The 144179-nt window shown below is 39.0% G+C and overlaps 1 protein-coding gene across 1 annotated transcript; it reads left to right on the top strand.

Annotated features, from left to right (window-relative positions):
* The first annotated feature begins 30377 nt into the window (after positions 1–30377).
* TOX3 (TOX high mobility group box family member 3) lies at positions 30378–106822 on the top strand. Its single transcript, XM_086621164.1, has 8 exons — positions 30378–30479; positions 81161–81226; positions 85173–85427; positions 100304–100573; positions 101945–102172; positions 103530–103610; positions 105785–106510; positions 106790–106822. Exons 1-8 carry the CDS (start codon positions 30378–30380, stop codon positions 106820–106822), a joined length of 1761 nt encoding a protein of 586 aa, XP_086477290.1.
* The last annotated feature ends 37357 nt before the right edge of the window (positions 106823–144179 follow it).

The raw sequence follows: 144179 nt of genomic DNA on the forward strand, positions 1-144179 counted from the left end.
ATAACCTGATTATATGTAGTGGCTTTGGAGCAAGGATTGCTTTGCTTTTGTTTGTACTTGTCATTGTGGAAAGCAGTACTGATTCAGAGTTTTATTTCCTTGGTGCTGCCATAAAAGTTAAATAACAATATTAATAATAATTTGGAAATATAAGTCAGGTGATGACTTCAGATTCTGAAGATTATTTTTATGTCTTGCTCTCTTTCTGCTGCTCTGATTATGGAATGTTACATTAGAGGAAAAAGAGTTCACCAGGTTTTGATATATAAAAGGAAAAACAAATATTTTATGGTGAATCCATGAAAGAATTTTAATGTTGACTGAGCAAACAAACCCTCCTGAGTATGAGCCTCTATTACTGTTTAAATGATCATTATGTTTCAGTGTTTTAATAAGTGGAAGTTGCTTCACAGTGTACCTACCATGTGAGTTAAGCTGTTCCAAGTCTTTTTCCTGACTCAAATCAATTAAGAATATCATGTATCAGTGAATATCATTGTTCGTGTACTTATAAATACAGTTGCAGTCTCCCTATAGAGAGTGTATGCATTAGAAGAGAAATTTTCTTGAAGGAATAGACAAAATAGAACTGGAGGGCAAGAAATTACTAGCACAGTGTTGAAAAAGTGGTTTTTACATGAAACACGGGGAGAGTGTATTAATTTGTATCATATCCAGTAATTATGCATTGCATTACTCAGCATGTCATGTACCTACTTGTTTTATTTCCTTATAATAAGTTATGTTTCTATATAAAAGATTATAATTTTCTACTGGTCAAGGTTAAAAAACAGGAGGAGTATAATAATATATGTAAACCAAAAATAATATTTACTTATAAAGAAATGTTTCCAATCACTTATTTTTTAAAGCAGTCTCAGTGTTGAAGTGAGAGAAGCCTATCTTAAACTATCTTAAAATCTTTTTCACGTGCTTCTCAGCATTGGAAAGAGCAGTGGAGTCAAAGTAATCTTCATATTGGCTTTCTTATATACAGGCAAAATATATTTAATAAGGAGCATTACTGCTATTTTCTGTTGTGATCTGGTGTAATTAATGTTATTTCATCTGTGTACAGATGACGTACTGGCTTGGGTTCATCAAGTGTCTGTTATTGTGAATCTATTGACTTAAGGTGAGATACAGTGATAAGCACAAGCTGAAACCTGTGCTTTGAATCAGATCACACCCATGTTTAGCTTATTTGTGTTTGTCAGTTTGGACCCTCTTTATCTCCTGTTTCCTTTTTCAAAAAAGTCAAGAAACTTATCCAAATCGTAGGGGAAAGCTAATAAATATTATATAAAGAAACAGTTACCTGAAAAGAAAGAAATCTGTGATACGGTTAATAGTCTTTCATCTACTTTGGGTGAAAGACATGAACTGCCTGGTGCTCTCCTTGCCTTATTTCTTCTGGAAGAAGCGTAGTAGAAGGTGGTGAGTCATTAGTAAGCTATACCAAAAATGCAGTTCAGTAGGACACTCTGTGAAAATACCATTGCATAGGCAGTGAAAGGTCTGAGAAAACCTTTCCAGCCCCTAAATGATCAATCGTGTGTGTGTAAATGATCGCCAGTGTAGCTTTTAGGCTGAAAAGTTTTGACAGAAGTGTTCAAACAACTTCCATGGAGCACTGCAAAGACAAACACTCTTTCTAATGTCATTGGGACTTACAGATTGTTATTTGCTGAATGAAAATGAAAATGCTTTCACTCGCAACACAGAATTTCATCACATTCATATATCTTGAATGAGCTGTTGAAAAGGAAGATATTTACTGGAATTCAGAAAGAATTTTCGTGAGTTCTTACGATGATAATAGGCCCTGCTTCTCTGATGCATCACTCAGCAGGTGTCAGCACTGAAAATGCAGGCCTAAAATTTTCACATGGAAGTTTTCTCTGTTATATTATTTTTTTTTAAGAATAATAAATGGTGGGTTTTGTTGAATCCAAGGATGAAATTTGTTGTGACTGTAGAATGTGATTCTGTAGAGGAACAATGTGTAGTAGCAAATAGCCAATGAATCATACTTTCCAAACAAAAAACAGCAAATAAAAAAGATCAAGGTTTATTATGCCTCACTTACTATCAAAGAAAACTGTACCGGCAGATGCAATGTAAGCAAATTCATGGTGCACTGTTCACTTTTCCACAGCAGATGAATGACTGTCATTGATAAACTGGTCAGACAGACTAGAACAAAATAGTATTTATCTTTCACAGATCAAGGATTCACATGCTTTCTTTTCCAAGAAAACATGAAAGCTGGAATGAAGTTTTACTGGAAGTGATGCACCTTCATTGTCAATAGTAGGCAAATGAGTAGTGGAGTGAAAGAAGGTAACTCAATGTTTGTCTTTAATATTTTAGAGCTAAAAGACATGGAATTCTTCTGAGTTACTCGTGCGTTTAAGCCCAAGATTGAGCAAGACTCAGTGTTTAGTAACAAGCACCAAGGCCAAATGATTTTGCAAAACTTACTGCGTGGAACAAAATCATTAAACTACTCAGTGTATCTCAAGGGGTGTGCCATGGACTCAGCAATATGGGAAAATAACCATGAGATCGTCCTTCTATCATCTTTTCTCCTTCTTGCTGGATATTAATTTTCTCTATGGTGTATCTAATGACTCTTCATGGGGTTTTTTTGAGGGATATTCCTCAGTGTGGTTAGTGTATTCTTGAAAACCACAGGTTATCTTTGTACATTTGAGGAGAAGAGCCCATCCACATAGTAGAAAACATCTTTGGTCCACATACCCTTCCCATCAATTAAACTGTACCTTTTCAGTACAGGAGGAATGCCATAGTAAAGTGCTAGTATAAGGGTAGTTTTTGTGGAGTTTTGTTGTTTTCCAGTCTCTCAATTTTCTTGACAGAAAAAGTACCCTGCCTATTTAATGGACTACTTCTCTAAAATTCAGAAACAAGGTAACTTCTAAAAAATAAACCTGAGAGCTAGGTCCCTGCTTTGGTTTGATTACAGCAATATGTTGAAAAAAATCTTTGAGTTCCTACTGTGCAGGCTAATTTCCTTGTTCACATTGGTGCATTTCTTTTCTAATACTAAATGTAAATAGAGGCTGGAGAACTGAGTACAGTTATAGCTCCAATGGGTGCTCACTATATTTATAATAGGAAGAGGCAAAACTTAAAACTATGAGAAACAAGCAGAAGATAAAGTCAGTGGTCTTAAATCTAATTTTACCCAAAGATTTTCAATTCAAATGAGGATTTGCAGAAAAAAACCCACTCATTAAATAAACATCCCACTCGCTATTCTTCAAAAAGATTAGGACACTTAAAAAATTAAGGGAAAACCTTTTTTTCCTGCCATGCTATCTAAAGTGCATGGCCTTTGCAATGAAGAAATCCAGTATAAAAAGCTGAATAAACAGAAAGCTAGTTGTGTTTCATTTGCAAACTATTAAATTTGTGATAAGTGTGTTTAAACACCATGATTCTCTACTGTAGTTATCTGATATAGTTCTTTCTTTGCAGTATGGCCATGTCCTTTCAATATATGTTGTCACATCCCTGAGAAAATGGAGTTGAGAGTGATGACAAAACCAGAAACATCTGGGAAATGAAAACAGAAGAGCTAAGTGTCAGCTAGCAATCAATGGATCACTTAGGGCAATTATGCTTAGGAAGTGAAAGTACTTCGTATGATGTAATTTGCAGATGATCAGGCTGGTGAAGGGAGTCAACGCTGCTTCCCTTAGGCCGTTACGGAGATGTCTGTGCAGATGTGTGTCCCAGAAATGCCACACATTCAGGAGAAGCTGTCAGCTCCCTGAGGTACCACCCACTTCAGATGAGATAGAAGAGGGCATATGCCCCGTGGCAGTGCCGTCCATTAGAACGATCTGTGTAAGCTACACTGTGGAGAAATGAGCAAACTGGAACAGAATGAAACATGAATTGTGAAGCATCGAAGTTCTCCTTCAAGTCAGTTTAAGCTTCCTGGCTCAGTCCAGTCTTGACACCTCTCCAGTGACATGTAACTTACTCTGTTTTGCCAGGTCTGTCCTTTCCCATTTGTCCAAGTTTACTTTTTTTATCATTTCAACTTAGCCTGTTTTCTTTCTCTATTTTTGCTAGTGAAATTATTTAGTGATTTTGCTCCCTTCTTTTTCACATCATGTCAGTTAATCATTTGCCTTTATTTCTCCTGCCTCAGTCTGGCTAATGTTTCTCCTATGCAACAATTCAGTTTTATGCTCCCCCTCCTCTTAGCACCTCCCCTCCATTATTATTTATTAATGGATTGCACAACTCTTCACCACGAACCTTGACATATCTTAAAGACGTTCAATAATTAAGCCCCCCAATGAGCCTATAAAGGATGCAATTATATTATCTATTTACCAGATGGCTAACCAGGAACAGACAGAACTTAGGTGAATTGCCCTGGGTTAAAAGTTGGGGAAAGGCAGTGCTGGGAATAGAATCCAGAGTCAGTTGAGTTTCTTTGCCAAAAGCTTGTAGTACTACAAAGTACATATACCAGCTGTTGGGGAATCACTGTGCTGGTCCAGAATTGTCCTGTTCTAGCTTGAAGCTTAAGATCTATTATTGAATAGGTTTTCAAACCCAGTCCTTGCCCTTTTCTTTCCTAAGGGGACAACAGAAATATCTGAACCTGTAAACTTAAAATAAAAGTCAGCCTATGTTTTCAGATCTGTCCTGTACTAACTAGTTCTGTAGATTAGTGAGGTCTATGCATAGCTGGATTTTTTATTCTAAAAAGTGTATTAACGGCAAAACTGTTTCAAGAAGAGAAGGTTATTGTCTGTCGATCTATCAATCTGTCTTAGTGTGAGCCAGTCAGACAGCCTGTCCATAACATCAAAAAGCCAGGCTAGATTTATTATCTGTGTGACTGTTTGGACTGCATACTGAATTCTCTATTAAACAGACAAATCACACTTTGTAAATAGTGGTTGTGAGGCTAGAAAATTTTTAAGCAATCCTTGTAAGATTAGGTATTGATGTCCATGTTCATGCAATTATCATGTGTATCTTTGATATGTAGAACATGGAACAGAATATTCCAGATGCAGGATTTGCAGCACATTTATGGAAGCATTGGCATGGCACTCTAACAATTTTCATGAAATATTTCAGGATCATTTTAATTCTTGGGGAGGGGACAGTGTTACATTGCAGACTCCTAGTCATTTCATGATCAATTAATACACTGTGATCTTGAAATCTTATTTGAGAGTAGACATTCTTAATTTTGATGCTGGGAATTAATCTGCAAAGGATAATTCTCATGGTGGGCAAAAGTAGTGGATTCTGTGCTGCAAGAGCTGCAGGTCAAAGCACTGATCACTTCTATAAAGCTGATCCCATCACCAGGCATTGGGTCTCTGCTCTCACTGTCCTAAACTGCACCGTGCCTGTGGAGGGAGAGCTGATGTGCAAAATATTGTCAGTATTCAGTAGGAAACATGAAGAAATGTCTTTTGGTTGTTTTGCCTTTTTGGTTTCTCATGCCTGCCTTGAAACATTTGTAGGTTTCTGGAAGCTTTCCAGAATGTACAGTAAGGGCAGTAGTTTCCAAGAGCTTGGTACTCTCAGCACATTTCCAAATCGTCAGAATTTCATGTGTTCCAGGACCCACGGTGCGGTGCCTTGCAGCAAGGCTAGTTGCACTATCTTGCATAAACTCAGTGGAGTTGCAGAAGATCTTTAGGGGCCTTTTGGGGTTTTGGCATGAGAAAGATTCAATGCAGAAATATAGATTGCCTTTCTATTTTGTGGAGAGAAAAAAAAAGCCCATCCATATGAAATTGTGCTCATTACTGAGGAGAATACGTTCTTGTCTGTCAAGCAAATGGCCAGCCTTTAGAACTGGTTAGACTTGCGCATCAATTACTAGGGAAAAACAACACCTGTGTGCACTAATTATTCCTTTAATGGAAGGTTTTCAGATACCGGGTCAAATTCTCCACTTGCATCGATTGTATGCCAGAAAAATTCCATAGCTGTCAGTGAAATAACTCCTGATTTACACTGGTAGGTATTAGAGTAAATTAGGCGAGTAGTATGCTACGGAAAACAACAGGAGTGTCATTGTAGTAGATGACAGCTTTAACGTTTAAATATGTACTTTATATATTCTTACATGATCAATGTCCCTTTAAATACTGATTGAGTTAAATTGAGCACAGTTTTGTTTCTTGTCTTTGTCTCATATTTGTTGACTTTTTACTCTCCTTAGTACTGTCAAAAACATTTGGATGCTATAAATAAAAGCACGGATTAAATACATTCTTTGTGACAAGCAATGTGCAGTGTATTCACTTCTTTCTTCTTGAAGATGTATTATCTTTTTTATTATTTTGAATTTGCACCCTTCCATTATTCTGAAAATCAGTAGAAGTACATCTGAGACCCAGTTATGAAAAAATGATGTCTCTGTGTGTGTATATATATATACACGCATCTACATATATATATATTCTGCTTGTGACAGATATATGCTTGCGCCTGAAATATCCACAGTCATGCTAACTACAATTTTAAGGAAGTTGCAGATGCTGTGTTGGTTTTTTTATTTACTAGAGAGGTTCCTTATGATGCTGTGATACAAGATCTTGTGTTATGAAGAGATTGCATATGATTAATAGGATAAATCTATTAGGCTTGAAGTATTCCTTCTGGCTACAGAGTCAGGTGTGCAAAGGATCAAAACTAGAGAGGTCATCGTGCATTGGTTGTACCTCCCTATGCCCAAGTGCTTGAGGAGTTGTGCCCTAATTCCTACCACAGCCAAGCATTCTGCAACGTCTGACGTTCTACCAGGTATGTTTATGATTTATACCTGCAAAAAAATTTGCCATATCTGTATAAGTTGACTTGAGTGAAACCGTATCTGTTTGCATTAAGGGGAAATTTCACCACTGATGTGCATTATACCCGTTGCACAGGGAGACAGATGATTTTTGAAAATCTGACCTTGTCACTCCCTGTGGTGCGCAGTACAGTAGGAATTCACTTTAAATAAAACAAAGATACACACAGGAGGAAACATCAAGGGCAATTAGGTATACATTTTAGGTGCAGACAGCAGACATTGGCAGACGTTGTATGTTTTCAAGTTGTGTATTTTCACTGAATACCATATTAGGCCAGCGATTTGCAGGCAGGAGAAAGACAGAAGAGCCATCTTTCCCTGTGTAACTGTCCTAGGGCTTGCAAAGTCCAGTGACTCTGAAGTCTAGTCTCATCTCAGGCAATTCTAGTTTATACTCATCTTCATTGTTGAGCATGCTTCATATTCTCTTCTGCAGCTCACTGCAGTTTCATTTCTTCATTTTATGTGTCGGGAAGCCAGACAAAGTCAGCTCAATTGGCAGCAGAATTCAAACTTTTATTAAGTCAGATAGAAATCATCTCACTCAGTAATCTGGAAAGATGGTGAGAATTTGTGGATTTGGCATGATGGTCTTTTTTAATTACTGTGGATTTCTGATTTTGCACTTTTCCCTGCAGTTTATCATATAGTCGTGAACTCGCAACACGAGTGTCAAACTCCCCTCTAGTGGTTGCTCTATGCAGAGAATAAACATTAATTGAGCTTGATGACAAGTATTTAACTCTGGACTGAAAAAGATGACAATTCATGTGAGATTCTGATGATTGCACATAGCAAAATTTAGTTTTTGTCTGTCTTCCTCTTTTAACGATTTACTTACTTCACATGTTGAAATACTGTAATTAAAACATGAATCGTTGTCAAAGCAAACAAACAAACAAAACCAACCAAACAAAAAGAATTATGGCACTAGACTCTGCAAAATGCGAACGTGCCACCTATTGGTGATGGCTTTGAACTTCTTGATCGCTCTCTGCCAGGTCAGCAGCACCGCCATGCCCAGCAGTGTCGCTTGTCCCACGCAACACAACGGAGCCACACGCAGCTCTGTGCATAGCTGTATTAATGCAGTACTAGTGCTGCAATAATATAAAAGCAAGAATTGAGCAATAAGTGTGAAATAAAGAACTGAGTGTTAAAAATGTGCAAAGAATAGAGTGACTCATTAAGTGTCATTAAGATTAAAGAGTTCCATTTCTTGCTAACAGAGTTCTCAGCAGCAGATTGTGAAACCAGAAATATACTCTACAAGGCAGAAGTTTTTTGCTATGTGTGAAGAGGAAAGATATGGTGAACTTGTATGTTTCTCAGCCATCTGAGCTGTAAATTTGCACCTCTACAATCCTCTCAGAGAATCTGTTAATAACTTTTTGGAAGCTATTCTGCTTGCATCTTATAAGATTGAGACAGCAAGATTGGACCCTGCCTGCACAGGGTCCGTGCATGGAAAGGAAAAGGCCTAGGGATGGCTGACTTTGCAGACTCTTTTGTGAAGGTTTTATTTCCCAGTTTTCAAACGCAGCTTTCGTTCATCCTCTGTGCATATTCAGAATTATATTTCTGTTAATTATATGTTTTACACAGGTACCTCTGGTCTTCTGTAAGTGCCAGTAATTATACTAGTGCATGCAGAAGTGGAGATTATATTTTAAAACTGTAGTTCTTCTAATTTAATTTTCTTATTGTTTGAGTAGCAGTTACCAATTTTGTGCCTACTCTCCAGGATAATATTTGATCACTGCTTGTGGTACAGTACCACCTCTACTTCAATTTATTTAGTAGAAAAAAATTTAATGGTAATGATATTACTTTCCTCAGCCTAAGACAGAGAAAGGGCTATTTATTCAAAATTTTTGAAATGTGTTTTTGCTCATCATCTTGATGCTTCCTCACAGCTTAGTTGTGGTGGTGGTTTGTGTTTTTTGTTTGTTTGGGGTTGTTTTTTGTGAGTGGCTCAGCTTAGTGAAAGGACAGAGTCAGCCCTGACTGGCTGCAATAAGCTAAGCACTGGTGTGTGACATTAAATGTACACACTAGAATGTAAGATGTCAATGAAAACAAAACCAGTTCTGGAGAGATAAGGTAATAACGATAGCCAGCATACAGCAAGCATGATTAAAATACACCACAGCATAATTGACTAATCATCTAAAACCATTGTTTTTTCCTTAAATTTGAGATTTGTCGGAATAACAAAACAACCCAGCAACTTAGATAAAACCTGGAATGAAGAACCAAAAAAGCACATTTGAAAATATGGGGTATGTTGTTATACCCATAAAGATTGTAAAGCAATAGCTGTGTCAGGTCCTCTTAAAAATAATGTGCTTTCAACTTATGTCTTAATGTAAGATCGTCTTTTATAGCAGATGTTCTGGGAGTGCTCTCTCCCTTACGCAATGACAGAAGCATACCAATGCTCCTAGAGAGGTTTACCTTTCAGAACTGACAAGTGTTAAAAGAAAAGGGGGGTGAGAACAGGTTTATAATCTACATCACAGATATGTGGGAAAGGGTTTTAAAATATACTGGGTAAGGGAGAGGAGAAAAATCCAGACACATTAAATAAAATCTATATAAATAGTAACAGTGAAGTCATACAATGATCTTTAGCAAAATAAGCCCCGCTAAAGCAGGCCATGAGCAGTGAGAGCCTGCTATTTCTTATGGGATGCAGTGATAAAGAAATTACATACTTATTTGAGAGGAACATAAATAAAGATTAATAGGTTAATGAGTTATTTTCCTTTCATTACTATACTATTGTACTTTATTATAATTGCTTTGCACTCATTTAATTAAATTTGAACTAGGGCCAACACAAGATAATTTGTTTTCCCTGTACTAAACAATGAGTATGCAGATTGGAAGTACTGAAGCAGTAATCAGCCCTCTGTTTGCAACACTTTTCTACTCTGAGTAGACATTATAATTGATAATTTGATTGTTGCAGCACTCCGTGCAATATATTTTAAAGCAACATTAACATAATGGAAATTATGTTGTGTGCCTAATCTGAGCTTTTCACTGTGTAAGTATAAGAATCCCATTCTGTAATGAATTAGGGCACTATCCACCAAACATTCGTACAACCTTTACATGGCTCATTTTGAAATAGACCTATCTGCTTCTAGTCTCCATTCAATGTCCCCCCTATCAAATTATATCACTCAAGTTGTACACTGAAAGAGTCACAAGCTAAAATAGCTAAGCTAAGCGTTTCAGTAAAAAATGATTTGTTCTGACGTAAATCTGTCATTAAAATTAAATAGTATTTGAATAGTTCCTGTACAATTCTTGCATTGTTTCAAAGATGTTTATCCAGTCCATTAGAATGTATCTTTCCATTGTCTCTTGCCAGCTTCTGAGAAACCTGGTAGCAACTGACCTGAGTAGCAAAAACATGACGATACTCAGATATCAAGGTAGGACTTTTCAATGCCTGTAATATAAACAAAGTAACCTCAGGCTTGCTTTTTTACACTTTTATGTATATTGGACTTATTTAAGAAACAGAGGGTATCATTTGTGTGTGTTCTACAAGAATAAAAAGAAAGGTTGGGGTTCTGTTTGATCTCCTCTTTATCCTGATGACATGCCCAACGTGCACTTCTAGTATGTAGCTTCCTGTTGCCCCCATACCTGCTGAGGAGTTAGCCTCTATGTGTCCTGATCGAAGGAAGTCCTGAGAACGGTGGGACAATCCTGAGCAGTTGTGTGCGACCTTGTCAGTCACCAAGGTTACCTTGCCTTTCAAGTTTGGGTCATGAAAAAGAAGTGGAAAAACAAAGTGAAGTGTGATGGCTTATAAAACTCTGCCAACATTGAACTTTATTTGTTTTCTGACAAAATAAGAGTGGCTTTGCTTGTGTAAATGTTTGAGTCACCTCACTTAATATTTGCCTATTTACTTTTATGGCCTGAAGTGTCCCTGTACTAAAAAGGTAGGTTGTAGGTTTGCAAAATAAGTTTAACTTGTTTGAGAAAAGTGTTGTAGAGGAGAATATTTCATGTACTGTCTTTTAGGACTGAGCTTGCAAAGCCTCCTGTGATCTTTCTTATGCAAGGAATCCTACTGAAGAATAATCATGATTAGTATTTTAGAGAAGAAGTCACAATGAGGTCAAATGTGCCTGTTGGTCTGGTTGGAGAGCACTGGTAGTGAGCGTGGAGTGGTCCAGATTGCCTGCACAGGCTTCTTGTGTTCTGTACCATGTTTCCAAAGGAAGTTTTTGAAGGAGACAGGAGGCTCAACTGAAAGGCTTGACTTCCTTGGTTTTTTGTTCCAGTGTGTCATTCTTTTTTCTTTTACTAACAATTATTTAACATCATTATAAGGCCTAATATGTTAGGAGAGATGCCACTGTAGTACTCTTGGAGCTGAGAGAAAACTAGAAGCAGGACGAGAGAAATGAATGGTGTTACATGTATTTGAAGAGGTGTCAGAGAATGCTCCCTGCATGGCCACCCAGCTCTGAAACGACTGATCCTCTGAGAGGTTCTCTCGGTCTCTTGCTGTGGTCTGAGACTACGTGCCACACTTTGATCCACTCGGGACTTGTGCAGTTTTCCAGCCATGTAATAGGTACTTGAGGAATCCTGCCTGAGATGGTCTCACTCTCTCATACTGAGTTTTCACTACTTTTGCTTCTCGAGATCTATTTCAAGTCCAGAAGTAACGAGGTGGACTTTTGCATCAGTAAGATGAGATGCAGCTGACTTGCAGTGAGGTATTGCGTGTTGGGAACGAGCTTGGAAAGCGGGCTCCCTTCTGTAAGTTAGGATGTAGGGAAGCTCCTCTCTTCTGCATTCAAAGCCTGTAGGCAGGTTTCTTTCCCACAGATAACAGCACAAAGCACAGGAGCCTTTTGTAACTTGTCTACTGTTAGGCCTAACCAAAAATCTCCTGAGCCTTAATAAAGGTTGCGATCATCCTCAGTGCGGTTCTTTATTTTTGCAATAAAGGCTGGTGCATTTCAGCAGCTTTTGAGTTTCCCAGAGATAGCCTTTGCCTGAGCGAGGAGGCATGGGATCCATGGAAGACAGGGCATCATTTAGTCTTCATCTCGAGGAGCGGTGGGATTTTTCAACACCACCTTAGAATTTGTTACAGTGGGTTATGCCTTCAGAGAAACTACTTTATATGTCTCAAGTAGAAAGTGGATCATAAGTGCTCTCTCTTTTTATATAAAGCCACTGCTATCAGCCCACAAGACAAATCCAGGGAGGTTTCTGATTTCCATTTACTGTACTTTTCAATTGATTGGTCAGTGGCATGTATCCTTTTTCAGTTTCTTTATTCCCTCTCTTTCAGACTTGGAATATCATTGCCTGAAATCCTGAGGGTGACATTATAGATTTCTTTTTCTTTTGCACAGAGACCTTTAAACACACAACATACCTGACTTGCCCCTCCAACTAGTTTTAATTCAGTCTAGAGGTGTAGTCTGAATCACAGGCTGAACACTATAATATTGCTTCTTTAAACAATTTAAAAGGTTGGACTAAAAAGGGAACGATCCTTGTCATAGGTGTGCATAATAAATATAGCATGACTGGAGATGTAAGAATGGGATAATATCTTGGCATAACCAAGTTAGGCTTATAATTAAATCAAAAAGCGCATGAAGAAAGAAAAGCTCTGAAAAGCAGGAAAGTCATGGAAAGGTATGGATGTAAAATAAAATAGCAGATTTTCAAAGCTGAAGTTTTGTAGCTAGAGAATTGTACCTGCCATCCAGCATGGATATTTATTTGGGATAAATACAATAGAAGTTGAGAGTGTTGAAATGCATATATCAGTCATCTGTAAGTTAAAGCTTGTGTGGAAGATTGAAGGATTGCAGAACAAAGTGAAGAGTGTAAACACAAGGAACAAAATAAAAGTAGTTTGTGAAAAGGGCTAAGATAAATAAGAGATTTTCTGAATACAAAAGAAACAAGGTCACTGGAGAAAGTAGTAGAGTTTGAGACATTGCAAAGGTAACCTACCTTTGGTTGAGAGAAATGTATTTTTCAGATGTTAATGTTTTGACTTGGTTTTCTCAATGAAGATAAGGATAATACAAATAAGAGAGAAAGAGAATAAGGAATTAATATAGACTCTGAATACTGACAAAATCCAGGACTTTAAAAAAATCAATCCAGATTTCTGTGAGAGGTTAAAACACTCAGGAGGAGACATGAAGATGCTGAACATGTCGTGGGAAATAGTGGCTGGCTGGAAATGCCTGATGACTTGAAGTGTAGTTGAAGGCTTTTAATTCTTGGCAGATTTTTAAGTCATGACAGGTGTTTTGGATAGTCTGTGGTTACAAGAGAGTAGTTTTGCACATAGTTTCTATTATCCTTGTGTACTACGTGCTTTTTTCTAGTTTGTTGCAGAGAGAAGGGCACCAAAATGGGACCAAGCTGAGGTTGATGTGGAGGAGCAGTGATGAGAGGCCACATCCTCATTCTATTTGAATAGGGTATTTAATGATAAATTTAACAAGTAGAGCACTCAAAGAGGAGAAAGTCTGCCAAAGCAAGGGCTCCCAGTACTTTGTTAGTGTGTGTGTTCATCATATCATACATAACCTAGCCCCAATTCTTCTATTATAAATACAATAAGAAAAATTAGACACATGGAGTTTCTGTTCAAGCAATTTTGAGTTGTATATGCTCCTAAGTAATATGTATCCTATTGATCATCATCATCCCATATAGTTCCAAAGGCTAGGTATATGTAAACCCTCCCTAGAAAGAGAAAACACAAAGATATACAATGACATTTTTAGATGGGAGTAGGGCTAATTTTCAGAAGCTGACTTAAAAATCTGAGAAAACACAATGAACAGTACTTAGGAGAATAGAAAAGACCATGAGCTTACATCAAGTAAAGAACATATAAAATATGCTTTCAAAGACAGCACAAACCAGTGGATAGCAGTAAGGCTGAAGAGTTTTCAACAACAAAAAAAGAATGAACAACCAAAGGAATCACAGCAAACCAAAATGTAAATACAGAGGCTTCTTGTGGTCTGATATTGGTGAGACATGACAGTATTATGGTAATGCTCAAAAGACCAGCCTCTGCTTTTAGTTATTTTTTAAAAAGTTGTTCTACAAACTGCAAGTTTCAGAACCGAAGCGAGTATGGTAGAAGGGCAGAGGGACCTTAGTTATTTGTTGAAGTTAGAGAAAGCAGGTCTGTAGAACAGAGGAAATTAAGAGGCATCTCGTTGAGTCAGAGATAATTCTGAAGGGAATAGGCAGGATAAATGCTACCAGGTTAGCTGAACTCCTCTGAGATGCAAGAACAAAGGAGCGTGAACTAAAAGAAATGGATAGCAAAAATATTTAGTTGGAATTTCTTACAAAATAGGGATTAAGTTCATATGTAAAATATTTCACTAATGACAGCAAGAGGAAGAACTAATTGAAAGAATAATTTAAAGGATTAGTGTATCTAAGGTTTAAAAAATGTAGATATTTAACATTAGCATTTATGGTGAGATGTTTTCTTTGCAAATGATTTCCCATAATCATTTTGCAAGACACCTCTATTTTCATAAATATTAAAAGAAGGCAGAAAAACTTAGAAATAGAAATTTTCGTTTAGAGGTGGTTATAGTTCTGGTTATTGGAAAATTTTCTGCAGTGATTCTCCAGCAGCACAAGTGTGTTGTGTGGAAAGAGGGAGTAAAAATTACTTCACTAAATATATTTTTGTGTCTACCATTTACTCTGTTTGAAAACATGTATAGCAGAAGGAATTGTGCCATCAGAGGAGTTACTTGTTACTTTTTTCTTTACAAAAAGTTAGTTTAATTTTACATCTATGCAGAGGAGTACACAATGCACACCCCAACTAAAATGCAACTCAGGAATTTCTCTGTTGTAGCTCCAAAGAAAAATTGTGAGAGCACTTCAGGGGTGGGTGCTTCCAGAGGGCCTCTCTGTTTAACCAGCAGCTCCCCTTATGCTTCAGCCATGGTCCTCTTCTGCAGCACGGCCCTTAATAGAAAAGTGCTAACTGAAATGGGAAGTAAATCGGGTGTACATGTGATTTTTTTTTTTTTTTTTACCAGAGACAAACTCACTCCTGTTTAAATGGCAAAATGGAGAATTCTGTCCGTTGGTGTTACAGACTAACACGTGCTGTATTTGTTGATATACTTGAAAGTCATTCAAAAGCTCAGCTGAGGCTGTAGCGTCCTGCCTGGAATTGGAAGCCTTTCCTCCAGAGTGATGATGGATCATCAGATTCACTCTATCTGATAGAAATCTTTATCTTGAATAACTGAAGCTCAGTGTCCTAGTTTCAGCTGGGATAGAAGTAATTTTCTTCTTAGTAGCTGATATAGTGCTATGTTTTCGGATTTAGTGTGAGAACAATACTGCTACTACGCTGATGGTTTTAGCTGTTGCTCAGCAGTCAAGGACTTTCAGCTTCCCATGCTCTGCCAGTTGCACGAGAAGATGGGAGGGAGCATAGCCAGGTCAGCTGACCCAAACTGACCAAAGGGATATTCCATATCATATATCATGTCATGCTCAGTATATAAACTGTGGCAGTTGGATGAGGGCGATGCGGTCGCTGTTCAGGAACAGGCTGGGCATCGGTCAGCGGGTGGCGAGCAACTGTATTGCGTGTCACTTGTTTTGTTTATTCTTTTATTGTCGTTGTTGTTATTATTCTCCTCTTTTTTTTTTTCTGTTCTATTAAACTGTCTTTAACTCAACCTACTAGATTTTTTTTTCTGATTCTCCTCCTCACCCAACGGTGGTAGGGGAGTGAGCGAGCAGCTGCATGGTGCTTAGTTTCGACTGGGTTTAAAGGACGTCACTCAGGTATCATGCAAGACCACTTCTATTCATCCAAAGATGACCACCTGTATAGAAGCTGTCAGCAGAGGTCCCTATAGTCTTCAAAAACCCAGACCTTCCATTTTTCTTCAGGGATACGAAGGTGGGCAAAAATGTAAGTGAACAATGAAGCAAATTGAAGAGTGGCGTAGGATTGTAAAGATGACTGAATATTGAATTGCTGTATACTGCAGCAGTTAGGAGCATTGATCAGTATGGATTTTAAATACTGGAGGAGGGCATCTGCTCTTCAGGACATGTGCTTCTAGTATGTGTGCTTGAGAAATTGAAATACATGTGCATGACCCTAAAAAACACTGTAGCATCAGAATGATTCCTGAAACATGCCTAGATTGGATTTTGCTTCCCTAAGCTTATAGAAAACACAGGATTCTCGCTCCGCCTTCTCAGGCAAAGTGGGTCTCAAATTGGTTCAGATCCCAGTAATCCAGCCTGTAGAACGAAATATTCCTGAAAAGAGAGGGTAGGCTGTCTGCAGTACAGATCCATGCCAGGGCTGCCACTCTTACGGGCACATCCAAACTGGCTTTAAACAAGGTTGCTCAGCTGGCAATGCAGCCACGGCAGCACAGAGCCCACACAGGGCAAGCTGTTTACCCAGTTTTTCAGCCATGGAACAACATTCACATCAGTGAATGCAGTGGAGACATACCCAGAATAAGAATGTGATTTATTCTTTCGATGTGAGAAGCAGCTATATGTTCAACAAAGGCTTTCCTTAGACTAATGGCCAAAGTAGGCCCCAGTGCAGCTCCTCTATAGACTGAGAAGAAAGGATTGTTTGTTGAGGCCCAACTGTCCCCAAAAAACAGTCTACTGAGTGGATTCCATCATGTATGAGTTCTCTGCTCGCTTCATTGTCACGGGTGTTTCCGCAAGCCTGCCATGCACAGCATAACAGGAATTTACTGCAGTGGTTGCTGATAGAGCGAATAATTCAAAGTCCTGTCACATCTTGAAAAGAACAGATGACTACTACAAACCAGTTTAATATATATAAGATATTGTTTACCGATGGAATGCAGGACAATGTGATTTTCTATAGAACCTCTCATTCTCAAGGAACGGCAAAGCATTTAATGAAGGAATGAGTTAGAGTTGTGGTTGTTCAGTCCAGAGCATGGCTGGTTTAGCGTTTCAATGCAAAATCATTATGTGCTCAGCAGTAGCTCACAGGGCCGTGGCCAGTAAGGGCTGTCGTGCTGAGACAGGGGACACTGGCCCTGACACTGTCTTTGTCCTCTTGAACTGTTTGTGGTATTGCTTACCCACTCCTCTGATGGGAACCAGAGGAAGAAAGAAGGAAACTTTTGTTAATTCTTAGCATTTCCCCAACACTAGTGACAATAACTTTGACCCTGTGGCACTTTTAATAGTTAATTGCAAGGGCTGCAATTGGGTGAGCTCTAGTTTGTGTGTAGGAATTCATTTCTCCACAACTATTTTCTTGGTCAGCGTGTGCCTCCTGTATTCTTGTGAAACAAATATGTGCTCTCCTGTTCCAGCGTGGGTAGCTACCCTTCCTGAATAGCTGAAACAGCCAAGTAGTAAAAGTACACAATTTGCTTTCCAGGGAGACCTGACTTCAGCTGAATTTGAAAGCCATTTATGCATCTAATTCATGTAAACTAATGCTTCTGAAAATTGCTGCTTTTTAAATCCAGTTTATAACATCACTCATTTTGGACACTACTCGTTTCCAGCCTTTTGGAATACTGTTTTTGTTTGCATATCTCTAGCGCTGATTCTTGGATGTAACACTGCAGCATTCTTTGCCTTTCTTAATATTTGGGTTAGGTTATCGTTACGGAAAAGCAGGACCACTTTTCCCAGCAATGAAGTGTGTCTCACCAATGTAACGCAAGGACTTTCAAGCACGTGATGCAGAGCAAAGGGTTGTGCTTGCTCAAACAGCTTGTATGTTTGAGCTGCTCATTAGCATGGTTTTGGTGCTTGCACAATTTGCTGGAAGTGTAGGATGGGAGTAACCCCTCTAAAATAAAGGTGATCAGCTGAAGGAGGCAGCGCAGCTCTGGGAAGCTTGCAGAAGAAGGGAGAAAAACACGTATATTTAGTTGTCTTAGGTGAAGCTTGGTTATCCAGCACATGCTAGAGCAGAGCCAGTCCCAAAGGGGCTCGAACCACTGAGCCAGAAGATCACACTGCTCATGTGACATAGAAAATGATTTGGTTCTGTTCTGCTGCCTGCTGTCTCTGAATACCCCATGCAAGTTTTCCATTAGTGGGGGAAATTTATTTAGTTGAACTAATATTATTGTTCTTCTGTCTGTAAATAAGACCAAGGTGGCACTGAAATTACAGCTTTTAACCTTTGAGATGTATGTGGCCTGAAAACAATGGAAATTGCTTTTGTCCTATGCTGTTGTCATCAGGGATGCCCAAATCGCTCCCCTTAGGCTGCAGCAGGCAGGGTAGTTTTTATGATACTCTGGGAACTCAAACCACAGTGTGGGTTAAACAAAGCCTACCAAAGCTTGCTGAGCAGATGCACAGCCTTGGATGTTGCAGGCACTGCAGCTGGATTGCAAGTGCATCCTGAGCTTTGCTCTGTGGCAAATGAGGCAGAACTCCAGCAGCAGAGTATCTGCCCATGGTTGGCCTCGTGGCATCCCTGGACGGGCACTTTGGCTTTGTGGTAGCAGCATGCTGTAGGTAGGGAGAGGCTGGGTTTCTGATGGAGGTAGCTGGAGGCAGAGTTTCATTCCAGAACACTCTGCAGTTCTCTCAGAACAGCCTGCAGCTCTCAGCACAGGCTGATGCCCAGTTGTTATGAGATGCTGACTTGTTTTTTGTCACATGCATGATGTACTAAGCAGGCATCAGATATGTGCAACTGGCAGGACACAAAGTTGCCATGGCACCATGGGCAGAAATGTCTGGAATATGATGGCAACATGAAAAAAATCTGGAAAGACCTGAGAGGAAGATTCCTCAAGGGACGGCAAAGAGTTTGTGGAAAGACGCTAGCTACCTACAGTAACTGCTCTGGAGCTGCCAGGGTCTTAGTGTGCATTATTAATGAGGGGCAATGAGTGCCCTTCTTCAGTGCTAGTTTTCAGGTAATTATTTAAAATTCAAACCAAAAACATTATCCATTCTAGTTTTTCTAATATTTCCACTCACTGATTGTTCAGGCAGTTTGCAGGTGTCTGGGAGCTTTGTCTTGAATAAATACAGAACGATAGAGCATTTGCAATACGATTTTCCCTATTTAAGACATGATATATTGAGGTCGTAATAAAGCAAATGTGGGGGAGCTAATAGACTTTTCCTGAGAGCCCTGAATTTTCTCTGCCTGGAATGATACGCTTTGTAAGCGGAATTACCACAAATCCTTCAATGAGTGAGTTTCAGGACAAATATTAAACATGTGAATTTATAAGTTACTTGATGGAGAATATTCATCTAGAATTTCTTCTGAGTGGATAGAAATGAGATTTTGCAGAAGGCGATCAATTATTTCCACTTATCCTTCACAAAGAAGATGGGACTATACATGCTGACTGCTGAAGCCAGTAAAAGCCAGCAAGAGAAACCCAGTCAAGGCATTTCAAAATAGTTATTCACAATTTATAGGCCAGTAAGGTCTCATGCTTGGAGCAGGAGATACGTTAATGGATGCCCAGCATTGCTCTCCCAGTTCCAGCCCTTGTGCGTCACGCGATGGTGGCTCAGCACGGAACCACGGCCCCTCTCCAGCCCAGGTGTTTGTTGGCTGACACATGGTGTGTGGAGCCTCAGAGCAGGACAGACATCACAACTTCATACTCCACAAAAGCAGAATTTCTCCTGGTTGGGCTCAGCTCTTAGAAGGCTGTTTGTTGTGTGGGTCTTCTTCAAATGTGTCTTGTCATACAGGGCCTCACAGATCAGTGCTCAGAAACGCGAGTGTTCTGGTTTCAATCCCTGTGCAAGTGACCATTTATTGAGAAGGCAACACTCTTAAAGGCTCTGATTCAATCAAATAATTCAGTATATCTCTACCTTCAGCCATGTGGGCCGTTTAGTTTTTAATGATACATACCTTTGGAGAAAACACAAGCTGTTCATGACGCTTGATGAGAGGAGGTAGAGCTGCTCCCGCTGTCCGTGTGTCCCGCTTGGGTCAGTACGGGCTGAAGAGAAGCTTACAGAGCTGAGACCTTGATTGTCATGAAGGGCCTTGCAGTTACCTCCACAGCTGGATGGATGTCACTGAAAGGGAGAGAAGTGGGGGGAAAAAATACCAACAACAAACAAAAGCAAGTTAAGTTTTGGAAAACTCCTTGTCAAACAATACCTGTTGTAGGAACTGCTTTCAGTGGGATACGAATGTGTTATCCTTTTGTTTCTGCAATGGTTCTGAGTTGCTTTGTCAATAACAGACTTGTTTTGGAGAGTGATGAGATAGGAACCAGCACTGTAATTGTACACTGCTCTTTTTGTGAGGATTGCCATAAAGCCAACAGTGTTCTCATTACCTCCAAAGACAAGCAGCGAAACAAACTTCTAACACCTTGCCCTCCCTTACAGCTGGACACTGTTGCAGAATGACATGAATCATTCAAAAGTGAAAATGTAACCCATGGAAACGTTATTCAGTAGACTTTGTACAAAAGAAGGCATTTTTACTCAGCTAATTAAAGGATAATGAAAAAGAATTGTATATTTTTGGCAGTAGTTGTGGAAGTACCTTGCTTTTTTTCTCCAAAGTCAGATCATCATAGCACAAACAATTTACAAAAGAAAAATGTTTCCTTTTCCTGGAGTTAGGTAATTAAAAACTTTCTCCCTAATCAATTCACCAAACACTGAAGGAGACATTCTGTGGCTCTTCAGTACCTGGAATTCCATATTTTTTTTGTCAGTTGAAAAACTGCAGTTAGTGAACTAGCATAGACACGGCTTACCTGTGCTCTTTAAATAAAGCACTGATAATCTTTATCATTGCTCTCTTGACTTTGTTTCAACATGCTTTTTAATGCAAATTTCCTAATCTAACTTGTAAAACATTTAATATTTAGAATATACTCCTTTAAGATCCATCAAAAGAGGCAAAGCCGCATAACAATGCCTGGTGCTGGAGCATTGTGAGCCTGCTACAAAGGAATGAGGTGATTCTTTCTTTCAGGTCAGAAGGTCAGGCTTCACTGCATTAATTTTGCTGAGTCTCTTTGTTATTTATAACAAACAAGGTCATTTATTTTCATTTCCTTGTTTCTAATTGCATGCATCTCCTTTGGAGTATGAACTCAGTAAACAGGTGGCTGAAATGCTGGGGAAAATGCTTGAAGCTGTTCCAGAAAAAAGGGCATGTCCCACACTGGTAAAGCAATTTGATGAGTTAGAGATTTAGTCATAGCAGGATGTGCACCTGCTTGAAAGCAAACATGCTTCTCTCTGGCACACACGGATACATGCAAATTAAAAGAGATTACTCACTCTGAATGGTGGGTTGATATTTGATCAAATTTAACATTGTATATTTTAAATAAAGCCTTGGTGTATATTAGTGAAATACAATCTCTTTTCAGCTGCTTTTGTTTTTTTTTCCACTTGTCTTTGAGTATTACAAATGAATGATATTTCTTCACTAGCTGAGCCTACAAAAAGAGTACATCTCCAGAGGAGAACTTTATCAGAGAATCTTTATGATGAGAACTACCTCCATGCACTGAAAAAAATGGAATAATGAAAAGCTAGGATGTCTGACTGGCAAGGAATAAACCAGATCTTAAATTTTGAATTCGAAAATGAATTCCCACAAATTAAAGGGCATTCATTGGGGTGATAGTAATATGTCTTTTTAATCCACTACGACCCATGTTTCCAGGCAGCCCGAATGGAACTCCTAATATATTCATGGACAGCTTTTGCATAGGTAGTTATTGAATTTGCATTTGAAAATACAGGCACTATATGGCTAAATCTGTGGCTGCTTTGTCCTGAAAGATGAGATACATTATGGACTACCTTGATTTTAGGGGCAGTTCAGAATATATCAGGAAGCACTAATTGTCTGGCATGACTGAGCTTTTGTTGTTGATAGTCGAGAAGAGGTCCAGGGCTGAATCCCTAAGAGAAAGACAGAGCTTTTTTAGCAAGGTCTTCTATTTCCCCTAAGAATGGCAGACACTGTGCCCTATGTCCATAGGCTCTGCGGTGAGCTCTGGGGCTTAAGAAACTGTCTCTGAGCAAGGGGAAAATGTGGGATGAATGCCATTCCAGCGGAGGATTTTTTGTCCATTTTCTAACTTTGGGCATCTGAGGGGTGTTTGGAGGAGGCTCTGCAAGGTCACATATGCCCCTGTTTTCCCTGTCATTTGTCTGCAGATTATTTCTGAAGAGTGGGGCAGGGAAGGCAATTTGGTTGTAAGGATTATGCTACAGCTTTCATTGTTTAGGATGCATACTGTAGCCTTTCTATGAAAAGATTACTGTCCCGGGCTTCTCTTTCCATGCATATGAAAATACACTTTGTAATTTCAGGGAGAAAATGTCTTTAAATGGTATGTCGGAGGAAAGAAAATATTTTGTGTCTCTAAAACCGATAAAAATCTAAAACCTTTCTTTAGCAAAATATTTGTTTCTTGAATGTAATTATAAATGTCATTGTACATTCTTCCTGACTTCAATGCTTATCTTGAAGAGTTCAGTGAAAATAAATTGTTTTCATGAAAGCAGAGAAGCCATTTGATAAACACACTGTCTCAGAAAATTGTTCCTGAAGCAGAGGTCGTTCTCTCACTTTAAAAGAAAGAGAATATATTTTAGAAAACAAGCCAGGCAGCAGAATAAGCATTTTTTTGTTTCAGTCAATTCATTTTAAAAAGCAATGTGTAAATCACATGGAAAATTCTGCATTGATTATTTTGACTGCTGTAGAACCCTGGAATAAATGGAGTTGAAATGGACTCATATCAAAGAACATTGCATTTAGTAGCAAGTCAGAGTGTTATTTTAGTACTGGATTTGGTTTTGTGATCAGATGTTTTATTAAATATTAGCCATTCATGGAAAAGAGGGCTGATTCTTTAAGAACAGCTTGGCACATACTGTTTATGAGCTTTAGGAAATAGTCTAGAGAACTGGGTGAAATCTGTCTTCAGCTTTTCAGTGTTGAAAACCCCGGCCTGTTGAAGCATCAAAATAGAGAGCTCATCTCTATAAACTGAGGGTAAATCTCCTGAATGAAAGTATGGCAGTTCGTTTTGGAGATGTCATTGCAGTCCCTAGATCACATTCTAGAAATGTTTGTTAATTTTTAATCTGATGAATTTATGTATGTGTCTGTTACTAAGTCACAAACTCTATTGTACGAGTACTTATAAAATAGTATTTTATTTTTTTAATTCCCAGCTAGAATTATGCTGCTATTAATACCAGAGTTATTAATATGCTCTCAGAAGACGACATCATTAATTAGGAGACCTAAAGGATAACTAATGAGTCCCTTGGAAGACTACTTCCAGTTATTGCATAGATCTAATCTATCCAAATAAAGCTGTATGTCTACAGTCCTACCAAATATGGATAAATTTTGTATATTTTCACATATTCTCTAGCATTGGTCACTGACTATTTTATTTTATAACTTGTGCTTGTAGAAGGTGACATTAATATCACAGTAAGTTACTGTAACATTTAAAAGGGACATGAGTACAGTAGCATTCTTAAATAATAACTTTTATTTTTAAGGCATGACTGTAAAACTATGCACAGCTTTTTACCTTAAATCTTGGCAGTGTCTCGTCAAGACCTTCAGTGGCTTCCAAGCAATGACAAAATGCCTGTCCCTTTCACGCCCACCACCAACAGATGTGCATTGCGGTCACTGAGAGTGTATACAGCCACTTCCATGGCTTCCAGGGACAGCCAGGAACATCTCACATCTCCCCAGGGCACCACGCAGTCCCTCCAGGGTAAGTGTGCCCTCCCTTTGCAGAAATACTGCACTATTGCATTAAACCCACAAAATACAGGAAGATATTTCCTTGTTTAGGTGCTTTAGAATGAAACGTGCACCTGAAATATATCAGAGGTCATATAGCTTTATGCTGTGTATTTCAAATAATTACCTAATAGAACACTGGATGAAATTAAGACTGAAAAACATGTATGAGTGAATCTGGTGCAGATACAAGGTTCAAACGTAACCTTTCTCTCCTGGAAATGCTCTTTACCATATCTCACTATGACTCTTCAGATATGTTTCATTAAAATAATTCTTTCGGTGATTAGATTTGGCTCTATTGTAAAATGAAAGTTTCTACCTGACAAATTCCTCTAGACTAATACAGAAATTTAAAGAAGAATTTGGATTGCTCAAGATGAGCATGTTTTTCTTTCTGTAGACACTGTCCTTGTAAATTCTCTTTAAAAAGTGGATGCCAGCAGCTCTTTTTCCTCTTTTAATAATTCTTTTAGTTTAAATTCCACAAATGTATGAATGTGGAGAGGGCTGGAGGGGAAAAACAAACAAACAGAAACATACCACACAGCCTCCACAGCTTTATATCAAAGTTGATATAAACGCAATATATATACACATACACACAAAATATATATATATACACACACAGAGCCATCTCTAACAAAGTTTTCCTGTCTTGCTTTAAAATGGCATCCCTGGGAGGAAGGAATACATTGCAACAATTTCTTAGTTTCAGTTAAAGCTTTTATTCTTTAATGCTAATCTAGAAACAACAGTGTTCCAGTCATTGTTCTCTTAAAGAAGTCAATTTTTCTATTACTGGACAGTTCCTTTTCTGTTTTCAGTACTGCAATCAGTTTGTTTTTCAACGTGGTCTTTATCTCGCAATAACCGTATACCAGTATGTCAGGATACTGTAACGCTGCAGTCAATAGCAACAGGATATTCACTCTGCCAAAAAGTAATCCTATATTGTCCCTTACACACAGGTTATTTTGGAGGGTTGGGGAATGCTTTCTTTAAAGCAGCAGAAACCTTTTTGCTTTAACGTAGTTCAACAGTATTAGTGGTTGTCTCTGCTCTGTAAACAACTCAAACTACATGTTTTTCTGCTAGAATATGGTTAAAATTGTCGTGTGTGAGTTGAGGTGGTAAAATACTTCAGGTAAGATAAGAGACTTCAGCAAGCCACAGAAACATCAAAGCAGGCACATGTAAACATTTGAAAAGTTCAATAATTTTGGTTTTCCCAGTTTCACAAAGTAATGCATTTCCTGACTTAAGACTGAAAGAAATAGTCTTCACAAACCAAAACCTCTAAGTTGTGCTTTTTTTTTTCCTACAATGGTCCATACTTGTATTTTGAAATAATGATTTGCATTTTTAAGGAATGAATATTAAAAATAGTGGGTTTTTTTTAAATAATAATCCTTTGATCTATAGTTTTCTAGATGCAGCAACTGAGACAAAGAGAAGGTAAATGATCATCTGGCAGACAAGCACTAGACTCCAGCTCCCCCGATTATTTGGCTGTTCCCATCTGCTGGCTGACATTCCCTCCTTTACTCCAGGAAACATGGTCAGTGACTAATAAGTGTTTATTGATTCTGCTTGAGATACTTGCTGAAAAATGTAGATATCAATGAATATTTGATCTGAATTAATGCTAAGAACAAAAGTTTTTTCTTTACTGTGTCATTTATATAGGATATTTACGCCTGCGTGATCACTTATAAATGCCAGCTGCCTCTATAATCTGATGGGAAAGGGGACTTCAGTGAGATAAACTCTAATGAATTAATATGCTGTTAATCGTACTTTTTCTTAGCCAAAAGTTACCAGTGTAGTTGTTGCTTTGAGGGCTACGTCAAAATATTATTGATTCTCAGCAGCTGCACTTGATAAGTAGAATATAGGTCTAATTCAAAGTCCATTGCAATCAATTAAAGGGACTTCCTATTGATTCTAGGAGGCTTTAGATTATTTTTTAAACTAGACCCAGTTGGCACTCTGTCTGTCTCTTCTCCTCCTGTATTCCATCCTTTTTCTTTTGTGCTCCATCCTCCACGTGTGCTCTGGGAGGAAGGGGCTAAGACACTGTTCCTTAACAGGTGACATGGGGAATGTTGTATTCCCGTTTCCTTTTCTTTCTCCCAGTTCTTACAGGAGCCAATAGACATGGACCCCACACTGCGAAAATAAAGGTCAGGTCTTTTTTAGTGTTGATTCTGCATTGTGAAACTGGAGCGAACAGTCTTGTCCCAGCCTGAGTGTTCACCCCACCCTTTCTCTTTCCCCTCGTTTTCCTGCCCCATCTCAGGGGACTGTCAGCCCAGAGACACGGGGGTCGTTGAGTTGCAGACCTTGTGGAAGACTTGGCTGGCTATCTGAACGTTTGGATGTTAGGGAGCTGGTGTGCCTGCTCTTATCTCTGAGGTTGCTTCCTGACTCTATTTGTTGGAGTAAATCTCCTCCCAGTGCCTTTGATTTGTGTATAGTAAAAGGAAAGAAAGGGTTACTGAGCCTCTGGTAGCGTACCCATGTTACAGACTGGGAGACTGACACAGGGTGTGCAAAGTGGTTTGCAGAGGCTGTAGGGATACCAGTTAAAGCAAATAAGCCGTAACCATTAAATACATTCCCTTGCTCTGTCCTGGTACGAAGGAAAGGACTCGCCAGGCTCGTGTGGGAATCAGCTGGGCCTGGAGCATTAGTAGTTACCTGTGCAAGTTGAAAGGTTTCTGGGCAGCAGTGAGAACTTGTGCACGCACTTTCAAGTTTGTATATGACTGATTCACGCCAATGCAATTTCTGCTGTTACATCAGAAAAGCAGTTTGAGTGTTCTTAATGGCTTTTAAAATTGAATTGTGATGATGAGTCAGAAGAAAGTATAGCTGAAGATGGAACAAAGTCACAGTTTGTGTGTTACTGCCTGAATCATAATTGTTGGCATCAGCAGGCATACATTCAAATCGTTATGGAACAGTGCTTTTCAAAAAGTTTCTTCGAAATTCAGGCTACTCAGGACCAGGGAAATTACCGGAGTACTCCGCTTACTGTAGATCCTTGCTTTTAATAAACCAACAGAAAAAGAGGGGAACACTTACTCAAAATTGCAAATACTTCATACTTCCAACTGCTCTGAAAGAAAAAAAAAAAACAGTATTTACTGAAGGACCTTAAGAGACGAGCTTGTGAGAAGAGTTTGTTGGATTTCTTTCAAGCGATATGTACAGAAAGATGTAAATATTTTGGCTCATATTCCATCTTTAATGTATTCCTGAGATAGATACATTGTTATTAACAAACAAAATTGATGTCATTTATATGGATTTAAAGTGTAGCTGAGATTACTCAAGTTTATTTATTTAATAAATTACATTGAAGAGGTGTTGAGAAAGGAAAACACACACATGCATAATTTTTTAGTTTGTAAAATTCTCTCTGGCACAATGTCACTTAAAACCTAGTGTTTTTCTTAAAAAGAAAACCAAATTAGCATATATATATCCCAGTTTCTCTTCTGTTTTTCTTTACATTGCTCATTAATTTCACTGCAGTCTTACTAGTTCTGCAAAAGACTTAATTTGGGCACTTGGTAGAGGTGCCAAAACTAGATTATAGTGAGCAACTGGAAATTTTTTAGTAGGAAGTATCACCAAATTTCTATATTTTAGTTTCATAATTGTATAAATAGACAGTGTTTCAAAACTTTTCACCAAATAGTGTTCTGGGGATAAGTGTTTCGTCTAGCTGGAATGTAATTTTTGATTTATTTTTTTTTTTAATTCTGACTTATTCCATCTCAATTTAACATGAGCTTCTCACACCAGTGATGTCAAGATGGAGTATTTTGGGGTTTTCCTGTTGTGCCTCTTATTTTCAGAAGAAACTGTGTTGGAAACAGTATCTTCCATCCGAATACTTAAAATCACTGTTAGTCACATCACTATCTGCTTATCCTCTGAATTTAAGACTTTTAACCCAGAGGTGGTAGTCACCCACCCACCCACCACAGCACCTTACATGCTTCCCATCTATTACCTCCCGCTCCGTAGGCTCCTGTTTCTGGTTCTGGAGCGGAGGCCGTGGGACGGGAGAGATGAGTTGGGCAGGGCACAGCCCAGGCTGACCAGCCCAAGTGCTCCGAAGGCCATGTGCTGCCCAGAAAGCCATACATTGTATAGGTCTGCAGCCTTTCAGAAGCTCCTTTCAATTCAAAAATGGGACCAAATCCTCAATTTGGAATCATTTGCTGTTTGTTCCTCACTGAAAGCAATTTCCCTCTGAATTCAATGGGAATATGCTTTTGGATTTCATTCAAAGTGTGGAGAACCAGAGGTCCTGTATATAAATACCTGTGTATATATATAGCAGAGCAACCTCAGAACTTGGTGCTGCCGATCTGTACCTATATCTGAGAATCTGCTTAGTCCAACATCTGCACTTGGGTTTATAGAAGCATTTGTCACCCACTGAATAAAACAAAGCAGGTATTGCTTTATTAACTTCAGCTGAAATGTTGACGCGAGTTTGCCGTGCCTACACGCTACCACTTTTCCGTCACCACTTTGGAGGAATGCTCTAATGCAATGTTGTGTTCTGAAACAGATTCAATGTCTTTTTATGTCTCTCAGTAGCATAAATAATTTTTGCCACAGGTATGGGGTGTGCCTGTGTGAATGTTCTGTGCTGTGTGTTCCTCAACCGTTTCCTTTCTAGCAACAGAGTAGATTTTGCAGGTTTTTTCCCTTTGGTTAAAAATGGTTGACACAATGAATATGAAATTGGATTAGGTATTTGACAGAATATGCCTGTTTGCTTTTCTGCCGGGGCATTTACCAGTTCATACACATTTTCCTAGCAAGTTAAATTCTAAATACTCCATGTAAATACCGATGTATAGCTGCGCTATGTTTAATTCTGCTCTTGGTGCAAAAAGTCACTTCAGAGATCTTTCTTTGCTTCAAATGGTGACACTTCAGGATCAGTATCCTGAATAAGGGTTATCTGGTGTCTCCTGTGCTAGCAGGAGCTACTTGTGCCATCATAAACATTGAAAATAAGATTTCTAGGGGTGGAGTTGGGAAGATGTTCACTTTCTACATGTTGTAGCTGTTGACTGTTCTACGGTTTGCTCCCAATTTAACTAGGCAGAGCAAATTGTGCCTGGACATGAAGTGTGGGACATCATGCTCCTGAGAGGCTTCAGTTGGAAGTGGGACTGCAGCATAGGCTCAGGATATCTGTCCTGGGCAGCTGCAGCAGAGACATAGAGACCTTCAGAGAAGGTCTTGCTGCTGTTGTACAGTTAAACCTCGTGGACTTATGTTGTCACTGCTTTTTTGCAACCAAATGGAGTGAACTCAAAGACAGGCAGGGGTTCATTTTCAGTTGTGTTATAACTGCACAGGAATCAGCCCTAGACCTCAAAGGCAATTCCCACCCTGTCATAGAAGCCATGCGTCAAGGGCATGTTTCCATCCTTCTTCTTCACAGCTCATCTGCAGGGGTCAAGTCATGAAGTTAAATGGCCTTTGTACTGCTTTAGTGTTTCCTTCAAAAGTCCTGGAGCAAGATTTTGGGTCAGGAAAGCTCCACACAGGGTAGCAAATAGAGCTGTGCAGCGCATATGCCTGGATTATTAGTGGATTGCTTTGAGAGTGACTTTGAGAGTTCCAAAGCGTTTCTGTGAGGCAGGCTACTGTGTTTTAAAGTCCTGCTCTCGACAGTACGTCAGAAAAACCTCCTTTCTCCTGCCACCAACCTGGCGCAGCAAGGCAGCGGTGCCATCAGTAAAGCGCATCACCAAAAAAAACCCCAAAGAGACCGAAAACTGGTGGAAGCGGCGAAAGTTACTCACCTGAACCTTCCAGGGAGGAGGACAGCCGCGGGAAGGGCCGGCTGCCGCTCCCGGCCCCGCTCCCGGCCCGGGCGGGCGAGCAGCGGCGCGGCCCCCGCACCGGCCGCCGGGGGCGGCAGCGGGCGGGCGGCGGGAGGGGCGGCGGCGGGGCGGGGAGGGGCGCGGGCCCCGGTCGCTCCTCCCGGGGAGCGGTGCCAGCGCCGCGCCGGCTCCTTCGGCACTTGGCCCCGCGCTGCTCAGCCCGCCCCGGCCGGCGCAGCCCTGTTGCACCCAGCCCGGGGCAGCCGCGGGGCGGCCGTGACATCGCGGTGCCCCGCTCCCCCGGCGCCGCGGGCGGGCGGCGGTGACGGGACCCCCCCGCCTTTGTCGGCGGCGCGGGCAGCGGCGGTCGGTCGGTCCGTCCGTCCGCGCCGGGCGCGTGGCTCCTTTGTGTACAGCAGCTGCTCCTGAATGCGGAGGCAAAGCCCGTGGCTTGGCACCGAGCTTTTAAAAAACAACAGCCCGCCCTCCCTCCCGCTCTCCTGTCCTCCCTCCTTCCCTCCCCTCCTCCCGCCGAGGCGGAGGGGCACCCACCTGGGTTCCGCCGCCCACCTTTCCTCTCCTCTTCTCCTTGTTTACCTGCACTTTTCCGCCGCCTCCTTCCCCCGCCGCCTCCCGGCCCTCATCCGTCCCCGCTCCTCGGGAAGGCTCGGCGCCCCGCAGCTCCGGTCCCTCGGCGGTTTGCCCGCGCCCCAGCCCCGGGGAAGGCACCTGAAGGTGGATCTATTAAACCTCCCGGCCGTCTCTCCAAGTGCACTTCTTGGACCAAAGCACCGGCATGGATGTAAGATTTTACCCGGCTGCGGCGGGCAGCTCGCTTCCCGGAGACCCCTCCAACCTGGACTTTGCCCAGTGTTTGGGTTACTACAACTACAACAAGGTGATTATTCCCGCGTGCGTTAATTCCTCGTGCTGCTGACAGGGCCGGTTCGCCGAGAGCCGGAGTTTGGGCTCCGTCGGGGCGGGGAGGCTCGGGGCTGAGGGATGCCCGAACGCCCGCGGCGGCGGGGCGCGCCCGCGGGTCTCTGCGGGGCCGTGGGACGCCCGTCCCCGGAAAGTTGGAGGCGGCGAGTGTCCGCCGGGCCGGGAGCCCCGCGCCGCCGCCCTCCTCTGCCGGTGGCCGCGGCGGGGGTCGCCCGGGGGGACCCGTCCGGGGGGACGCGCCCGCCAGGCCGCAGCCGGCCGCTGCCTCCGCCCGGCGCTTGGGCGGTTCAGCCGAGTACGAAACGCGGACGGACCCGCGAGTAACTTTCGGGTGCCGGCCCCGCTCCCCCGCGGCCGGGGGACAAAAGGCGGCTTTCCCGAGCGCGCAGCCGTTCGGGGCTCGGGCCGGGACTTGCGGAACTTTTTCCCGGGCTGGAGCCGCGGCGGGTGCCCCGGCAGGTCGGGCAGAGCCCTGATGGAGCTCGAGCATCCCTGCGAGGGAGGGGAAGGGACACCTCCCTCTGCTCCGCTCTTTCGGATGATTGCGGCTCTATTATGGCCAGTCTCTAGCTAAAGGATTATGCCAACCAGGAGGATTATCTAAAAGTGCCTCAGCTGCTAGCACGCGAAGGTGACAAACGCTTTGGTTTGACGAGGATCGTCAGAGAAGTTGCGGTACCACTTCTGTCTGTTCGCACCTTCTCTGCGGCGTGTGTAGCTTATGGAGCGAACGTTACAGTCAGAGGCAATAGTCATTCTCCGGCGGCTACCTTCATTTACAAAAATATGTTTTAATAACACGGGGATGATTTGTTCCACGAATTACCCAAATCTGGGAAAGGCAAAGTTAAGAATGACACTGTGACTCACGCTATTTCGAAAAAGCCTTAGCTGTTTGCACTGTGATGTGTCAATAGCACATTGAGCTATTAGCACTGGGCCCTCACACATGCACATAAAGATCCCTTTCACGCCGTGTTTTTCCTGGTGCTATGTTTGTCCAACCTCTGGGGCCTTTTGTGAGGCACTGTATGAGATGCTGGGGAAAAGAAGGGTGCTGCACAAAGTCTAAACTTTTGTTAAAACCTGTTTTGTTTTTTGTTTTGTAGTGGTTTTTTTTTTTTTAGAATCCTTTCCAAATGAATAGGTAAAGTTTGATGAACTACAAAGATCACTTTAAGAGGGAGGAATAACGTGGGCTCAAATAAGGAGGAGGTGCAGTAGCTGAATAAAACTTTCTCCTAGAGAAATTGCTTGTAAATAGATCTCACGAGCATACTTTTCTGTCGCTCTTTCCAGTGATCTCCATCACAGCTGCCACGATGTTCAAGTTTGTCAGTGCTGATTTGGTGGCTGCCTCTCTTGTCGAGAGGCACGGATCTACTTTGGCTGGAGATGCAGAGCAGCGTTCCGGTGGAGCGTGCACAGCCCCTGCCTTGCGCATGCTCTCTGCGCCGGGGCTGTTAGCATGCTGCTTTGTTACTAGTTAATATAGAAAGGCACAGGAGCATGAATTAAAGATGAAATGTCAACCTTAACTTTGAATACTGCTAAGGACTTCAAGAGCTCTAAAATGCACAGTAAACGTTCGCTGTTGTCTGATACGCCAGCTAATTTTGGAAACTTGCAACACTTACTGACAGCATGCTCGCTGTAAATTTCACTTATTCAGTAACTTTATAGCGTTATGCACGGTACGTGTTTTTTCAGGCTCTGTTACAGGTTACAGTACAGGTTCTTTTATTTTATATATTTTTTTAATGTCCAAAATCTTGAATGGCTTCTGAAAACCACTAGTTTATTGTGTCCATTAAGATGCTGCAAATGCACAGTTATATATAACCTTTTGACTGTGTTTCCCCTCATCATACAATAAGAACAGAGCACACATTCAGAAAAAGTCAAAAGTAACTAACTTTTGACCTATTCACAAATGCATTTCAGTTGCTGTGCTCCTGAATGTAATTTTGGCAAGTATCTCGTAGGCCAGGCTTCCAATCTGGAGCAGAAAATATTTTAATTAGCAGAGTACAGCTCATGATGCATGTGTCTTATAATGGATATCTTTGTGTGCGAAAGGCCTGATCTGGAGCAGACCGACACACGCAAAGCTGCGTCGCTCTGGCTGTGAGCTCTTCTTTGGCTTAGCTGGGAAAGCAGCAACGTGGTGTACAGGTGTTTCAAGGACAGAAAAGGAATTCATGAATGAGTTCCTAGAAAGGAGGGTCTTAACTGTGTTAATCTAATCTCATTTTCTGCATTGTTTATAACTACAGGAATCATTGCAAGTTTTTTTTTAAGGATTATTCTGGAAAAAGAATACGTTTATTTTGGTATCTTTCCTCCCTCCTTTGCTTTCTATCCATTCTGTCCTTTTCCCTGTGTTCCTAAGGAAAATAAATGATTACTCTGTTAGGCACTGAGATGACCAGAAGGCACAGAAAAAAAGAGTTGAAATATTTACTCTGCTGAAGTAGATGGGAGAACTGTTATTGATTTCACTGGGGACAGTATTTCACCTCCAGTCTTTCTGAAACTCATTTGAGTATCCTGCCCACTCATCCGTGCCTGCTTCATTGTTAGGAACTGAATCCATATTCTCCTTGTGACAGTGACATTGCCTGTGACAACTGCCGGGAAGCAGGAAGTGTGATGGCAAGAGTAAACGCGTTGCGTGGTTGTATAGATGTGCAAAAGCAGAATTATTTATGTGAAAATATTGTCAGGATCATTAAGACATAGGGTCGATGGCTTATGGCCTACCTGTGGAAGACTCTGTCTTGCGTCACAACACCTGAAAATATTGACCATAAAGCCTTTTAGTGTAGATGCATCGCACCCTGCGAGGCGATGCTGCCTTCCACCTGCGTGCTTTAAACAGGCTCTCCCAGGACTGTGCAGCCTTTTCCCTCTTGCAGTGCAGCCATGGCAGAAGCGTGGCAGACTGACCCGTGAGTGCCCAGGCAGGGCTGGGGATCTCGCCTTGCCCTGGGAGCCAGGGACCAGCGGTGGGAGGGGAATCGCAGCACGAGTCCTGGGCTTGTAACCACACGTGTCTGGGAGCCGTCCTGGCCCATCCCTGCAGGCACCCTTCAGTTGGATTCCTTCTCCATAATTGCCTTTTAAGAGCAATGTCATGCTTTTGAAATTGGTTGTCAATACTGGAGGAGTAGACCTAAGGGTAAGGGATGTCATCTTGGGGATTTTTTTGGGTGAGTACTAGTTTTGAGTATATGACTGGCATTTGAAAAGAGGCTAAAATACATAAGTATTTGTAGTGCAGCAGTTTCTAGAAGGTTCCAGATTGGGATTATTTTGGCTGAGGTGGTGTGCAACACTGTAAACACACGTAAAGGGCAGAAGAGGAAATAAAGATACAGAAATACGGTGATTTGTCCAAGGTTACGCAGTCGGTCACGGACATAATCAGGGCCACAACCAAGGTATTCTGAGATGCAGTCCAGTGGTTTATGCTGAATCTCATTTATTCTAATAGGATTACTTACATGTTTAAAGTAAAGCATGTGCTTAAGTGCTTTGCTGGATCAGGGCCATATTTGATAAGTTTTCAGTGCTGGTGTGAGAGTACATAACTTGACCCTGCATGTGTCCGGCTGGTGGTGGGTTGGGATAACGTTGATCCACCTCTGCTTCATGGAACTACACAAGTGAAATTGTGGTCTGCCTGTTTCTAGAAGAGTCCTGTTGTGGTGTGCTAAAAAAAATTCACAAAAAAAAATGACTATAAAAATCACAGAAAGTTGAAAGAGACCAGCTGTTGTAAAACATTCTGCTTCTGTTTTGAGCCCTTTTATGGTTCTGCAGATGGAGAATGATTTTGGACATTCACTATGGTTGAGTAGTTTTTTCTAAACAAACTTTTTCACTTATTGAGTAAATTACATGTCTTGTACTAAAAATATTTAGGGAACTGCTATTCATCATAGCGATTTTTTTTTTTTTTATTTTATTAAAGGAACCATAATTCTTATAATGCAATTTGGAAAAGGGGAAAGAGAACTCCAAAACCTAAACACGTACATCTTAGTGCTTGAGTTATCATTATATTAAATTCCAGAATCCTTACCTCATTATTTAACTGTCTACATTTTATAATGTTTATCTCTTGTACACAGATTGTCCTTGAAGGATACAAATTTCAAACATACATACCTTAATTTAGGCACTAGCATACATATGCGAATGTCAGAGCTTGATATTTTTGGCTGAAATACTTTGCATTTTACAAAGGAAGCTCAGGAAGGTTATCTTGTTCTTCCAGAGGTAAAGTGAAGATAGCAGTAGTTTAGCAGCGTGCTAAACTGGAGCTGTAAGTCATTCCTACTCATGTGTGTTGTTAGGAAAAAGTTGGATTACAGTTATGCAAACGATTGAAAATTATTCTTCTTGCAAATTTAGTGTGGCTATATATGCATGGATTTTTCTTTCATATAGCAGATGGTGAGAGACAATGGGTGCATGTATGCTGGTGAGATAGAAAGCTCTATGCTCACTCATCATCTGCCCTGCATTTATGCTAGTTTACATCTGGGCTCTGCTCTGATGCAGACAGGGTAGTCTCTGGTGATTGGAAACTGATTTGTGCTGTGGTCACGCAGGTACTTACAGTCTGACCATGACAAAGGTGGCCCCAGGTGATGGGAGAGTGCCAGAAAGCACCAACGAGCTCTCACAAAGTAGAGAGCAGAGATACGTAAGCAGAGACACAGATGTGGGTCTTGCTGGAGACAATTTAAGCCAGGGATTGGGAACTTTCTGCTGCAGCATCAGTTCAGTAAATGCTGGTTTGTCTTCAGTATTTCCTGTTGATCTTCTAGCACAGGTGGCAAGGGTGCTGAACTGCTTCTTTCCCAAAACAGCCCTGCCCTGGCTCTGATACCTCAAAACCTCAGGACTATGCAGGCAACTACTGCCAAGGAGCAAAAAAAGTCCCCAAAATATTTGGCTGTCCAATTCAGCACTAAAAATTTAGGCTGTGTGATTGTATGTGCTTGGAAGAGGAAGGGCAATGATCAGATAAGTATGTCCTCAAGAATACAAATCATAATTTGTATCATCACTGCACTTGTGTTATGCTGCTCTTCAGGAGCAATCGTCCCACCAGTTTCGTGACGTGCTTGAAGAGCTCGCTGTGAAAGGAAACCCTTATATGCCAAAGGCAGCAACTGTGCAAGAACTTAAGTTGCTCAGAATGAGCATGTGTGACGGTGATACCAATTGGATTGTGTAATGTACAATTTTTCTGTTGCTCAAATAATACAGCTCCTATACTGAATGCACCATTTGTTATCAAGGTATAAGGAGGTGGTTGTATGCAAAGTATAGTTAGTAGAAGTCGATTTTTAAAAATATTTTTTAGATATTTTCATGACGGTTACAATTGTCTTAGATATTGGTAATAACGTACAGTAACATATGAAGAGTTTGAGTTCAATGCCTAGAGGTAATCTGGAGTATTCATGGTACATGTGGAAATGACTAGTGGGTGTGTTTTTAAAATAATGGTAATTTGTACCAATAACAACTCTGATGTGTGTGCACTGTGGACATGGACACCCACTCACATGTCTGGCTCTAGAATGAGGAAATATTGACTAAATCCACTGGGATGACAGGAGTGTCATTCCCATACTATCACCTGCGTCAAACGTTGTATTCAATGCAGAGGTACCAAGTCCAGCCTAACCCTATAATGGATTATTATGAACTTCTAATAAAATCTAAAATAGAGATACAGGAAATAACAGCTTATGTTCTTTGGCAGATACTTGAGATGAGAGTAGCTTGTGTCGACTGTAAGTTCTGTGACTCATTTGTTGCAGTTTTGTGCAGTGTCTGGCAAAGCAAGGCCGATCAAACCGTGACCTTTGGGTTGTGCTGCAGGCTTTGATTAAATTTACAGTTAATACATGCCTATATATTTGTTGAATTCTGGCACTCCCTAAAAACCTAACTGATGCTATTGAATGATGATAATCTCATTTAAGAGGAGAAGAATTTGTACAGCACTAATCCTACCTTTTTATCTATAATCACATTTCTACTGCCGTAAAATTGAGTCCTGTTACACAGACCTAATGGCAGGGTTGAATTTTCAAATGCTTCCAACTCTTATCTGATAGCCGTCATCTATACCGTTACCTGTCTGTGTGATGTATTTATAGAGTGCCAGTCACCATAGTATCTTTGCGATGATTGCTACCAAAATTGAGAACTCTGAGGTGAAAATCTAATCAGGAATTTAGATAACAATGTCACACAAGAGCCTTCTGGTCTTTGCCACTGTGCTCCGTTCAGATGAAGGCTTTGATGAGATCATGCTTGCTGCCGTGTTATTCATTATTTATTTTTGTAACAAGATTTCTGTTTCATATCTTTTCCACTGCATGTTAGCACCTGTCAAACCAATCCAAATCCTGTTTTGAATGTGTTCTCTCTGTTCGTACCTGAAACAATATATTGAAAAACAACAGGCGTTACGGGGCTGCCGAACTAGCAAAAACAAAAGGGGAGACACTCATTATACAGCTGCTTCTGCCACAGGTGCCTCGGATGTCTGAACAGATGTTTTCATGAACTTTTTCAGACATTTCATGGTAATGGGCAGACAGGCTGAAAATACTGTTTTCATCACATTAAAAATAACTGAGTTCAACAAGCAGAGTGCTGGAGATACGATTGACCAGTGCTGCGGGCTCAATTCTGTTGAAAAAGGTGTGCTGCTAAAACTCGACAATATTAGTTTACTCTTGAAAATTAAAAATGTTTTAAACAAACAGTTCATCTAGTTTTCAGTTTGTTTGTATGGCTCATGTGCCAGCTATTGGCATCAGTGTTCTCTGTTTACTCCTGCGTGGCCAGTTTGCCCAGCAGCCCCCATTTTGTTGAAAAGCCCTGTGTAACTATCAAGAGGGAAAAGCAAAGCAGTCCATTCTCAACGACTGCAAGTTGAAAATATCCCTTAATATCCCTTCAAGCTTGATTAAAAAAAAAAAATATATATAAAACCATGGACAGAAATCTACTTTTTTTTTTTTTCACCCCTGGCACTTGTATGTTACCTTTGTGTATTACCTTTGCTCGTTGGAGACTGCTTCAACGTGGTCATCTTTCACTTACTTATGTGGGCGTTACACCAGGCATGCCCTTGGCGTTTCATGGCAGAAATTGTTACCAATTCAATATTTTATTTTTGCTGTTGTAAAGTTATAGCCCTTCTTACTGTCTGGGTTGTTACAACCATACATTATCGTTCCTGGCCAAAGCCTGGTGAGAGCTAAGACTAAATCTTATGGAAGAGAGCGAGTTGTGACATAGTGAAGTGAAAAATTAAGGATATGTTGGGATGAAATGCCAGGATTTGGGCTGGCAACCTCTGAAGTAAGGGATCTGTTTGTCTTCTGCTTTTTTTAAATTATTTTTTTGGGTGGTTGTTGGCATGACTTTATCTGCTGCTGGCTGAGGTGAGAGCTGCAGAGACAATAGCAGGGGTATCTCCTCGCTTTCCTCATCTGCTTTACAAAGTATGTAATTGATGATTATGTAAAATCATTACGTAAAAGCAGAATATTGCTTGAACAGACACATTTACATTTGGATTTTCTTTGCTCTATATTTAATATTCTGAAGAGTTCTGATCAATTGGCCACCTAACAAAAGATTGCAAATATGTAAAATTACCAATATGGTAGGATTTGTGGAAAATGAAGTCGACGTGCAGATGACTTTGGTTACTTGAAGCAAGTTGTCTTCATCTCTCCTTTTGATTTTCTTAAGAAAATTCAAGAGAAGCTCTTCTGTGTTTAGCACTCAAAGTGAATTCTTTACATTGTAATTCTATAAACAGTTAATATGAGAGAAATTAGATAGGGATCTAAAAACTAAATCATTTTAGGTATGCAAATTAGTAAAGTATTAGGTTTTTTGTTTGGGTTTGTTTTGTTTGTTTTGGTTTGTGTTTTATTTTTGCAAGGAACTCGTGTATGACGACAACGGGAGCTTTCTATCTCAATGGGTCAACTCTTATTTTTAAAGTCACTGTATTATATAAAGGTTTGTAGGTTCAGGACATATTTAAACACCTCAATATTGATTAACTGCCTAATTTTGAAATGAGAAATTGTGTTAACACCATGCAAAACCCAATTGCTGCATAGTGGAATAGCTTATTTTCAGAGGATATCATATTTATCTACTGTTCTTTTTATGCTACTCTCTTTATAGTCATATGGCTTATATAAATAGTTGAATTTTGAATGGTTTAGGATACTGTATTTCAGTATTAGTTATTAATAAAAGTGCTTTTGGTAAACTATACTTTTATCAGTAAACTTTTTTACTGGTAGAGGATTAGCAGTGCATTACTTTTTAAGCAATTTGCTTTCTTAAGTAAATAAGAATTTGATTAGACATGGGAAAATAATCTTTCTGTTTTCTTTAGTAGGTTAATGCTGTTACTTTTGTGGGTTCTTGGTAAGTGTGTGGATGAAATTATGATAATAATAGGTGGCCATGTAAATATGGGGATATCACAGTATTGATTTGGTCTAGTGAAAAACTTGATACTTGTGGTTTCCTACCACAACCCAACATGGCTCTTTTTTCTCCTATTGTTTTGCTTGATATGGTTCGAAATACATTAACGTTACATTAATAAGAAATTATTATTACAGAATTAAGAAATTACATTAATAATAAAAAGAAAGCTTACTCGGTACATGTGGCAAAATAAACAGAATTTTACAATGCATTTTCTGCTCTTTTTCACAGCAAAACTGTAAGTAAAAACAAGGCTGATATCAAGACTGTACACTTGACATACCACAAATGTAAATACATTGTGAGGTGCAAACATGAGACCTAAAGTTAGATTTGTACTACAAAGTAATCATTTAAGTAAATAATATGTTTATACCCGTGTGACTTTCTGTTTGTGGTTTTCTGAGAGAGTGCAGTAACTGTATTTCAAATGATAAAATGAAGAAATTTTGTATGAATTTATTTTGTCCTGCCAAATTATTTACAAGTGTGGGGTTATTATTAAGTAAAGGGATTTAACAGGTGCTTCTGCTGTCCTATCTTTCTGACATCTTAAAAACCTACTTAAAGTTGCTCCTGTAGTGGTGCAGCTGAGACCCAAGGAGCGCATGTGGAGTGGTAAATCAGACGTTATGTCATACAAGTCAGCTTGGCTTCCTGAACGGTGGCTGGCATCGTTGCTTCCATGATAGAGATCTAGCTGCTGCTTATGACATAGCGGAAGTGGTGGTAAGGAAAGCTGCCTTTGTTCTGTTCTTACACCTTTGTTTTGTTCTTGCACCTTTGTTTTGTTCTCGTACCTTTGTTTTGTTCTCGCACCTTTGTTTTGTTCTTGCACCTTTGTTTTGTTCTTGCACCTTTGTTTTGTTCTTGCACCTTTGTTTTGTTCTTGCACCTTTGTTTTGTTCTTGCACCTTTGTTTTGTTCTCGTACCTTTGTTTAAGTGTTTATTAACACAATAGCTTTGCGCTGGGATCTTGGATGATGTTTGTAAGGTGCGTATGGTATTGTATGGCTTGTTGAAAGTAAGTAATTGCTGCAAGGACTTGACGAGCCATACACACGTGTGTTCTCAGTTCTGATGGTTGTCTTACTTTGGTCTTTTTAAGTCAAGTTTGAATCACGTGTCCATCCGTGGCTTCAGTGAGGTGTTGTATTACCCCATGGTCTTGCAGTCGTCATGCCTTATGGAGACGATGACTTCCTTCTGAGATTCTGCCTTTGTGGAATCAGCTTTGTGAGTGCCTTTTCTATGAGAGGACCCTTGGAGCAAGCTCTGCATCAGCACATGCCATGGGTGACTTTCCCATGTCCCCTTGGCTCTGCTGCCTGCTTTGACTTGGACTTGCTGGCTGATAGCACACAGCAAAACCCTGAAATTCTTGGAGTCACCCACAACTGGGACAGAATTTCAGTTATGTGCAGCTCTGAACAAGATGAAAGGCAGGCAGTGTAATCTAGGGCTAAATATAACTCAGAAGGTTAATCAAATATCATATGAAAGGAAAACATAGTAGTTCTGTTCATTAAATACCTACTCAAGTAGACAAACAAATAGCACTTCAGTATGTTGCATGCTCAGTTGTGGTATGTCCAGTGTGTACAGCTCAGAGATCAAGCTTACTCTTCTACCTGTAACTCAAAAACCAGCTATAAAATTGTATTGTGAGCTTCTATGTTTATTTTGCCTCAATCTGCAACTACAGCTCGCCCAGTTTAAGTAGCACACTGTTTTTCTAAATTTAGTCAGCAAACAACTTGTGATAGGATGGCAGCCTTTTTCTGTCTTCTCTGGTAGAAAGTGTTTGAGTAAGGATGGCGAAGATTGGCTTTGACTTCTATCAGCACAAATATATTGCTGGCGATAACATATCACACAAGTGTGCTGCTTATCTTCCTGTGTTCCTGTCTCTAGTAAATCGCAGTTTTTCATGGAAGGTCTCAGAATTTGCCCTTTTATTAATAGTCTGGCGGAGAGTTTACATACCAGAAAAGAATCCTGATTCTTCACTCGATAATGTATTAAAGGGTTTGGGTTTTTTTTGAGCTTTGTGTTGGTTTTTGTAAAGAAAAATTGGCAGCTTTTACTGGTAATACGTGTCACTAATAAATGTTGAATCAAAAACGTGACTCTCGTACAGTCACACGTTTTTAGAACGCAGGCAATGTGTATGGGTCTGCATCAGTTGTAACAATCTTCCACTGCTTGGAGAACGTGGGGAGAGACTATTTGCCACTGTACAGGACACATACATCAGGATGCATGCATCTCCTCTGGAGATCATCGAGCACCTTATCATTGCTTGTAACTTTTGAATTGCTAATTAACTGGATTCCACTATTGCTCTCTATGCATCATATTCCATGTTATTTGTGTGTTTATGCAGAATTATTTCTAAATGAAAGTTTCTAAGGTTATTCCATCATGAGGCATAAGAGAGACAGTGATGATAAAGAGTTTGATTCAGATTATGACTAACTGCAGGTGAACATTATGTTGTTATGCCTCATTCTCAGTGTTTCTGTGACTCAAAAATGATAATAAACTCCATTAAAATACCATTACATGAATAGAGGGAGTATTTAAAATGCATATGAAAAGATTAAGTCTTGAAATCATAAGAATATAGTAGCTGCCCATATAATTTTAGACTATATGAAGTATTTGCAGATCTCAGTTTCATTTATTCTCTGCATGGGTGGGAACTGATACCAAGCATACACCTTGCTTTCTGCCCCCCAGATGTAACCTTTTTCTTCTAAAATAAGTGTGAAAGTAAAAAAGAAGGAACAATTTCCATGGAGGAAAATCAATTCCAGTCCTTCAGATTCATGTACTCAGATTGATACTTTGCAGCTACAGAGAGCACAAGCAACGCACCACAAATCTGGCACAGAATTTTGACAGTGAGAAATCTTTGATCTACTTCTTTATAATGACAGTTTTTCCATTTCTTCTTATTTTACTGAGTCTTACTGTTTTACTTCATCTTCTACACTGGTGTGGTAGGAAGCAGTCATGACACTGTTGCCAAAGGAAATGACCATTTGTTAATGTGGGAAAAGAATAGAGAAGTGGCGGTGAAACACCTTAATGAGAAAGAGGGAATGGTGGCTAGGGAATATTGCTGAACATTTGCAATTTGGGGGCAAGTATTTTCAGTCTGCCTGAGTTCCTGAACTCCCTGCTGTTCTGAGTATGTGTCTGTTTTTTCATTTGGGTCTTTTTGGAGGTGGCATGAGGGAGAAGTGGGTGAAAATACGTGTTATTCGCATGTAAAGATTTCTGTACGTTTTGGAGAACTGATGTTTGGTTCTCACTTGATCAAAGGAAAGAGACAGGTACATCTTTGCTTCTCCATTCTGTTGGCTTATGGCACCCAAGCAAAGGAGCTCATATCTGCAGCCTTTTTCCAAACTCTAGTTGCCAGGGATCTGTGAATGTAGAAATAAGAAATAACAAGATTTAGATGATGAATCTCAGTATGTATGCTAGAGCAAGGCCAGTTGCTTTATTGATCCCAACTACTGAAGTTTTCCCTGTGAAGATGATTTATGTTTATCTTAAAAAAAAAAAAAAAAATCAATGAGACAAACAAACTGAACTTCATGTAAGAACTGATTTAAAACACAGTCAACTTTTTCTTTCTCATCCTTGCTTTCTAAAATCTTCTATGGATTCAAAAGTAATGGGTGCAATCCTACTCTTGCACATAGATACGCTTTGAAGAAGAGATGTTTCTGCTTTTGAATTGAGCTTCATAAACTTGCTGGAAAAAATTCAGCTCGGAGGATGTGTTTTGAAGTAGTAGTTTCTTGGGCACTGAACCGTTCATTTCCTAAAAGGATAAAGCCACTTCTTTGTACCTGCTGACAAAACAAAGGAATCGGTACTGATAATATGTTACATGGAGACAAGCTGTAATGTTGGTAAGCTTTGCTCAGGCTGCTGAAAAGCCCCAGTTCTATCTGGCCTCTCCTCCTTACCAGAAGCAACACATCTGCCTCACTGGAAATTATAAAAATGGTCTTCAATTGGTTTTGTGTGCACTTTGCTAAATAAATGAATCATTATTATGTTTTCTCCAGCTTAGATACTAAACAAAAATGAAGCAAAATGCTACACATTCACCTGCTTCAAGTCGGGAAGGTCTAGATAATGTTCATCTCTGAAGTGTGAAAGAACTGACACATAAAATTGCAGGTCTGGCAGCAAAGATTTTTATTTTTTATTTTTTTTAAAATAAGTACCTTACAGTTGGAGAATTGATTTTTCTTGAGAAAAGAAGACATAAGAGACCTGAAGTATCTCTGCTTTAACAGTAATACTGGAAACAGCAGGGTGAGAGAAGACAGTGTTGTTCCAAACGTGGCTGTGTAAATGCTGGCTATGAGCTTAGACTGGGAATGAGAAGAAAGCCTTTTGCTTCCAGAGTAAGGTGCTGAGGCAGCCTTCCTGTACTCGTGGGGACAAAGGAGCAGCAGTCACTTTTAAGGCTCTGAGTTTATGCTAAATGTCATATACTGTGGTTGGCTGAAACAGGGACCATGGGCTTGAATTGTACTCTTAATCTTGTTTAATGTGGTTCTTTTAGGTTTCATGTTTACGTTCCTGAACATGTGCTATCGAAGTTTCGTTATGTGCTCTGTGATCCCAAGAGAGTCTTTGGTTTGGACAAGGCAACAAGAGATGTGATAGTTACTTACAGACTAACAACAATTCTGGAGTTATGCATAACAGCTAGTAAAGAAAATCCATGGCTGAAGTCTAATTTCATAGTGGAAAACTATTACAAATGAGATTTATAGATACTGTGGAGTTACCTAGCACCTGCGAACTCGGAGAGATTACTTAGTTGTTCTTTCGGAAATGGCATGCTTTTCCTTGGTCGTGGTAGGGAGGGAAAGGCCTTTAAGTGTCTGAAAGAGGTGATAGAAAACCCCACATCTTGTAGAAGTTTGACAGTCTGCAGAAGCGTGGTATCAAATGATTAGATGGTTTGTCTTGATGTGGGTGTTTTGACAATGCACATCAGACAATCATCTGCTTCCGTACCTCCATGCTCTGCTGACTGGTATTCTTCAGTTCCAAGTTTCTGAAAAGAATCTTGTCTCAGGGATCTCAACAAGAACTTCGTTTTCAAAGAGCATTTAGACAATGGAACTAAGCAGCCCTTCAGAGAGGTATATGAAACACTTGTGAAATTTGCAGCCCATCTTAGTGTCCATTTGCGTTCATGAGTGATGCGAGTCTGTTTCTCTTCTCTAGAGGTCATAAAAATTGAAAATGATAGTGAATATCTTTGTTTTGCCTTCAATCCATGAAGACAGAGTATGTTGTCTTGTTTGTGTAAAAAATGCCATCTGCCAGCATGGTTGTAAATGTTCCAGCCTAGCAAGAGCAGCTCCTACGGTGACGCGGTTCTTTGCAGATCTACTCCTCCACCATGAGTTTGGACACTCCTTACTCATAGCCTGACCCGATTGGTTTGTGTGGCAAAGGGAAAACTCTTGATTCCCTCATACAGTTGTATTTTCTGCCATCGTAGAACATAGCCTCTTCATTTTTAATTTAAGCAAGACTGTTGACGGTACCAGTCGTTTTTATATATGCGATAAAAATGGAATTGCAGTAGAGTAAACTAAGGATTAGAGTTAAATTATGGATTACTGGTTAATATCAAAAGTACATGGGAATGGGATAATTCCATTCTTTCAGTATTTCCTTGAAAAGTCCAGTTTGTAATCCTATGTAGGTAGCAAATGGATACATTTTATACAACTTACATCATTTTATAGAGTATTTGTGCTTGCTGCCATAGTCATGAAATACATATTTTTGGCTACAGTTGCAGGGATTCTCCTATCTTAGCTTGACTTTACTAAATCAGTAAATTAATTTAAAAGAAATTCAGTTCTAAAAGAGCTCTTGTATTGATTTTCTGTAAGCAAATTAGAAGTTTTTGAGAATGCAGCATTCCCATGAAGTATGCTTTGTGCTTTATCCTGTGATGTTCATTTGTATCTGTTTTTAGTCCAGTGTATAAAAATAACACCATAATTTATTCCCTACCTCTATGGGGAAATTTCTGCTGTCCTCTATGATTATTATTATCTCTTTCTAATTGCTCTTATGAAATTTTTTGATATATTTCCTTTTCCTGGCCTATTATGTGATACTAAAACATAGATGGCATGTTTGTTCATTTTAAACAAGGATTATCTGGTGACTTCCTGAGATGAGCCTCTGGTTGGAGTATATAAAATTGAAACTTCCTCCAATTCATTTTCTTTGAAAAGTTGCATTAAATAAAGGTAAAACTGAGCAGAAGTTTTATGTTAGCAAACAATATCTTGAGAATTCTTTAACTGGGGTGGAATTAGTTTGGTTACTGTTTAGAAAAGAGATGGCCTAAATGGTTGGTACAATACTATGCAACACAAGTCAAAGACCTGGCAAATCATAGAGCTTTTCGACAGCCTCTCATTCGTAGTGCTGAACAAGGTGGGCTAATGTTTTTTTGAAAGCGATCATTTGATTGAACTAGTTCTGAGTTTCAGACTCAAGAATTCTGTAGATTAATTTCAGAAGTCCAGAAAAAAAAACATAAATAGCACGTATCTGCTAGTTTTGAGTTTTTAAGGATTGAATGTCTCTTCCTTGACACTAGTATCCTCATTTTTAGAGGTCTGATTATTTTAATTTGCAGCATGATTTCCTAGGAATTACTGAACTCTGAAATGTACTTTGAAGATTTGCTGCTTGGTTATAAGGCAGCGTGAGTGCAAAACTCAAAACTGTAGTTGTCAGGTGTTATTGCTGCTGTTTCTTAATGCGTCCTGGGACAAGTACATAGTTTTGTGCAATTAGTGTGATTGAAAAACAATATTAAAGAGGGTTCTAGCTTTCTGTTTTTTTTGAAATGTGTGTTCATTTGTTGTTGGAGTTGAGCTATGAGCCAGGTGGCTGTAGCTGATGTAAAAGTTTTCTTCAAAGCCTCAATTATTCAAAGTAATGATTCTTCCTGTTTCAGCCACTTCATACTGATGGTAGGATTTTATTTGTTTATGCTTGTGCATCTAATTAATAATTAAGCATTTTATCTAGATGAAAAAATGAAGAATAAATTATTTCTTTTTCTTGTAAAGTGGACTTTAAAAGAAGGGCTGGGAGATCTGTGAGGCTCTTTTAGCATCACAGAACCCTTGGCCTAATGTATCAAAAACTTTTTATGGTGTACTGGTTTGAGAGATATGGGCTGGGATCTGACCAGCTGGGAAGCAGATCTGTTGAAAAGGACCGGTGGGTCCTGGTGCACAGTAACATAAATCAAAAACCTGGAGTGAGTTCACAGAGGGCCAGCAAGATGGTCAGTCCCTGGCACGCTTGCCCTGTGAGCAGAGGCTCAGGGAGTGGGACTTGTCCAGCCTGGAGAAGGGAAGACTTCAGGGGACTTGACAGCAGCCCCAGTACCTGCGAGGGGGTTAGTGAGAAGGTGGAGCTGGCTCTTCACAGGGGTACGTGGTGGGAGGAGGAGACGCAACAGACGCAAGTTGAAATGAGAGGTTCAGACTGCATATGAAGGAGAAGAAAGTAACTTTGAGGATAACAGGGTATTGGAACAAGTTGCCCAAAAGGGTTGCCTCAATCTTTGATGGTTTTTGAGACCTGACTGAAGGAAAGCCCCAAGCAAGCAGTTCTTGAATTCAGTGTTGCCTGTGCTTTGAGCAAAGGTTGGATTAGAGATCTGATGTCCTGTCCAACCTGAATGATCCTATGATTGCACAAGGTGAAAAGGTAGCAAAGATTAATTTGACCATCCTTGTACTGTTTTAGAAAAACACGGATCTGGAAAAGTGGCATTGTTTCACCGTTTGCCTGGAAGGTCCATGCGGTGGGAGAACCAAGCACTTACTCCATATTCAGGGTAGCTGTCTTAATGCCGTTGGCGAAGAGTTTGCTTTCAAGTTGAAGAGCTAGGGTGGGAATCCAGCCCTGCAGAGTGTGCATGTGGGTACTGGTGTGAGTGAGCTGGTAATTCTGACCTGTCTAGAACATATGGATTTAATACAGCTGGCTGTATGCCTCTCCTTTTGTAGTTGTGTGTTAACTCATGACATCTTAAAATAAAAGATTTTTGTTTAGCTCAGTGTAATCTTTCTGTAAGGGTTTGCTAGTTAGAGCCCATCAGTTCGGTTTGGCAGATGTAACAGTGTAGAAAATAACAGTGTGTAAAGACTGTTTCTTTCAAACTCCAATCTGGAATATGTGTCACTGGTACCTGTTAGCTTTTTATATATGTGACTGGGCTGTTGCTTCTATAATTAAGTTTTAGAGTTTATTCTTTCTTCAGAATTATAGTCCCATGATAATTCAATTTTTGTTTTCTATAATACTCTTCAGAAAAATGCAGAGTTCAAGCACCACAATTTCCTATAGACCCTGTTACTTTGGACACATAGAAAAAGAAATCGCAGTATTTTAGCAGGAATTTGGGGATGCAAAGTAGTTTTCCTAGAAAGTAAAACAATATTCATAGAAGAATGTCTCTGGAAGGAAGCTTTTAACTTCAGTAGGCACTAATTACTGCATTCTTCATTTCTTCTTCCTCTCTAGTTTGATGCCAATTGCTGGCTGCACAGAGGCTAAAGTGCCCATGTGTAAGAGGAATGGGGAATATGGTGAACTTTAAAATCCTAGATTAAATAATTGAATACTTTTAAAAGTCCTAGTTGCAATCTAAACCTTTGTGGTACTTAATGGTACCCAAAATGTGTACCCTAAATCTTTGCATGTGGTAGGGTATTTCAGATTCTGTATTTTAGGCATTAGAAAAGTATTTGATTTACAAAGGCTGGATGTTGTAGTTGCAAAAATGTAAATGCATTTTTACCTTTAAAATGTTACATGTCCATGTCCAAACCCCTCCACTAATCACCGTCTCTATTGTAGTAAATTAAGCATTGACTGTTTAGTGTGCTCGGAGAATAGAAGTATGAGAGTCATCATGGTAGTGATTCAGCTCATTACTACAAGAGAGTAGCCTAATCAAATTGCTTTGTTTGGGGAGAGGGGAGGAGTGCCCCAACACTAAAATTGAAAAAAAAAAATTCGTGATTGTCTTCCAAAATCAAAGATTTCTCTGTCGTTGACATCTACTCCAAACATTTAAAGGAGTAGTAGTTTGAAAAGAAAGCAGCACCACTTTCCTGTCTTAGTACATTTCAAAGCAGCGTCCTTGTTTTTATTAAAGTCTTTTATAATCACATCAATTTATTAACCAGAAATAATTAGCTTTTCCAGCTTGATAGACATTAGTCATGAAAGTCCGAGAGAATATATACCAGGATTTCTTACATCTGGCAAAAACATGGTGCTACCTTTCTGGAAATGGCGCTTTCTCTGTGTTCTTTTGTATTAGTTAATAGAAACCCTCCTTGAAAAAAGATACTCATCAAAGAATGTTTTATGAAACAGAAAAACAGTACTCATAACCCTGTTGGATTCCAAGAGTTATTACGTTTTACATCATATATAGTTTATTTTTCCAGATGCCACAGTTCAGAATAATGTATTTTTAATACTACTTGCAGAATTCTACAGATTCATAATAGCACGTGACATGTTAATATCCTCTGTGACATCCTACTGGTCATATCCAACTGTGATAAACAGTTGTATATGCTATAAAAATGACATCTATTATAAAAATAAGGATAATGCAAAAGGATACAAACAATCCCTTAAATTTGTAAAGACTGTTACAAATCTTGAATGTTAATTTGAAGAAAAAAAAGTACGTTCTAATGCTAAGTTTATGCCTTCAGTTAATAGTCCTTTATTCCTCCAGGAAAAAAAAAAAATCAAGCAGCTATACTTTAAATGAATTTAATGAACTGCAAAGACTGACATTTTCACTATAAAAGTCACACTTCATTTAATGAAGTAGTTAAATATTGATGCTATATTAAAATACAGGCTGAATAAAAATGGCAATATGGTTTTCAAAATAGGAATTTGAGCTGTTTTTTTCTTGTTATATTGAAAATTTCATGAACTGAGAAAAGGGAAATGCAGCAGAATATCTCTATAATAAACACAAAGCGCTTTGTTGAAATAACATTCAAGTTGAAAGACACAAACCTCTAAAAGCAAGGAAATTAAGTCACTGTACTCTTAACTCTGCCTCTTTGTGCTTAAGCACTGAATCTCTTAGATGAATGGATCCAACGTTGTCACCATTCGATGTATAATATTTTCTGAAATTCTTGAAAACGAAGACAGATTGTAATCCTTTGCTACAGGTGGCACATAAAAGATGTAGCCATGTGTTTAACCAGGATGAATAGTTCTATCATGGTATTGTTTGATCTTAATTCAAAGTAATTGTGGTTTAAGTGCTATATGATTTCCATGACAATGTTCTGGCAAAGCCATGTTGGCTGTGTTGTGGTTTCCATCCATTTCCATTGATATAATTTGAGTTTTCAACTTTATTTTTATATCTGAACTTTCACCATAACAACATAGTATTGACAGTGGATAAAGGAATATTGCTGACAAACATGGCTGAGGTTTTTCCCAGCTCCAACACCTGTATGATGGTAAAGGCAAAAGAAAACAAGAATGAATCTTACCATAGATGTGAGTGGGAACAGTGATTGAGTGATGATGTGATCGGCTTCACTTTGATGGATTGAATTATGTCGTACTGTACTTCATAAAGCTGTACTAATTCTGACATCAGGCTTCTGTGTATAGTAAAATACTGAGGATGACATCTTTGGCCTGTTGAAGTCAATGGCAAAGCTCCCATTAATTTCAGCCGTTTGTGATTTCATTCTCAGTGGCTGACTTGTAAAACAATGGCAAATTGATTTAGTATATTCCATCCGCCCCTTGGGAAAGATCTCTATGTAAAATAATTTGTCTTTTGACTTTCATGCTCATACTCTGAAAATATGAATCTTAATTCAGGATAAATATAATCTGATTTCTTTCCCATACCTATTATCATGTAAACATCAAAGGTGATGGGAAAAAGCAGAGCTATTTTGAAAGTGATAGGCTGCCTACACGGTTATATAGGCAATTACTAATAGAAACCAATGGTAAGGAGTGCAGCTTTCCTACAGAAGACTAATGAATCAGTTCTGTATCTAGCAGCTGACAGGTGTAGCCTCTACATGTGTTGGTGGAAATGTGGTTTAGGTGTTTGTTTTCTTTCCCCCTTGCCTGCAAAGTTTTTATTTAAAATAGCAAAAAAGAAAACATTGGAATCTGAAAAATTAATTATGTAAGTGTGTTTGTATTTGGAAGACACGCACTATTCGTGTTTATGATAGTGATCCTCAAAATCCTTCTTAAGATGTTAGATCAGCATCTATCTGAGCAGTTCTGTCTCCTGGTATTTTGCCACAGCAAGCACTGAAATGATCTACTTAATAGAACATAAAATTTTGTAGGGTATTATGTAAAATCACCCAAATTTACCTAGAATTAATAGAGCGTTAAAGAATTTCTTCCTCTCCTAGACATCCTTCCAGAAAAAGGAAGAAAATGGATATCAAATATAAGTTCATGCTGTTCATTGTCCTAAACTAGTTCAGATTCTGCAACAGTCGTGGCTCTCAGTTGCTGATCTGCTTTCTGCTTAAGGCAGTGGTGTCACTGAAAAGGATAAAGAGAAACCTAAAGAGAAACACTGGGTGACGTGTTTAGCAATCGGTGTCCTTATGGAGGTAAATCTTTGAAGAAAGAATTGCAAAAGGTACCTGAAAAGGTATTTCTATACTGCAGATATTCAATTGGTACATATTAGAATGCTAATATTAAAACTGTAGCACTGCTGCTGTCTTTAAGGGTAGTATAGGGAAAAATGTTTTATTAAACACTAATTTCACTAGTTATTTAAGAAGTAGCTGGCTTTGCACACATTAATCTCTTTTTCTTTTTAATTCAAGGTTGATGGTCTAGGTCTTACACATTGTATTTATGAATAGGGCACTCAATAACTATGCAAAATATCTATTTCTCCTGTGGGAATCTGTGCTTTGATATATTCTGATCCTTATTAAATTTAAACAGGATCAAATTTATACAGCTTTGGCAGAGATTTATTAAAATACACTGAGTGGACAGCTTGTGGGAGTGCAGTGTGCTGTAATAACATATGCCTCTTACCAGAGAATAGTAATTATTGAGAATCAAATAAATCTGTAGGAGGTTAAGTATATATGGAAAAGATATCAATTGTAGTTTTCTACAACCAGATAGAAGTACTGTCTGAAGATTTGTTGCTGTATAAAGAAATGAACCACCCTTATAAACCCCTAAATATTCAAAATGTCATTTACCAACAAAGCTAATATTCATCCAATCTTCAAAAAATGTTAATGACATTTGCTCAGTAGCATTCAATTAATTGTTTTGTGCTATTCATCTGCATAAGCAGCTATTCACATTTATACCAAAGATTTATTAAATGTAGTTGAAAACTATGTTTGTTACAAAGTTTTGTAAATTTCTTTTCTTAATCAGAATCATCATGTCCTTGAAAAGGAAAATCCAAAATAATGGTTGCAGATTAACCAAATAATTTTTTAGAAGTTAAAATATAGTGTAACGTCCATCATTCCTCCAAAGCTCAGCAATGGTCTGTTTAAGATTAGTTACTTTAACCTTTTAGATTATTGTATGTAGTAGTTTCACTAGCATAAGGATTGAAAAATTGATAGGTGAGTCAGTAAAAGCAGTAACTTTTGGCACAGTCGTGATTTTGATGAAGCTTCTGTATTTTGTGATACGATTCTTTAGAGTTTAAGAGCTTGAGACATGTAAAAATGGTAATTTTGTCTGTAAACATGGAAAATAAGATAAACAAGCCATCAATGGGTACATGGAGGGCAACAACGTATATCCTATCCCTGCCTTCGCCACTCCTGGCAAAAAGATTCATGGTTACAGGTTAAGACAGGAGGATTTAGAGGAATGCATTCAATTTTGTGAATCTTGTGGAGGTTGTCCTGTGCTCTCAGGGAACATAGCAGAGATAGTTCGGTGGTTCTGGGTCTTTCGTGGTTTGAATCTTCCAAAACAAATTTTGTTTGGAAGGCCAAAAGAGAAGTCTCGTCAGACACCACGCTGGTTTCTTTGTTACATATGGAATTTGCTACCTCGTTTTCCGTCAGCCTTCTCTACTGATTATTTCGATCTAGAATAGACTTGGTTTTGAAACAATAGTTAAAAACTTTTAAATTTTGTGCCATAGTAATTTGTAACAAGTCATTATCATGATTTTTATGGGTTAGGGATGTTTGAAAGTTAGTAATATCCAAACAGATCATCTGTGATGGTGCATGAGTTTGAGTCGCTAATGTGACCTTCGGACTCTGGGCTTTGCTAGAGATGGTTTAAGCAAGTAGGACTTCATTTGGACTATTCTTGCATTTCTCCCTGTGACATGAAACAAACAGAGTAATTTCAGCAGAAAATGTATTTCTCAGGGCTTATTGTATTAAAGAAGTGATTTTTCAAAGAAAATACATTTAGATAGAGATTATATTTAATTTAAAACTAGTACCATCAGAATGCCTCTGCATTTTGTTACAAACATCTAGTGAAAGCTGTCTAGTTTCTTGATAAGAAATTTAAAAGATACTAATTTTGGTAAATGTCTTTATGCTTAAATAATTGTATAGTTTTTTTTTTTAAATTCATGGAGTAGCATTGATGTGGATGTGGTACAAATCTAGTTCAGTCTGTATTAATTTGGTGGTGGTTCTTTTTTTTTAGTTGCCCCAGACTTATTTTGTCCTATGGTTCCAAACATAGTTCAAGATTTTTCAAAATGAACTAATGAAACCTGATTACTGCAAGCTAGCAAGTGTGTTCTCTTAAAATAACATATGTTCTGTTTCTGTCCTTTATTATAACAGAAGAAACACTGTGTATTTGTTAAAATAAAAGTCAGGGCATTTGGGTTCCAATCCCATTTCTGTTATTACATTGCTGCATGACCTTGGGCAAGCCGTTTGTTGTGCCTGTCCCCCACTGACTTTTTCTATGAAAATAGAGATGATAATATATAGGGACCTCCTGGCAGTGCTCTGAAGCTTAATTCATCCCTATCTGCAGAGGGCTCTGGGAGACCTGTCTAGGCACTACTGCAGACATTTCTATACATTCATGCATATTATGACTGTGCGTAATACACGTTGTTATATATGAAGTGTATCTGCATATATAATGTGTATCAGCACGTTTGACTACCATCCTGTATGATTGCAGTCGATATTAATGAGTCATAATGTAAGGCTACTGATGTTTTTGTTTCCATTTACAATTACAGTAGAATAAAGATGGAAGAAGTAGGAGCAAATTCTTTTTCTTAAATCCACAGGTGTTTTGACTCAGTGTCTATTTCTGTGAGTTTCAGGTTTGTTTTTTTTTTTAAAGTAGGTACCCTGTAACAATATGAACATGGGTCTTAGTTTATGTGGGGTTAATAAAAACTGAATAATTATGGTAAAAAGAGGAATTGCAAAGTCAAATCACTAGAATAGCAGTCTGCTTACGTCATTATGCAGATAGCAATACTGTATGGTAGGGAGCTGCCCCATTGTGCTAAATTTTCAGGTTTAAAGCAGTATAGAATCAAGTAATTGTAGAATGAAACTGGGAATCTGATGTGCTGCAGTTCTAAGAAAATCATCTTCTGATCTGTTAAATATTTCTAGGGCGTGCTTTTCAATTTCTAAGCCAATTAAAGAAAATTCAATATTTTGCAACTGATTCCTGTTGTGTTTTCTTGGGAATATACTAATTTCTTTTGGTGCAATACAGATGAAGGAGTCCTTTGCTTATAAACATACATAAGACAGTTTCTAGTTTAAGCACAGGAAATTTATTATTAAAAAGATAACTTTATTTGTTGATGGAGACCAGCCACATTATGCTGCTTCGTGTTTACTTTTATTAAATCTGATATGTGACAGAAAAACTGTAAATCTGGTGATTTGAAGTGTTTTATAAGGACAATCATACTTTGAAAGTATTTCCTCTTTTAACGTCTCAAATCAAACGTATTGCGACAAGCTATTAGGCTACGAATTTAGTCATTCATGACAGTAAATCAAGTTGACATAGGGGCTTATAAAAGATCATCGTCTATATTGATATCTTCAGGGTCAAACAATCACATCGCTTCTTGCATTGAATTGGTGCTACTGACTATATGCTTTACTACAGGCCCTAATTGAGAGGAATATTCTTGACTGTATTGAAGGGATTATTAAGGATTTTTTTTTTTTCAAATATTTTCTTGACTACAATAGTTAAATATTTTGTATAATGCAGCAAAAAAATCATTTACAGATGTAAAACAATTTAAGTAATAATGTCATGGGTTTTGTGCATGTTCTACGGAGACAGCAAAAGCTGAAGGTAATAGCCTTGTAGAATTTGAAGACAGCTAAATAATCGTTCTAAAATGTCAGTGCCTGTGACATTCTAAAAACACTGACTTTCTCTTGAACGATGTCTGTTCCCTCTTAGAATCACATTGATTAATTAATAATGCTCAGATAGTAAAAGTTTTAATTTGAAGATAACATATGAGGTACAAGACATTAATTGCACCAAAGATAACATGCTAATTAAAAGGTTCATGCACAGTTGTCTAAGGTTAACAGTGTGCACTGAAATACTTGGAATAGAAACCTAATTATAATCTAGTATTTGAATGCCGTGTTTTTGCAAAGGTAGCATCTTTTGTGCTTTCTGATTTTCTTTTTCCAGGGAAGTGTTCTTTGTGCAACATTCCTTTTGTAGTGAAGCTAGTTTGATAAGAAAACAGGCATTGTAAGCCAATGATTTAGAGCAGTATAAATAGTTCTGCATTGAGTATTAGTTCCAAATACAGTTGCAAAGATTGTGTCAAAACAAACGTATTTAAAGTCGTGGTTTAGAAGAGAAACAGAATGCAAACCTCTTCAAAACAAGGAAATTTTTACCTGTTAGATGCTTCATTTTTAGATAGAGGAATGATGCACAGTGTAAGCAAGGTAATTGATAAAAGTCTTAAATATTAGTGCCTACAGTTTATGTGGCGATCTGGAGTCTGTCTCCTGGGCCAGGCTCCGTCTCATTCTCTTAGTAAAAATGGAAAGGAGACAAATGTAACTCCTGTGGCTCTCCTATGATTTATGCCATTCCAGTGCAATTTTCCAGCACAGCAGTTTCTACAGTTCCTTCCTCTGTCCTCAGCAACCTTTCTGAAGTTTCAGTGTCACTTACCTAGCTCACAGGAGTGAGGCAAAAGCTTCCAGCTCTGGAAAGCTTTGGCTTTCATTTATAGGAAGGCTGCATGTCAGTGCTGGCTTCAGGCTCAGTGAGATCAGTCTGCCACTTGTGCCATGAGTAAGATAAATAAATAGCATATATGGTGCAAGTGTCATAGTTTAAGATACAAAGATTATCTCATATCAAACTTTCATGGCTTTTTATGTGTCCTCTATGCAGGAGAATTATACCTTCATGCACTTCCTAGATTAAAATGAAACCAACAACTTCACACCGGAATAAAACTCGATTAAATGGTAGTGAAGTGGGTTCTGAATTCTTACTTGAATGAAGGAAAGGCTCTGGGCATTGACTGTGCTCTCACGCCAGTGTTAACATCCATTGTTTGTTGGCTCGAAGGGAGCAGCCATCCTTATGCTCTGCAAACCGTTTGTAAAATTCACTAACTCAAAGTGCAGAGGCAGTATCACTTACATATTAAATCATCAAGGTGAATAATGGAAAAAAGTCTCTGTACAGGAGAATTAAGCAAATATTTAAAGAACATAAATCTCCAGTGTTGGCTTACTCTGGTGCTACCATAGGCAGCAGCAGCAGTTGCTGCTCTGTGCAGTTCTGTGCACGTGTAGGGGGAGGCATTGAGTTGCACATGAACATCTACAGCTGAAATAGCTTCATAGTGCTAATATTGGGCATTGTACAGTCATCCCTGTACTAAGGAAAGAAAAAAAGTCTTAAATTATTTGAGTCAGCCAGATGAGTTACCAGAATAAAATCCATCAGTGCCAAGAACTAATCTATAATGCCAAGAACTAACTCACCAAATAATATTTCTGTCATTTAGAAACCTAAATGGTTTAGAAGTTTATACCCTAGTGTGTAGGGCTGAGGTCTAGACAGAAAGTGTCTAAATCCAAAAATATGAGCTTTAAAAATCTCTACTTCAGTGTTCTTTCCCTAAATCCCATAGAAACCTGCGATTTTCTATGGGCAGCCAACAGTGCCACCATTTTGCAGAAAGCCTGGTAAAGAGAAGACCACAGCTTGACAAGACTTAGATAAAAGAGAAGCTTTGCGATTGTGAATCTTGCTTTCATTCAGGGCTTGATCAAGGTCATTCAGACTCAGGTGGCAGAATTAGGGATTGCACGTTATCTTTTCTTAGCTGTAATTCCGTCCCTCATTTCCTAATGAGTGTTTCCAACTAAGGTGCAGAAACCTATAGGTAACTCCCTTCAGATCTTACATGTGTATCAATGGCTTCCAGGGAAGAAATTAAAGAGCTGCATTGGACTGTGATCAGTGAAAGTCCCCAGGCTAATTTCACTTCCCTGGGCTCAGGAGATTGCGCTGAAGCATTAAAACTGTTTCCCCCTTCCCCTTGGCACAGGTAGGGTTTTCCTAGGTTACCCCGTTTGTGCGTCTGAGGCCTCTCTAACTCTTCAGGGAATTATATTAAAGAAATAAATAAAAGAATCTGTCTTCCAAGAGTAGTGATTCCAACTCAGCCCTAACAGATGTGAGAATAACTTCTTGTGCCAGAAAAAATAAAAAATTCACAGGAATATGTTCCTGTTGGTTATTGCTCAGGGATAGAGACACTTTCAGATTTTATTCTAACTTAAATGACACATACCATTGTTTAAAAAAAGCTCAAAATGAGCATACATAGACATAAAGATTTGAGTTAGCAAAGTTACATAGTTTTTTATAGGGTATTTGTACTTTTAGTAAAGTGATTTTACTTGGACTGGGCATTGTTTAGGTGCTCTTAATTTTCTTTTTCTCTTCTGCTTTCAAGAACAGACCTTACCATCCAATAAGGTGCAAATTAATTTCCTCCAAAACAAAAAGATACTTGAACTACCAGTTATTTGCTCAACCAGTAAAAGACAGACACATTACTCTTCAAAAATCAAATCTTTATGTCTTTTTCTTATGTATATTTCAAAATACACCAAGCCCTATAAAAAAGGTAACGTTTATGTATGTTTTTTATGAAAAACACTCAGGTGTGTGTTCTGCATCAAACTACATGAAATTCTTTTCTTCGCATTCGAAATACTGCTTTTTTCAAGGCAGATTATTTGTTAGCATCTGGATTTTTGAAAATAAAGAACCCATGTTTCATAGTCAGTAACATCTCGGGCCTTTTCAGCCTGTAGATGTCTGGGTACCAAAAGCTTAGCACAGTTGGTGCTTCAGTTCAACAAATGCCAGAATTCTCCATTGCTCATGATTTTTTTTTTTTTAACATAGTGTGGTTTCATGTAAGAAGGTGCTCTTCTGTAGATAGTATTTAGCATCTTCACTACAGAAATGAGTTCAATGTCTTTGGAACAGAATCCTGAAAGCGCCTATTTGAGTGGAATGAGCTGAATTGTCCTATCACATGGAGCAAGTGATGGTTAGTACATTACCCGGTGGTGTGGCTACTTTCAGGCTTTGAAAATACAGCCTTTAGGGCAGTTTGTCTAACTGTGGTAACAGCAGAAGTCAGGACAGCTATCTAAAAGCTCAGTCTTTCAGTATTTCACAGAGGTTTTTATTTTGGAGTCATCATTGTTATCCCAGAGATCATTATTTCATTGTAACAGAGTTTCATATCAGAAAATCTGGAAGATGGTGCTTCAAGGAGTTATTGCCTTGGCGAGTCATGAACAGATGTTTCGGATCAAAGCTGGTGAGTGTGCTGTGCGGAGACACCAGTCAAATTCCATGTTAACAGGCTATTAAAGGAACAATAGAAGAAGGACCTTTTCTAGCACCTTTTGATCAGCTCCCTCTAAAGAGAAGTGCTGTTACAAGTATTGCTAAAAAACCTCAATGTGTCTGTAGTACTGTCCTAGAAATGATCATCAGCAACTCCTAGCACAGAGTGTTATGTCAGAAGTATTTTAGCCTGTGTAATAGACATTAGGTAGAAAAAAATCTGAGAACAGTTTAAGCAAGCTGTAACAAGAACTAAGGCAGATTAAGCTACTGCACTAAATGAGGAAGAGATGCTCAATGAAATTGTATCCTGAGGACAACATGTGTCAGATGCAAATATATTATGCCTCTGAAGGCAAGCAGTGTGTTTTGTTTTGTTTTTTTTTTTTTAATTTTGTTTAAGTGTAATAAACAGTTGGTGTTCGTTTGACTATTCAGGGCTGATTATTGGAGAGGAAAAAAAAAAGAAATTTTAAAGTATCATAGGTAAAACTCAGCTATGTAGACCACAGAAGCTGTATCCTTGGAATGCATAGTCATTGTTGCTCTTGGGGTCTGCAGCAATGCCTGCCTGCAAGTAGCTGAAACAGTGGACAAAAAATTGACAAAATCTGGGCTTCTCTAAGCCATACCTGCGAATGAGACTGATGCAGACTGTCTGAAATCCCTTTTCCCCATAGCCCAAGTTGTTCCAAGCATACCGAACTGAACTTGGAAAGAACTCTTTCATTTGCAGGAACTGGAAAGGTGCTAGGTAAAGCTCTCATGAAAGTCAATGACTTTCTAGGCACGATGCTATGAAGTGCTTTAATTTTGAACCTGTGCATTGAAGTCTTTCCTTGCAAGCTGTTTTTTATTGATGCACATTTTGTAACTGAATGGGTTCAGTATCACAATGCAGTATCACTGTATTTGTTAAAAGAATCAATGTGTAAAAGTCCAATTTTGAACAAGGGAAGGCTGTAGCTGTGCATACATAATGGTTTGAAAGTCCAAGAATGTGAAGTCTGTTCTGACAGCAAGCGTTATTGTTCACTGGGTGATTAGTTGGCATTCTACCTTGCATGTACTACTTATTATTTTTAATGTTATAGTTACTACTAAATGTTCTCCTTATCACTGTTTCTGATGCCCTGCTAGTATGGCAAGCAGCTCTACAGACCACTTAAAATCTAAATTAATTTTCTGTGTTTTTTCTCCTTGATGTCAGCTTGTGTATCATAGTTAAAAAGAGGAAAAGAAAAGCCATGACAGCTTGTTTTCTACTACTTTGTACTGAATAGTGCTTAAAAAGTTTTACAGAAGGAATAAGACCACTTACAAAGCCTTTATGAAAACTTATTCCTTTATTTGTGCTTAATTTTTCTACTGGAATAGCTGTATCGGGAGGAGAGTTCAAAGTCTTAATTTTTAATGTCTTCTCCAACAGTAAGAATGCATCTCTCTGAATTTTGTGGAATTATTGTAATAACTTCATACCTTGTATAAAATTTCAGATTTTTGCCATTTTTATAACCTCTGCTAATGAAAATGTCCATTAAAGTGCCACGAATATTTTAAATACATATTCATGCTGCGCTTGAAATCCTGCACATCATTTTCTAAACTAAGCCATTAGCGTTGACAGATACTGTTATTTTGCAAATCTTCGCTTCAGCAATTTGTACATGTCAAATTTAACCACTGCACAATACCTATACAGAGCAATAAAACCATCTGAGTTTAGTGCTGTCTATACACTCAGCGCTCAGTCTCTCTTTTGATGGTTGATAACAATCATGCTGCTAGATATGTTTTTCACTGTATAATGCAGAACACAGGTCAGTATTGGTAAACCTGTTCTAATCGTGGCTTCTCAGAACACAAATCCATTAACCTGTAGCGATAACCCTGCTGCAAAGATTCAACGCAAACAATGCTGCACTATCAACGATAGAGTTCACGGCTGAACTGCATTGGAAAGGGCGTTCTGAATAAAGTTAAGAAAGTAATGTAGAAGAAAAGTTAATGAAATTTAAGATGAGTTGCCTGCTGTCAAGGTACAACAGCTTACTGGAGTTTCTACTCAGAGAAAGGCTAATTCTAATACTAATGTACGCATAGCCTAATTCAAGCAATATAGAGTACTTTTGCTTCTGAAGATGTTTTAGCAAATACTTTTACAGGTTGCTTCAGTGTCACTCAGTCCTGAAGAATTGAAGAGCCACTTCATCATCAAGAGCCATAGAATAATTCTGGCATGACAGATGATGGTGATGGCACAGCTGACATTATCATAACACATCGTCATAACTTTTGATGAAACATTCCACAGCAAACATCAGCTGGCTGTGGTGAAAATCTGCTTCGCTTCTTGTTCGACTCCACTTCTTGGAATATCTCATTTGATTAGTTTTTTTCCCCCCCTCTCTTAATTCTAGCATATGAGGATTCTCCCTATATATACATATGGCTTCTTGAAAGCAGATGAAACAGTTGCTTTTTGTCCTTAATTGGGTCTTCTGGCCTAAAGGGGTTGTTTCTCTGACACTTCGTCTTAGACTTACATGTGACATTATACCTCTTCCTATACGTAGATCATCTCTGGGGCTGTGCTGAGATTTCTCTCTCACTTTTGTTTTTTTTCAACAAGTTCCTTGAAAACTACCTGAGGCCTCTCTTTTTCATTGTTTAGCATTTTGATTTTTCTAGCTCCCAACTTTGGCAAAACAATTGTTTTAATCTTGTTAGAATCAGGCTTCATTCAGGAACTGAATTCAGTAAAATATTGAGAAGTCATTGTCATCTTGTAACCAGACTCTGTTTAGAGCAGTTTGTTTCATTATTAACTTGATAGTAATCTTTTAGAAGGAGTCACCTCAGACAAAGAGAATGAGTAGGTAACGGACATGTGGCTGATTTTGAGAACCACTGGCTCCACAAGCTGATCTTTCCAAGTTTTTCTATGTTGAGAATCAACTGTCTGCAGCAGCTGTAGACTGAACCACACGTGGAAACCACTTGTGATGGGTTTTTTAAATCTCTCTGTCATCGCAGAGACATTAGTTCATTCTTGAGAACAATCTGTTCATACAAAGAAAATGGCCAAGGCCTATGTTGTCAGTGAAGAATATGTGACAAACTTTGAACTTGGAATCAATGCAGAGGGCCCAAAATCTTCATAATTTCAGAGAAGCAAGTAAGAGAGAACCCGTTTTGTTCCTTCCAAAGAGAGGCTGTGTGTGTTGATAAAGGCATTTGCAGTCACCGATACTAATGCAGGTAATATTAATACGGCTTAGAAGTGGATTGGCTTGATTGAAACCTACTGCCACCAATGGCTTTCTTGGGAATTGTCCATTGTCTTCTAAAGCCTGATGAAAATGTTGCCAGGGATTGTTGTGTGATTGCTCAAATGCTGATGTAAGAACATATAATTATGATTGAAAAGCAGCTTAGATCAGCATTCCAGCTCATAGATGAGCATTCCTTATGTTGTGCAGGGGAGCACACCACCTTATCAGCGATTACTTAGTTACTACCTGTAATACGTTCTATAGTCGAGAAATTAACGTACCTATCACAAATAGACCTACACCAGGTCTTGATTTTAAATTGCACATCTGTTAATAATTTTTCTTGTCTGCACTTTTGGAAATGTTTTCAGTATTTCAACATCATTTCCGATACTTGTAGAACCCTGTAGAATAATAACAGAAAATAAGATGTTCTATGTTTTCCCTTGAAGTCAGATAAAATTTGAATGCTTTTAAAAATAAAAGTAAAAATTGTAGTGCTCTACATCCAACTTAGCATGAGTGAAGTATTTGTTCATGGAAGGACTCTGTTTACACTTAAAAGAAGCCTCTGGTCATTTGCTGGTGATCACAGTGAAATCCATCTTACCTCTCTGTATCATACGTGCATATTTTCTGTTTGGTTCTGCAGTCTTTACTTGCATTCAGCAATGTTTTCCTTGATGAGTAAGTCCCCGGCGTGCTGAGCAGCTGTACGGAACCACTCATGTAAGACCTGATCAACATGAAAAAGGGTTGAAGAACTTACTGCCTAAAAGAAATCTGTGTGGGTGTATTTTAATTGCTACATTACCATGACAGTCTACAATATTTATAATTCTAAAGACTCTTTTTAAAAAAGGAAAGCCAAGCGGCTTGTGTGCAATAGAAAAACACAGTCAATACATCAGATGTTTGTCAGACAAACGTTGTACATCTACCCTAATGAAGGTATTGCAATTGCATGAATGTCTGTGACAGTTTTAATGTCAAAAGCTTAACGCCTTTTGGTGCCTTCAGCCTTATTGATTTCCCTAAGTGATCATAAAGTTATAAACAGTCTTTCTAGGAGGTCTCTAAGAATCCTGTTAGGAGCTTTTTATTATGCTGGCAAATTCATATTGAATTGGTATTCATTTTCACTATTACAGAATAATCAAATCAGTGCTGTTATTATTATACTGTTGAAAAAGAAAATAATGGGGATGTAATGCAAAACTGCTAATGTGATGAAGCGCTCTGATTATGTCAGGTTAAGAACGCGATGGCTGCTTGTCGCAGCCCGCTTCGAGCAGCGACCGAGGGAGGAAACAGAGGGCGTTTCCTTCGTGGCAAGAGGGTTACGTACATTCTCATTGGAATGTGTGATTGTCTTTTGATGGCCGAAAGGGTGATTGCTTTGCCCGCTTGTGCTTCGTGCCAGGCTGTGGTGTTGGTTCAGGACTGTAGGAACACTACTGTTCCTGCTGTCACGTACGCAGTGCTGCGATCTCCTTTTTTAATCACAATTAGCATCTGGTGGTGCTCTCTCCAGAAGAAATGGCTCATATAGTCTTTTATGTTCATCCGAGCTCTTTTCCAAAAGGGAATAGAGCTTTTAGAGTACGTTGTTAGAAAGTACAATAAGCCCCCAGAAGGTTCAAGTCTGACAGGGATGTTAGGAGGCAGGTCAAGTGACTGCCTAATGAAGATGAATGGAGAAAATTGCTGGTACAAGGATCACGTGGTGGGCGCCTAGCCCAGGTTGCTGAAAGTGTGATGGAATCTCACGGCTTCATTTATCAGTGTCATATTTGGGCTAAAAGTGAGCAGTATTGTTCTCATTTCTTCCAGATGGATAGGTCAACTTTAATATTTATTGCTCTTGTAGAACATTTGTTTGATGTATTTCCATTAGCTAGGCAATAATAGAAAAGCAGTGGAGAGAAACATAAAACAGTTCCCTTCCTCTTCAGCTGAAATATGGCATACACTAATGTGTAAATATTTCTAAGACTGTCACTGATTTTATTTTTTTTTATTTGATGACATGATCATATATATTAAGGAGTTTCATAAAAATAATGGGAAAACCACATCAAGGAAACATGAAATATTTGACTTGGGGTGTGATTGTTAATCTTTTAACTTTTCATGAGCTTATAGTGCCTTTCAGGAGTGGCTTTCACTTAAGAATGTCAACTTGAGAGGGAGAGAGAAGACACAATAACGCTGTATTTGAATGACTGTTATAAGACTGCAAGTATTTTAGCAAAACCAACTTACAGATTTTGATTTCTTAAATGGAATATAAAGATGTTTATTTCTGTATTTTTTTTTTCATTTCTATCTTTTCTAATTACTTCTTCTATGATGGGAAAAGACCATTTAATCTGAGTGGATGTAAAATTTCAAATAAATAAAGAATCTAACCGCTATAAAATGGTGGCTTGTAGCTAATAGTGGTAACTCCTGGTTACTGTTTATTAACTGATTTTTCTTTCCCATCTATAGAAATTGGGTTCAAGGTGTTTGACATATATTATTTTATACTGTGGAAGGAAACTTAGCTGTTTGTGAAGCAGGTGTTGTGTTAAGTGCAGTGCAAACATCCTAGCCATATGTTTCTATAATTTAAATTAATTTGGTACAGTCATACTGTTAATCTTTAGTGACTTGTTGATTGGCATTTTGCAGACATATTTCTGGAAGGCACCCAATACCATTTTCTGTAGCCTTTCTGGCAGTAGCAGAGAGTAACATTTCCACAAATTGGAATCTTGTACAGCTCTGGGAAGTGAGCCAAGATTTAAATTAGACAATAACCTCTGCTCTGTATATAGCTTCTATTCTTCAGCTGTAGGGAAAGTGATTTGTTTAATACAGTCAGCTCTGTAGCATATAATAGACTGATATATGAGTCACTCTTTGGCAATGTGTGTTTCTTAAATTTATATAGATTGAACAACTAGTTGGTAATGTACTTAGTTACAGTTGTGCAAACAATAACTATTAGCAGAGCTGAACAGACCTCAAAAAATCGCAGTCGGTCGGTGTTTGCTAAGAATTCTGCAGAACTGTTGGATTTTGGAACAATCCTCCTCTTCAGGTGCAGAGGAAACAATGTCATAAAAATGATTATTGTTTGAGCTTTGGAAAAATCTATAATAAAGCTTTTATATCATAGTTTAATGTTTCTTACGTTTGTGTATATGGACGTGTGTATGAAATGTACCTTAAAAATTAAACTTAGGGTCAGTCTGTGTTGTAGCTACATAATTACGTTGCAGCTCTTTTTGTTTTGCCCTTGTATATTTTTTTTCTCTCTTCATGTTAAAATCTGTTGCTGTCAATTGATATCTGTGAATGCAAAGAATTCTTTTCTTTCCAAACAGCAAGGATCTTTTCTTAAAAGGAGAGAGCTCTTTACACCATTCGGTTCATGTTTATTTAAAAGCTTAAAATCATTAGACCAAATCTCACTTTTTGTCCAAAAGAAAATTGATTTTGCTAACAGAAATGGTGAGGGCCTGAAAGAAAATATTCAGAAATATGCAAATAAGTAAAGATAGAAATCTGTTTGAGCAGCTGAACAAAGCAATCAAATTTTTTCTATTGAAAGTTTATTTAGCCTCACTGTGAACATTTTTTAACAAAATTATAAACTGCTGTTAGTGAAATATTTCTTTTTATAGGGAAAAGGGGGTTCTTTTTAAGCAGAACTATTTTTAATACTCTACGTTTTTCTGCCAGGTCTTATATTTACCAAATAAAGCACATTGTAAATATTGAACAATACACAGATATATTTCTTAGCAGTTTATAGTACGCTGCATATTCTGGGTGGGTTCCAAGCAGTAGTTAGTATAAATGATATGCCAATCAAAATTATTTTTGCAACTATAACCTGTTATAATGCAGTCTCTTATCTGAAGCGTCAACTTGATATAAGCCAGATCTTTTTTCTTAAGGTTTAACTCTAACGTGTGTAGTTTTCCTTGTCCTGAACTAATCCTGCTTCTGTCCTGTAAGCTTCTTGATAGTGCACGGTAGCAAAGCATAATTTATCTGCTGGTTATATAAATCTTAATCATCACTGCTTCCATTAGGTCATGTGCATTTTATTGCTTAGTCAGGAGTGAATTGTGTATGGAATATCTGACGTACCTCAGTGAGTGAATAAGATTTGTACATGTCCAACGTGTCCCTTCCAGGCCAGTTTTCTAATAATTGAGCTTCTGGGTAAAAGCTGACTTTTTCAAAAAAGTTACCTGTATCCAGCAAGATGATTACTGAAAATGTGACCGTTTTTATTGGTAAATAAATGTGTGTTTTCATAATGTTCCAGGTTTGTCCTTATAGCTAGCTTAGGGAGTTCCTTCCTCAGCTCTTCATTCCTGCCTCAGGTGAAAAATAAACTTTAATTGCATTTACCTCCCCAAATCCTAACGAGTTCAGTGTTTCATTTTTGCAGAGGGACCTCAAAAACAGTTGTATCAGCATAAGCAAAGGGATACCGAATTACAGAGCGAATAACGAAATGAATGAGTGGGTGGAGCTTTGAAGCATGGTGAACAAGGAGATCTCTGGAACTTGAGGTCATGTAGTGACGTGGCTGCGGGTGGCAGTGCTGACATCGTGACATCGAGTCACTGGAACGTCCTTTAGTTTGATCCCCACTGCTGGTGATAGCTGAAATTGAATCCTGCATATAAGCATTTTATGGAAGCTGGAGATGCTGTAAATCTCCTTCGTTGTTATTGATGCTCATTCTAAATGTTGGCAACTTTGTTTAGATGACCTGGGAGCTTCTGGTCTGAGGGGAGCGTGTGAAATTGCCCTTTTAAGATTCTGATAATAAAGAAACCCCTTAATGATGTTGAAGCGCTGTGATATTCATAAGCTGAACACCAGCCTGTATCTCCGAAGGAGACGGAGGTTACTGAGCCAGCAGCATGGGTTGTGCTTCAGAGAGGGTGAAGAAAGGGACCTGACTTTCCCCAAATTTCTGTTTATGGAACGAAACGTAGGAGGACTGAACACCGTAGAAAGAGAATTTGCATTTGAGAAAGGTGAAGGTTTATAGAAGAAGTGCAAGACTTGCCAAATATACAGAGATTGAGTATTCTTTCAGTTTAGTATGCTTTTTATGAAGCATTTAGTATATACATCTCTGTAAGGAATTGTAATCGCTATGTGCACCCCCACTCACTCCTTATCCCCTTTTCACACATGCAGGGTTAAATATTACAACATGGCAGAAACTTTTTCCTTATCTCAGAAGATGATATTTTTATATGTTGACATGAAAATTGATAGCCTTTTTATTTTTTTTATAGTAGCTAATTTAGCTACAGATGATATTCCAGTTACTGGAATATAGCACTCCACTACCATCTGAATCAAATGGTACAGCGTGATTTATGGTGGCAAATAACCCTTCACAGTTTTTTTCCCTGGTAAGTACCACTGCAAATTTCAGGTTTTCCTAGATGACCCTTACACTAATTGTTGTTTGCGTATTGATTTTATGCGAGATGTGCGGGGTTTGGGATTTGGTGTATATATAGAGAGAAGCAGAAGTATTTCTTATCACCAGTGGTTTGAATATACAGTTGGATGAAGATGAGATCACAGCACTGGAAGAAATTCCTGTGTCACTTGTAATTTATCGTTGTTGGTTTCAGTGGTAGTAAGAAAGGTCCCACACAGAGATGCGTGAAGGATCATCATGGCATGTTACCTGGAGTTTCCAATGGACGTATGTGAGCTTAAACATGGACAACTGTTCCATGCTGTTGGGAAGGCAAACACTGAAGATTGTGTGGGAGACAAAGGAAAAAGACCTTTTTCTCTAGAACTATTAATGGACTGGAATTATGAGATTAATGTAAATTTCATATTCACTGTTACAAGCTGTCCATTTTTTCAAAATATGAAAAAATGTCATTTGTATGAAAGTATATATAAATATGTGTGCTTTTAATCGCTTCTAGATGCTCTCAAAATTGGGTTTTACAAGATATCACAAACTTCTAAATATTTTTTCTTTTGAATACCTGTCCTTTATTATGTCTTCATCTTTCCTCAAAGTTTTTCATCCCTTTTCTCTTACCAGTGTTCAGTTTATCTTTTTCTTATCTATGTGATAATTTTTATTATCCTACTCTGATAATCATTGTCTTACTACACCTTTCTATGGGCCTTTCTTCCACCTTTCTGCCTCCTGGTACCCAGTACCTGTACGCACTTTATAGCACTTGTATATCATTTATTCCTCTCAAAACCAGACTCTGTATCATATTTGACAACTCATTGTTCTCTTTAAAAAACATATATATTTTTTGTTTTGTTCCTGACAAGTTTTGAAAATACTGTTGAACAACCTTTTTGATTAGCAAATGAAATCTTTTTCACTGGAGAACTGTTGTAATAATGCTAGGGCAGATCTGGCAAGCAATTACAGGCAAAACCATTATCTTGAGGATAATTTGGTTTGGATTTGAGTTTTTTTGAGTCTAAAAATCACTGGACAATAAAATATTACCAGAAACTATTCTAGATGCTTATACAAATGAAGAGAAACTCATCATTTATAATACTATTTAGTTTTCACTGTGGCCAGTTAGTTATTTCCCCACCCTTGGTTGGTATTTTCCTTTTTTTGGTGGCAAGCGAGCTCCCAGAACATCACGTTCCTCCGTTCCTACCTTCTTCATTGCGTTCACACTAACCATGTGCAGTGTCTCCCAATTCAGGTATCAAAAATGACTGAGAAATTTTGTGGTAGAGCAAAATCTCCCCAATTTTGCAGACAATGAAGCAACTAACCTTGTGCATTTCCTGTGATTTGTTCTTACTGGGAACATATAAAGCAGTTTTCATATTTCATTCTCCCTTGCATGCTTTTGCTTTGTTTCACTTACTCACCAGACCTGGACTTGGGGTTAGTAGTTCTCAAATCTTACGCAACTTTGATATCACAGAAACATAATCTGTCTGTTGTAGAACTTGGCTAAAGTTACTATGTGATCCAAAAACTAATGTAGTAATGAGACAGCTTTAGCTCTGGGTATTTGGAAAAAAAAATCTGAATATATAGGATTTTCTGAGAGCGCAATGAGTCCAGGTCTCACTTCTACTACACAAAAATTTCTGATCTCTGGGAAATTTTCTTTTCTAAAAGTGGGATGGAATGATAAGGTTCAAGATATAAAATAAAAATGAGAGAACTCCCAGTAGTTTGCTGCTAGTTGTAGCAGGCATCTGCCTGCCAGAAGCACACAGTTGTGGTACAAGGTATTATTTAGTTCCATCAGAACGGTTTCTGTATCAAAAATGCTGTCTTGGAGACACCCAAAGAAATGTTTCCATAGAGCTCAGATCACTATCATACCATCAGCTGATAAGGAAAACTGAAGAGTGCTACGTGAATGTAAGCTTGTGACTTTTCCCATTTGACCTCCAATTATAACCTGGCTTGTAATTAACAGGTATTTCTAGGAATATCTTGCGTAGTTTCTGAACATTGAGACAAAGAAAGTTCAGGAAGAGATTACAGCTAATTCATACATCTAGTTTGAATTTGTACTAAAGCTAAATCTGATTATTTTAAATTCAGCTAACAAGTATTCATCATCTTGCACGTTTTTGGTGTGAATAGCATAAGACACTGAATTGTCTCAGTCCACTAAATTAGGAGAATATTTTCAGAGCCTGAGTTGTGAGCTGTGGAATAGTTGGCAGCAGAAATGCGACTAGGATCTGGTGTCTCTTATACTTCAGGAGAAGAAAGTCAAGAATTTACATGTATCAAAGCTCAGGCTTGCTTACATCAAGACACGAAGGGTAGTACTTGACTATTCAAGAAAGCTTTTCTTACCATTTTTAGTCTTATATTAAAAAACATTGGTTTTCCTATGGCATCTGAAAATTCTGAGGAGAAATTACATGACTGAGATGCTTGGTGTGCTTTTTAATATGCACTTAATTCTAATGCTAATTAGTCATTAGTATTTTGAAACATCAGTGCTGAAGATCACCTGAAGACTTGAGAGGCGTGGCTTCTGCATGGTGCTAGACATTTCCAGCCCTGCCTGTGTGAGGATATTGGTCAGCCTGCATTTGAAACAAGGTTATAAACAGAGTAACTTGATTGTTCTTAACTGACATTAGTTTCCTTCCTATAAGATTTCAATATTTGAATGTTAGTATTTTCATGTTTTTTGATTTATTACTGGGGTGAAGGTTTTGAGTGAAACTTTATTCATTTCACTCGTCATAAATGGAATTTGCTGTGTACCCTTTGTGTGTCCTCAACTCTCGGCAGAACCTCGGAGGCTGCAATCAATATCAGAAGTAATTTCAGTGCCCACTTACAAGAAGAAATACAGTGACCCAATTAAGTGAAGAAAATGCTAGACCGTAGTAATGGATGAAAATGCAATTAAAGTAGGTTATTCACCTACAAAATAAAGTTTCTGCTGCCCAAAACGTTGCCTTTAGGTTGGAATGAAACAGTGGGAAGCTAAAGATAGATAAATTAAACCTGATTAGTCTCAGTGGCATAAATTAGGAATACAAACTAGCATGAGGGATTATTCCACTCTTAAATTTAATTCTCCTCTACTGTTATTGCAGAGCATTGCATCCAATTCAATCTTGTGTGTTTAACTTAAGTTAGTTGTTACTGAAGACTCTCCAGAGGGCTCCCTGCTGTGGGATTTGTAATCCAGCCTCAACTAAAAATAGTGGAGAAATCTTCCAGGTTTAAGGTTGATGTAAGATAATGAAACAGGAGGAAGTGATGTGTTTTGTGCCTGTTTTGAAAATGCATCTATAATCTATATTATACTGACACACATAATTTTTCCAAATTGGAAAACTTGTTCACCTGAGGAAAATTCCCAAATCTCGTGCCTGTCAGTCATTTTCTTGTACAAGCCCTGTGCTTACAAGGTTAGTGTATGAAATCCTTGAGCCTCGTCTGTGCTTTCCTGGTCTTCCCCCATAGAAAGACGTTGCTTATTGCATGCTACAGCTTAGAGCTTTGGTTGAGGGTGACCATCGCTGGCTCTAGCGCCGGAGTTGGTGTGTTTCTGGGTGGCTTTTCTCAGTTTCTCATTCGAGTATGTGTGTAATAAGAGCAGAGTTACATCCTACAGGCTGTCTTTGCAATAGACGGCTTGCTTTGTACAGCCTTGCATATAATGAAGTAGAGTATACAGACTTTAAAAAAAAATGCTTTTTTTCTATTTGATTATGATTAGTATTTCTAAAGTGGAAAGTATTTAATTTCAGACAAAACCGCAGGAACCCATGGTATCAACATGACTGAGAGTTGAGATATTTAAGATTTTATGCGTGTACTGATTTTAGCCTGAAAGTGTCTTGACTGATCCTCCATTATGATTATTATAAAATGTCTACATCTGCTTCACCTTTTCTCTATCAATTTTATATTTAAAACTTGATATAATTTGCTAGTGTAGTAGAGCCGAATCACTGTCTAGAATGGAATTTACAATTTTCGCTGGAGTGAGTGAAATTTGATATAAGATTCTAAGAAAAGCTACTTACAGCCCAATTGCAGTATGATCACATCACTTGAAATTCGTGTGAGAAAACATTACAGTGATCTTGAATATAGTGATATAAAACTATTTCTTGGGATTCTAAGAATAAAATGCCATCATTATGTTAAGAAACGCTTCGATTCAATGCTTAGACAGTTTATATAAAATAAATGGGGGGAGCAGACATGATTAACACCTTGGTTATATGAACTTAATGCCTCGAAGAGGGAGGTGAGACAGAAACGTTCATATAACGAAAACAGTTCTGTATTTATGCATTTTCCCCCTAAAAAAAATATAAAAATATCCCTTACAGCAGTTAAAAATAAACTGTTGGGGGTAAAGTGATACCCAAACAGAGATGTAGAGTTGCCTTGTACCGTGGCTGCGAGGGAGTTAAAGAAGGGTCCTTAATACTGACCTTGGTGTTTTAGGGTAGGCAGGGCCATGGTGCTGCTCTCTGTCAGGACCTTGCTGGCTTTCAGGTCCCACATGTGCTGGAGGACTCGTGTCCCCAAGCAGGGCAAGAGCTAGCAGCCTCCAGTCATGGCATCAGGTGCTGTCATCAGTGCTCCTGTCGCAACTGGGAGGGGCCTGGGAAGGTAGATTGGAAGGGCAGCCCCGGAGTCAGGTCCACCCGTTTGGTTCGAGTCTTTCTTGCGAGTTATTTTGCAGTACCACATGTATGTGTTGAGGCCGTTCTGAGAGCCTGTTCATCTTCTTCCATTTGGTAAACGTCATGGAGAATAGAGACATGTCCACCCTCTCACAGTGCCATGGAAATGAAGCAGTTGTGCTTTACCCTTGCTTCAGTTTTTTAGAGCAGTTGTGGAAAAAAAGCAAATTTAAGCGCCATCTGTCCTGTGATGGCATCAGAAATAAGATCTTATGTATAATTTGAGCTGTTTAGAGAAATGTAACTCATAAAATACATGCATTGAGTGGATGCTGTGAAACCATGTATTTGAGAAGACCTTTCTCATGTGAATCCAAATTGTAGAAAAAAGTAAAATAAAATGTAGTTTTATTAAGTAAGCCAAAATGGTAAATTGAAACTCTTTGAGCATGTAATAGCAAAATATTTGGTATATTATCTTGGAGAGAACTTTAAAGGTTCAGCCTAATTTTGTAGCACCTTAACCTTGCGTAAATATTAGGACGAGAACTGCACTTGGGAGCATCTTTTATTATTTATGCGTTTAAATATGGAATAAGCAGCATTAAAAATCCGTCATATGTTGAATTGCCTTGACTGTCACTCAGCAGAATAATAATATTGTGCATATTCATACAAAGTTACTTCTTGCATGTAAAAACTTTTATAGACTGTATCCTTCTTAAGAGATCTGAAAATGTCTAACATGAGACCATTAAATATTCCTTTCATTACTGTTCCTAAGACTCGCACAGTATCACACTTGGCAAAATATCATTCAGTTACTGCTTTTGGCCATGGAATTCACTGAAGGAGTTCATATTAAAGAGTTTGGCTGGAATTAGAGAGATTAAGTCAGTGCTTTTTATTGTTATTGTCAAAGTTTTTATTTGCTGGCTGAAAGCTTTTAAAGTAACTTCGAATATTTTAATTCTAATTGCTTTCCTAAAACTTTTAAATCTGTACTATCTGCAGTGTGTTTGATGGAGATTTGAGGATATATGAATAAAATATAAATGTCTATTTTTCTTTAGGATCTTGCTCAAGTGTTTTATCCCACTGAGATTTTTTTGGCTCTAAGCAGAGTAGAGCATGTGTGTGTATACATATATACGTGCATAAACATATGTATATAAATATATACATAACAATTAGCGTGGCAGATGTTTAAGATTCAAAAATTGGAATCTAAATGGTCCTCTGAATTAAAGACTTTTAAGATTTTAAATATCAAAAGACTGTCAAATGTGTGATTGTACAGACACTTATGTACAGATTCAATAATACATGAACCACTAATGAAATTATTCATTTGCCTAAAATTCAGCATTGGGGATGCAACTGCAAAACCGGGTACTTTTATACATTTATTTTAAAACGTTTTGTGCTCCTGTCTGTTGTTGGCTAGTTGCTCATCAGCGATGTGTTCTTAAGCAAATTAAGTTTTCTGGTGTGAGATTCCTCCATAGGAACTCCTTTTGTTTTCAATGGGACTTGCATTTCCTCCTGATTATTGCAGGATCCTGATATGGTGTGTTAGAAAATCTGCATGTGGAGGAAACTGAGGGAAATAACTGTTATATAGTAAGTTCTGGTGGCAGCAGTCACCAAGGCTAACACTTCCTGGGTAGTTTTTCACATGTATGCAAAGATCTTGCCTTGAAAATTTGTAGGCAGAACCTAGCAGGAAATGGACCCACTCCAGAAGATATCTACTGAAAACAAGAATAGTACTGTAATCTGTCTCAGAAAGCTGGTTTCTATTGTGCTATTCTGTAATAATCACTAATTGTAAATTTGCTGTAAGAATATGAATGGGAAGGCTCAAGTATAAACTTGGTATATATAATATGTTACCTAGTGATCCAGTACTTATGAAATTTTTTAAAAAAAATGTATCTTTGGCTGACAAAAGCATTGCCTCTGTGTATGTATCCATACCCTTGTGCACACACCTTCACCTAGAGGTTTGATATTTGAAGTAACTGAGATACATTATCTGCCTACGGACATTCGGTCAAAGGCTGACCCAACTGGACGGTCTTTGGACCACATCTGGTCCAACTCTCCATCTCTTTTATACTCAGTGACTGAACCCTTAACCTCCAATAGCTGCATGTTGTCTATGGTAAATAATACTTCTTGCGTCCGGCAGTGCGTGCAAGTTCTCGCAAAACATTAGTATCCTGCCAGAGGAGCACAGACATTTCTACGGGTAGCTATGTAGTGTCAAACCCAAGCATACTGTTTTGCATTCATTCTGAGATAAAATCGCTTCTTTATTTACAAGGTTTTAAAATTCAGGTTTTAAAAGATGCTTCATTCACTTATAACGATACAAATCCTTAACAACTTCAGTGGTATTGCATCTGTGAATCAGCTGCGAAAATCTGCCTCATTGTTTCTAATAGCAAAAATAAAATAGAATACTTATATTTTATAAAATAATATGAATACCGCCTACTGCTTCTGAAGCTGTCGTGAAGGACTTGCTCTTCCAGAAAAGAACACTCTGCTCCTGCTATGAACACATCATACTTAAAAGTAAAGCCTCTACAGAGATTAGCTGAATATCCATCTAGAACAGAAACGATTGGAGAATTCTCATCGGTTATTTTTACGTTCATTGAGAAAATAAATTGTGTTTCCTGATGAGAAAAAAACAATATTCAATTTAATACATTAAATTAAATACATTACAGTGAGGACACTGCTGTTCATAGATGGTGATAGTTGATACTATTTAAAAAAAAAAAAAAAAAGAAAAGAAAAAGCCCCTTCTCCCAGCCCTCCTCCCACTCCATCTACTTCTGTTGCCAGAATAATTTTAGTGTATATTGTTTTGTTTGGAGTAATCAGGCTGAAGTAGCATTAGTCCAGCTTCTCATCTTTTAATTACAGACAGTTTATTGTCTATGCTGTCCCACTTTCTGCATGGTTCCCCACCAGCCAGCTAGACTTAGCAATCCCCATTAATTTAATTTGGCATTTCATTCAATCAGACAGGCTGTGAACATGATGAAATTTTTTTTTTTAAATGACACAATGCTCATTCTTAATTGATGTCCTTATCAGACATTGTATTTGCCAGAGCTGTAATTATTGGTCAGGCAGCAAAATCAAATCTGCCCAAATGCAGTGAAGATGTTCTCCGGTGAAATTATTAAGATATAGTACTTAGACCTGCAAAGTAATTTAGTTTTGGTCTGTAATTACATCTTTTGGGATCATTATCTTTCTTTTTACTCATAAGGATAGTGTAACCTCAGAGGAATTAATTTGCCAAATATGAAGATGGAACTAAGATCTTTGCCATAATATATATTTGTGAAAGTAGATATTATTCTATATAAAAAAATATGAGCATGCTCACACCATGAGCATTATTAATGACCATATTTTAAAAAATATGGCTTCTAATTTTATTTCAGAAATACTAGAAGTGTGGTCAGTTGAGGATGCCATTTTCCATAAGTGATAAATTGGCATCAGAAATGATAGAATTTGGATGTGTAACTGTCTAAAATACGTATGCAAGTGGATATATAGTGCTGTGATAGAAGAGTTTGGATCTAGTTCTTCAGGCAGTGGTTCAGCATCAAACCAGTGAGAATTTTGTCTGGAGACACTATCCCAAGAAACTTTAATTGTGTATTTTGACTGAACATTAACTAATAATTATGAAAAGACTGTTAATGCCATGATAACTAGGTCTGAATTCTGTTTTGCATTAAGGGTTGGGATAGGGTTTTCTTTAATTTAAAAAAAAAAAGCGAGGGGGAAGTGAATTCTGTAATAACTTAGTTAATTTTTTTATTTATTCTCAGATACATTATATATATTGCTTAAAAGGAATGATTGCAATTCTGTACTCAAATGTAAGTCTCTGGATTAGTTATGAAAGATGATAAAATGTTTTTTGTTCTTGTTCCGGATATTTTTTGTTTGAATTTTTCATTTGAGACATTTATTCCCGTTCCATGGTTTTGGTGATATTCTGTGCTGGTACAATGTCATGGTTTAACCTGGCCAGCGTGAAACACCACGCAGCCGCTCGCTCACCCTCCCCACCTCTGGGGAATGGGAAAGAGAATTGAAAGGCAGAAAGGGAAGGACGTTCGTGGGTCTCGTGGGCCATTTTGACCCTCAATCCTAAATCTAAGCTCAAATCATAAGAGGGGTTGTGGGCCCTTTGTCCCGGCTGCCCTCAGCCTGTTGTGCTCCTGCACACTGGCAAAAACATGGGAAGCTGAAAGGTCCTTGATGTCTCAGCATCAACTGCAAACATCCGTGCACTATCAACTTTCTTCTCATAACCAATCCCACACTAAATCCAAAACAGAGCAATTCCAGCTTCTAAAAAGAAAAACTAACTCTGTCCGAGGTGAAACCAAGACAAACAATAACCTTTCCAATGGTTGTTTCTTCCTCATGTATGCACTATTAAATTAAGTAGCAATATTATAAAAAGAATTATTCAGAAAATCTAGTGTATTTGCCTGATGAATATCATTTTTTGTTGAGCATAAAAATACTAGTATTTTAAAAATTCTTTTTTGTTCCATTGAGGTGCTCAGGTAAAAGTCTGGGCTCTTCTGTGTCTGGTTTTAACTTACCTATTTCTGTATTTGCACTTTTTAGGAAATGAGTAATGAGCATGAGTTCTAATGTTTTTCAGATTAGAGTTGCACCACAGTTGAGTTGATTTAAAGACAGAAATATAGATGGTTATAATAAATATTAATGACTGAATGTTGTAAGTAAAATAATTTCTCCATTAAAATCAGTAGCAAAATTCCCACTAACTTTTAGAGTTTCGAACTGTTATTCTGTGTGTCCATTAACACCTTCAACGTTAGTTTTTGGCTTTACTTTTTATGCTTTTTTTAGTATTATGGTTTTGTGGTGTAAACTTCTCTTTTGCTTGTTTTATTTATTACTGTGGCTTTTGACTCATCACAGTTGCTGAAGAAGAGCCCAGGCAGTAGCCACTATTTAACCTTTGGAGATTTTCTGGAGACTTTTTTCAGTAGGAATTCAGACTCTGTGGATATTTAATCACTGATTTTTTTTCCTGAACTTCCAAAGTTGTCTGTGATGTTCATCATATCAGAGTTCTTTCTGAAAACAGCCCTTCATTAGTCTCAGCTTTCATAACCAGCTGATTTTTAAGCTCCGGTGAGTGCAAAGGGTAACTTGAAAACCCAAGGAGCGCTGTGCCGTGCTGATTCAAAGTGGCTCATCCTTTGAATTGCAAACAAGTATCATAATGTCTGGCCTAGGAGGTTTGGTCTATGAAAACGTGCAGTTTGTAGAAGTGGGGCAGTGGTACAGTTTTTATATCTCCAATCACCAGAAGGAGTTGATATGATCTTCATGAAGGCATGAATTTTCCCATGGCATTGCAAATGTACACCCTTCCTAGGAAAGATGAGTAAGGCTGGATGTTGGGCTGCAGGTTTGACAGTCAAAGCTGAGAGAAGAGCTTCAACAAGCCATTTTAGAAATAATTTTCTTGACATTCTTTATACAAGGTATTCTAAGCAAACATCCGGTCTCTCTCATTACAGTCTTCATGTCAGTTCTCATGGATTTCAGTAGGGCCAAGATTCAAGTGCCCTTGCAACATAAAAGAGTAGAGGACTGAACTGTCATAGCTTTAATACAACGATTTGCATGAAGAAAGCAAGCTGTGATTCACAACAAGTTCAGAAGAGGTTTAGTTTGTTTGCAGTTCATTTCATGGAATCAGCATATGCATGTGGTTCCCGTTGGTTTGTTGTGGCAGTAAGTTGTGGTGCTCATGCTTTTAATATATGTATTAAAACTTAAGATGGAGTTTGTTGAACCCCTGAAATCCAAGGAAACAAATAGTAGTTTGCAATGCAATGGTATATGTTGCCAAAGGAAGATGAAAAGATTTTACTCTTGTAGTTACAGAGTGAGGATGCTCCGAGATCTTTAGATGCAAAAGTTTATGCAAAACCTTGCTAATTGCTATGGCTAAGTAATTTGCAAAGCATCCCGACGCCAGCACAGAACAAAAAGATAGCTGGACTAGGTGCTGCATCTTACTCTCTCTCTGTCCCAGGGAAATCCAACGGGTGGGAACCCAGCGGGAGGATACTTGGGCAAACCAAGTTGCTGGATCTCACCTTTGATTCGAATGCCTGCTGTCAGTTATAGGAATGCTCTGGGATGTTTATGAGGGGTCTGAGCAAGGGGTCCTTTAGAAAATAAATGGACAAAAATATTGACTGCAACAAGAGTCATTTCACAAAAAAACATCTTTCCCAATTGTTTTACTAAAATAGACAAGAACCCCTTGTTCTATTTAGAATGATTTATAACTGTTCCCAGCTGATCACAAAGTATTTCTAAATTAAAAGTCATTAATTATAGCCTTATATAGATACAAAGATATGCAAGAAGTGCTTTGTAATTCTAGCTCTGCACTTCAGGTGAGAGCTTTTTAAATTACTTGGACCATTGGAGCCACCTGCTTGACTAAATGCTGAGGGCCCTGTGTTTCAGTACTCATCAGTGCATTGCAGTGTTAACATTGTTACTGATTTTTCTCATTTCTCCAGGGTAAATACTAATTAATGGATACAATTCACAGCTGATTAGCTGTAGTTTCTTCAGTAATTACATTCGCAGACTAACTGTTCAGAAGAGGATTTCTAACCCAGTTCTTATTTCACTCTAAGCTTAATTTGTTTTTTGAATTGTTTAGGTCCTTAAGATAATAACCATTTTATTTTCTTTTGTTGTTATAGGTACCATTAGGTAATAAGGAAGTTTAATCTTAGAAATACTCGTTGATAATTGTTGTGTGCCTTCAATGGATTTCGAATTCAGAAACAAAAAATAAATTTAAGTGATATTAGTTATGATCCAAAAGCCTAAATATGCCAGGTTCTGACATCAGTGTCTGAGACATACACATTAGCGTCTTAAATATTGTAGCCCAAGAACAGAATGAATCTAAGGATATGTACTTGTAACTTTCAGCTTTGACATTCCTCGTTACGTCATTTGCTTCCACAGTCTTAATGGAATGGAAAATTATGTTGTAGCTTTCTCCTTTGTTTTGCTTTAATCAAACAAAAAGGAAGAAAACCACTTGGCAATCAGAGCAGCAATAGCTGTGGTGTGAGGAATACATGTAATTCAAAACAATGTAGAGTTTTACTCTTCAAGGTAAAAGTCACCGACATTTCCATTTTGGGGCACTGCAGCCCCTAGGATGCTCAGCTCAGAAGAGTATAGGGTTTGTTTCCCACTTATTTATCCACTGTTAGAGCTGTCCTTGCCTGTTGTACCTTTGCACTTCAGTATAATTTGAAAACTTGACTTCATTTTTTTCATTACTGTAGAAAGAACAGCTCTATTGGAGCCATTTGAGTTTTTCATGTAAATCCTTCTTAGTTTGCCTCTAACTGACATGAAAAAAAAATCTATTCTGTTGATCTCACTGTTGAGCAGAAGTACTATGTCTTTGTGCTACAAATCCACACACACATCCTTATGTGCCAAAACAGTAATTTGAATGTGCAATTTTATTTTAATTTTTTAATCTCCAAAAATGGGTGACATCTGGGCTTTTAAAAAATGGATGACATTACTTGAGTGTCTGCATAGCTGGGGATAACAGAGTTTTAATAGCTATGAGGCAGCCTACATATTGTGTTAAGGCCTCTGTTGCTTAACATGTTATAGGTTGAAAGATTCAGCATGTTAAGTACACAAATGGAATTTCATACTTCAGAATGAGGAATCTTGTCTCATATTCCTTCCTCCCCTTGACTGTTTTCTGATTTTGCTCATGTCCTGTTTTGTCAGTCAGACAATTCATCAGGTACACGAGGCTCCAATTCTTTGTGTCCATCTTCCTTTTTTCATCCTCTGTCACTATAGTTGCCGCCTCCTCTTTTTTTTTTTTTTCCTTTTCCTCCTTTAACTTTTGATCTTATTTTCCTAAAAGGATTTTGGAGTGTTCAGGGAAAAGAGCTGTTCTTGAAAGGATCACTCTTGCCCCTCCACTGCTCTAGGTTGCTGGAGGAACTGGAGAGACTCAGGATCTGAAACACTTCCCTGCTAAAAACAGTTCGGGCACCAAGTACTGCAGTAGTGAATTGAGCTGGAGCAAAGTGGTTTTCCTCTCAGGACAGGTTCAGCTGCTCTGAAAGCACAACGGAGTTTCTTGCTTGGAAAGAACAATCCGTGCACACTCATGGTTCCCCATCCTCATGCACTTGTTGCTGAGCTCGCGCTGCTGGTGGCGGTGGTTGCTGTTGTGGGTTGGCAGGGGGCAGGTCCACCGAGCTCTGGCGAGATGAAACAGCCTTCCTGAAACAATTTGCTTTGCAGAACTCGAAAATGGGAGTTAAGGGAACAATGGTTAATGTGGCTTTAGCAGCAGTGATGCGACAGGGTGTTGTAGGGACAGCACAGGGACTTTTCTCTTGTTTGATACTCTTTGCGGTGTGTGCTGTGCTTGATAATAGAAATGTGAAATGTGAAAGCCTGTGATTTAGTGTTTTAGTGGTAGCTGCATGACACACACAGTATCTGTTCCTTGAAGCAAAGGCTCTAGACGCCTGCCTGCTCCAGGAGCACGTGCAGAAATAGCTACCAGTTACGTGCTTTTTGGGAGTGCTGTTAAGGGAATACGGCACGCAAAGTGCCAATCAACAAATGCTGATAATCTCTTTCTTTTCTATGCTCAGTCTGTAAAAGAAAAAATACTTATCTTTTCAACAAATGTTCATACTTGGGAAGTTGGAGGCGATGACTCTATGGCATCTGAGAAGATCCTTTTGGATCACCTGTGCGCGAGAGGAGTTACGCCTCAGTGGGAGCACGTGGGCACTTGGCCCACTCTGCCCTGGGTGGATCTCAAGGTCTCAGTGTGATTTAGTTGCTCTGATTTGCAAAATCTTCTGCTGTTAATGTTCACTGGGGGTGTGGGTGCTCAACTGGAATGAAGGATAGAGAAAGGGGGATTGTTTGGCCTTTTAATTTTGTGGAAAGAATGGGGTTTTAAGAACAATGCTGCGGATTCTCATTCTTCCCCTTGTTGATGTTCATCCCTTTAAGACCAGATCTACTTGGAATGGTGCTACACCAGTTACTTCTAGCTGCAGCAATCCTCTGGATCAGGATCATCTGCAGAAATATTCTCATGTGTGTCAGGAAAGATGTAGTAGAGTCAAAACGTCTTTTCTGTAGCATAGTCTCTTTCTAATGGAGGCTTAATTTCCAAAGTCACCTCTGGATGTGTGGGGCGGCTTTGCTACATGGACAAAGAATGTTGAAGAGATACGCTTGGATATCTTCCATGTCCAGACCTGGGGATGTAGAGTATGTAATAATAATAATAATAATGTTGAATCCAATCTAGTTCTGACTTCAAAGAGCATCTGCAAAATTACATCCTATCTGTTTGTTCTTTTGATTTTGTTGTTTTGTTTTGTTTTGTTTTTTTTTTTTTTCAACTTTTTCTGTGCCAGTGATGGGGTAAAGAAAAGTTTATCATGGCATGCATTAAAATCCAAATATTTATTTTTCTTTCAGTTCGGAAACAATAACAACTACATGAACATGGCAGAGGCAAATAATGCATTTCTTGCTGCAAATGAGGTAGATGTTTTTCTTTTTTATCTATGCTCATATTCTGTTGTTTGCTGTGATAATTTAACAGACTTTGAATGGATGAAGAGCGAAGTGCTGAATTTGTGTGTTTTATGGAGCACAAAATAAAGACTTTAATGAGAAAGAAAATAACCTGACAGCTCTGCATTACTAGTCAATTTAGCTGTCCATAAGGCTGTTACTTACATAGCATGTCAATAGAAACAAATCTGCTTTATGTATGAAAAAAATGATAAGCAGAAGGAAACAAATAAAAAGCACAGTAGGCGTAGGCTTTGAAAGCAAGCTTAGTAATAGTCATTACTTGCTAATGTGCTAATTTCTGTTATAGATACAAACATTTTAATTTGGGATCTTGATACTCATAATGTATAAGTTACAAAACCAAACCCAACTTTGTTGCCTGAAGTGTATGTGCTGTGTGAAGGAAACTTCTGCCCGGGATCCAGAACAAACCTGGGGCTGGGCTGCTGGAGGCTGGCTGGGTTGTGGAGGTGACGTATTTGATTGCTGCCTTTGAGGATGGAAGCAGGAGAAAGGTATGGCAGCTCCAGCCGCCACGTGTTTGTCACAGCAGTGCTGCCTTACGGCCGGTTGATAGACTTCAACGCGCCAATAGTGACCCCAGCTCTAGGCAGAAACACCTCCTGCTCATCACGAAAAACCGGCAGCTCTTATTCCAAAGGGAAGGATGGAAAGTGTGAGGTGCACTGTCTAGTAGCATGCACGGCGATATGGAGAACAAAAACTAAGTATTTATGTAGGGTGCATGCCATAAACGGTCTTCCCAACATGAGGAATGGTTGGAAAAGCGGGCAGCCTTGATTTTCCGTGTTGTAAGCGGTGATTCAGTCGCAGGCATTCTTGTGTGCTTCTGAAAAAGTGATCTTGGAGAAAATAAGCAGAAAGGTGTAAGAATAAATATGAAGGTTAGAATTAAGAGTCGTATTTTATGAATCGTTTATACAATGGTCACCATCTCTTTTTACCCAGCAAGACTGCTTAGATAAGGGAATATTGTTTGGCACTAGCTCCAGTGTTATTTGTGATAATGAACACAAACCCCATCTGTAATGACAACATGATGTTTCTTTCTGTAGAATTTCTTTCCTACATTTGAATCAAACATTGATGAAAGCTCTGCTGCCAGCAGCTGTTCAGAGACAATTTAATTCCAGCTGTGATAATTCACCGTGTCAGACATTGGCTGTTATATGTTGATACAACAGTTCTCCAGATTTGCATTTTTATCAAAAGGAACAAATGTTTTGAACATTTCAGTACAGATGGCATTTAACCATGCACACAGTTTTGTGTTTTTTGTTTTTTTTTTAAATGTGTAAGATATAAATATTTGAAAAGTTAATAACTTTAAAAAATGTGATTGTTAAGATAAATCCCACAAATGTTATACCATCTTTTGGTCATAACAGCACCTTTCTGCAATCTCAAATTGCATACTATTCAGGTTCTTTTTGCAGACTGAATAGCCCAGTGATTTGAATTTAAGACTGCTTCACTAAGGGGCTTGCTTTCTTCTCAGATTACATCTATTTTACCCTCAATCTTAGGTCCCTTATACATTCTTGAAAAAAGATATATTCATATTTGGACAAGTTATATTGTGAGAATTAAATTCATGTTTAAAAAATGTTAAGGTATTCATCAATTTACACTCCCATTTGTAGTAAGCTGTAAGTATTAAGATGAATGCTACTTTTCTAAATAAAGTATTGCTTTATTATCTAGCTATGGTATATATTTATACAGCTGTCCTAGAGTTATACTGTGTAGATGGGGAAAAAAGATCCAGTTCTTATAATTACTGTCTCATAAATATGTCAAGTAAAGAGAGGTTCAAACGTACTATAACAATACTGATTTCACTGAACCCTTTTGCTTGAACAAGGAATAAAAATATGATTAAGTGTTAGCGTTCGCATTAAAGCGTGAACCTAACTTTGCAATTACTGCATTATAATCTATTTAATTATAGTGTTTTTACATTAACATGAATGTAGCCTTCTCACTCTGATTTTGGGCCCGAGCACTGCTGAGCCAGAAGCCCATTTTATTCCTGTAAATAATGCCTTAAGAGTGTAATCCTAGAGCGTATTCAGGCTTAGAAGCCACACGTTTACTTTATGTTTTCTGTCTCTATGTCATGATTGCTACGACCCATTTTAAAGCACCTTAAATATTTATTGAAATAATATTTCAAGTGTTAATTACAGTGGTAATGAAAACAGCCAAATGCCACATATCAAGAATGAGTGTTTATCCGTATTGTTAATGTGATATGTTAGATTTCATTAAGCAGTAATGGGGTAGCAAATGAGTCACAAATTACAGTTGCATCTGTTACTAGACCACATTAGTGCCAAAATAACTGCAAATGCAGCCATAGGGTTGTGTTCATTAGCCAACCACTTCTCCTGGCCAATCCATCCTTTGTGTTTGTGAACTACGGGGTCCACAGGAAGGAAAATTCACACCTTTTGTAATATAACAGCGGGGAAGTCAAACGTCTCCCTGATCCAGGCCCAGCTTTCACATCCAGAATTAAGTTACAGTCTCGCGGTTCGGGCGAGATGGGTAGGGTCTCAGCAGACTCCAACGCTACTGCAGACTGCAGCAATCTGGGACCTCATCATTTCTGGTGTGAGACCAATAATGACAGCTGACAGGTTCTATATGCAAGCAAAGGTTTTTCTTGTGTTTCAGTTTCCATCTTCTCTCAAGCGGTTATTAATTTATATCATCATTAACAGTTTGAAGGATGACAATTTGCGGCAGTTAATGAGATCTTTCACTGAACATATCATTTTTAAATTAACTGGCATTAAGTCACTCTTTCAAACAAGGTAAATAATACATAAAACAATTTCCCTCCCCCCCCAACTCGAATCCTGAACTAATGCAAGCAAACAAATCCCAGAGCAGCCTTGCATGTCCAGAACAAGACAAGAGTGCCTATTTTAGGATTGCCAACTGCCCAATTTGATCAAGACAGTTCTGATTTGGGTACATTTAAAATGGCCTAATTTCAAGTGCTGAATTTCTATTATTAAGTAGCAGTGGACCTGAAATAATATACGAAAGTTCATTTAACTCGCAAGAAATTTGAATGAGCATAGCTCATTTGTTTCCCAAATAAAAGTCAGCAATGTTGAAGCCAGATACAGACTCTACTTGAATAAAGATTATCTTTGACAGACACATGCACACGTACGAACATGCTCAAACCCTGAAGATAACTGGCAGTAAATGTTTCGCTCAAGGCATCTTAACAGGTGTTTAGTTTGTAACAAACCTACTGTTCAAACAAAGCTGGCTTGCTTCAGAAAGCCCTGGAAGCTGCTGTAATCACCCTCGCTCTTTCATACGTGTGTCTCCTCCAAATTACAACCCTTGTTTAAAAGGGGGCATTGTACTTTTGGAATGGAAAAGAAAGGAAATAAAGTCCAGAATTATAATATATCATGTTTATTAGTGGGGGGGAAAAAAGGAACAAAAGATGTGAAATGGTCAGTGCTGAATTAATGTTGTGTGTGCGCTACGAAATTGTCAGTATTTTATGAAAAGCCTGAGAGTAATGTAAGCTGTTTGTGCTATTTTACTAACATATCAATAAAGTGGCAATTTGTTATACAGCCAGATCCAATGTAGCTGATATTCAGACTAACAACAAAGACAGATGTTGCTAATTAAGTACACATTAAAAAACTGTTAATACTGATACTCCATTAAAGCCGTATGATAATGCGACTTAAATCTTTAATCAGAATGATCCACAAACCCCTTGGATATACGAAACTTAAAAATTTTGTTGCATATAGAGTTTATATTTGAGAACGAAACGAGGTCTGGACTGGAGGTGGTCGCTGAGAGCAGCGTGCCCTGACGTGGTTTGCCTTGTCCTGTGCTTTTCCAGCAGACGTTCCACACGCCGAGCCTCGGGGACGAGGAGTTCGAAATCCCACCCATTACCCCCCCGCCCGAGTCAGACCCTGCGCTGGGGATGGCAGACATACTGCTGCCCTTCCAGGGCCTCAGTGACCAGCTGCCTGCCCAAGGAAGTGAATTTACACCTCAGTTTCCCCCCCAGAGCCTGGATCTTCCCTCTATCACGATATCCCGAAATCTCGTGGAGCAAGACGGCGTCATCCACAGCAATGGATTGCATATGGTAGGTCTGGGTCTTTGTGTGTGTCCCTTGCCTGACGCTGTCTGTCAAAGCCTACTGATGTAGATTTGTGTCACCTATCGGGTTTAACTGGCCTCTGTCCTGGGTTTGGCTGGGACAGAGTTAATTTTCACAGGAGGCTGGGCAGCTGACCCAAACTAGCCAGGGGGATATTTGATGCCATATGATGTCATGCTCGGGATATGTATTGAGGGAGCTAGCCAGGGGCATCGGATCAAGGGCTTCCGGGTGGTGAGCGATTGTATAGCTTGTTTCATATTGTTCTTTTAGGAGTATTATTGTTTTTCTTATCCCTTCTCTCTCGGTGCTGTCCTATCAAACTGTCCTTATCCCAACCCACAAGTTTTCCCTTTTCTTCTGATTTCTCCTCCCCATCCCACCGAGGGGGAAGGAGCGAGGGAGCGGCCGCATAGTAGCTTAGCTGCTGGCTGGCCTGAACCAGGCCACCTCTCAGAAGATCTGTGTGATTTCTTGGTATTGTAGCCTGACCAAGCGTTTGCCAGGGTTCTGCATCATGTGCAGGTGTGTCAATGATGACATGTGTTGTCAGCATTATGTAGCAAACAATGATACACTATTACTCTGTTCCCTGAGGCAGTTGGCAAATGTTAATCCATATAATATTGGTGGATTCAGGAAGATAAACGTGGTTGTTAATGTACAGTGCAATGCTACACCCCGTGTGAACAGATCTCTTGTGAAGAAGCAGTCAGGCTTTATAAACACAGAATTTTAATTTTGGGAATGGACTGGGAAGCCCGTATCCATTGTCATCGTGTGCATCCCAAGTGCTGCTAGAGTTCAAAAATGTATTATACAGTTGACACCGGCATCAAGAGTTGAAGGACCATTGTGTTGGCCAGGGTGAACTACAGTCAGTACTTAGAAGGAATTGCTCATCTGTATTTCAAGTATAGGACCCACATCCAACAGCCAGCAGGGTATTTTGAAAGTAGCTCAGAAAGGGAGCCAGGCGCAGTACGCCAGCAGTAAAAAACCATATGTTTCCCTATATTCTGTATTTTCCAGGGGCTCAATCTTTATAAATGGAAATTGATTTTTTTGTTCGTTTGGTTGGTTATTTTAAAACTCATAACAGAAGTGATGGGGATGTATTACCTTGACAGTACTCAGAAATACAGGACCATAAACAGACCATGTTCTGTCCACTGCTCTTGTTGACCATAGAGCTGGGGCAGTCTGGGGCTGTGCTCCTCTTCCTGGGCTGTTCCACACCCTCTGGAATGGGGAGGGATGACCCGGGTGTGGGGAGGGGCTGAGTGACAGGGACTGGGGCTAATTCCAGTGATCGTTTCTATTAATAAGAACAATCAAAACCAGGGCTGTATGGGGTCTTCTCCAGAATCTCCACACAGTGCATGGCTGTGGTCTCAGTGGGAGGGTATGAGGAGCCGTTTCCACATTCTTGTATTTCCCTTTCAGCTTTGGGGGATCTCCCTGCTTGGGTTTCTCCGAGCTTTGTGCAGTAACATTCGTACTCACAGTGATGAGACACAGCTGTGAGTCAGTTTATCATACTTAGCATTTTAAACTCAGTGGTTACAATTAGAATTAGTTTCTGTATTGCATATTGAAGACAGATATTTTACGTCAACTCTATTTTTTTTTTTTCTGATTAGGTGTTTTATATAGGACCTTTTGCTAAAATTGGTGTATGAAAATACAGCTTTACTGTATATTTACAGCTGGACTGTAATAAAGGTCATCGTGTTGTCATGTTACGATTTCATGTAAATCTTTTTCTTTTTTATTATTCTGACAAGTCAAAATTAATCAAAGATTTACAAATCCACATGCCGCAAATGTTTCTCTGGAATTCTGCAGGCTGCTGGCTTCGTTACAAATTTTAATATTTCTTTGGAGGTCATGATGAGTAGCTAGCACTAATACAGAATTAAGCACAAACTGCTCACTACTTAAGAAATACAGAATTCAGTAATTCCATAGATAGGAAGCAGAAACTGCCTAAAACAGGCCTTGAAGGATACGATACTTCTTTTCAGATCCCATTTTGCATGGAGTTTTGTATGCACTGGGCATGATGGGTGACTGCTAAAGGAAGATCAGATTAATAAAACCTGGGAATCAGGAATGTTATGCCTGAAAACTAAAGTAATAGGGCATGTGTACGCTTAACACAATGAAACTTGCTCAGAAATATGTAATAAATATCATGGACTGGGTCAGCGTTGTGTTGTGTGTATGAGTATCCCCTCAATGGTATCAAGGGGTTTGTAACCTCGCCCAGTTTTGCCTTCTAATTTTGCATCCTTTCACTGTCTGTGATTCTTCCATGAGCAAATGCTGTCACCTTAACAGTTCCAACCAGGAGAGGCCTCCTGGTTAGATACGTCTTCTCTCACCTCTTCTTCCACTGGCTCAGAGGCTTTACATCTTTTCCTTCTTTTTTTTTAGACTCTGCAATATAGAAATTAATGGCGTAGTTTACATTGGCTTCAATAGTGAGAATTTGTTCCTGTATATGTCAAAGAGAAGATCTGGAGAAGCTCATGCTGCCTTATCCCAATAGTCCCATGGGGTTTTCTAGGGTGAATGCCAATTCCAAGCTGTGGGTTGGGATCTTGTGTGTAGTTTTGCTGCAGAGAATTGATGAGGAATTGCGTGATTTGATACGGAGGAGCCGCATAGGGGAGTTCGTGTGTCAGACGCTTCCCCAGAACTGCTGCGTTTGTTTTATACTGTGACATGGAGTGACCTCTGCCATTGTATTTTAGTCAGTGGTCTTTTTCTCTTCTGCTCATAAATGCTGGGTAGCTTCAGAAAGTTTAAAAACATTAGCAGAGAGTTCTTGCATAGGTTTTCCATGAACTCACACAGCTCTCTTTAGTTTTCCAGCAGTTAATCTGTATTTCAAAAATAGAAAATGAAAACATTATATCATATTTTATGTGAAAAATGTGCACTTTATTAAACTGGTAAATATTTATTAATAATATTAGAATTCATCTTTAAATTAGACATTTCATGAATTACCTTGCCTTGGAGCTATAAAAACTTTATTGCAGCAATAAAAAAAATGTAAAGGAGGCATTTTGACTATGAAATTTCATTTCATGGTCAATTGAATTTACTATATCTGAAGGAACTAAAGATGGGGTTGTAAAATAATTATGATGTTCGTATACACTTACAGAACAATGTTCTTATCCAGCGATACTAGGATAGTCTTATTTAAAGGCTGTATTAATAGTGTATTGCTAATCACTAAAGCTTCTTTGGCTGAATACAAACTTAAATTATTTTAATATGAACTGCACTGAGTTTATTGGTTATCTTGTGGAGCATTAGAGAGCTTTACTGTAAGCAATATTTAATTTAGATAAATGTAGTCCTACCCTGCAGAAAAGTCCGGTAGAAGAATTTCACCTTGAAGAAATGTCATGAGATTTTAAATCACAAATGTTGAAAAAATAAAATGGGCTTGGGCAGAATTATGATTAATACTGTGTGTCTTTGGCTTTTTTTCTATGTACTACCTGACATGTTCACCTATAAACTTGAATGCAGAATCGCCAGAAGCATGGTTAAAAATAGGTTATGTCAAGGTTCTCCTATGTCTCCCTTAGGGTATGGAGTTGGCTAGCTACCTTGTAATACTTCTGCAAGTATCTCACATATTTCCCACAGGAAGACAAAAAAAAAAAAAGAAAAAAACCCCCTATCTTTTTAACATATTTTTGTCTGTTATTACAGTGGAAAAAAAATCATTCATAGTGCAAGAAAGATATTTATTCTCAGAATAAACGTGGCCTAGCCATTATTAAAAAATCATATTAATAAGTTAACAATTCTTTATACTATTAAGAACAAGATAGGGTTTTTTTCCTGGTGCACAGGAGCGGGGTCCAGGCACACTGATATACTATGGAAAGAGTGACAATTTGTCACAATGCTGATTAACTTCATTATTATTATTGGCGACAAACACAACGCATTTATCTCACTGAACAGCGTTTTTCTACATTTAAAAACAGACAACAGCAACAAAAAGAGGAGATAAAATGGAGGCAGCGTGATTAATTTTTGTATTTTAATACTATGCAAATAAAATCTGATGCTCAAAACCGAGTCACTGAAAAATGGAGTGACTTCATTTGGCTTCAAAGAACCCATGGATTTACGTGATGCAAATGTTGTCCCTATAAATACTCGAATATAATTAAGTGGAAATCAACAGCGATCTCCTCATTAAAAATCAACGCCCGATATTTTATATCAATGCTCTGTTTTCTGTTGAGCTGACCGTAGAAAAATTATTTTAATCTGCAAACTGTGGCGATTCTATAAAACTACAACTTGTGCTCCTGAGGGTTCCTTTTTTTAACACCTCTCTATAATCTGCCCAGCCTGCTGAGTAGCATTGACATCAGTAGTACATCAATTTCAGAAAGTGGATTATTTTTACTAGACAGCTATTGTGACATATTGGGTCAGTCATAAATGAAAGATATTCATGCAAGCATGCAATACTTGTAATGAAGTCTCACTCTGACCTTCTGTATGATTGATTCTGTAATTTAGTTTTCTCAGGCAGTGCCTGAAATGAAATGAAATCATGTTGAACAAGTTTTGAATACCCACAGTGCACCAGGAGAAGAAAAATCTGCAGCCCCAGAGGCTTGAGAGAGAGCAGCTGAACGATTTATCTCCATGCTATTATAGCCTTTGCCAGCATTCAACATTTCTTTTTTTTTTTTTTTTTCTTATTTGGCTTAAGTACTTAATTCTGCAGGTAGCTGTAAATGGGAAAATAAAATGCTGTTCAGATTTAAAATGACAGGACAGGAGTATGTGCAGGGGACTGATAAAATATCTTGAATAGAACTGACCTTTCATGTAGCTGAAAGTTACTGGGGGATTCATCCTCATAATTACCATATAGATTATTTTTATTTCTTTCCTGCAATGAAACATTTCAGAGAGCAGTAGTGCTGATTGAATGAAAATTGAACTTGTTAACATTCTTTTCAGCTTAGCCTGTTGTACATAACAGAAGGTTAGCTTTGATGAATTTCAAAATTCTCTTTCTGATATCTAAGAAACAGACAGTAAAATAATTGTCTCTTTTCAGTCTGATTTTTTCTTTTATTCATAAAAGTACAGATGTTACAAAAACAGACTGATAATTTACATATATTGCTCCCTATATTACTCATGCTGCTAGAGAAAATGTGTTCCCTATTTGATGAAGATTTGAGCCAGTTTATATTTTATAATTGTTGCAATGCTGTCAGTGCATTCAGGATTCTGCACAGATAAGGCTAATTCATGGTGGAATACGCTCATCTTTAATTACATTACTAAGGAGTGGCACTGAGCTCAAATCAAAGCCATGATGGTGACTATTGCTTTTATTTCAAGAAGAGACTTTAAATAAACAGCTCAATGATGTGGCTTTGAAGAGCTGAGTTGCAAATTTGAGCTTAATAAAGGCTGCATACTGCAAATATTATTAATGTTTCAAAACAGTGGTGCCTTTTACTTAAAGGTCTGAATCTTTTTTAGTAATTTAAATTCCCAAATTACTAATTAACTTCCAATGAATAGATTAACAGAAGACTGCAAGAATAAAAGCTGAAAAAGTGCCTTAAAATTAGCAATGACAATTATTTCACCACTCACCTGACTCTGTGCCTCTAATTTATATGTTTAATTTTCCTTTACAAAGAAAATTCTTTGTAAATCTCTCTTCTAATATCCAGTCTGTAATCTCCTATCTAGAGAGAATGGAGTAGGTTTTCAATTAATACAATGTTACAACAACATTGTTTAATGTGTTGCAGATGAAACAGTTATTTCATGGTTCATTAATGTGTTTAACGCCTGGAACGGTCTATTAAAACAAGCCCTTGTTATTGTTATAAACATGTTTATTGTCATCTTTAATACAAAACATACAACTAATTCCGGAAGGTTTTAATTATACATTTATAGGAGTAGCGACTATTCCTACTAGAAGGAGAGATTATCTTCAGAGTTTTCTTATTTCTGCTTTTTCTTTGATTGCTACGGTGGATTACTGAACTCCAGTGTTAGATCAGCAGTGTTAGCCTGGTCTGTGCTGGAGCTGCGCAGCGGAAGTGGCAGCTGTTATCGCCACCGTTCTAATACTGTGTGGTACCAAGAAAAATTAATCTCAAAACTAAGTAACCCCAAATTAAGTGATGCTCTGGTGGCTCCAATCAGTGACGTCTGGCCATATACAGAACCTTTCCAACGGTGGCGGACCCTTTATGAAATGAGACCTTTAGGACTCAGTTGGGATTTTGCAGCCCGGTACGTTACTGGCTCAGTGCTGTGACAGTCTGTGTCCGCCTGCTGATCTGAGCTGTGAGTTTTGCTTCTGAACTTCCAGCCTTTTCAAAGTCCTTTTTTTGGATTGGTGTATAGTTAGGAATTTTATTTAACGTCTAATGACATCGTTGTGTGTGTTTTAGTTCCCTTTCGGAGAGCGCGTGTGCGCAGCTCGTGGGGCCTCGGGGGAAGGTGGACAATGGGCTGAAAGCCCTGGAGGCAACAGACAGCGGTGGCTTCTGCGCAGAAGCTGCCTGCTATGACTTCAACACGATATGAAGACAGTGCTAGCTTGATGATGTACTAAATAATAGGGTTTTAATAGTGTGTAGATTTTCATGTCCTTAGTGGCATTGTAATACTCGATGTGGATAATATAGTCACTTTTCTGAGAGATGTACTCTTCCTTCTTTTCTCGTCGACGCAGACACAATGGGCCATCTGTTAATGAGCCGTTATGGTTGGAGAAGGAAACGTATTCTGGTGTTCTTTTCAAAAATAGGCAACACAAAGTAACCGCAAGAAAGGACCTGTCCATAGGAAACAAAGTGGAAGCAGTTGCCAAAGACACCTGTCTGAATAACAGGTAGTGCTGGTGCTTAAAAAAAAAAAAGAAAAAAAAAAATTATGCAAGTTCTTTATTACTTATCCAGATACATGAGGGACTTCCACACAAAAGAAGAGAAATACACTAGCATTGGCAGAACAGTCCAAGAAAAGAACTATGACTGTTTTATATTAATAATGCCTAAATCAAGATCCATCAGCTCCAGAAAATACTGTGAGGTGCCATATGAGTATGTGGAAAATCATACACCCCTCCGGGAAAGCTGTCAGGAATTGGAGCAGAAGCTGAACCTCCCATATTCCTAAGAACTGAGCTCGGAAGGAACATGGACATATGCATGACTGTGGCCACGAGCTGTGCATTAAGCCTGGGCCATGGCTTTAAACTCTTTTGCCTCCTGAGTTTGAACTTTAAAATCAGGTGTGAACAAACCCTGACCGGCTGCTTTCTTGAGCCAGCCAAACGAGGCAGATGCTGCAGCTGGTCTGGACATGTTGTACCTGGCCAAAGGCTTTGCTGGGTCCAGCCACCCTTGTCCTTGGGTCATTTGAAAACTGCCTTTGAAATTCCTCTTATTCTCTGCTGTTGCCACCTTGGACAGCTTACCCAATACTCGGCTTCCAGTTCAAGTTCTCAAGCCATAAAGAAATGCTAAGTCTCTGTAGAGTTTTAAATTATTCTGTGTTGCCAGGTAGCTGAAATAAAAATACCTGGCTCTGGTAATACAAAAGATAATGAGACCTACTTTTCTTATTTGCTTTAAAAATCAACAACAAACAAAGAAAACCCAAACAAAAAAACCCACCCTCAAAAAAAACCCGAAGGAAAAAAACCAAACAAACCCAAAACGTAGCTACCAACACTTGTAGCAATTTTTAAACAAATGAATGCTGTGTAACCCCCAAGTCTGTGTCCTCCCCCAAATTCCTTGCACAATTTTGTTACCTTTGATAATGTTTGTTAGTTGTCAGGCTTCCTTGCAGTCTCTCCCCACGTTGCTTGCTGCATAACGAGGACCTTTGAAGTCTGCCTTTGATTTGGTAGCTGAAGCACCTGAAGTTGCAGAGGTTGTAACGAAACTGCTCACAGCGTTTATCTGACGTTCTGGGACTTAATTTTAACCGTGCAGGGTTTGTTTGCACTGTGCCTTCGCTGTCTGCATACAGCAGACCTAAGCTCGTGCCGCTCGTTTGGAGAGGAGCTCCTCATGGCAGCAGACTCAGCTGAGTCAGATAAACGCTGTGAGCAGTTCGGGATCATGCTGTTGGGCACCTTGTCCATAAGGACTGTGATTCAATATGAGGTCATCTCTCAGAGGTGGTGTTACAGGAAAGTAAATGGGTAAGAACAAAGTTCCCAAAGAGCAAAAGCCCCACGCTAGGGTGGTGGGGCGGCTTGGGTGAGAATTATGAACGTTTCAGAGAAAAGTCTTTATCTCTTAGTTTGGTAGTCGTGTGACTTTGGCGTAGCTTTGAGCTTTTAGTGTTTCTTCCCCATGTAATGCAGCGTTTTGTTAGAGATAGCTGAGCCTGCTGTGAACGAGCACTACGAGCAGAGGCTGCAGAGCAGTGCTGCAGAGGTGCCCAGTCCTGGGACGCAGAGCAGCGTCGGGCTGGTTGGCCTTGTCCCGTGGCACCTCTTTGCTTGGAATTTCATCTCTGCCTGGCTTAGGTGGGCTCCTACTGCCTAATCCCCCAATGTCGTTCCATAGAAGAAATGGGTTTCACTAGTGATTTGGTGGTCTCAGAGCACTCTTACTGCTTCCTGTAGCAGGTAGGGCTGGATGCGCTGAAGGAAGCTCTGAACTGCACCGGGGAGCGTGAGGAGCACCAGCCATGCAAGGGGCCACCACAAACGTGGTTGCAGGTCAGACCTCAAAGAAAAGCAGGGGGCAGTAAATCAAAAAGATTCCAATAAAACGTGTTAAACTAACATGGAGGTTGAAGCCATATAAGGAAATTCTAGCAGGAGATGAATTTCCAGAGACATCTGAGATTGCCAGAACAAAAGGAGATAGTTGCTCAGTTTTCAGGAAATCAGCGTGCCCTCATGTTGTTTGTTCTCGTTTGTGGTTGGTTTTTTTTTGTTCTCTGCTTGGGCTTATATGCTCTGTGTGAACCAAAAAGAGAGTAATTTCTGATGTATTGGGACTAGGGGAGCATGCAGACCAAGAAATTGTGTATTCTTCGTGTTCTTCAGGCAGCAGAATGTGTGTAAGCCTCCTGTCACCAACTGATCTTTTAGATCCAGCTGCAGACACATTTTTTTTCTGAACCAACAAGTACTGTTTGTTGTGGCCTTTATTTGGGAATTAAACTAGGTAAGGTGTACTTTTCTACAGAGACATGAAGCAAAACATGGGAATTTTCTCATTGCCAGAGAAAAGAAGCTGCTGCTTGTAGTGGATCTTCTGATAACTGTAGTTTGACAGATCTATTACTGATGGCAGTGTCTGAGGGAGGGAGAGGAAGGACACTTCTTCAATGGTGGCAGTACCAAGTGCAACTGTTTTGTATTCCATTAAGTAAGGATTTAATCTCTGACAGAGAAAAGCATCCTGTTAGTTTGATTTGTTTTGATTGGCAGTGAATTCCAATCTTGTAAAAATTTAGATTAATGGATTCTTTTATCTGTACTTACTTGTGGAGAAAGAGTATTGAGGATTTCTTCTACAGATATGCTGACTTGCTCAAAAGAAGAGGGAGTAATTTACAGAAAGGGACAACTGAGGAGTTCGCTCTGTACATTGCAGCGCATTTGCTTCGACATAAATATATCCTTTAAAATATTACATCTGCTTATGTTACATTGACAGTGACAAATTCCTAAGGCAATAGAATATATAATGTTTTAAGACAGCTTCTGAAACCAGGGCACAGTGAGCATAACCATAAATGTTGGGGTTTGCATAGTTATTTTTGTTGGCAAATTTCTCACTTCCCTTAAAAAAAACTAGCTCGTGCAGTATAGGGTCAGATCCCAGCCCTACATCTTCCTGGAGGCGCTTCCGTGGGCTCAATCCTGACGTGGCTAGGAAGTGTCTTACTGAAGGTGTTGCCTATTTAAATGATTGAAGGCTGTAGACATTGATTTCAATCAAGACTTCAGTATTACTCAAAATGTTCTAAAAAGTAATTTCCTAGTTATATTTTTAAATATCATGTTCAATGTTCCTAGAGACGAAAGTTACATCAGGGTAGAAATCCAGGATAAAACTACTCTATGTAAATGATTCTCAAAACGCAGGGTAAGTGGAAATTAGGGCATCTCTCGATGTAATGGCTGGATGCATTTATCTGTCAGAATAAATACTAGCTGTATTAACTACCGGATGCCTAATGAGTTGATAACAGAAGAACGAACTGTCTTTTATTACCTCAATTTTTCCCTTGGTACTCAATGGTGTGTTTTGCTTTGGCTGGCTCAGGTACAGTAATTGTTGAAAAACACCTTTGATAACACTGTGTAAATTAAAATGTGGGAGTTCACACATTCTTTCTTTTAAGTCTCATTACTCTGTTGTTTACTTTCCAGTGGCTGTTGAGGAATTGATATTTTATCAATTTTTGAGAACTTTTACGGATCGAAGTAAAATAAGCGATATATTTGGCATATGCCATGAGACATGGGTCCTTTGGCAATATGACTAAATAGGACTTATTTGGCATGAGTGTCTAAATAGATTAGAATAGTTGAGAGTAGAATAATTTGATGTATGAATATCCTTATGGTTCCTTTGATGAGGCCTTCTGTGCATCAAATACTGAATGTCTTGATAATGTGTGCTATTAGGGCTGTGCAAGAGATTGGTGGCAGAAAGCCAACGTGCCTAGAGACAGTCACCATAAAGTTCTTCTGAGAAAGGGGAAACATTTTGGACCATATTTAGCTTTTTATATCCATGTGTGTAACAGGAGACCAGAGAGGTGACTGGCATTCCTCTCAGTAAATGTCTCTATTCTTGTAGGGGTTTTGTAGCACTCATGTAGGATAACAGAGAGATCTGAGATAAAGTCATTTCAGTCTGCAGAGGAATTACACAAGTTACTTCTCTTTGGTTTTCCATTTCACACATTATGTCGTGGTTTGATTGTCAAGCTGAGTAAACCAGTGGTTGAGTTTTGTCTGACTTGCATTGAAATCACCAAGTTTTGCCTAGCTTCAATCCAAGACTCTAAGGCAGATCAGGCTCAATCAAAACTTGATCCTGTCTGCTCGAGAAGTTTGTGAATTTTGGCCAGAACTAATCTGTCATTTTTGCATAATCTTAGAACCGTAGAATGGTTAGGTTTGGAAGGAACCTTAAAGATCATCTAGTTCCAACCCCCCTGCCGTGGGCAGGGACACCTTCTACTACACCAGGTTGCTCAAAGCCTCATCCAACCTGGCCTTGAACACTTCCAGGGCTGGGGCATCCACAACTTCTCTGGGCAACCTGTTCCAGTACCTCACCACTCTCAGAGCAAAGAATCTTTTCCTTAGATCTAATCTAAATCTCCCCTTTCAGTTTAAGCCATTGCCCCATGTCCTGTCACTACACACCCTTGTAAAAAGTCCCTCTCCAGCTTTCTTGTAGGCCCCTTTTAGGTACTGGAAGGCTGCTAGGAGGTCTCCTGGAGCCTTCTCTTCTCCAGGCTGAACAGCCCCAACTCTCTCAGCCTGTCTGCATAGGAGAAATGCTCCAGCCCTGTGATCATCTTTGTGGCCCTCCTCTGGACTTGTTCCAACAGCTCCGTGTCCTTCTTATGTTGGGGGCCCCAGTTGTGTATCACTTTTACTTCTGGTTAAGTTTATGTAAAAGAGCTTGTGATATTCTCTAAAATTTTCACAGTATTCTCAGTGGATTATGAACACGTGAGCCTTTTCACTTTTTGGTTTCGGTGCAGTAATGTAATTAGGATGTCAGGATGTTTTAGTGCCCTTGTATTTCCATGCGTGCTCCTGGTGTAAGATTATTTTCGTTGTTAAACATTTCTTTGATAAACATTTTGTGCATAATGAAATGCTGCTGATCCTTCTGGTTCGGTATTGGTCTTCGTAGTATAAAAGGGAAAAATAAGAGTTAAGATAGATGGAAATTTTTTTTTCTTGATTATAGATACCTCCTTAGAAGATTATGTTTCCTCAGGAGCTAATGTTGCTATTGGTTAGATCCCTACCTTCTTGCTATTTGCAAACCACTGTACAAACATAAAAAATGGTTTATGCTTCCTTATCTGAAAATTCTTCTATAGGGACCATAGGTTGTTGAGGCCCACAACACTGTACCACAAAGTAAAAAATTAAATTCCCGTTCCTTACGTTGTGATGGTTTTTTAATATTGATTAGCCATGTAACTCAACTTCAATGTGCAAAAAAATATATTGTTTGTCATTATCATATGCATATACAAAATAAATAATAAGAGATTGGAAATGATGCAAAATATTTTCTTTTGTATCAGGCCTTATTTGTTTGGTACTAGATAGCCAGTTACAAAATATTGTCGTTTCCACTTCTAGCTTTTACTGAAGATTTTAAGTTATAAAAAAAAAAAGCTTGAAAAATTAGGAAAATATTAGGAGAAGTTACAGAAGAGAAAAAATGGGAATTAAATAAGCGGATGAAAAAAACATACAAGCATCAAATAGTGTCAAAAGAAGGGACAGTTAAGAATTCATGGGCTTGTGTATAAAATTAGATTCTGGGTCAGTGCAAGTCAAGAGGATTTAGTCTCAATAAAATCGTAGATGCAACTGAAATGACAAGACTTGGAGTAAATCGTTTGTAACTCGTGTCATCACATTTTGTTGCCTTGGTGTAAAGGCCAGAAAGGCCCATATTGTGTAACAACAAAGAGATAACTAAAGCTACCCTTTTAGGTGTAGAACACCTCCAAGAAAGCATTGCCTGCAAAGTAATGAAGAAAGTTCATTTCTAGGAGAGAAGGTCATTCTCATGATCTTCATCTTTGCTTGACCAGCAGAGTTTTTCTTCATGCAATAATGTCTGGAAACTAAAATGAATGGAGTAATATGCAGAAAGTGATATCCATTTACAAAAGACTTTGAATGACTTCCAGATGCCACTGCCAATACAAGTCTAAATCAAAATGACCCTATAGTTAACGGTAGTAAATTTTCACAGAAAGGTGCCCTGGAGCAAATGGGTATTTCAGCCAGTAAGTCTGATGTTTTGATCTTTCTGTATCAAGCGCTCCGCTTTTGGCACGTGCATTCATCTCTGAGGAGCTACACTCCTTTACTGAAAATATTAAAAGAATTCAAGCAGCAGCATGGTGTGGTATGGGTGATGAGCCAAGCTGGCAGTGGCTTGGAAAGCACAGGAAAAATGAGAGTGAGACCTAGGATGTAGGATCAGGGTCACAAGCTTGTGGGTTTAACTTCGTCTGTACTGGATCCAGGTGCAACACTACATGTACTTTTATGCTAAGAAAGATTTCTTTTTTCTGTATAAGTTTCAGCAGAAAGACACACGAATGGCAGATTCCGAATTGCTATGATTTATTGCTATAGGGAAGCAGTGTGCTGCAGCACTGGGACGTAAGATGGATGAGGCAGGGTGTGCATCTTCTCTAACAAGTGCATTGCTTTGTTGTACGAAGCACTTATCCCATCCAAGAAAAGGTTTTTGGGAGTGCAGAATCACTGCCACTGTTGAGGAAAGAGGGGTAAAAAGTAAGAGGAAAGTCACTTCGTCTACACTTAGCCCAGTGCTGACACAGATTTTTGAGAACTGGTCTGGGCTTATCCACGCTTACTCAGAGAGCACAGGGAGGGTCAAACCCTGTTGTGGAAGCCCGCTGGACTGTGCACTGAGCACTCAGCACTGCTGGTTTGTTCTGCCTCGTTTCATTAAGGATCATTGCACCTGCTACTAATTGTGGAGTAGGTTATTAATAATGAAAGAGTTTTCAAAATCTAATTTATTTCTCATGTTCCTGTCTGCTCAAACAATGGCCATAGACTAATCAGGTTGCTGAATCAATTTGTGAGATATTTATTTTCTTCACTTATTAACTGTTTAAATGTTCTTTCATTGTGCATTGATCCATGTGTGCTTAAAAATAACAAAACCTAGTTGTTCATAGGCAGATTCCAGTTGACTTTACCTTCAGGGTCTCACTTCTTTTTATTTACAAACATGATACGTGTTGTGCAAGTGTAGAAGAAGACATAGTTTGTGCCCTCGAGAAACAGTAGAAACAAAACCGTGCAAGCACTTGAATTTCGAAGGCATGAAGTACAAGAAAAATAAAGTCAGTGATTGGTACATAGCTTCGTACTTCTACATGTGTTTGATCGTTGGGTTAAAGATAAAAATGTATAGTTTTGTGTGGTACTTGTGAAAAAAGGAATTTTAGGAGTGATTAGGATTACTCAAGCGGTTCTCCAACATGCTGCAGTGTCTGTGCTTGAGACCTGGCAGGGCACTGTTCTTTGTTTGAAACAACTTTAAAATCCCACTCAGACAGGATTGTTTTATACCTTCTGCTGTTACGAGTAACAGCTAAGAATAATTGAATGTCAGTAAAGGAAGATGCTTTTCTCATTCTCTATACCCGCCCCGGTTTTGTTTACTTTCTGCATTTGGCAGCAGTTTGTATCTTCTCAGTTGCAATGTTTTCCCTGTATCATCAGTCAGCTCATTTCCCTGTTGTTTATGTGGATATTTCACACTACAGCAAGAGAAGAAAAGTTTAAAGATGGGGAAACACATTTTTTAGACCACAAAAAAAAAAACCAAACCCTAAACCAAAAAAACCCACAACAACTTGGGGCAAAGTGAAGTCTGGGGCAATTGTGGTCACTGTTGCTGCATTTACTTCATTAAAAAGAAACTAAACAAACTGCTAGTTGATGGTGCCCGTTCTGTAAGCCTGTGAAAATAACTTTACCTGACAATGCTGTATGGTCACTGCTAATGACTAAATGACGTTTCAATCTCTTTTAGGATCAGAGTCACACACAAGTTTCCCAGTATCGCCAGGATCACTCTCTGATTATGAGATCTATTGTCCATATGACTGAAGCTGCTCATTCGGGAATTATGCCTCCTTCTCAGCTAACCACCATTAACCAGTCTCAGCTAAGTGCGCAGCTGGGGCTAAATTTAGGAGGCACTAATTTGCCACACACTTCTCCCTCCCCTCCTGCAAGTAAATCAGCCACTCCTTCCCCATCTAGCTCTATAAACGAAGAAGACGCAGATGAATCGAACAGAGTAAGTTACTCCGTGCACTGCAGTGAGTAAGCTTTACGTGTCTGTGTGCTATATTTTCATGAATGTGGCAGTATCATCGCAGCTGCAATGTGGTCATATAAAATACACAAACGTTATGGTGTAGTGCAATATGATTTATTTGCTGTTTAGCTTCTTTACTTAAGAAGTTTTCATAATACCTCCATAATAGTAAATATAAGAAGGTACATATCTCTCTATATGTATTTGGTCTAATACATTCATAATTCATTTCAGATTTTATAGATCTGGTGAATCTCTTTACTTGTCAACTTTGAACAGTTTTGTCATTTGGATATTCTCTGGAGTCATGTAAAATATAGATGCATTTAGATAGAAATAAAATAAGCTTTCTTCTAACTGAAAGTTTAGTTAATTTACATTTTGCTTTAAATAAATCTGTTATAAAAGGAAAATTTTATCAACAACATAAAGCACAGATGTTATTATAGCAGCATATTTAAAGGGCCTAATTTAGACTGTTCCATGCAAGGTTTTCTCATTAAGTTAATGGAAATTGTGCATATGTAAAGATCATTGTACAGAATCCTCAAAATATCAGAGTAAAACGACTATCATAGTGGTATTTTTAGAGCCACTTTATCCCTTCACTGCAATAATCTGTGCATAGACCAACGAAAGAGGGTCTGGGACGCGAGGAGCACCCAGGGACTGGGTTACCTGTAATCCTGGGTGCGCCGCTCCGAGGGTTCCTCATGCCTGAGGCAGGAGGGAGATGTAGGTGCAGGACTGGTGCCTGGCAGTAACGGGAGCCTCCGGCACTGCTGGGCTGGCACCTGAGCCTGCGCGAGGAGTGGTGGAGGTGGGTGGTGGGACACAACGGGTGTTCACTGCAGGTGGATAGAAACTGCAGAGCTGCTACTGCTTTTTGCCTGAAGGGTGAGTTTTTAACCCCTGACCCATGTCTAAGTTGACAGCCTAAGTCTAGGAATTAGGAAATGCCTCCAAGCTCTTGTCTTTTAAGTCTCTACTGCTGAAATTACATCTTAATGGAAAAACATAGATTGCCTATTCAAAGTATACTACAGATTAACTCATTTTTTTTTCAATAGAAATCAGCATTTATGTGTACTTTTTCAGGTCAAGCTCAAAGGATTGACTCTCTGAGCCGTGCTTACAATGAGTAGTTACTATTCATGCATTTAGTTCCAGTAGATCTGATGAGATTAAGCTGAGACTAATTACTATTTCATAGGAGAAGGATTCTCCAAAATGTTGCCTACATAGTAGCTTTATCCATATATTATTGAACCAGATTGTCCATAATTTTTCAGAATTAATCTAATTTGTTTCACACATATAATGACTGTTCTTGTTATCACTATTTCTTAGGCTACTGGAGAAAAAAGAGCTGCCCCAGATTCTGGCAAGAAGCCCAAGACTCCAAAGAAGAAGAAAAAGAAAGATCCCAATGAGCCACAAAAGCCAGTGTCAGCGTATGCCCTTTTCTTCAGGGATACACAAGCTGCAATTAAAGGGCAGAACCCGAATGCTACATTTGGAGAGGTTTCAAAAATAGTGGCTTCTATGTGGGACAGTTTAGGAGAAGAACAAAAACAGGTAAAAAATTGATGCAGGGTTGTCTCACAAGAAGTAAAATAGTAATCCTTGTTAAAAAAATCCTCCTATCTCTGCTCTGAGTGGACCACGCTACTTGCTGATGTAGACTCTTACTCTGTAGAGCTGCATCGATCTTTAAACTTGCTGAAGACCTGGCATCTAAAAAGCATTTTGTTATAAGAGCCAGTAGGTACTAATAAATGGCATTTATTTGGTATTTGTCTTTACATTTTAAAGGGCAGTTTGTAAAAAGCTCAGGTGATACTGTCCTAGAGTCCTGTTAAGACCATCTTTTGATGATTCCTGTTTCAAAGCTCTTGTTTCCTATTAATCAGAAGTTAGAAGGTACAGCACGTTTACCATTTTCCTTTGATCTGCCTTACGCATTTGTTACAAAGCGTGTTGATTTCCAACCTTTGAAGCCAGTCCTCTGTGCCTCATTACAATGGTGTGCGTGAAATGTTATCTCCAGCTCCAACTTAGCACAGCATGATGAGTTTTGTTCTTCCTTGAGGGTTATTCTTCTTTCTATACACATGTAACTCCTACACACGGACTGAAGGGGAAAAGAAATAAAAGTCCTTTGAGGCTGTTTGCCTGTTGATGCTCTGCGCAGCTCCCAGTGACAGTTAATGGAAGCTGCGATGGAAGAGTAGATTCCCTTATAGGACACCTTCTAGCAAGATATGAATGATTCTTGTTTGTGAAACACATTTGGAAACTTTTAGTCTGGTCTAACAAAGGATGGAGAACAGGATTTAAAGGTGAACTTTTAATTTACTGATGATTAAAAATACAGATTAAATCAGTTTTTCCCTGACTGTTCTTGTTTGACTCAATGGGATTCTCTAATACTGGCTTTGGGGAAAGCGAGTTGTCCAAGCTTTATGAACCACCTTTTATAAATGTATAAAGATTATTTATTTTTTAATACGTACTTTGTGTATTTGTTTAAAAAAAATATTGCCTAGGCATTTTTGCTTTTTTATACTACTTCGGATACTTTTTAGCATCTGAAGTACTCAGTGTTCTAATATCCCTGTTACTTAGAGTCATTAAAATATCATTTCCTGGGGAGCTAAAGCGCACATAGGGAGTCTTGTCAAAGAGCTGGCCACTCTAGCAGCTTTTTTTATTCACAATAAGTCAACATAAATTGTGGTGCAAGTCCAGTGAGTAGATCTGAAAGTCTATGACCACCTGCAAGAATATTTAGGTCTTTCAGGGAAGAAAAAGCACATATAACAGTAGAGTGTTTTCAGGTTTTTTGGTCTGTGTTTTTTGTTTCATTTTGAGAGCATTCTGGCAAAGACGTCTGAATAATTGAAGTTGCTGAAATTGTGGTCTCTTTTAATAGGTATATAAAAGAAAAACCGAAGCTGCCAAAAAGGAATACCTAAAGGCACTTGCTGCCTATAGAGCGAGCCTTGTTTCTAAGGTAAGCCTACTAATGCCTTCAGTGTGATGCAAGTTAGCTTTTGGCAAAGGTGTTTAAACATGGCAAGGGGAGCATTACACAAAACAAAAGTAGAATCCTAGGATTTCTGTAATACAGCTCTCCAAGATGCTGCTGCTGCTTGAACCCTGCTTAGTCTTTGCCAAAAAAAGATTTCATCTAATGGTGCAGTAATGATTACCGAACAATAACTTTGTAAATGTACATCTTCCGTTATCTATGGAGGCAAAATCATGCACTTCACTACAAAAGTAAAATTCAGTTGTGAAAGTGACCTTCTGACGTTCGCGTTTGCAAGCTATTTGCAGTTTTGTTTTTCCTCAAGCGCCGCTTCTCGAAAGACAGACTTGTTTTGCGTGCAGGCGGAGAGCAGTTATTGTATGACAGAGCTTAAGTATTTCTTGCAGGTGAGGAGGAAAAAAAACGCATGGTGGCTCTGAATTTGGAGAGTACTTACAAATGGGCTAGCTGGCAGTGAGCCACATGGAGTATTTTAGCAGATCCCGAGTTAAAATAAACCTCGTGCAGAAAACAAAGCTCTGCTGTCTTATTTGAGAATTTACCTTTCTTAACTGGCAGCACTATGGTGTTGTATCTGAATACTGTAACTGGAAATATGCTTATGGCCGTCTGAAATGCGGGTAAAAATCAATCGAGGTGGTTATTTATCTAACAATATTTCATAAAGATCAATTACAAAAATATCTTTGATCACAAGGAAGCGACAGAAGAAAGGGATGATATCTAACTTCTGAGAAAACTTATTTGAATGTACAGCTGCAGAGTGTTAGTAAATCACACAGAAAGTTGCGGTGTATTTTAATTAATGATTAGAAATACAACAGTAGAAATTTTACACATGCGTTCTTGGGAGCTGGAAGATTTTCTCTCCTTGTGTTGAGAAGCTGCATTTTTCTGTCATCTCTAGGACTTGGATATCATTCTCAAAGGCTTTAGTATCACAACACTAAGTTTCAATGGCAGCTGGAATTCTAAATACCTTTGAGGAAATTTTTTATGTCAGTCCTGAGTTCCCTTTTCAAAACATCAGATATCATATTTTCTCCCCAAATCTGTGAGACCTGGGCTGCAAAGTAACTCGTGGGAAGACTGCGAGTGGAAATTACACTCTGAGTCCAGTATTATTCTCATCTCCTTTAACTTAAGACATCCTGTGCTGTAGCCTTTTCATCTGACGTGGTTGCTGAGAGTAGGGATGGAATAGACACTTCTTCAGCACAGTCTGACACATTCTAAGGTGAACATCTAAAACATGTCAGTTAATTGTGCTGGAAGAGACTTTTTCTCTCCGTTGTCTTAATATAGGGATCGTGGGCAACTGTTCTACATGTCGTCTACAATGCAGACGTGTAAAACTCTGAAAGATGAATCCTACCTTTGGTGCTTAAACATATCTCATTTAAACATACACGATATTTTGAAATATACCTAATAAAACTATGCCTTCAAAGGCACCAGAACACCTCTTTTATTGCAATAGACCTCTTTGGACTGTAGTTTTCCCTCAGGTGTCTGTCATCAGAAACCTGCAGGACACTGGAAGGTGACAGCATTCCTGGAGCAGGACGCGCCACAGATGCAACTGTGGTGCTTCCGGAGGGTTCAGCTGGGTGCCTCCATGGTGTCCTTTTAGACTTTTGTCTGTTGTAGGGACCCAGGACTTGATGATGCCTTAGACGCAAAGAACTAAAACAAGCAAATTTAAAAAGTTGTTTAAGTGTTGAGGTTTGTGCGCTGCTCTTATGCCATGATAACTGGTACACTGGAATATACTTCTACCCAGATTTGTCTCCTGAAGAACAGGGGTTTTCTGAAAACATATGAATATAGAAACTGTTGGGCCCTTTTTAGCTCTTTCAACCACAAAATGTGCTGACATCTGTGACTTTCTGATGTTGAACAAGGGCACGAGTTAGTTTTTTGTCCAAGAACTGAGGTACTGTATACAGAGACAGATGAAGAGGCGATGTAATGGATCGGTGGACTAGTGATCTTTTTCAGACTGGTGGTTGATGTTTTCTGATAGAAAACAAAATATGAAAAAGTCTTCCTGAGTAGCTGTGACTTTTATTTCCGTGTAAACAGTAGCAGTGTTTTTTCTGTTAAAATACAATGAATTTCTTTTCCAAACACAGGCTGCTGCAGAATCTGCTGAGGCCCAGACAATTCGTTCTGTTCAGCAAACATTGGCATCCACAAATTTGTCTTCCTCCCTTATTCTGAATACTTCTCTTTCTCAACACGCGACCCTATCGGCATCTCCTCAAACTCTTCAACAGTCCCTTCCCAGAGCAATCGCTCCAAAACCCTTAACCATGAGACTACCGATGAATCAGATTGTGGCTTCTGTTACCGTTGCACCGAACATGCCAACAAACATTGGAGCTCCGTTGATGAGCTCTATGGGAACAAATATGGTGGCAACACCATCTTCGTCTCAAGTAAGTCCCTCAATGCAAAGCCAGCAGCACCAGATACAGCAGCTCCAGCAGCAACAGATGCAGCAGATGCAACAGCAGCAGCTACATCAGCATCAAATGCATCAGCAAATACAACAACAGATGCAACAGCAGCATTTTCAGCACCACATGCAACAGCACTTGCAGCAGCAGCAGCAGCATCTTCAGCAGCAAATTAATCAGCAGCAAATGCAACAGCAACTGCAGCATATACAGCTTCAGCAAATGCAGCAGCAGCAAATGCAGCATATGCAACACCAGTCCCAGCCTTCTCCTCCGCAGCATTCTCCAGTAGCCTCTCAGATCACTTCTCCCATCCCTGCCATTGGGAGCCCTCAGCCAGCACCTCAGCAGCACCAGTCACAAATACAATCTCAGACACAGACTCAAGTATTATCGCAGGTCAGTATTTTCTGAAGATAAACCATCTTGCAACATGGCTTTGTGTTGGTGGAGGGGGTAGGGGTAAACCATATTTGGCTGAAAACTGTAAATTGTTGATGGTAGTTATGCAGGGATGCATAACAGATCAAATGATCCTCTAAAGTGTCTATTAGATAGGCAATAAAGAACTACAATGTAGCTGTGTGTCATCTTTTAGCTGACTATAAATCTTTTTTTTTTTTTTTTAAAAAAAAAGCTGTGCTCTTTTTCATGTGATGCCTTTTTAATTTATTTAAGCTTTACCTACAATATGTGAAACAAATGGCCTAATAAATACCTGGACCTTATGACTGCAAAATGGCCTTTCAGAGTTTTATGATATAACCCTTCTTTCTCTAAAAGCAGATAATGCACTTCAAGGCAGTATGAACTCATGAAGCCCTTAAAGCACAGTTGTAACTACCTGTAAAATGATGATTGGATTTCATACAATCATACTTATATGACATGAGTTAGTTGATGGCATTTTTTGTCATGAAAAAATAGAGTAAATCACAGATTTTTGCCAAAGCTCTTAATTTCTTTTTTCTCTCCTAAATGTCTTCGGAAAAACAAATGCAAGTAACGGAACTTAAATGTTTGACCCACCCTTTCACTTCATTTCTCCAAATAAACCTGCCATCGTTTGTAAGAAAATATATATTGACATTTACCCTTTTATGTTAATTCCGATTACAGAACAAATGTGAATATTATATTCTGTGTTCAAGTGATGAGTTTCAGATTTAATACACTGTATTTTTAAAAGGGAAATGCACTTAAATAAAACTGTTATTACAGAAAGCTAAGATGAAAAATGCAAGAGTTTTTAATACGCTGTAAAACCAGTAGAATATTTAAATGAAACTCCACAACCGAATAATCCATGTAAATATTTTCTTTAAAAGTTGTAAGTTTTCATATCATGTGTTGTAAAGTTTTCATAAATGAGGCTTTAATGTAAACACTGGTAACATGAATTATTAATTGCTACATTGCTTATTGTGTTTTTATGCTGTTTTATACTTTTTTATGAGTTATGATAGCAGCAATTAAGTTGTTTGTATTTTGCTTATCTAAAATAAATGCTTTTATCTTGCTATAGAATAAACACATTTCAGTAAAACCAACGGGCATAAGTCTTTGATAGAAAAACCAGAAACATTTCCATATGAAAACACTTTCTTGGGAGATTTATTTAACTTTTTTAGATTTTTATTTTATCAAGTATAGTGAGTTAAATAGGTACCGATCGGAATCGAGTGTGCGATCAGCTCTCGCATCCGTAGAGACGTGCTGGTGAAGAGTGGCGTGCAACTTGCCTGAGGTTCCTACACCTGACTTCAGAGCGAGGAAGAAGCAGGTGGTAGAATTACAAAGCATCCGTGGTACCCCGTTTATCCACAGGAACAGGACAGAGAACCTGTCTCTCAGCAGTAGTGTTCAGAGGTGCAAATAAGCACAAATTGTGGTTTTCTGTGTATCTTTGAGTTTCAGATGTAAACGCAGCTACTGCCACGGGCGTCCCATCTGTAAGGCCCTAAATCTGACTGATCCCGAGTTGTCTGACTTATGTTTATCATAAAAGCAGGACATGATAGAGGAGGGGTGGAGCGGGCAGATATTTTGTAGGAAGGATTTGGAAACACTCCCATCCGATGTGGTGTCAGGATATTAGTGCTGTTTATACATTTTTCCTCTTGACAGAAAGGAGAAATCCTTTATTTTCTTCTTTCCCTTCTTTGCCTGCAATAGCTGTGCTGCAAGTGCAGTCTGACCACTATCCCCAGTTGTCTTGCATGATTAATTACAGCATCTGTCCTGTCAGAAGCTATAATGAAGAGGTCTTGATAAAAATTGCAAATTACCACTGGCAACAATCTTAAACTGCTTATGATAAAACGAAAATTAAAAACAGCAAGTGTCAAACCTGAGTAGCATCCTAATCCTGTTTGAGGCGGTGTCCATGGCTACCACGCTCAGGCCACAACCGAAAAATAATGGAATATAGGTCCCCAAAAAGTTGCAGCCAGACTTGAGGGAAGAGGTACTATACTGTGTGAGTTTATTAATAATGAATTCAGCTTTCAATATTTCATCATCCTCAGGTACTCTTTATTATGTACAAATATTGAGCAGCAAGAGATTCTAATTATAAATTTATAGATTTCTTGGAGCAGAAAAAATCATGTATAAATTGAAGCTTTTCATAATAGGTGTTAGTTGACAGCTACCCATGCTCATAATGGCCTTAGTATGATATCTAATCATGTCTGGCACGGAGGAAGCCCGCCTGTGTTGGAAATGGCACAACAGAGGCTGCTTGGGAGAGATTTTTTGTGTGTGTCAGTTTTAACCAATGTTACATAACAAAGGGAACCATTTTATAGTCGTTTTGAAACCTTTAGACAAACGTCTTCAGAAATAATTGCTGAACTGCATGTGACAGTAATTTTGTATTAGTTCTATAATTGTCGTTTTGAAGATCTATAAAGTATCGTTGGAAAAATGTCACCAGTGATAAGAGTTAATTACAACCAAAGTCTGTTTTCAACTATTTACGGCGAGAAGCAGGTGTTATTACACTCATTAAATGATTTCATAAATCCTGGGTTTTATCGCATTTGATTAAGAGCTGCTGAACTACTGATGGTCAGTTCCAGGAAAAATAGTTTAATGAATCCAGCTAAAAAAAAAAAATTAATCATCAAGTGGGACTGTACTTTTTAAATATCAGAATTTGAAAAACTGGAGCATCCCCCTGCTTGCAACAAAATTATATTTTACATTACCCACAATAGCATATTGCAGAACATCTTGTGTTTCAAACTGTGCAAGTTGGTGTTCATATTCCCAAAGTCTAAGTGAATAACTTTGCTATCATAGGTCATAAATAAAACTGTTAATGTAAATCACTTAATATGCAATTTATAGAGGAAAAATGCAACATCCGTATGATTTCAGCGTCGTGCGCGGTTTAAAGAATGTTTTCCTTCGTATCGTTTACAAGCACTTAACTGCTCCCTTCTTTTCCCAAGGTTTCAGATGCTTTATCACCCCGGTTAACCACATTCTACTTTCACATTAACCCAGGTTGACACATGATGAAAGAACATAAGGAGGTTTAATTTTTAGCTGACACAGGGTCATTAGTTTCTAACTCGGAGAACAAAGGCTTTAAATACCTCTATGCAACATAATCTCAATTTTATATTATCACCTGACCATTGTGGTTTGCAGGACAGATGGATTAAATATCTCGAGTTTAACCAGAAGTCTTGCACTGCCTTGTTTCAATGGGGACTGCCTCTTTGAATGGCTTCTTTTCCATTTCTCACTTCATGGAGTATTTTGCAGCACTGGACTTCGTTCTAACCTTTCCCTCCCCCCTTTGTTTGGCTTTTGTTTTGCAACAGCTGTTATTATCGTTTTTGGTCAGCTGTGATTGCTGGAGGCAAAATAGGACCAGATGGTGTTTTGCTATGCATGAATGGCGAGTTAGAGGAGTTTAGATTGAATAGGCCAAGTTTGAATGGTGTCTATGCACCACCTGCCCTCTTCAGCAGCAGCACACACATCATAGGAGCATGATCTGTCTCAGACCTACTAGAATTGGATGGGAATGGAGAGCGCCTCGTTGGATTTTCTCCATATTTATTGATCTTCCATGCACTAACAGCATAATGCAGTACACAGTCAATTTGAGTTAATTGGATATGACACAGCATGTACATGTAATCTATCACTGTAGTCTCCCGGTACACTTTAGGTTTTGCTGCCACAAGAACGCACAGTGTTAGCCTGCCTTAATGGGCTAAGTGGATGGAAGTAAAACAGGATCATTGCACGGCTTGATTTAACAAAATACACGGCAGTTTTAAAATGATACCCTTGAAACTGCCAGAGATGTGGTTAAATATGAATGTTTCGGATTTGATGGACTCGACCGAGTCTTTTGGCGCAGAACAAAATGTACCTCGTTCCCATACTTTTCTGAGTGGTTTGCCAGTGGAATTTAAACAAACGGTTGACTAAAAGTGCGGAGCAGCATCAGCAGCGATGAGCTGGGACCATTCGGAATGGGTGTGTGTTTATGTGGAGGAATCTACTTTGCAGCAGAAGGGATATTATATTAAGCAAATTCTGCTTACTGGCAGCTAAAACACAGAAATTAAAATTAGGCATCCCAATTGGGTTTGGAGCAGCAAAGGGCTGCTTCGCTATCCTCAAACCGGTCATAGAGGTAGAATTTAAATGTTACAGAGATTTAAGAGCTGTTGTATCTTCCGTTAAGGTTGACTGAAAGACATTGGGTCCACAAGAGTTGTGTCTGAGCATTAGGAATAAAATGCCTGTGTTACAAATAATGAATAAAATGCATAAGAATAACTTATAATACATAAATTGCTGGAATTGTTGCAGCAATCGAAAGTTTAAAAGCCTACTTACGTATGGAACTGGGGGTTGTGATCATGCTCTGCTGAAGTTGGCAGGAGCTGCTTACTCAGTGTCTTTGTCTGTGGTGTCAGGTAGCCGAGTGAGCTACTTTATTATTATGAAAATTGCATTCAACTGAAAACATGCTAAATATTTTCAAGTGCCTGTGGGAAAAACTAGGTTTGTATTAAAGGATTTCGTTCTTAAAGTCACCAAGAAGTTAATGCTGCTCAGGTGTGCATCTAAGGGAGAGAATTTTCGATTATAATACTAAAATCTTTCAGAAGCGAGTGTTTCGCTGTTCTGGCACTTCAGTAGGCTGTGCTGGAGATTTGTAATGTACTCTGTTTACCTCGGTTAAAAAGTAGAAGTGGTATTTTAAATAGTGGCTTTTGTCCAAGTTCTTGGAGTATTAACATCTTCAGCCCCTACAGAAACCAAAGTAGTGCAGTTTTCTTACGGGGTTTGAAATGAAATATGTTTTAATCTTTTAGGTAAAATAAAGTTGAATGGATAATTATACTTGATGTGGCATAGTTATATGAGCACTTCCTACAGGTACAATTTATTCTCTTTTCCCTCTGGGAGTATCTTTATTGATACAGGCACCTTTGGTGTGTTATTTTCTCCAAACTGGAGTTGTTGCGTTACTTTAACTCTGCTGCTCTAATTGAAAGAGAAAGGCTTTGATCCCGCAAATCACTTAAAACGAGTGGATAATTCATGTATATAAGTAGTAATTTCATTAAAGTGACTACTCATATGTTTCGTTATAGGGTTGTTCAAGTGCTTTCATAGATCAGGGGTCTAATTGCAAAATGTTGTATTTGTTTTCCAAACAATTCAAAGTAGCAATAATAATAATCAGAACATAAAAGTAGCGTAACCTAACTTACATTTCCTGCTTTTTTTTTTTTATTAAAGCCTGTTCTAAACAAGGCACAGGTCTGATTTTCAAGTACAGGTATCTACTTTATGCTGGTTCAGCGACTGTGCATCATCATGAACATGTAAAGAATTAACCACCTGACTGGTGATTTGTATGCTCAGTCATTTAGATGGGTTTCTACTGTGCACGGGTCTGAAAACCTGTACCTAGATCAACAGTCACAGCTCTTGACTGAGCAGATGCCTTGACCAAATATTTGTGTTTACAAAACAGAAAAGTAAATGCAGGCAAACAAAGCACCATTATACCTGCTGGCAATATTTGTGAAACCTAAAGGGTATAGTTACTGCGGGCTGGTTTGGTTTTATTCCTGTATCCCAGAGTGTACTGATAACAAACATAGGCATTGCATTAGCTTAAAGTAAATAAATAATAAAGCCCACGTGTTATACTTTTCTCACTGCTGGCTGTAGGTGCTCAATTTTGGAATTGGTTTTGGTGTTTCAGGAGTCATGAGAATTGACCATACAGCATGGATATTTAAACAATCACAAGTAGCTCTACCACTGCTGAATTTTATGTCTGTTCTTAATTTTGGGAGTGCTGAAAATCATGGGTCAGTGTTGAAAATTCTGCCTTGTCAACTGTGGATCAGGGAATTCTCACTGGTGCACCGATGTATGTATGTGTGTGTGTGTGTAAGTATAAGTTGGTAGTAGGGAGCAACCCCTTGTATATGCTCCAGCCTTACACGCAAGCGCCCTTCCTTGTGTGCCTGTGGCATGGAACAGTGGGCGTTTTCCTATTGACTTCAGTGATACAGGGCCAAGCAGATGTGGAGCTGCACTGTGGCATCAGCTGAATCGTATTCCCTGTTCCTCCCAGCTTCTTCTCCCATTTCCCATTGTCCCTTTCCACATTTCTCTCTGCTCTGCGAATTGCTGTAGCAGCCTGGGCTTACTTGCCCCGTGCCAGCTCTTGTACCCTGCTCCTACATGCTCCCACCTATGGAAAGCTCCTCCTGCAGAGCTTCTCCTCTTCAACACTCCCTTCTTGTTTCTCCTGTTCCTGACAATCGCAAGGAAATTAATAAATAGCCCACGTACCTGATAAGTATTTGTTTAAGTAAAGAGATGTCCAGAGGTGTGCACTTAATTTCGTGTGGAAAATGTCTAAAATACACGTAAAAACGAGGCATGCGTTTGGGGACTTTTTGAGTAATGTTCTAGGTGCTTTGCAACATGGTCTGCCGAAGGATTTGGTTATTGCCTAACATAGTTTGGTGTTGGCAGAATATTGATGAAGCTCCTGATAATTGTCATCCTTGTGTAACCGGACTTTCTCCCGTATAACGCTATGGCAGATAAATCTAGAAGTGTTTTGGTCGTTTGCAACAAGTAGCGTATTACAGCAGATTTTTGAGCTTCTGGTAGAATTGATGTAATTCCAAATGTCAATTTAGAGATACTTGTGTTTCTAGAAGGAATGAGCAGCCTTTCTTTTTTTCTTCCTTTTTTTTTTTTAATCCAGATGCAAATGAAATCCGTATCCTTCACTTTAGAAAATGGCTAGAGTTCTCTAGAAGACTTGGACAAATTAAACATCTTTGGACAAAAATAGTAATAAAAATGTAATATTCTCACATTCACTTCTGTTGAAGTCTGCTGAAGCTGTACTTGGTTTTAAACTCAAGGCTGAGTTTGGTCCCATTACTTCTTTCCATTTTCAAGGCTGCTGATCAGCAAAAATTAATTGATAGATGGTTCTGCATCTTTGCCAGTTCAGCTGCGCAAGAGGCAGATGCCCATCGGGAATCTGTGGCAGCCCAGTGCCCGTGGCACAGCTGATGGGCACAGCAGGCGGTGGGTGCCAGTCCACCAGTGCCGGCTCCCTTCTCGTCTCATTTCGCGTCATTTTAGCGTTAAAGTCAATGCAAGATACAACTGATGATTTCAAAGGGAGGGAGATCAGCCTGTCATGACACGCTGCGTCTTCTTGGCCCTGTCGTGATCGCTTGGCTAAGTGCAGTCACTGTAGCGGGGCAGGAGGTCGCTTCCATGCCATTAGGCCAAATTCTCCACATAAGCACCTCCACTGAGCACCGGACCTATTAAAGATCAAAACCAACTTTGCAGTGTACTCCAGGCTGAATAAGAGGTCGTGAAGCCAGTAGAAATAATGCCAGTGATTTCAGGGGACTTTGAGTCAGGGCTTAGCTGAAGATGGGCACAAAAATGCAGTCATCATGAGAGTGCTTGTAATTTTTTCAAATGATGCAGCAATAATTCTTGCAGAAAGAGAGAGACTTCGAAGGAGAGGGAGGAACAGCAATTTTCCTCCTGAATTGAGAAAATGAAAACTGTTGGGTATGTGTTGCTATCACAGCAAAGTGTTTCTATCCAGGCTCAACGCTTCAGCATGTAAACAACTTCCATGGAAATCTGCAAAGTGCCTGTGCAGAGCATCTGGGAAAATATTCACGATTTAAATGCATTAAGCAAAATGATAATGTTATTTGACTTTAGTTAATCGATAACAGAGGAGAAATGTAACACTTTAGTTGGATTAACCTTCTGCCATGCAACACAAAGTCAATGAAATCAGAAATACTTTGTTCTTTTTTTAAAATTTGCATAAATTATAGTGGGTTTCATTTCTGGGAGTGTGTTTTTTTTTTCGCTATCATTATCTGTATATTTTATCTGAAGTTTGTTTGTTGCTTTAGAACAACGTATTTGTCCACTGTAGGCAAAATACACACTTTGTTCGGTTCCTTACTTGAGGTCAAATTCTCTTGAGGAGAACAAGTGTGGGTTGTGTAGCTGTCAAAAGAGGGTTTAGTGCTTGACCCTAAGAACCATTCAAAGCCTCGATCTCTCTTTTTTATTGCTTTTCATTTTCATTGTTTGTACTTTATACTTAAGAAGGGGCCTCTGCAGAGGGAAAAGCCCCTGCTTTGGTATTCACGACCAGCAGCCTTCTGCTGAAACACCTCAAAAGCTTTTCAGGACAAGAATTTGGAACCCACTGCTCTGTGTCAACCGCTGGTGCATAATCATACCAGTGCCTGGAGGGGCTGGGGTGGATATGGTGATACCCACGCCCGATGGAGCCCAGGCAGGGCTGGATGGAGGAGTCAGGGGTTCAGGGCACATGCAGAAATGTTCTTGTAATAAACAGAAAGTACTGGGGGTACGTAAGCTTGGATGCAACAAAGTGAGAGTGTGAATCCAAAAGGGTAAGTTGCTGAATGAACATAGTTTACAGGAAGATACAGACAATAGCTGTTTAACTGGATGCTCACTGAAAAGTTGATACAGTTTATATGTCTTTGCTCATACAGAAATTGTCTTACAATTTCTACAGATGGTGTTTATATAGTGTACACAAACTCAGTGTTAGAAATAGCCATAAAAAAGCCTGAGGTTTTGTATAATTATTCACAATTACTATTGTGCAATTGGAAAGTGTAAGTATTGTATTGCATTTTATTTTATAGAACTCCAGTGCAATTATACTTGGTAATAGCTGTTATCAGTATGAGGTGCTTTATTTGTAAAAAATGCAAAATACTTGTAGTTTTCCTAACTGAACATGAGTTTTGGCTGACATATAAAGGTAGTAAAGGTGGATTTCAGGTCCTTTCCATCCCAGTTGGCAAGACCATCGGCCTTATCTTTTTTATCTCGGGTAGTAACTCACAGTTCTGCAGGGCCATTCCGAGAGAGCCAGGAGCACAAGAGGAACAAACAGATGGGCTGAGATAACGTGAGCCTGAGCAGCAGAGGAAGGTCACCTCTTCGGAGAGTTACACAGTTCTTGTGCGAGCCTGATCGTGGCAGGGCCGTGGCTCTCATAGGGTAATTTCAGGTGCTGCCAGGTGGGAGGGTGAGGACCACACGAGCCCTCCCCTCTGCTGGTAAAGGCATGAAATGGGAGTAACCTTAGGAAAAGGAAACAACTAGGTATTTTCTCATCTATGTGTCTTGGGATGGACTGCATGTACTATGTATTCTGGGATAATTGGAACCCTAACAAGGAGCAGTTGCTGCCCCACTCGGAACAGAGACTCCAGATAAGCATTTGTATGGACAAGCATGGTTTTGATTACACAGAACTCCAGCCAACATCTGGGAGCCAAGGAAATGCAAGGGTGCACGAGCAGTCTGTATCAGCAGCTTCTGGAACAGCAAACCAGAAGCGTTTTCACATGGTACTATCTTGACAGAGAGCACAGGCAAATGAAAGTGAAGAAGTCAAGAAACTGTACAAGCAAGAAATAAAATAGCTTTCAAGTTCTTTGAGAGTACTGAAAAATAAAAATAAAAAAAAAATCTTGAAATTATGGACTGCATGAGCTTTTATGTGCAGCAAAAATTCCTCCAGAATTGTATTTGTTGCTCCTAATATTCCACAGGGAACACCATGGCATGCTTGCAGAGTCCCTGCAGGGTGCAGCGCACATGTAGGCACTGTCCATATCCACGGTACGTTCTTGAGGGCAAATGTTCCCTTCTGTTTGGCAGCACTGCTGCAGTACGCTCGCGTTTTAATGCAGACTTGAGGCCATATTGTTAGTCTCTGACGCCTGTTCTCAACAGCAGCTGGTCCCAGCCAGGCAATGATGATAATACGGGGACTTTCAGGACCATCGTAGGAAGCCCCTGAGACTTGAGGGGACCTTCCCTGCAAAATGGGGGGCGTGGGCTCATACTGGCCCTGCTCGGGGTTAAGGACATTTGGACTCCTGGCTGCATCAGGTGTGGGGTAACAGGAATGTGCTTAGAGATGCATCTGCCTTGCAGGTCTCCTTCGAGCTCTTACCTGGGAGGTAATTTCCAGCTCTGTCCTGCTGATTTAAGGTGTTCCTGCAGGTGCTGCCCAAGCAGGGCTTTGTAGGAAAGAAAGACTTGCCTGAATGGGAAAGCTCTGTCTGCCGTGCTGGTGCTGGAGGGTGCTGGTGGCCTCCCAGAAAGGGCTGGTGAGGAGGGTCCTGGCCGTGGCCGCGGCGCTTGCCTGGCCCCAACGGAGCCTGTTTGCAGAACAGCAGAAAGTGTGCAAGCTGTGGACCCTGCAGCACATTCTGTAGAAAAGCAGAAAGAAACAAGTGATGGTCGGTGACTTTTTTTGCCTTCAAATGCCTTCACTAGAGGATCCCAAGCTACAGCCAATATGAATTTATTGGGAAGGACTGGTTTAGTGCACATGCAGAAAATGTTATGTGTCTGCTATAAGATTAAAAGCCTAGGGAGGAGAAGAAGGGACAGGAGATAGATGGTTTCCAGTCTGTAATCCTGCACTTTTGATGGTTTGATATTTTTCTGTTTCTGATGCAAAGCACTAGCTGTTTAAATTGCAATGTCTTGGCATCAAGGACAGTTTGTTCTTGGGATAGTAGATACTATAAGGTGGCACTGATCTGTCCAGTGGCTGCTGTACACTACTGAGAAGGAAATGGTAACAAAGCATTGAGGAGAAAGGTGGGACTCCGTGTAATTGATTGGAAATGCCTACAAAAGTGCAGCAGTTGTTCACTGCCATCCTGCCTGTTAGTGCACTTTGGTCAGTGAGAAGAAGAGCGTTACTAAAGAGATGCTGAACTGGCTGATTTTGTTACACATGTTGGGATTGAGATGGAGTGTGGGACATTAACCCCTATGGGCTGGCCTCATTGTGTTTCAGCCCTTGCTGTACTGTGCCAAAGCAGCTGTTCAAGCTGGTTGATATGCAGGTGATACTGATTAGATGTAAAAATCTGCTCCAATTTCAATCACACAAAAAATATAAACACTAAGGAAAGCCCCGATTGAATCAAACCAGTCTGTCTGCCACAGGTACCAATGGCTTCTGTCGCCCTCTGAACCTGGAGATCAGCTCATGGTATCTGTGGCCTGCTAAGAGACCGTTTCTGGTTGCTGGCATCCTGACTCTACCTTGTTCCTCTTGGACTCAATGACTCTTAAGCACATGCTTAAAGTTAAGCTCCTTATGAAGTATGTTGCTGAGTAGGAAACATAATTAAGATTTAAGAACAGTGGAAAAGCCTGTTACTGCTCATAATCCATCTCGTCTTTCTCTAGACCTTGGAAATAGAAATAATGAAAATTCTCAAAGGATTTATTATTTACTTTTATTTTAGTTTTTGCTTCTGTTAAGGATTTCACTCTATGAAAGTGAAGTGAGAAGCAAAGTTTGTTAAGGAGGTTTTTGTTAAAACTGAAGCAGCAGATCAAATAGGTGACCATAAAAGCTGAACCAAGTCACTATTATTCTTGGTGATTAATTAAAGTCTGGGATGTTTAAGTGCTGATAACTGCCTGTTTCTTTAAAACATCTTCCTGGGTTTCCTATGTGGAAAAGCATGGGGTAAGCGGCCGATCGTCTGCAGCTCAGAGCAAATATTGCTGTGGCTGAGATTTGCTGGTCAGGTACTGAAAGAAACTGAGTCCTTGGAACACAGGAGATAGATGATTCCTCTGTGAATTAAACAGCACTTGAATAAAGATTCATTAACCCGTTAGAGTATCATATATAGCATTTCCATTCTATGGTTTCAGTTTAGTGCCAGTGGGGTTTTAGCCATCACCTCTTGAAATCAATTGTAAAGCTCTCAATGGCTTTGGAGCTCCTGTACCAAATCCTGACGGGCAGCTTCAATATTTTTATTAAGTAAAAGAATTATTATAACTCCGAGCTGTGCCTAAATGCCCGCTGTAAGTGAAGGGAAGGCTGCTTTGACTCAGAGCCCAGCGCAGGCCTGTTTAGCTTTGCAGCACTGCGTGAACAGTTATGAGCGATACTGAGCTTGGGGAAAATTTGGTAATGTAGTTGGTATTGAAAGAGTTGATGTTGTTTCCCCCTGAAGTATGGTTTGATTCATGTCGTTGTGAGGGCAGTGTCTCACCTTCCGCACTCAGGCAATTAAGGAGCTAATCGTTACAGAAAAGACACTGTGTCCACCATCCCGATATTCGGTCACAAAGCCAAATCAGTCTTACTATTTTTTTTGTCTTCACATAGCAGTGGGATTAGACTCTTCCCTACTCTTCAGTTTTGGTCAACAGACAGCCCTTTACAGCAGTACAAGTTTTCTTAAAAAAAAACCTGGCAGCATAAACCAAAACCAACCGTGTTCATGGAAGTGTTTTGTACATCATACCTGCTACTTACCATTTTTGTTCATCTTGCATTTATAGAGAAAGCCCGTCTTGATATCTTGAAGGCACTTTTAATGAGTACACATGATGGATTTTCCAACTGCTTTCAGATTGAAAATGATTTCCTTTCTATTTGTCACAGAATCATGTTATTTTACATTTAAAAAGGTTCTTGCACACCTTCCCGGCACCTGGATTGTAAGTGATTATTGGCTATTGTAGTTTGAAAATGAAAGTTAGTAGAATTTACTTCAAGTCTGTTCAACTAAACAGAAAAGTTAACTTCTGCTTGAAAAAAAGAACAACAAAACTGCCAAATAGCAACTGTACTCTCAGCTAAAGACCTGCTCTGACGTGTTCATGAAAGAGGTCAAACCCTGCACTCCTCGCCTGTAAAGCACCTGTACCAGCCACCCCATTGCTCTTGCAGAACACGTAATCAAACTGTTGGAGCCCTCCTGACAGGATGCGAAGGGTTGAAAGGATGGACAGGTCAAACTTATCAAAGAAAGTCCATTCAGGTTTTTTCAACACAAAGACACCATTTCTGGTTCGGGAAGCCTCCATATAACATTTTTTGGAGACTGGAAAGCAATCTGGGAAAACACCATATTACACGTCTTGTGCTTACCCTTGTCCCACAGCAGCTGGTGTTGGGCACTGGAGAGTGGGCTGGGTAAACCTTTGGTGTGCCTGTTTTTAGGTCTTATGTTTGAAGGACTCATTTCAAAACCACTGCAAAGGTTAGTCCAGCTGTGGGAAAGCAAAGCTGGGTTTCATGAACAGACTCTATAGGCGAAATCTGTGAAAAGGGGTGGCTGGGTGAAAGGGAAAGCTTACTATACTGAGTTAAGTTAGTCTCTTCTAAGCTGTAAGCCTAATTGTGGAACACTGAACAGTAATGACTAATTTCTTTCTTTTATCAAACTGTAAGTACCTTAGGAGTATTTCCTTATTCTATTTTTCAAATATTACTAAAGTTGAGCACCACTTTGTTTTGACCTAACCCTGCTCTGCCAAAGTGGCCGAGTAACTCTCAGTTTCAAAGGGAATAGATGGAGGGTCCTGCCTGTAAGACCGTGGCTGCTGTTTGATCACCGCTACTCAGGTGACTTTACTGACCTTCACAATTCAGTGTAAGAAAATAGATGTAAGAAACTAAGAAAATATTTTGGTCATAACCCTGTAAAACTTCAGTTTGCATTTAAAAATATTCACAGTGAAGAGGAATAATGAACTTTCAGTACCCACATTAAACAGATAATTAAGAATATGAATATTAAGAAGCCTCGTTTAAAGTGCTACTGATTGATTTGCTCTAAGTTACTGTGAATAAGGTCTGCAAGGAGCAAAACAGGATTACCATTTAAAGATTGTAATTAAATGGCTTAGAATTTGTACCATTTCCCATTCTCATTACATTAGCAGGAATAAAGGACTTCTGACACAAGATGTAGCAATTACTAGGCTAGAAGAGATTTACCTTTTCTGCTGTTAGTTATTTTGGCGATCGTACAGTCAATGCCAGAGAGCGGCCAAAACCGTTGTTATTTTAACGTAAGTTGATGACGTGCTTTATTGTCTGGACAACCATGGCATGAAGTGGTAAGGACCATGTCCCATGGAGGGCATGAAATGAAAATCTTGCTTTCGTGGTTTAAGATAGTGAAGCAAGGAATCTGCTGGAGAGCAGCGTGCTTCCCACCATGACCCCTGGAGAGTGCAAACGCTTCCAGCATCGCAGGGGTGACATGGTGAAGGGCTGCTGGTCAGCTGCGATGTGGTTCCCCACACTTTGAGCACTTTTCAAGTGTTCCCACTCTGAATGCAGTTGGGTGGGTTTGTGGTCAGACCACAAATAGTGGCCTTTGAAAGGATTACTTGAAACGGGAGTCTCGGAAGTCTCCTGGCAGTTCTCTGGGCTTAGGCAATTTTGTGCAGACGCCTGATGCCTAGGCTCTAACACACAGTCTGCTCAGTGTTCATATTTAAGGACAAATTTGCAGATGAGAAGCAGAGCAATGACTTGTTTTTTAGCTAGCTATCACATATGGCTGTTCAGTTTTTGTGTGAGGTCTTTACAGAGAGATCTAAGACTTGTTTTCCAAAACTCGCCAGCAGAGAATGCGATGGCAGTTCTTAGGAAACAAACACAGCTCTATTTATGCAGAAAAGCTGTCTGTTCGTTAATGGTCTTATGTAGGTAATAGCTAGAAGTAGTGATGGTAATTCACTGCTTGGAACACATTTACCCCAAATACTTGTATTTATTTTCAGAGAAGATGACATATACTGACTTGTTCAATACAGATATAAAGAAATATCTGTTGTGTTTTACAGAACAACTGTCTTTATTCTCTCTTTTCCTTTGTCCCTTGAGCTTTTGAGTATGACTATTTAATTAAAGATTGAATGAGAGACCAAGTTTAATTTTTTCTAAACAATAAACTCCAACATATTCAACAGTGTCTCATGCCTTCCTGGCATTTTGACGTACGCCTGCAGCAGAGAGTCTATTGAATTTGGTATGTGACTAAAATCTAACAAAGAACACTGTCTACTGAACTCTAAATCTGCTTGGTTAAATCATTCAGTGTGCTGTACAAGTTGTACAGCTGAAACTGAAAATAAGCAGAGCCCTTACAAAATACAGCCGACAAGAAGCTTAGCTAAAATTCTCAAGACACAACTTGGAAGATTTGGGCTAGTTTTGACAGTAGTAAAAAACCACCAAAATTGTTACTTTATAGTAATTAATCTAATTTCTTTTTCTTGTTACTTATTACTGCTCCATTTCTACTTAAATTAATACTGGGAAAAATGTGTTTGATTGGATCCTTGCAACTAGTTGCCACAATGCTTGTTATTTGGGTAAATACATTGTTGTAGTAAGAACTCTGTCCGACTGGGACATGGAATTGGCTCAGCATTGACATCCATACAGTTGGACAATAAATCCTTATTGTGCAGGACGTGGAAAGAAAAAGCTCTCTAAATGAAAAATAAGTCCTTTGCATCTGCAGTACATCTGCCTGTCTGACTCTACTCTGCAGGGGAGACACAGCCATGTATCGGCTCATTGTAAAAAAAAAATAAATAATAAATAATAAATAAAAATAACAGTAAGACAGCACATTATCACATTTTAATAACAAATAAAGAAAATAGAGATCTCTAAAGATTACAATTCATGCTAAATAATACTTAGAGGAGTGGGCAAAAGAAGATGAGAGTACTTGTAGAAATCTAGTGAAATGCCTTTTGTTATAAATCCTGGGCTAAGGATTCATCTTTGGTCAAACTGTTGAAAGCAGTGATTGGAAATAAAAAGTGAGGATATTTATGAGCTGTTTAACACAATAATCTGAAGCCATGTTGAATCTAAATGACCTGTTCCACATGGAGATTGCACCCTGAATTGTATCAGGGCAGTTATAATGAAAATAGCAGGTGTCCTATTGCTTTTTGGTCAATTACCATAGTTAATGAATGAAGCAATTTTTTTATTACAATTTAATTACCCAAGATTGTTCGGCTCACTTGCAGCATCTGTTTTTCTGCAAGGGCCTACTTTTGAACCCAATCTTTTTACAAGTAGATCATCTAGAGCACAAAGAGCTTAACCCAGCACTGTGCATATGAACTGCTGTACCCAGAAGGGGGGGAGAGGAGCCCCAAGGTGAGGGACTGCATCCTCTCATGTTTCAGACTGGAATTATTGCATCCACCATGGAACTGAAATCTTCCCACCTCCTCTCATTTTGCCAGAGCCGTGTTTCTCAGAGCTGTGTTTTGCAGCACCGTGTTTCCACCAATGACCGAGACGACCAGCAGCGGAAGGATGGGATTAATATAAATACAATCTCTGGTATTAACCTGAGCACTCTCAGCCTGGTGGGATCCAGCCCAAACACAAGGGACTCAGCTCTTACAAATGGGACATCAGGACGCCAGGACAGCGCTTCACTGCACTGCGTAGTCTTGGCATATTCACTGCAAAATATCCTTATGGTTCACTGTGCAGTAAATACCTCTGGTACTGAGATGCACTCCTGCTAGCAGAAGACATCAGCTCGATAAATTAATTATTGAGTAAAACTCTATGGTCTGACTAGGTTATCACAGTGATCCCTCTGGCCTTAACATCTATTATCTTAATTCTCATTTACCCTAAGGCCATTTTACCCCCCCTCCAGCAATATAAACGTGCCTTAAGGTTTGAATATTTATATCACCTTTGAGGTATCGTTATGTTGTCAGAGTGATGCCTCAGTAACCTTTGTGGGAGTGAGACTGAGGAGCTCCAAGTCCCTGACTTGCCATGGTGGAGGCTGGCTCAGGGCTGAGGTTTTGCTCGTTTCTGTGGTTTTCCTTGTCTGATCAATACATGTAGACTGAGAGTCCTTGTTTTAATATTTTATTGACATCGATTCATGTAACTTTGCTTATGCCTTTTTGTGCTCAGGACTGACTAATTACAGACATAGCCAATAGATCCACCTGCCTTTGGCATAGTGCTCCAGTCAAGGTGTACACATTTCCCAGGTGTAATGTGAAATGATACCAACCTGTGGAGAAGCAAAAAGAATCAAACAGTAAATCTAAAATGGTCTGGGCTATAAGCTTGGCAATGAGTCCTAACGACCCACAGCTGGACATCAGATGTCTCCATAGTGTTGGTGAATCTCAGCTGGTGCAAAGCTGGGTGGCACCGGGAGCTCAGTGTGAAAGTAGAGCTGCTTGACCTAAGGGCTACCTACTGATGTTATTGTGGTTGTGCTTGCAAAATGGGATTTTCTTCATTGAAACCTGCAGTAGGATGGCCCTGAGGAGTGACACATGCATGCACACTCTAGCAGCAGCCTCATCTTTCTTGTGGTCTAAACACAATCCAACAATAAACAAAAATGCGTGGTGGGGGTTTGGATTAGATGAACATCTGCTCACTAATCTGTTTTTAAACTGCACAGTGGCTCTTGCCTGTAAGCTTTTCACTTGGATGAAAAGATAGTAAAGAAGGAGAAAAAAAAAAAAAACAAACAAAAGAGAAATTCAGATGCTCCAGATTCCTGCTGGATAAGCCCTGGCATTCAGTGCTTCCCAGAGCACCGCACACCACTCCGGGCATGGAGCCCTTTGCACAGCTAACATCGACGCAGGTGCCTCCTGCGGAGAGGGGTTCGTTCTGTTTCACTGGGTATCGAATGCAGTATTACAAGGCATGACTCACAGCAGGAGAAAGGCAGACACCTGAGGACAGATTCCTCTGTTGTACAATTCCACAGCTGAGAAATATGCCAGGGAATGCAGAATCATGACCAAGACTTTTCCAGCTTTCCTTCACATTTTCATGGCCCGGTAGAAGATTGTGACAGCTGGAAGTGAGGGAAAAAATGGAGCTTTATTGCTTTCCAGACTAGTCAGATGGCCTTCAGCAGTTATTGCAAGAAGTGAGAACTGGTCCTCTAAATGGATCTGTCACCAACCCGTGAACTTGGTCTGCCTATCTATTGTGATTTTTCTCCTAGTCCCAAAGTGCTCCCCGGGGGTCTCTGAATGGTAAACGCCTCCAAGATCTTCCCACTTGCAAATCAACAACTGTAGCTACTCCCTGCAGGCATCCAAGCCATCACTGAGCCTCCCTGGCGCAACGGATAGTGCAGTGGGACAAGCTAAGCTTGAAAGCACATCTCTGGTGAAGCTCCATTCATTTTCAACCCAAAAGTGGACGCCGTTCAAGGTAAAGAGCAGGGAATAACTTTTGCTGCTGCTGGTTTTGAGTTGTTTTTTCATTTTTTTTAGGAATATGGGGACTGTCAGAAGGTCTGTGCTAGGGTACATCCCCGGGTGCTCCAGACGTTCCCTCTGCCCACTACTGCTGGGGGCAGGTGGTTGCGGTGTGGTCTGGCCAGCCCAGTTTGGAGACTGCGCTGATGGCGCAAAGTGGGGTGCCGGGCTCGGCAGCCCGGGAGCATCGATCGTGGCAGCACCCAGCCCTGTTGCACAAGTGCTTTAATGAGGCAACAGGCTCCTTCGAGCTTATTGCTTTTGATTACACCATGTCGCCTTCTGTTACACAGCATGAAGCCCTGAGCTGGGCTGACATGGTGTAACTCAGGGGACCTTGATGTGGAATGACATTACGTGATGCAGTGTGCGAGAAAAAGCAAAGTTTGCCTCTCCTGGCATCGAGTCCTCGCTCCCCGTTTCTGCAGCAGCCGTGCAGTCCAGCTTTGGGTGTTTGGAAGAACGGGGAGATTTTCATTAACCAATTTCAAATCTCATTAGCAAATTTTCATAAAGTGATAATGCAGTGGCAATATTAGCCTTATTAATCTGATAAGAAATTCACTCTCACGACAGACAAAAGTGCCAATAAAGACCTTTCATTTTGCCCAGGCTAACAGCGCATGTACCAGTGTGTTCTTCATGAAACGATGTAGAATTTTAAGCTTCCAGAATCAGTTCAAGGCTTTGGAGTACAGTGAATTAACACCAATGGAAACAATTTTAAAGGTTCATTTTTACCTTCACAACATCTGCCAGGACTTGCTCAAATACAGGAGCATTTGGTTTAAAAAACCCCACAAAACTAAACAAAGCCCTGAAAACTTTCCATTTAAGCCTGACAGGCAGAAGAGATTTGTGTTGTCGTACAGCTCCAGATAAACGCAGCATCTAGAACGGCATTTCAGTTGCCAGGACGACTAACCACTGCCACACAGCCCTGCTGACTGCCACTGGGAAATCAAACCAGTGTGATGGATCAGCTCGACCATCAGCCTCGGCAGCAAAACAAAATAGCAGGGCCACGGTGATTTCTGGACTGTGCTCATACTTGACCCATGCTTGATCTGAAGAGAAAAAAAAAATAGGGCCACAGTCTATTTCTAATTTCATCTTCAGATCTTAAAGCTTTTTGTAAGGAGATAAATTGAAAATAAGTCCAAACAGAAACATCACATTTATGTAGCTTTTACAAGCCACTTGCTTTCTTCTGGCTCAGTTGTTTTGGCTCAAGGTGTGAAACCTGTTTTGAAGACTACACCATCTAAAGCCCATCTGAACTCAGAAAACCACGTCTTGCTGAACGGCTGATTGCAGGAGGCGGAGGGAATAGGTGCAGGGCAGCACTTGCCCTTCTCCCATCTCCCAGCTGGTCCTGTCCTGGTGGGTCACAGCGAGGTGGACCAGCCCTGTCAGCAAGTAGGTGGACCCTCTCTGTCACCCTGTCCCCAATACAGATGTTTTGCCATAAACTCAAGCTCGTATACAAGCAGATACTTTGAGGAAGGTATAAAATCATCTGTGTTTAATTCTAGGCTCAGACCTGTGTCCTCTCTGGGTACGGAGCATCAGCTGGTGCCAGGGCACAGTGCGGAGCTGAGCCGGGACTGAGGGGGTCAGGAATTCATTCCGGCAGCGGTTACTATTAACAGACGAGGACTAGTTTATGCACAACAAATTTCATTAGGTGCAGGTTTCTCTTTACTATTTCATTAATTAGTGTGAGCACTAAAACAAATCAATAGGGTGGGGTTTTAACTACTTAGAAAACGTTATTCACGTTGTTTACCCCACAATCAGTCAGGTGGTTTGTGTTTATAAAAGGGACTTGGAAGTTGCAGGGCTGTTTTTGCTGCAGCCCTGGTGAGGCTGGTTAATCACTCGTTGTGTAAGGGATGCTCCTCATGGGAGTAAGTGCTCTGCGGTTTTGTCGAGAGATGTAGATAAATGCTTCCTAGAAGTAATCAGTTTCCTTAGTTTCATACTGCATAAAGAGTTTCCAACTTTAAAGACTCTTTTCATGAATGGAAAAATATGAAATCAATTCCGTTTATCTGAATGAGTCTTTCAGCAAGCTCAGGGTTTAGTGTGGGGGCACTGCAGGCAAAATGTAACAAATGCGGTAGCATAAAAATGATTAAAACATGACGAGCAAGGTTATAGAGATAAAAAATGAGGGAAAGAGTTGGAAAAGTGAAAACAAGAAATCTGCGTGATACTAAAGGATTTGTCTATTTTTCATGTTTACTTCTTCTGTGTTCATAATTTTTTGGTCCATCATCAATCACTGTCAATTTGAAAAAGTGCTATACTTAGGGTCATTTATCCAGGGCTATTGGAGGCTAAAATTATGCAGTTTCAGTCAAATATACATGAATAAAGACTGTCATTTCTGATTAATGACATGTGACTTCAGTGTCTTACAGAATCATCTCGCCATCCAAGCTTTACAAAAAGGTTATTATGTAAGTCCTTTTCCATAATATGTCTACTTTTCCTCTAAGAACACTGCAGAAGCCATTTCGCTCACATTAAAATCAGTGCTGATATCCCTTATTATGCTGGTGGTAATTGCTCTGCAGATTTTGAGATTGCCAGAATAAGTAAATTTTTGTGGGACTTGAAATTACATTACTGAGGATGGTTATCAAGCTTGCGGTTTTGGTGCTGTTTCATAGTTTGTTTTTTATTTTGGCTGCAAGAGAAAGCCTAGTCTTTTATGGGGAAAAAACCCACCCATATAAAATACTAATTTTAGTATTTTATGCAATGTATTCAATAAATTGCCACGCATGACATTTCAGCATTAATTACTGTTTTTCATGATTCACCATTTCCCTTATCTTCCTGTGCATAATGCAGTCCTTACATGTGTTTCCCTAAGAAAGGAGAGTTTAGAAACTTAAGAGAAATCTCCCAAAATGAGAGAAAGGGGGAGAGCAGGGAAAGGAGAGGAGAGGAGCCCGTGCCAGGGGTGGCAAGAACTTCCCCGCAGATGTTAGTGGTCACAGGGCAAATCTCACGGCTGCCCCTGGGGCAGTGCCAGGAAGCGCAGGCTGCAGCCTGACATGTGTTGTAGCAACCATCCTTGAAAAGTCATTTTTTCCCTCCAGGACAGATGATCTCTCTCATGGGGAAGCTTCGCTTTCAAGGGGAAGAGAGGGAGCTTCTCTGCCGTTTTGCCTAGAGTCTTGATACCACCAAATGAGATGATCCCAGGTGTTACGTATTTGGGCTTGCATTAAAAGAAGAATTTTCTGGTTTTGTCCGAAGCCTTTAGCAGCAAACCCCAGCAAAGCTGCAAGGTGAGCTTTGCTGGGAGGAGGCGGGTTGCGCAGAAGGCGCCCAGGTCCGTTGCTGCTGGCGGACCTCTTGCAGACCTGGGACTCCACATGCTACTATTTGCTAACTGTGCTAAAACCTGCAGTATAGGTCTATGTGTCTCAGCACACAGTAACAAAAGCAGACTTGGAATAATCCAGTAGAAAGGTGTAACAACCAGGTAGATATATATTTATCATATCATGTCAGAACAGAGCTATTGGTCCAAGCTCTCTTCTCAAAAACCTCCTAGTTTTACTATTTATTGCTCTTTTACTAGAGTTTATAAAACCAGAATTTGAAATTCATACGAATTCCATACAATGGCAACAACAAGGAGTAGAAAAACTAACGTGGAAATTTTTTAAAAATAAAAAATTAATGCTTTATCTAAAGCATATACATTTTTATTTTTCTCAAGGAGTGTAGGTAGAATTTTGTGGTGCTGTGTAGGTGCACAACACATTTTACACTTCCACTTTTCTATTGTGTTTCTTCAGATTACTTTAACTGTTGGAAATGTTCTTTGACCCAAATAGAAACATATTTTTTTCAGAATAGATGTTGAGACAGACAGAATGCTCCCTGGGAACTGTATTTCCAGCCCCACGAGGTGCCACTGTTGGTGAATGTGCTATGAGCTGAGTACTGTCCCCCAGGAAGTGAGCGATCCCTGGCCCGTGACAAAAAATACATTGGAAGAAGCAAGCAGCTTTGGGGTGGGATGAGTTTGAAGCCCACAGCATCTCCAGGAGGCTCTGTTAGCTAATCTCTTAGTTGCTCTTTTGTTTCTAGATGCTTCTTTTTTGAAAGCCTTGTTGTTCTGCTTCCGGCAATGTTTGAGAAGTTGCTGAGGTGCTGTTCTTCACTTCCCCCTCCCAACCCAATTGAAGCTTCAAGTATTATCCCTGTATGTTGCAAGTTTTGATCATTATTCAAGTGGTCAAACAGACTAGGTTTAAATAAAACTTCCCTAAAACAAACCACCATTTATCTGAAAGTAAAATGTTGTTTTCTTCCATTTGTTTTGTGTTTATTGTTCACAGTGCGTTTATTGTTCTCTACTGTTAGTAGAGAAAGCCCCATGCGTTTGCCTGTGATAATGTACGCAGTGTTCGGTGGTTAAGAGCTACAGACATGGTCAATGAGCTAATGCAATAAACTCTCACCTCCTGTTGAGTAAGTGATGTCTTATGGGAACATGTTTGCACAGGTCCTAAATGGCTGCAGAACGTCATGTCACAAAGTGTTGCTCTGCCAGGACGCAGCAGTGGGCATGCATTTTGAGAGATCTGCTACGTAGTACCTGCCTTGTGACTTTGAATGCTGTCACCACTTACATTTATGACTGTGCTTCTTGTAAGTTAGCCTACCTGATGTACACAGAATCAAAATTTGTTAATATATGTATGTGTATTAATGTCTGTGAAATGTGCACACACAAACACACGCTGTTGTCTGTGTGTGTTTAATAATATGTTTAACAAACATAATGTCTGTTATATGCTTTAGTGTACAATTGCTAGCAGAAAATTACTTACATGAAGGAGGAGAAAACAAGAGCAAAAAACCAAGATCACAAGCCAAAGGAAAAGATTTTGGTGATCAATAGACAACAACAGTAACAGTAGCGAGGAATTGCAAAACCCCCTATTTGCATTGCATAGTGCAACATTGTCCTATTTTATGTTATTTTTTCTCTGCAAATCAAATGGTATCCAGAATCATGGCATGATATAGTTGAATCAACTCTCATCCATTATGTTTAAAGACCACAACACAGGACATCTGTAATACAGGACTGTACATATTTCTTGTGGTTCTGATACTATTAAAGCTACTCAAGTGTCATGACGTGTTTATTTATGAGATCATCAAAGCCACTTAATAACTTTCTCTTGGTTACTTGTTTACATCTGTGCAATACTGAGCCAGATTGTACATCCCACAGTCACATCAGTGAGCACTTACTCATGCAAGTTGTGCCACTGACATAAAGGTTTCACGATCTGGCCCATAATGTATCAAAATACATGAGGCCAAGGTCTTATCACTTACAATCATGTAAATCTGGCTTTAATCCATTTAAGCTCCGAGTTAGGTACCTAGATATAAATCAGTGAAATTTCGTTGGCTTCAGTATTTGATTCAGTGCAGCTACTCTGATTTACGTTGAGAAGATCAGGTCCATTAGATTTGCAATTTAGAAATGCATTTGCTCCACTGCATATATAAACGTTAGGATAGCTGAAATTAACATCACCACAAAAAAGATTATTTTCAACACTGGCTATTTAAAATATCTCTTTGCACAGTATAAACAAAGAGAATTATGTTAGAGTTAGAAGCAAGAAGGTTTAAGAGTCACATATGTCTTAACCTTTACACTGGCTATGAGTACATCAGTTCCTACAAGATGAACTGCATTATAAAGTAAATAGATCTGCTTTAAAGAAAGGTCAGGACACATGTTCTGCTAAAATCTAATTTCAGTCTATTGCCCTATAACCTACTGCTCTCTGGAATACAACAGATATAATAGTAAAGAGCCTGCATTTAATTATCTGTGATACAAAGCCTCCTTATCCCCCTGAGAATATTCACAAGAATAATAGAAGGTATTCTCAAAATACTCTATTTACTTCCGTATAATGAGTACATTCTGTTTTAACTGTCTTTCCTGCTTTCTGGAAATATTATTCTAGCACCTCCTGTACCCTTAATCCAATGTTACATTACTTTTATATCCTGAAAGACTAGATTGTTTTACAGATCCAAGCAAACTGCATTGCATACCATTAGGTAGGGGTAGGTTCCTGTGAGCGCATTAAGAGCAAGCTTTGCTCATCATGCATTAACTGTTGGCTGCTACCTATTTTTAAGATGAATTACATTAGGATTCAACAGCTTAATAGTAACTTTAAAGTGAAGGGTACTTGCCACAATTTCAGTGTTAGCCTGGCAGAGAAACACCTAAAGATAATATGTGTAGGCTTAAATAAAAGAATAATTAAGATGGGCTTAGTCATGTTATAACTGATGTGCCATGCAGTCCTAAATCAACATGTCATTTAGAAAGGAGATAGATGGCAAGTTAGCTTTTAATGGGGATCATTCAGCAGCTGCCCAAAACATTTCAACAACTTTCAGGAAACAAGAAAAAAAACACCTGTCTAGGGCTGAGATTTAAATGAGGACATTTTTGTCTCGTGTTTGACACTGCATATATCATTACATACAGGCTTGTACAAACTATATGTTAAACTGATATCAACTGGCCTAATTACTGAATAAATTAGAGCAACTCCACCAAAATACAACAGCTGAGGACCAGGCCTGAACCAGCTATAGCAATCTATCTCACCTGAGTCCCAGGAAGGACTGTCCTGGAGGATGCTTTGAAACTAAATGCCCCCTAAAGGTTGGCATTTTACCAGAATTTAAGAGGTTTCTGATTTTATTTTGCAGATGGGTAAGGATCGATCCTCTGTAGTTTGACTCCAGAAAATGACTGAGCTGACCACATTCATAGCACACACTTCTGCCTTCATTGCTCCATCCATCACCAACACCACGATCTTAAGATGATTGTTCAATATGTAGGTGAATTAAAACTTCATCTGTTTACACATATACTTCCCTGGAGTCTTTTCCATGGAAAACAGTGACAGTCATTTAAGGTAGTATTCTGTCATCATTTGAAACTCATCATTCCCACTGAAGTCCAGGGTGTTCTGCAAAAGGAAGAAAATGATGGAAGAGAAAAGGAAAAAAAGGGAAAGGAAGGAAAGGAAGAAGAATGGCTTCTAAAGCTATCCCAGGAAAATGAATAACTTGAATTTCTAAATCTGTGAGTAGTTCAGGAATCGGATTGGAAATGCCTATGAAATTGTTACATAAAAAGAGGTGACATTCTCTTTTCTTATGAAATGTCTTACTGTGTTATTGTCTTGTTGGAACATGCTGCTTTGGTAGAGTTTATGACAGAAGCTCCTTGTAAGAAGGACATCACTTTTGGTATCATTGCACAGTTGACATTACATCCATGAAGGTCCTCCTTGCTGCCAGTCCCCCAGTGGCCGAAGCACATGGAAAGTCTTGCAAGAACCAGATGATTAAATATTTTGCTATAGGCTCTGCCAGACACTGCATGGTGATGAGCTTAATAGCACTCTTTGAATCTTTCAAGGAAATAACAAAAGAATTAAAAAAAAAAAAAGAAATCACAAAATGGTAAATACTTATGTCAACTGTTTCAGTCTTGCTGCTCATCAATTTCCTGGCCACGTATCTCCAAAAAGCCTTCACACCTGGTGAAAAGCCACAGTACAAAATGAGTTTCTAGGCTGCTGGTAAGAGCAGATTTATTTTTTTACTTTTTCCTGTGTCTGTTTCAGGGATCACCACGGGGCCTGCTTTCAGTCTGGGATTGCTCTGGTGCCATTCCTTTGTGGAGGAAAAGGGCTGAGATGACCCATGGGGGAGGTGAGGAGGGCTTTGAGCGACCTCCCTTGTGGGCATTTTCTGGTCTTGTTTGGTAAGTCCGTGAAACTGTTGCAGTCTGATGCACTTCAGAAGTATAAAAGATGATAAGGCATATGACTGTGCTGGTGAAGCTGGTTTAATCGTACCCAAAGGAGAACACGAAATTCTATCTAGAAGCAAGCAAAATGCCTGTAATTCTCCTTTAGGGAGCATCTATATAACTAACTTTCCTATTCCAGTGCGCTGAGACCTAGAAGTCTCTGCAGAGACTCCTGGTTTTACCGCTTCAAGTTTTCTTAGAAACCTTAATACTTCCACACAGGAGAGTTCCTTCTGGGACATTAAAATACAGATCCCGAGGACCTGTCTTCCAATTCTTGCAAAATTAATGGTAATTACCAAGAATGATTAGCAGGTTCAGTGCTTATTAGTCTTACTTTTTAAAATTCTGAAACAAATGTTTTTTCTTCCACTGTAACTGATGGTTTTAATTTCTCTTCTTTGTCTGTAATAAAAATTGACGTTAAAGGATGCCCGAGGCAGTGTAATGAGAAAATGAAATTAGTTTTTCAGTTGGCTGGTCAAAAGCATTTTATACATGATAATAAACAGTTTATTTTGCTCTTTTGCTTATGACATAATAAATGATAAAAATATTTTCTCGAAATAGATATTGCCCACTTTTCTACAGAGAGCTCAAGCTGGGATCTTTTCCATTCATGGGGCCACATAACAACTCTGAGGAATGTCTGCCTTCTTGATCTGCTTTTCCTAACCTTTTTTTTTGGATCATATACAACAGTGGATCTCCACACTGAGCACGACCAAAAATGTAGGGCTTTTTTCCTCCTTCTTGAAGACTTTTCTCAGAAATGCAGGGTCAATTACACAGGGTAACCTAGGAGTAAATCTGTGTCAAGCCATCTCGGAAGAGGGGCTCAGAATTTTAGATAGTATCCTTAAAGCCAAGCCTAGCCCTGTATTTAAACCAAATCATGCTGTTTCATTTGCAAACCATTGAGCAACAGAGGGAGTTGGAACAGGAGAACTGAGCAGCCAAGCAATCCCACTGCACTGGTTGGTTGAGCCTATTTCTTTCCCTCTGTCTTTAAACTTGGGGAGGGAGGAAATTAGGGTTGTTAATCGTTTGCACAAATTCTTGGCTGTCAAACTATCCACTGATTTCTGACGCCATATGGAGAATGGTTGCAGATAAGGGGAAAAAGAGGCTCAGAGAGTTGTTCGGGTTTCAGTGGAAGCCCGTGACCACTTTGAGATCTGTTCCATTTCAGCTGCCTACCCCTGCATTCATATTTTGCGTGGATTGTAAAAGCCTTTTCTTCGCAGAAGCTCCTTCTGAAGTGAACATATGAGACTCCTTGAATTGTTTAGATTGGTTTAGATTGATTATAGTGGCTTCTTCAAAGCAAGAAATCACAATAGGCTAGTGGTGAGATGAACACATAACATATTGATAAATGTAGTTACATATATGAAATGGGCAAGAAAAAGAGAAAAGCTGAGTTTCTTGTGTATGATTCTTACAGTTCTTGACAGCTCGAACTCCCACATGCTTGAATAGTTCAATACTGGATTAGTGTGATGCCTGCTTGGCGGATCCTGTGGGGCATAGGGTGAGCAAGAAACACATCATTCAGGATTTTGGGGACAGCTTGCAAACTGTCCAACACTACTGGCAATCCCACACCAATCAAAGTCAAACTTGAAGATGGAACGAGTGGGGAGAAAAGATGGTCTCTTATTTATGCTGCCGTATTTTATGTTCTAAATTCAGATCGTCCATTTTTGTAGAATAGTGCCAATGAAAGATTTATTTGTAGAATAATATGAACTACATTGAGCAAGTTAGAGCATGCTTAATTACAAAAGTAAGAAGGAAAATCAGAATGGACATGTAAGGACTGGCTTGAAATCCTGATTATTTATTTATTTTTATTGAAGCCTATGGAAAAACTGCCATTAAAGTCAGCAAGTTACCTGTTAACATCAGGGCCTGATTTTTTTCTGTGCTTAGGGAAAAGGAAAATTCTCACTAAAGTACATGCACAACTTGTTTGTAAATGGGATGTGATTGTGTTGAATTATACCTTTTTGGTGGCAAAAAAAATAATAATCTGTTGTTAAAAAACTACTGAAAGCTTTGGGATCTTAACAACTGCAGCAGTAATATTCACATCTCGTTTAACAGTCAATAGCATCACTTTAGTGGTGCCAAGCTAGTTTTCACTAGAATAATCGAGATTTAAGAACAAAGAATCTGTTTGGATATTCCTACTCATACGCATTTTCCCATTGACAACACTAGGAATGTTCGTGAAAGTAAAGATTGCGGCCTAAGGTAAGACATGCTGCATCTACATGATGAGTGAAAAATCTTCAAATAAAATGTTTTTTCATGTTCATGTTTGCTCTTGAATCCAGCAAACAAACCCAAGTCATAATGCAAGAAGCAGAAAATGAACATCAAGATTCTAAATAAAGAATGGTGTAAGCTTATGCTGGAAAGATTCCTCAAGTGGTCACCTGCTTCAGTTTCTGAGGGCAAACCCACTATGCCAAGGTGAGTTTTTTGACAGATGTTTGGAGTCTGTCTTCAAAAACCTCAGCAGACAGAGCTGTTGCATTTTCTGCTCCTCAAGGGGCTGCCCAATGCTCCCCACAGTAACCATCACACACGATTCCTTTCTTCTATGCCAATGTCTTCTATAAATTTTTGAAGACTATTGCTGATATCCCCTCAGTGTTCTCTCTCTCTTTCTCTCTCCCCCCTTGTTTCTGCTAAACTGTGCGAGTTTAGCTTAATTTTGCTTCTCAAAGTGCATGGAATTCAAATCCAGCTCAGGTGCTGCTTCTCAGCAGGGTATCATAAGGATAATTAAACAGCAGAAATGATTAACAAGGAATGCAGTAACCTATCCATTCTTTAACATCCTTAAATCACAGCATATCTGCTGGTACAAATGCAGACTACTTGGATGAATTACTGGGTGAGATTTGGTGGTCTCTGCTCTGCTCACGATTACAAAACTTCTTTGGAAATATTAGCTACAGATATTTCGCAACTTTTAGGAAGCAGCTTACTTGCTATCCAGGGAATTGTGTCATGCTTCATAGACATCTGTGTAAGGAAGCGCCAGGAACATGAAAAGAGATGTGACCCTTCCATCCCAGGTCCATTGTCCCTGCTGAATAATAGATATTCCCGTTTTCAGTGTATCCCTGCTGGGATGAGGCTGTGCAGAGTCTGACCATTGCTGCACTTCCCCAGCTCTGAATCCAAACCTGAAAGGGTGTTTCCTTTTCTTGGCCCCAGCACAGACCTAGAGATGATGGAGGAAGGTCAGATATATGAAATTTCAAATCAAGGTAATGCAGTAAGACTGATTACCTATCTTGTACCTTGAAATTTACTCCACCAAACTACAAATGAATTACATTTTGTCATTCCAGATATATTTCCTGAGAGTGATCTAATTTTGGAGGCAGTGAATACTGCCTCTTAAATTTCTTCAGATTACATAATTAACAAGGAATTTCCTTCAGATACTCAGAAAACATTTTAGCAAACATGAACATTGAGGCAGCAGTAGCAAACTTGAACTTGTATAGAGCTAGAATTAAAATAGGGATTGTTCCACAGCTATTCCAGTTCTTTTTTTCTCCAGTGGTGAAAATTGAGTGAATTTCTGAGGAAAACATCATTCATCCTATGTATTCCTTGCTTTTATAAGGCTTGAAATAAACTCGAAATTCCTGAAGGTTGTTTTCTTTTTCCTATGCAAAAAATGCAGCTGTTACCTAATTGTTTTGAAAATGAGCAAATCGTTACATTAGCTAAAATAACATCTACCTCTGCTTAGCATTTGAGATCAAAATTTCATTTTAGAGATATTATCTCTCAAATATTTTATTTAATTCAAGTGTTTGTCATAAATTAGATGACAAATTGAGTTAAGAATTTCACCTGGCTTCCTCTTCATGGGGTGTGCAGAAGAGGTCATGATATCTTCCACATATCTCTGACTTTCAATAATTTTCCAGGAAGCCCAAGGACAAGCAGAGTGACCTTCCTTTTATTTTAAACCTCAATTATAGAAAATAGAAATGTGGGAGGAAAAATTCAAACTTTTTTTGGAGAGGAAGCAATCACTTTTTGGCACTTAGTATTGCTTCTCCCTTTTCGCCTCAGCCCCCACTCGTGTGCGGTGTCCATACGGGTGAGGTTTATGGGTATATATGCTTTTCTAACATATCCAAATATTTACCTTGCGCATTTCAGTACAACATCATTAATTTTACTAACCTCCCATTCTCAGTAAGTGCCAGCTGTCTTTGGGTTTCCAAGGCACTCGGATCTGATAAGTGAGCTCTTGTGTTAGCACTGTGACGGTCAAAGGTCCATGTCAGGTCAGGACCTCTGCTCTGTGGGAGAGATAAACTGATTTAAAACTACCAGAGGAAACAAGTAAAGGGAAAAATGGAATTTATAAAGCTTATGAAATGTCATGAGACGTGTTGCAGCCTTTTGGACAAATGCTGAAAGCAGTTAACCTGGAGGAAAAAGGGGGAGATCAAAAGATCACCTGCTACTAGAAAAAGACTTGGTGCTAAGGATGAGTGGGACATAATGAGATCTTTTTTAGCTGTATCAGCAATGATACATCGATTTCCTTGTAAAAGACTGGGAAGGTATAATTAGGAACATAATTTTTTTCCTCTACAGATTCAGCTTGTGAGCTTTATTTAGTACAATAAAAAATCCAGAGAAATAAAACCATCATATTTAATTTGAGTTCATAGTATAACATTTGTTAATACTTGTCTTTTTTTGGTTAAGTGGATAAATCACATAATTATTAAATATGCGAGGTATAAACCACAGTTAATTAAATGATAGCTAAGGTACTGTGGCAGACCTGATTAAATTGGTGTGTTATTAAGATTATATACACAACATCCGTGGAACAACATCTTGGATATGTGCTGTGCAACACAAAAAGAAGTTTGCCAGAGACCCAGCCACTCAGATGTGGCTCCCATGTGTGGAATACAAACCCTGGTCTGGTCTGAGAGAGTCCTACAAGTTGTCCTGCCTACCTACAAAGACCATCTCCATCTTTTTGTGTTTATTTGTACCAGCTGCCACTAAAAGAAACAGCAGGAGGCCTGGGTGGAAGGTGCTTAGGTGAAGTTATCCCCCTTTCCTTGTAAGCAGGCTGTGTCCCTGGGGAGGCTGTCGCTGGAGTCAGGAAAAGGTGACAGCCTTTGAAATCGGTGCTCAATGCATTTCAGAGCAGGATTTAGCCCTGGACGTTCAGGGCTTTGCCAGCATGAGCACCACTTCATCTCTTCTCTATTTTCCCAAATAGGAAGCACTCACCATTGAAGTTGAAATGTAACTTTAAAAATCTTTAATCAAATCCTGTAGTTAAGATTCAATGGAAAGATTCGTGCTGGAAATAGGTTTTTTTCCAACTGTCAATTCTGGCACAATATTAAATGTGTCACAGCCGAATTAGTATTATCTCTTCTTAAATTCTTTTCCTGAGGTTTCTTGATGTGAACAAGTGAAGGTATTAGGGAAACGTGAACTGGTTAAGAAAATGTAACCGAATTAAGAATGAATTTAGAACCAAATCAGAAATAAGTTTATTGTATACATTGTAATAATAAATGTTTACCACCTTCTTCTGTTTTGCATTTTGAGACATCTGTTAACATTGGCAGGAAAAGTTATAATGCTGCATAGTAAATCATTCTTGGGAGGTTTCCATCCACCCAAAAAAATGGTTCAAAATAAGATCAGTATTTTTCTGTGTCTTTTCCTAATAAAATCTTGCATATTTGGATTTGTAGGAGACTGATTCTGCAAAATAATCTAAACTAAATAAAAATCTAAAGAAAACACTTGTGTTTGAAATTGTAACTACACTCAGTGAAATCAATACTTATTCAATCTTCAAGCATTTTCTGAGATGTTTTAAGATGGTATTATAGACTTTGCAGAATTTGTTTTTGAATGAACGCTAAAGGTTTTGATTTGGTCTTTCGTTCTTCTGTAAGATATTTGCTCAGGAACAGAATTGCTGGGAAATACAGCCCAAGAATTGCATAACTCACCGTTTCTAAAGCAGATACAAGAGTCTCACAGTTGCAGCATCTCCCCAGGTACACCACGCATGGATGGCTTTTGTTTCTGCTCTGCCAGCCTTTCCAGCATATACAAAGTAAAATTGCATTATCTTGGCACTTCCTATTTTAATTTCTGCATGGCTAGATTGCTTTTCTCCTCCTTTTTTGTTAAGAAGGGCTGGAATGGTGCAGAGTTTTGCTAAGCTTTGCCAGGAGATGTTTCTTGTCCATCGAGAAAATTGGGCAAAAGCTTGCTCAGACAAGTGTGCACATTTGCCATCTTGCTCTGCTCTTGCAGTGCTGACTCCTTTTGTCAGTGATAATAACGTCAGGGAGATGACCTTGCGAGGTAAACCACACATTTATTTAGTCTTTAAGCTCTGCTAGCATGTTGGTTGAAGTATGATCTTTGTCAAGCCCAGAGATGTAATTACCCTGAGAGTTAATGCTAATTGGTTTATTGAGTTTAATTGGATATCATTAAAAACACTGTCTTCTTATGCGGAAACTGAGACAATATTCCTCTAAAGGAAGAATGATGATCCTTACTTTATCATTCCTATATAACCTTAATTTAATACATCATTTTTTCACCACAAATTTTGGATGAACAAGGTCCACCACTGAGGACATTTTATTTTTAGTTCTGCCTACTACTCTCAACCGTTTCCAAAGTTTTGGATGAAGAACTTGATAAAATGTTTGATGATATCTCTAAGGTTAATTACAAGTTCAGCTATGGCAAGAGATGTGCTGTAAATGATTTAAAGAATAATAAAACTATAGAGGTCAAAAGAGCTGATAAAGGAGGTTTCAGTCGTCATAATGAATAATGAGTAGGAATAATTAGACAGTTTTAGTGATGATTATCAGAAATTAACATGTGATTTTACTAAAGAGTTTCAACTGCTCTTAGATGGGATTACTGATAAGGTTTTGAAAAGGGGGCAATTTACAATTAATAGGGGTATTTTTCATCATTGCTAGGACTGCAACTCAGTATGGTATATATTATTTAAGGTCCTAGATAAAGATGGAGGTAGCGTTTTGGCTTTGGATATAGAAAGCAGGAAAATGGCAACATTTGGACTCGTCTATTTGTAATTAAGACATCTATGAGAATAGCATAATCCTTTTTCAGGGGTTACAGTAAAAAAAAAAAAAAGTTAATTTCCTAAAGCAACAGGAAAATCCTGGGCACATGGTGAGTGAACTATGTTATGGCTGGGGAACTGAAAATCTGGGGAACTGTCCACGAAGTCCAAAGTGCCACTTACAAAGACTGCAAAAAAACCCTCTTATTTTGTTCTGCTACTCTAATATTGAAAGGCACAGAGTCATCTGGATTTCCTTCTATTTATTTCATTTCAGATGTGATAGGTGTTGACCAGAGTCCTAAAAACCACTGTTTTGCTAACAAAGTGCACGTGGTCGCAATAGGGAGGACAACAGTAGCTTCTCTTTGAACGTTGGCTAAATCTGCAACACAGCCATGCTGATATTGTCATCTTCAACACTTCTGCAAGTAAAATTCTGCAGAACTGGATCCGAATGTGGCAACACATAGAAGACGGGGTATATTGGACTTCCCAGTTATTCAGAATATATGATGCCGTAGCATAATAAAGATAAGGATCACAGAGTGTAAATCCTTTAGAAAACTTAATTTAAGCTTTCTACTTAATATTAAATATGTATTAGTATTTCATTGGACACTAAGGCCTGTTTAGTTAGTTTCCTTTAATGACTCATGCTTACTAAGGCAACTCCAGCATTGAAGGGAGGAATACAATAAAAATGTTTATGCTATTCATTTAAACTTAAAGGCATTTCTTAGTTAAAGATATTTATTTATATTAAAGATACTTATTGAATTTTCATTATAAAATCTATTTTACAAAGCTTTAATTATATAAAATACAACAAATTCTGAATACTTTTTTTTAATATTTAAACTAAAATAAATTTTCTCCCAGACATGTGAGACACAGAGAATCCATCAAAGTATAGGCCCATATTCAATAGCAGAATTTCACATAAATTTTAAAAGCATTTGTGTGGGAATGCCCTCATCTCTTATCCACTTCACCAGCCATACATAAACTTCTATCCTAAGACAAACATCGGTATAACTGCCTCTTATCAGGTCATGGGGATTAGAGATAGACAAAGCCCATGCTCCTGGCTCTCAACCCCATTTGTGCAGGTGGGCCCAATGGAGTTGCTATTGAAGTCAGCTGAGTCTTACTTTGACTTCAGCTGGGGCTGGCTGATGGGAAGTTATAAAGAGGTTCATTGTGAAGCAGCAGTAAGAATTTCACTGTTAAGCTTGTTTTCTTATTTTCTAGCTGGAAGTTGGAAGGATTTGAAACTCATCCAGGGATTTGAAACTTCAGCAGTTTCTCTTCCTCTGATATGCTTCAACCAGGCAAAGAAAATTTTCAGGCTGTATTATGACCTTAATTCCTCCATATAACCCATTATCTGCTCATTATTGAGTTATAGTAAACATGAAGTCCTTCAAGGACTTTTTTCTCCTCAAATCAATTCAAGAATGAGAGCTAGCAACATTGAATCAAGGATATATTCTAAAATGGAATCATTTCAGGGTAAGCAGAATTTTCTTTGAACTATGGTTGGTATCTTGGATAGATGGGCGTAATTTTAAGAAAAAAGCAAGGTTAGAGTTTATAGCTAAGAGTGAGCTTAAAGGGGAGTTCCATCAGTCGTTAACTTTGGAGTTTTGTATGTATCTTGTAGCAAAACTAGCCATAACAGCATTGTATGATTTCCTGGATGGTATGTAGTATGATAAATTAGATTACACATGAGTGAAATGTCTATGTATGACCAGCAGCAGCAAAGAAGTTACATAAATAAACTGAAGTTAATTAAAATGTTAACAAATATAAATAATCCAAGCTTAGTGAACATTGTTTCATTTAAAATGAATAAATATGCAAAGGTAATGTTTATAATTAAAGCTATAATTTATCTTTATGCTCTGCTTGTTTAATAACAGTGGTAACATAATGTTACATGCAGAAAAGTAGTAATAGATTTGTTTAGCACTGACATTATAAACAAATGTCTCAGTCTATTTATTCTAAGTTATGGTACAGATTCTTTTCACTTGCATCTGATGGCCTTTAAACCATTTAAAATGAACTACATTAATGTAATCTAATCTTGATACTGAACATAACATTTCAGTTTGAATTATCCAGAATCCATGATCCGTTTTATTACTCACAAAGCACTTTATACATTTATGATAATGGCAAACCTTGCTCTGTTATTTAAATCCCATTTCAGATGGGATTTTTTATTATTATTTTTTTTTTAAAACATTTTTGGTAGTAAAATACAAATAAAGAAAAGTCAACGCTCAGTAAGCCCTTTAACAAAGCAAACAATTCAGCTTTTTATGACATTAGCAAATAATAAAGAAAAAGATCTGACATTTACACTTGATGAAATTTTATGCTATAACAGAGATGAAGAAAATGGAATGGAAATCACACATGATAAAACCTGTCCATGAAATTCAGACGGATCTTAAAAATAACCACTGCTAAATATTTTTGGAGTTCTCTTATTTTATTGAGGTCTGTATTTTACTGGAAAAATCTGTCCTTAAAAGTCAGTTCTTCAACACATGGAAATACTCTGTGTAGTTGGAATCATTCTGGTAAAATAATAATGAGGGACTTCAGGAGATGTGTTCATGTAAGGAAGGCAACATAACATGGTATAGAAATATTCAAGTAGAGGTTTGTAGGAATTAGAATTGATCTGATACAGTAGTCACTAGAACTGGATTTAGTTTTCCTGAAAACTTCTATTAAATGTTCTTGGAATTTGCATTTAATCAACTTGATTTCAAATTCTAAGTATCTTATATCTATAGTTGGTCTAGATTTTCAACTCGCGCCCATGGCTGTGTTTTCTGGTATGAGAATGTTATATGTGATGCTAGGAGCAGTTATGCATATTAACTTATTGCAGTGAAATCTATTTATAGTTAATTCACTGTCTTCCATAGATGAGATCACTCCTGTGCAGAAAAATAGCAAACACGAGACCTAAACCTGAGGTGAGCAACTACTAGCACCTTCCTTTAAATAATAAGCTAAATTGATTAAATATCAGATTTGTTTGACTAGACTTTCCTCACCTACTTTTTTAGCAGCATGATGACACAGAGCTGCAGAATCAGGTATCTGGTTCCTACACAAAGCAGTACCCTGCCTGTTAAAGGAAGATGACTGCTATGGCCCGATATCATGAATCATAGCTTATCTGATCAACTCACTGGTCTAACACAAAAAGAAAGACAATAAAACATATTCAGTGTCTGAATACTAAAGAATAAATTAAAAGAACATTCTGGATTTTATGGGCTTGCTTTACTTCTGATATGTCACAAAAATCAGCTCCACGGTAATTGTGTATGCATAAGGTCATTATTAATAAATTGCCATTTTAAAAAAGCATTTTTAGAATTATGTCATTCACTCCTGTGGGAAAGTTTATCTTTTGAAAACTTCACCTTCAGTGTCGTACCCAGCAGAACTTAGTCCTTAATGGAAATGATGCATGAATATTTCTTTTCTCTTTGTATCTGCATATTAGCAAGGGATTTAAACAGGGACATAAAAGACTGAAGCACAGCTGATGTTGGGGGGGGGGGGGGGGGGGGAAAGAAAATCCTCATCACCAAGCTAAATTTACTATAAAAGTGTTTCCTTATAGTACAAAAATAACAAATGAGCAAAAAATCTAATGAAGCATGGAACGCATAGAATTTCACAAAGCTGTGGTGAGGAAGCAAATAGGTTATAAACAGGCAAATACGGTGTTTTAAAAAACAGCGTACAAGAAAGTAACAGAGGCAGAAGAGTCAGAGATTGTGTGATTTACATCATTGTGGCGCTCTCGGAGAGTTTGGTGTCTTGGACAGTGTGTCCCTGTCAGAGTTTTGAGGCATGCACACAAAGTTTGGCCAAGAGGAGCTGTTAGACATAATCCAGAGGAGGATTAGGAGCCAGGAACTCCTGGCTCTCAATTTTCAGTCCCAAGACTGGCTCCTTCAGTTGTGTTGGACAACCTGTAACTGCTCAGAGGCATTTTCTTGTTGTATGAATTCTGTAATAGGCTATTTAATGATCTTTAAAGAGATTGGGTGGTATTGTTTAACAGATTACCATTAAACATCTCTAAAATAAGGCATTCTTTGGTGTAACTTTTAATTGTCGTTATTAGGACAGAGCAAGAGAATATTTAGACCACTATAGTTTAGGTGTTTCATTAGGACAAAAGGAAGGCCTCCTAAAGGGTGACTTAAATACTGTATTTAAGGACAAAAAAAGAAGAGAATGTTTTTACAAGAAGTTAAACAGCAGGTTTCAGCTGTATC

The sequence above is a fragment of the Tauraco erythrolophus genome, chromosome 15 (genome assembly GCF_009769465.1).
Source record: "Tauraco erythrolophus isolate bTauEry1 chromosome 15, bTauEry1.pri, whole genome shotgun sequence".
Taxonomy (NCBI): domain Eukaryota; kingdom Metazoa; phylum Chordata; class Aves; order Musophagiformes; family Musophagidae; genus Tauraco; species Tauraco erythrolophus.

Bases quoted from the DNA above. Each gene is read 5' to 3' on its own strand.
- TOX3 (XM_086621164.1), top strand. From the start codon at position 30,378: ATGGATGTAAGATTTTACCCGGCTGCGGCGGGCAGCTCGCTTCCCGGA. The intron at 30,480-81,160 runs GTGATTATTCCC...TTTTTCTTTCAG, and splicing joins GTTACTACAACTACAACAAG to TTCGGAAACAATAACAACTA. The intron at 100,574-101,944 runs GTAAGTTACTCC...ACTATTTCTTAG, and splicing joins ACGCAGATGAATCGAACAGA to GCTACTGGAGAAAAAAGAGC.